The following is a 121,679-nucleotide window of genomic DNA, read 5'->3' on the forward strand; positions in this document are numbered from 1 at the left end:
TCTGGTATTTGCAATCCGATGAGACGATTGCACGTATGTGACTTGTCTGGACACAACATATTCTTAGTTCTTTCGGTAAAGTCACGTTGAAGGGAAACAATAAAATATATATAAAACAATAAAAATTCTCACGACGTTTCGACCATAACACAAACGGTCGTCTTCAGGTGTGTTGGTTCGCATGCAAACCGACACACCTGAAGACGACCGTTTGTGTTATGGTCGAAACGTCGTGAGAATTTTTATTGTTTAATATATATTTTTTTATTGTTTCCCTTCAACGTGACTTTACCGAAAGAACTAAGAATATGAATTACTGCAGTCACGAAAGCTTTAAATAAAAATTTGGACACATGTTTGTGGGTTTTTTTGGGGGGCATTTCATGTCGCTCTAGATGTTGTCTTCAACTGTACTCAATATAGCCTTACGGTTGATGCTGTAAGGAGCCGTCACGCGATTTTTGACGATTTTTGACCCTCCCCCCCCTCGTCACACGGCTTCCAAAAAGTCAGACCCCCCCCTCAAATATGACGTCATAAAGCTCTTTCCCCCCCCCCCCCAAAAAAAATAAAACACGCTTCAAATCGCTTTAAACTATTGCCATTGTAGTGCGTATTTAATGTGCCGCTGCACTCTGATGTTGTAGGAGAAAACATTTATTAAAAAGTATATTTAATTAAGTAGAACGTGTTGTCTATATTTATTTAAAGTTGCGCATTTTGATGTGACGTCACACATCGTCACAAATGTCTGACCCCCCACCCCCCTTAGGTGCGTGACGTAATTTTGGACGGCCCCTAAACCCTTAAAATAAAACTAAACTGTGGCAATACACTCAACAACAAAGGTCTCCCATGTAGCCATAGGGTCAATTGTTCAGAATCAGTATATGTATTTATACTGGACGAATCCGATGAGCTATAAAGCTCTTTGTCACAGATGTTGCAAGTACGCAGCACTTGCTGCTATGACTATCTACATTAGAGGGAGATGTGGCCAATAACAAACCAAGTCTCCTTTGTGTCACCAGTAGTGAGATACACAAACCACACCAGGTGCTCATGTCTGGCCAAAGTAGCTGAAATTTATAGAAAGCATAAAAAATGCACACCTGGATACTGAGAAAGAAATAATAGCATAATGGCCAGGAAACAAACACAAATCGTATTCGTGGTTCTTGCGGTAAAGTCACGTAGAAGGGAAACAATGAAATAATAAAAATGTAAAACAATAAAATTCTCACAGATTGGGAAGAGATAATTTTATTGTTTTATATTTTTATTATTTTATTGTTTCCCTTCTACGTGACTTTACCGAAAGAACCAAGAATATGAATCCCTGCAGTCACGAAAGCTTTAAATCAAAACACAAATCAGTTAAATTGTATTGACTATTAAGGAAAGCAGGTAGGCTTCGGCAGGCCACATCCTAGAAGCGGTGATGGCCAATGGACGTGACTGTACGTATGTTGAACTTATTTCGCACCGTACGTATCCAACCGACTGGTGACGGAATGGCCGCCAAAGGAGATACCTGAGAGGAGGGTCACCGCGGAACAATGAGATACGTTCACGTGCTTGAGAGAAACGGATTGTGGCCTCACAGGGTCATGAAAGATGGCCTCCATCCAGCAGTGGATAGAGAATGGCTGAAGATAATAATGAATGATAACCTACGAGGGGCCCAGAACACGTTTAGCTACCCCATCCCATTGATGTTGTCCTTGGCTGGGAATCAAACCCATGTTGCCTTCATCACAGTACAGTTGCAAACCACCATGTGATACACACAAACAGAATATGCGCACCTGGGCTTGAATGTGTAATGACAGTAGAGTCTACGAGCGGTGTGAGTGGACTAGTGGCCACAGGAGGTAATGACAGGGGAGTCAGCCGACAGTGCGAAGGGATTAGTGGCCATGGGAGGTAATGACAGGGGTGTTAGCTTGCAGTACGAAGGGATTAGTGGCCATGGGAGGTAATGACAGGGGTGTTAGCTTGCAGTACGAAGGAAGGGACTGGTGGTTACGGGAGGTAATGACAGGGGTGTTAGCTTGCAGTACGAAGGGACTGGTGGCTACGGGAGGTAATGACAGGGGTGTTAGCTTGCAGTACGAAGGGACTGGTGGTTACGGGAGGTAATGACAGGGGTGTTAGCTTGCAGTACGAAGGGACTGGTGGTTACGGGAGGTAATGACAGGGGTGTTAGCTTGCAGTACGAAGGGACTGGTGGCTGCCGGAATGATGGAGACGAGGAGCGTGGTCAAGTGACGAAGAGGATGGTAGAGTCTGCTGGTGGAGTGAGCGTCCAGAGTCAGCGAGAAAGTTCAGGAATGAGGGCGTGGCCTCGGTCCGTATATAAGGGAGATGTGCGGGAGACTCGGGGCTGTTGCAGTGGGGTCTCCGCCTTTGAGTTAATGTCTCGTCCAATAAAGAAACCGTCTCAAGAAAAGTGTGTCAAGTCGTCATTACAAATGTGTGAATGTGCATGAGCGACTTGTCTGAAGACATTCGACACCGGAACGTAGAATGACGTAATGCCCAAGTGTTAGCTTGGAAACATCAAGCAAGATGCAATTCATTTAAAACAAGGTGTGTTTGAAGAGGAGACGTGACTATCATGGTTGGAACATTATACGCCTGACATGTTCTCTGCATTAAAGGCATCATTAAGCATTGCTGTGCAGTTATGTTTAACACTCATCACCCCCCAGCATAGAGTCAACTATCCCACATATACAAAGCATCCTTTTATTTACTAGGAAAATGACGTGTGTGTGTGTGTTCTTCTCCAAGAGAAAAGTTTTAATAGAAACTGCATACATGTGTTGGCAGTACATGTAAAACAAACCTTTGATACATGAAACTGCTAATAGTGTTCAAAATACGGAGGTTTGGGGTAAATATGCAATAATACACTGTACAATAGACCATCGTTGTTTCGTATAGAAAATTACAATGCTAAGTTTCAAATGTCAATGATAAATGTAAGGCTAGCTATGTTTTGAGAGTTTTCCTTATTGTCAAATTATTAGCATTTCATTTACACCTGTCAGAAATAATATAATCACCTGTTTTTACTTACAGTTTCACTGCAGGCAAGTCAGCAACGGCCAGTACAGGCGAGAGTTCCATTAAAATATTATTAAAACTTACAAACAACAATAACATTGAGAGCAATACTGCAAAAAACAGCTGAGAAAACACATTTCCCAATTAAAGTGCAACCATTCCACTTAAGAATCCATAGCTTGTAAGCTCAACCCTGGAAGGACTCCATGCATTGTGCAGGGTCGACTTGCTTTATCAGAGCTCTAGAAAGCCAGCCAGGTGGGTTCCTGGCCAGTAGTGTCCACTTGAAAACAAAATCCCCACTAAAAGCTCAATAATACCAATCTCTAAGAATGTGGGGGCACTATCGGCAGATCCCATTATCCGTGCCTAGCCCATTATCCGTGCCTATCCAGGCCAACAACTCCTCATATACACCGGTCGAGAAGTAGTACAATGGTTAGCGCACTGTGCTATAAACCTAGCTGCCTGCGTTCCATTCCTAGCCACAGATAACATCAGTGGCGAGCGATATTTGAACCCGTTCCGGACCACATTTCCCCTTAACCAACCCTCCATAACTGAGATTGACAAAGGACTGTAAATTATTATTTCTTCGTGTGGTTATCCACAGATAAACAGAGCCAGTGGACAATATTTTCAACCTTTTCCAGCGTATTCCTCTTTACGTGTTGAAGACCGTATAGGTAATAAGATGAATTCGCCACTTCTGGGAGAGCGCTTCCAGGTAACGTGTATGCATGGATAATGCGATGAATTTCCCACTACAGTACTTCTGCGTGGATGATCCTCTCATTGCTGGATAAACATAAATGGGATTTTGTTTTGACACTTCTGTGTCATTCCTTTTACGGATAAATAAAACACGGGGTCATAGTAATAATACATTCTGGGATATTAACAATAATTTGAGTACCAGACTTGGTCAAAACGATCAGAAAGGAAACGACAGCGGTGCCATCGTAGTGTGCACGTGGAGCTGTTTATACCTGAAAAGTGGTCAAACCTCATTCCGATTGTATGAATCGTCACGGCAGCCAGATGTCAATAATCAACTAAGTTCAGTGTTTGCAAATCTGCTCAAATCACTGCCACCGCAATCGTAGGCTGTATCAATCAATTAGTCTTCTCTCTCTCTGTTGGTGAAACGGGTGTCTAAATCACCAAGCCGCAACACCTGTGTACATTATTTAATTGAATCTCTCTTACAATTGAATAATCTTTCCAAATGACTCACCTAAACGAACCCTAAATCATTCTCTGCCCCACCCAGTCATTTCCAGCCCAACCCTGTTAACCCGAGGCTAAACTGTCTCTTCTTTTTTTAATCAGAGCTGGCAACCCACAAGCAATACATTAGCCTGCGCCCGAGAGCAAAGCAATCTAATTGTCTCCGTGTACCGCACTTGAACTTGCACATTCGCTGCCCATCACATTGCCAATTTCATTAAAAAGTTAAATTTTTATGGACAAGGCAAACCAAAACAATTTCTGATAGGCCGCCCCAGCTATATCTCAATACTGCATGTTTATTATATGGGTATATATATTCTTGTATATACAAACATGGGGAGCGGTTGTGTAGCAGTTAGCGCACTGTCCTACGAAATCGGCGACCCGAGTTCGATTCCCGCCCATGGCCAACACCAGTGACAATTAAAATTCCTGGGCCTTCTCTAGGTCTACCCATCCTCAAATGAGTATCTGGTGCAGTGTGTAAATATCGCCAAGTTGGAGACAAATGCGACCGGGCATGGAGTAGCCACCCACTCCCTCATGCATCGTGCCAGCCTTCAGAGGTGCTCGCTAACAGCACTTGCCCCAAATCTTTTAAAAGTTATATGGGGGATCTTTATCGTTGTCATATTTACTTTTTGGTAGATTCATGTTGACATTCCCACACTCTAGAATTCGCCAATGTACATGGTGCAAATGCCATTTTACATTTTTAAAAAGACTGTATTCGTTTTAAAAGAATACCATGCTTTTGAATGAAAATCGTAATTTAATCCCCACAAAAGCTAGGATACACTGCATATAGCATTTTTTCCAAAACATAAAAGCAAGGTTAAACATTGAGAACCGCTATAATCCACGTGCAGTTTCAATTTCTTAAGTCACAGGATGCTTTAGATTGTTAGCATTCACTTGAAACTACCAAGAAAAAACTAAATCCGATTCTTCAAAAACCAGAAAGCCAACGATATTGCTGGAAAAGATCTTCTTTCTTTCACTGTTTGCAGGAACTGATCAAACAGGCACTCCGCTTCTGAAGGAAGCCGACGAGCAGCTTTAAATAATATTTTTGCAGCTGCTTTTTTCATGTTTTGTGATCCAGCAGGTGACGCTGGGACTGGTCACAGTTGCTCTGCAGGCGTTTCCAACGAAATTATTTGCTCCGTGGTTAACACCATCGACATTGGTCTCAGCCGTTCTTTGACTTTAACAAACTCCGGCACATTTCCGTTCTCCACGTCCTCCACTGCCTTCTCCCTTTCCTTTTCAATCTGCAAAAGACATTGACCATTGTCATAACCAACAATTAAATACAATTCAGAAAAAAAAACCACCGCATGCACATGACTTCTGGTTTGATTGTATGCAGTTTGCTATGCAGAAATGTGAAAAGTCCAAGTGTCTGCCTGTTGAAATTAGTAGTGAGGTGCAACCTTTTTCCTTTGGCAGCCCAGAACCAGTGGTGGAAATGCCATGTCTCAGCATGGCAGGAGTTGGGCTCTCCATAAGATGACCACATACGTACATATAAACCAAATTAACTTTCTCAGCTAGCTGTTTTCATGTAGACTATGAAATATAAACACTCCATTTGGTGGTATGGGAGAGTAACAGCATTCCCAAGGACTGGAAAAAAAGGCCTAGTCGTTAGACTTCCCCAAAAGGGACAGCTTGGCAACTGCGACAACTGGCAAGGAATGAGACTCGTTTCGCTCCCTAGCAAGGTCTTCTGCAAAATCCTGTTCAACGGGATTGACAGTCTTAGATTTGAAGCTTTCGTGACTGGCAGGAATCCATACTCTTTGGTTCTTTCGGTAAAGTCCCGTAGGTAAAAAAAAAAAATAGATCACGAAGTTTCGATCGCAAACACAAGCGACCTTCATCAGGTGGGATAACCACAGCAAGGGCGGCGCCTACTTCAGCAGTTTTTTTCTTGCTGCGAATCTATAACAGCAATGTAAAATCAGTGTTACTGTACAATAGTGAAGGTTGGAGAACCACCAAGATAGACGTGAAATCCCTATCAACCTTCCACAGCAACTGCCTGAGGAAAATCTGTCGCATCTTCTGGCCGAACAAGATTTCAAACCGGGACCTGTAACATCAAGACCAATTCAAGATGCACAACGCGGGTCGTAACAGAGAGAAGACTCAGGTGGCTGGGACACGTGCTGCGAATGGAACGCGAGTCCAGGGCGAGAACTGTTGGTTATGGACACCAAGAGGGAAAAGACCACGGGGCCGGCCTAAAACCACCTGGAGACGCACCATTAAAACCCAACTGAAGACCTTGGGCCCGTCTTGGGGTGAAGCAAAGAAAGCTGCTAAATAATCGTCTGGCAATGGCGTGGGCTTGTTGCAGCCACAGGTAGCGAACAGAAGTAAGCAGAAATGATTACTTAATTTATGTTTCTGAGTTAAGCATTCGCATTGTAAATATATATTGGAGTTCAATGCTTACATTAGTACGAGTTTCACACAGGCAAGCAGGAAGGAAATGGTTATGCAGGCACCATTTGGCAGCATATAGGTTATTTATATAGCACTTGTTTTAGTCGTAGGGAATGTAGTCTGTGCATTCTGTGTTGTTACTGTTACAGCAGCGGCTTTCATTTCCAAAGACAGCACTGCTCAGATCATTGAATGAAGGAAACTGGAATAAATGGGCCAATTTGACAAGGCTTGGATATTGAAGTGATGCTTGCCAAGACCGCTGCTTCCTAGAGGACATCCCATACAGAACTACAGTGTCATTTAAAAGTGTCGCCACAATTCTCTGGTTATTTTCAAAGAAAGCTGAGCTCTGAAGTCACGGAGGAGTTCAATTACCCTTCTCTCTATAAGCCCTCCATGAAGTGATAAATTGCAAAGGGAAAAGTACCAAACTTTGTAATTTTCTGGAAAATGTGCGATTGCATAAACACGTGAGCAGCTCTCATTAGACACTTGCAGTTTGTAATGTCACATGTGCAACACATTCGTACCAATCACATACACATTTTAGAGTATCCATCCCTATATTTACAGCTGTAGGGTTCAGAAAGGATGCTTCCTGTGTTGAATAATTAACTCGTCCTCTATCTAACATTCCACATCAGTGGAATTTGAAAATTAAAATTAAATAAAAAGTATGATTACACATCCCCCCCGAAGCCACCAATTAAATTTTTGTCTCATCAAACAGTTACTGTTTTCACACCTCATTTCCAAATAAACTACCCACTGGAAAACATCCAATACTTCTTGCTATAGTACAGCTATAATTTATCCAGCAATACCAATATAATTTGAATACAAACTTTATTCAGATTGTGGTTTTACTGAGATCATTATAAGTATATCATTAAAAGTACATTCGTTTTTTTTCAGTTTCATTTATTTGGTATAGCACTGATGAGCTATTCGGCTCTTGAATCGGGTGCAACCGCAACATGATGGTATTCCATATAAACACAAACCAAAACATGTTTTATATTACATGGTCACTAATGACAGCAAATCGCATAGTATGTTGTGGAATAACCCATACGTTACTTCACAGCTCTATTTTACACACCCACTAAATAAACCAGCGGTATTTTAGCATGAGTGGAATCGCAACCCTGACTTTGAGGAATGTTTCGAATCGCCAGAGTGGTGAATCGTTAAATCCCTCGTGTCAATCCACCGCTGGAGCAGGGCATCCCTTACTCCATGCATCCAGTGGCCCAGTAAACATGGGACGTTGGGCCAACGTCAACTTTGGCCCAACGTTGCATACCTACTGTGTTGAGGGCTGTTTAACCATTCTGTGTAGTTTCATTGTAAATCGATTTTTGATATAGTTTTGGCTGAACAGACACAAACCTGCTCAATCTTCTCGTATCTCTTGAGCAGCTCCGCGTCGAACATGGACTTGGGCCTCTGGGCGTCGAGGTTGCGTTGATGGAAGTGTTGGTCCCTCCGTCTCTGCTCCATCACCTTCTGCAGCTCGGGCTTGGTGCGCAGGAGCACCCCTCTGCACGCCAGGCAATAATATCCAGGTCAACTCCCCCCATTCCCAACCCTGTTACTCACAGCTCCTATTATCCATGGTCTGCGAAAATGCATGTGTGACCCTATTTATTATTTTAGCCACAATTACCCATAGTTTTTCCCATACTGCTTTGCTGGAAGGATTACTCTTATCAGAATGTGTTCATAAATAAGAGTCACGTGGCAAAGCCATGCTATTATCCACGGATTGTCTATTTTTCCTGGTGATAAGTGGAGTAACATCACAGAGAACCCAGAGGATAATAGGATCCGTGATGTTGGTCTCCCACATCACCATAAACAACAGGAGTTCTCCTCCATAATAGAGGTTTTTTGCTTCTCCTGTACAGTACTAGTATTACAACGCACGTGCTTATATTGATTCAAAGTTAATTATAAATTGTGCTTTTATGGCCTTAACGACTGTGAAAATTTGATGTTTTCAGTTCAGTTCTATGCATTCCTCCTGATAAAACTTTTTTTTAATGAAAAATTATTTTCCCTGCTCATTATTTCTGCCAGAAAGTTTAAGCTATAAATATGAACTTCATTAGATTGCATTTTTTTCCATTAAAAGTGTATTGAAGATTATTTCATGATTGTAATAAAATGGCCAATATGCATTGCAACTGGATGGTTGATGAACGTAATGGCAATGTGAAATAGATGAGTCATCAAATGAAACGTAAATTGTCCAATGCACTAATTTTCACCACTGGGGGGAAAAACAGCATTGTCCACATCACATTATGAGGAAGATAAACTTCTCCTTTGTTTAAAGCACACACGCACAACATTACTATAAACAGATCCATTACCATGTGCGGTGTTAGTTTCCTGTGTCAACCCTGACTGCACTATTTCCCACTTTGAAGTCTGTACAACACCTGTGCCACTACTCTTACCAGGTTAACGGTTATATTACAGATATGATCCACGTGCCACCCCAACTTTGTCGTGGATAGGAGTGCTACTTCACTGTAATTGTACTGAATCCACACAACGAATGGATAATCACTCGATAGTGAGCTGATTGTCTATGAACTCCTGTTATTTAAAGCTTCCATCATCAGCATAATCGGCATTATGTATGTCACCGTTTATTTAAAGCTTCCATCATCAGCATAATCGGCATTATGTATGTCACCGTGTTACGTGGAGAACAATGCAGCAGACTCTTAAACAAACACCATGATCATTATTGTCTAAAATGGTGCAGGTATCTCATAGAAATTTCTAAACAACGATGGGATCGTTTTATCACCCACAACTCCCTCCCGCCGTGGCTATTTCCCTGATGCCTTCCCACAAACGTGAGCTGGTGAGAGATGTACAGGGTGGTCCTGATGTCTTGTGACCCTCATTTAATTCTCTAAAATGTTTTTTTTCTTCCCCCCGTAAGGTTTATTTAAAACATAAATGAATACGCAAAGGAAAAACATTTTCTGGGTCAATTAATTTGGGGTCACAAGACATCTGGACCTCCCTATATATTTGGTGGGCTGGGTTGTTCCCTAGCTTTCAAGGGAATGTAGCAACATTTTTAATCCAGAATTATATTTAATATTTTAAAAAGGGTTTCTTTTTATTGTCACATGTACTACACCATGTTATCCAATGCTGTTACCACAAAGGGGGGAACAGCTGTTTATGTATGTATGTTTAACTTTTCTAAATCGAACCAAACATTAAACTAATTTTCAATGGTACAGTATATTTTTTCAAGTAGTGGTACCCCAAACTTTCGCAGCTGCTTAAATTCCCTTTTCACACCATCAATATTTAAACTCCCCCTCCCCCCCTCGCCGGTCTGCACATGTTCACCCCCTCTACACCGTTCACCATGCTAAGTCCGTCAATTGAGTGCTAATTTTTATGCTAATTCCTTTGTCAAGGCACCTTAATTCCTCTCACACAAGCTTAAAGGTCGCGGTCTGAGCTTGGCTGTGTTCACTCCAGCGCTGTCCTCGAGACAGTCTGGTCCCTTCACCTGATGAAGGCCACTTGTGTTGTGGCCGAAACGTCGTGAATTTTTTATTTTTTGTTGTTTTATACTTTTACGTGACTTTACCGAATAGAACCAAAGAGTATGTTTAACTTATTTCGCACCGTGCGTAGGCAACCGTGCTAATTGGAGGTGCGGGGGAAGGGCAACAAACGAAACACAAAAAGCAATTCTATGACAGAGAACGTGTTCACATTCTAGGATACTAAATATTTTCATCATTAGGCCTCCTTTGCCAGTACCAAAATGTAATAATAGGGGTTTTAACCCTTTTTTCTGGCAACAAAACTGAAACCTTTTTTACAAGGATTCATGTCTGCATTAACCACAATACCTGCAGTCAAAATGCAAAAAAAATGCTATGATAATATATGCATTGTCCTTGAAACTGATTGGTCCACACCAAGCCGTCCACATCAAGCCGTCCCTTGGTGTGGACCAATCAGTTTCAAGGACAATGCATATATTATCATAGTATGTTTATTGTTTGCATTTTGACTGCAGGTATTGTGGTTAATGCAGACATGAATCCTTGTAAAAAGGTTTCAGTTTTGTTGCCAGAAAAAAGGGGAAAAACCCTATTATTAAGTATTTTCAGCTTTTACCCATTTTCTTCGCCATGCACCGAGAGAAAAATAAAGGAGTTCATGGTTCAGAAAATTAGAGACCGGTAATGAGCGTGGAAAAATTGAGTGGGCTTAAGGTAGGACACAACCGCTAGAAACTCTGATAGCCAATGGAATGGTAATTGAGGGAGAAAATGTCGAGTGGATGAACACTGTGGAGGTGGGATTAGTCCGTGTGCGGCAGTGAGATGGAACGTCACTGTTCAGACTAAAATATAAAGCCTACGTGCACCTGTACCTCGCCTTTCACATTACACTTCCACTGCTTTTGACTTGCATGTATTTCGCTTATGACCGCCAAATACCTCGTTTGTCAGTTGTTAAATATGCCTTCATGACCCTGTACTATTTCTCTGCAATTTGAACGTTTTTGTTTTGTTGTTGCTGCTGTGCTCCGGATCTACGGAATCTTTGGTGTAAAATAGGCAGGCGACTGCCTCAACGGGATCATCCGTGGTGAACATCAAAATGTAGTTGACAAAAAAAATGTATCTAGATAGTGCAACAAGGACTCACGTATATCCTAAGGCTATACAAAATGTATGCTCCATTATTTTTTTCAGACCGTTTCACTATTAGACAATTCTGACAATGTACTTCTACCCCCTCTTACCACCCGAACAGCACCCAACCATGGACTCTCTATCTCCGTTCTTATCTCACGCTTACACTCGCGACGCAGTTTGTCTGAACGTATGTTTTTGCGTTTGCTTGCGTATTATCTCCGGTTGTGCCCTTGGAGCGTGCGGTGCATTTGAATGTTTAATAACATATCGCTTTGGAAAGACAAAAAAAATGTTGTAGATGGCCGTCCTTGAGCATGTGCCCCCCTCATACCCTCATGGGTAGAGAATTGCTGCGTTGAGTTGCTACCCGCATAGGCAGACACTGTTGCTTCACTTAAAATCCATTGTTTGGTTGAATTTATTTGTTGACGAGGGTAAGAAACATTTAGCCTTACGCTGTTTTGTATGAATGACCCGCGTAGGACCTTGGTGAAAAGAAAAGGAAATTACGGCAAATAAATCAAACGTTGGAAACACTGAGTAGCAAACACATTCAAGGAAATAAACAATATTCAAGTCACGCACCACTCAAGTAACAGTGGCAGGTAACACAGAAATATCTAATCGACTCGCGTGGGGTTCACTAACCACATGTGCAAGAAAATGGGTCTCTTAAATTAAATTAAGGAGTTTAAAAACAAGGCCTCCTCTGTGCGTATCCAAGCATCAGAGGCGCAGCCACTTTGGGGGTGTTGTGTGGATTATAAATGTTTTTTTTCTTATCGAAGTTGTGCAAACACAGCCCGAAAAAGTCCCAAAATGTCAAACGTGGCGAGCAACAGACAGCACAAGTAAGAGTTGTCACATCTCTTGAATTGATCTCGGTTCTACGAACTTGAGATGTAGACGATTAAAAGAGACATCCACAGCTTTTTTTAAGGGAGAAAAAAATCGTGATATCCTTGGGTATGTGATTTGCCTGCTGCACAAATGTGACATAAATGCCGACTGCGATGGAAGCTTCAACTCTGTACGTACGTGTGCTGAACTTCTTTCGCACCGTACATAGCCAGCCGTGCTAATCGGAGGTGTTATATGAACAGTCATTGGCCAAGAGTTACCAGTAGTCGCATAAATTTAATATAACCAGTACAGTAGTTTATATAATCAAACATATGATAAATAGGGTGTGCAAGTATTAACATATAGCTTGCCAACAGCGATTGTTGGCAGCAAGTAATGGGCACCTGTGCGTTCGTGATGTAACCAATCACCACCAATCCCGAGTGAGACAACCCGTAGCTTCCAATGTGAGGCTGTGCCCTTACTTTGGCATGGCCAATGTGTGAGGCCACATTTTCACAATACACAAGAGGGACTTTTTTCTTACAGGTGTGGCAGTTTTGATGTCAGCTAAGCCTGTTGGAACACTATTCAATTGTCCTTACGATGAAAAAGGAGATTTAGGAGTTTTTTTAAATATCCCTACAGCAGGAAATGAATAAAGCTCCTTCAGTGTGTGTACAGGTGGGTCCATATGTCTTGTGACCCCCATTTAATTATCTAAAACGTATCTTTTTTTCGGGAAGGTTTATTTAAATCAGGTTTATGAGACAGGGAAATTAATATATAAAATGATAAGGGGTCACAAGACATCTGGACCAGCCTGCACAACTGCTAATGCTGAGTGCTGTATTCAATACGATGCAGACAATCAACGGTCTTACGCTGTCAGCCATTTGTCTATCTCTCTACACTCGCGACCATAGCAGCTCCATACTATAATTGCTTTTACCTTTAGATTGTGAATACATAATACTATTCACGTTTCTGCATTATTCTGATTGCAGGATGTGGCTGTAGAATCTCGATCGTCTAAATGCACGCGGAAACAACGTAATGGGGCACCTGTGTTCTGCTCATTAAAGCATGTGATTCTGAAATCGATAGGAACCTGTATTTTAAAAATAAATCCACGGTTAATTATTTGTTGCACAAAATGGTTAACGTAGCCAACCCCACCTTTGTCTACTCATGTTAAAAGCCTTCTTATAAAGTGTAACCTTTAAACTTTAAAACAACTTTCATTCGATTGAGCATGTTCAAACTGCCCAGCATTCTTCAAGACCAGTTTTTCAGGTCCTGGTATTTATCGAATACCTTGTTAACAAGGGTGCCTCTTCTCTCTCTGTTCATGTTTTGATTTTCAGTTTGGTTTGCTGTTTAATTATCAAGCCGTTATTATTTAGTTTGCTGCTTTATCCCCAAAAAGTTGTACTGCTTCGGTAAGTTCATATATTATGTAGTGACATATTACATACAATATACAATCGTAACGATGGAAAGCAAGAATTCAATCCGACTGCATCCTAATTAACCATGTTACTATGAAGGATGCAGATGTGCATTGAGAGAGCACCTACTAGCAAGAACGGCTGAGGAGTTTGATGACAAGGATGGTAGCATAAGCAGGCTTTCATCCCAACATAGAGTCTTGGCTTGGTTCAAATAAAGCGTGTCGGAAACCCGGCCGTTTTGACGACTTTCCGAACGATCATGACGCGAACATGACGCCAGGAACATAATCGGCACCCAAAAGGCATGCCGTTAAAGCAGCACAGTTGTGAATCGCCGTGCGGTTACCCGACCCGATGCAGGACTCGAACCGATGAGGGTACAGCAAGGGATATGACAAAGATGGTTCACATCAGTTGTATGCACAATGTGAGCAGCTGTACGAGAGATTATGACGTTCAAGAGAGGTGGCGAGCATCTGTCATGGGTATAAACCCTCGGTTATGAAGACGACGCGAGATAGAGCGATCAGGTTACACCACGCTGTGGATCAATACTCATAATTGCAGAGCGGCACATTCCTGCCTCTTTCAGGACACAACTTGCGGAGATCCCTTTGTGTGTGTGTGTTGACTGTAACTTACTGTTTTTGGTTCATGATAAGTTCCCTTGTGAGCTCCTTGTAGCTGGGTGAGGTGTGGAGGGGGCTCATCAGCTTTTTGGGTTTGATGAGGTCTGGGCATTCATCAGGGTAGTCGGGGTCACTCATGGTCCTCTGCAGAGCACGTTTTTGCAGTACTCCATAGTCCGGAGCTACGCACAGACAACAAAGGCAAATTATGCAAAGCAATCACTAACACAAAGAAAGCAATCACTTACAGAGATTAAATAATAGATATTCCCTGAGTCACTCCAATGCTGGATGAAGGCATCCCTATGCCTTCTCATTAATGGGGGGGGGAGGGGGGGGCTTGTATTACTAGTCAGTATTCCCTTGTTATTCACGAATTTGCTATCCGCAATTTTGACTATCCGCGAATCGCACCTGGAACTCTACATGACTGCATTGATAGAGAGAAAGAAAGTGATGAGATAAAGTGATCAGATCATTTTCATGTATTTAAAAATAGCTTGTTTATGTATTCATTTAGGGAAATTCATAAAAAATATATGTTTTTCGTAGGTCAATATAATTACCCGCGAAATGTGCTATTCACGAGCATCTCCAGAACGTATCCCCCACGAATAACGTGGGAACGCTGTACTTCAGCAGGTTGGCCAGTGCTGATTAGTGAAGCTGGGGGAGCAGGGGCAAAGAGGCTCGGACTGGTTAAGATATCGCTCGCCGCTGACATTATCCCTGTCCAAAACTAGAAATGATGCACAATGATTAAGCGACAAGCTTCTGCTAGTTCACTGCTGCATTCAAAGCATCCCCATGTCCACGTCACTCACGGGGGTTCCTTTGGCCGACTGTACTTCACCACGCTAGTCAGAGTGGGTTGGTGTGTGAGGTGCCCACGACCGACTCGGATATATTCGCTCACCACTGACGTTAGCCACGGCTGGGAATGGAACCCAGACGAACAAGGTTCATAGTATAGTGGGATAACCAATGTGCCACAGCCTGGAAAAGCCATTGCTTTATCTACATTTCAGAAGAGGCAATATGGGGAGTACAATTAGGGGCTCTTCTTGTGGTGCTCTTCATTCATGAACCTTTCGGGTCTTTGTATTTGTGAGAGTGTAAGCAGTTCTCAACTTTGCTTTACAGATGCTTTTAAGTGGGGTTTGTTTTAAATATTTTACAGACCTCGTAAAGCAGTAAAAAAAAAGTGTCAAGAATCAAAGTACTTTGACGAAAACCAAATTGAAACAGTCAACTTATAGTTTAAGTGCTGCAATGCAATCGATTGCCTACATCCGGAAGCATCGCTGTTTATTTGCAGCAGTTTTTTTTTCTTATTGTTGTTTGGAATCTTGGAAACTTTCCACTTTTGCATGCACATGTGCCACCACTTGGACAGCCTAAGAGATTGCTTATTTGCCTGTGTCAGGCATGAACGCCACACAATTTTAAGCAAGCAATGCGTTCAATTCACGCCCATGAATTTCGCAACACATGGAAAGTCACGCATTGGAAGCCACACGGCATGCACTGCCAACATACAAAATTAAACTATGAGTAGAATATAGTACTTCTACATTTTATAACGTGTGTTGCGGGGGAGGGTATATATTTATATATAATACCATGTTTCCTAATAGAATACATTATATATTTATATTCTTCAACAACTCGTACTGACCAACGTGTAAAAGTATGGCCAAACAAACTCATGACTGAAAGGTGAGCCCTTTATCCAGCAGTGGATTCACTAAGGGCTGTACATTTATGACGTAAGTTTTTTACAACGATAAATATTGTTGCAGTAAACTTCCACGTGGCTAAACTCCTCTTATCCGCACCTCCGATTGGCACGTACGGTGCAAAAGAAGGTCAACATACAAGGCTAGTATCCACTTTTCTTGTTATGCATGGGCCAGTGCTTATCTGTGCACATTCCTATTATCGACGTAGAGTATTCACAGAAAGAATAAGTTGCGTAATAAATTGCCTCTACAATCCGTGAGTAATAATAATCATTCGTGTTTGATATCGCGCCCTTCACGCCGTGGTGTCTCCGAGCGATTTAGACACGATAAGCGACTTGCATGAACATCCCATCTCGATCATTATTCAAGGACAGGTGGAATTATTTTTGTGGGTCGTCACAGACTATAGGACCAACTAATAACACCCCTCCCCACAGACATAATTGCATATAAGAGCTCTCCTATTCACGTAGATAGAATAATAAAATAATGAAATAATAAAAATCTTGATATTAAATCAGTTTTTGAGGAAGTACTCAGCATGTGGAGCGAAATGTCACACAATGTGGAATAACGCGGGCTAAAACCGAAAGGTACGTTTGTGGGGCAGTGCAGCACAACTGTAACGACCTGTTCAGTGGAAGGTCATTCATTTTGAAATAAAAACTCGTTTGGAAAGCTCATTATTGTAGTCGAATCAAATATATTATTTAAAAAAAGAATTTCATCTCAGGTCATTGGAATATTTTCCCACAAATGAAACTAACCGTTTGTATTATATTTGATGTAAAGATGTAAGTAATGTACCTGCATTTAGGGTTTCAAAATATATTTGGTATATAATATTGTACAGGCTCACAAGTCATACTCCGTTGAATATAATCTGTCACTCTGAAAAAAATATGGTATACGTGTGTTTACTTAAAATACACACACAAACTGAAATATTAATTGGTTGGAAAGCATTATTTTATTTTATACAGATGCACCTAACCCTGAATGACCATGTTATGATATGCACCCCTAGGGAAATTAACATGCAGAAGTTATCTACTAATTCATTTTCCAAATTTACCCCAAAGGGAGTTTAGTATGGGTTCGTAGTTTAACATGCGTGTATAGAAGGATGTCATATTAATGAATGCGACACAGCACTTTACAAATATAGTGTTTAATTCCACTCAAATCATGTAAAATGTGTTATTGAGTGGGGAAAATGTACAGTGTGTGAAATAACATTTCGTGTCTGACGTAATTTTGTTATTTTTCAATCGCGTGCGATTTAACACATTCCTCCACACCAGTGGAAGGGTGGCTATTCATAGGGCTAAATAAATTTGACATCAGTTTTTATTATCATCCAACTAAGAAAAGGGGGCCATTCTCGCGAAAATATAATAGTACGTACTTTCTCAGTGCAGCCTGCATTCTGTGCGTCTACACGCGAATATGAAGCCCCATGATTATACAACACATGTTGTGTCTACACACCTGGAAACCCAGACGGTTTACCCCGTATTCTTGTACAGGGAAATTGAGTTTTCAGGTCCATATGGCGTACAGCCGTTTCAATACGGGAAAACACGTTTTTGTCCATTTGTTTGCGTCTCTCCCTTGTGATGGGACTTTGTAGGATGAACGTTGAGATGTATAAGGGGCACGGGGTGACCAATAAGGTCCGAATTAGTCTGTAATAAGGTAGGGCACTGATAAGGGCTTGGAAGGTGCGTATCTAGGTCCTCGTAAGTGATTACAGTCCGCATCAGGTTGTTATATTTTGTTGTGGCACCAAATGACCTGGAATAGCTTTGGTACGTGTTTTACATTTACCGTAAATAGATTACGTGTTGACGGTGCTGCTGCGTTGGAAGTTGTTGTGCACAATCACAACTAATATAAACAAATCGACACTTTCGTCAATAACACTGTGGCCTTCAAAATAGAAAGAGTACAAAAATACGCAACGTTTCGAGGAATGGTCCTACGTCACAGAACCGAGAGAGGCCATGTGACATAAAGAAAGCCCATTGCCCAAAACGTTGCCTGTTGTATGATTTGATTTATACTTAAAGGCGAATGTATTGGGAGTGTTCACCCCTCATGGCAACGAGGTAAATCAAGACCTCTTGTCTTACCGGAAGGCAACGTAATGTTGGAACAATTTTAGTTAATGCGACAGCCAAAAAAAACACATTCTGCAGCATTTTCACGTGTTGTAAAACAAACGACATCGGCATGGAAATTGTGAGTGCATCTCTTGTGGCTGACAGTTCCTTTCTCGCTTAATGGGCCACAGCGTGTAACCATTGCAGACGTAGCATTTTTGTGTTGTGCCAAATCCCACGCTGTATTGTTCCAAAGATAAATTCGCGGACAGTGGCAGATTATCACGGGCAAACTTACAAATGCCTGTAGCAATGCGCTGTGTGAATTACCTCTCGCACTGAATATCACATCACGAGACCAGCTTTCCTGAACGCTGGCTCGAGAACTGGCACAACCAGTTCTAATGATTTACACTCCGTGCAGATGCGCCGCGTGCAATTATAAACCAGAGACTGTCATGCCTCTGTATAATGAAATATTAGTAGTCACTCTGTGCGCGCGTTACACGTAAATGGATAAAGTAGCATAGTGCAGTACTCTTTTACGATAACATTGCCCACGAGAACGGGTTGGAAATGTATATTAATTAATGTGTGCTCACACGTAATGTCTTTATCCGCAAATACTTTTAATATTTATATAATTAAGTGAGCGTTTAGGTCAGAGACTGAGTCTCTATTAAAAAAACGCACGCCACTGCACGGACGTTAATATCGTATGTTGGGTTTCTTTCGCACCGTACGTAAGCCAACCGTGCCAAATTGGAGGTCAGAGGCAGAATCCGAGCAGGTAGCTAAGGGAGGTATAGAGCCAACGGCTCGCTCATCGGAAGGTTGCGACTTATAATGCTGGTTGAGACGTTGACTCGGCCCATCATCCCACTGGGGTCAATACATTTTGTACCACTTTGTGGGAAAATCAACAGTTCGTTGTCCTATGGTTATACACGAGCTCGCCATATGAATGTCGAAATCCAGAACTGGCTCAGGGTTATAATAGGCGATGAGCACCGCGTCAATGATAATTCGAGCAGTAAAATCACTCTAACTTGGAGAGAATCACCAGTGGGAGGTATAAGTTGGTCTCAATTCCATTTTTTGAAGCTCTGGTTGCTGATGGTAGGATTGCCACTCAGGTAACGTACCTGGCAAATATATTAGTATTGCCAGAGCATTCAGAGTCCCCGTTTTTTTTGTTGGTTGCGTAATGATGGATCACTCAAGACAACGCGTTTACAGTTAATTATCCCCTCGTCGACTTCTTCTCATCTCCTGTTTTTTTTCTCTACCTCAGGAGGTAGCATACCCTGTTTGGTAGCGAAGCTATACAATATTAAAAACAACACAAATTCGAGTGTAGCATTTCTGTTTGCTACGAGACAGATAATGCAAACACTTTGCTCCTTTCATCATTCTTGACATCAATGCATCGTGCTGAAGAAGCTCAAAAGGAAGCGACTGTCTGCAATGTTTGATGAGAAACATAATATCCAGGCTTAGTCATTGTCTCCGGGTGTGACAGCCAAATGCAGGCAAAGGAAGGGCATGGCGTTCCTAAAAGCAATAACATGGGTGGCTGCAAAGGCTCACTCAAGGTTAAAGGCCACATGCCTGCTACACAGCTTCTGATGCAGCATTGATGTTCAAGTATTACGTTTAATTCCGGGGTTGCAGTGGCGTGATCATTTCAATAAGTTGGGTCTTGTTTATTTATTTAACAGGTGGCCATAATGTTTAATTTGCTATGAAATGGACTCAATTGCTTCTGGATATTTTCATGAGTGCATCCACAAAGGCATACCAAACTTGTGTCATTATGCGACAAAATCTAGGCACCATTATATCTTGCATCAGTTATGTGCATATGCATATTAATATTATTGGCTGCTTATTAATTGTTTCAATAAATAAATCAACTATGGATATACATTTTGTATTTAGTTTTTTATATCTATAATATCGTGATTTTAAAGCAATTTATTGTTCAAAAAGTACAAACCCTGTGAGAATATTTCAAACGTGGCTGTGTTTCACTCCAGCGCTGTCCTCGAGACAGCCTGGTCTCTTCACCTGATGAAGGCCGCTTGTGTTGTGGCCGAAACGTCGTGATTTTTGTTGTTTTATTTTTTTACCTACGTGAGTATGGATCCTTGCAGTCCAGAAAGCTTTAAATCTAGAAAAAAATATGTATATACTGTATGTTATCCTTGAGATTTAACGGGAAAATTACATTTACAAGAAGAAAATACCAACAATCACTGGACATTCCCAAGCCCGATTACACTCTTGTGACCTTAGCTACTAAAGTCAGATTTGTAAACATAATTTAAGTTGTTCCACTGGATGGCAACAATCAAGGCTATCAAAATAATACAAATGGTTGAGACGTATGTGAAAGTACATCATGAATCAGACGGAAAAAAAGATTTTCAGTGAAAAAAAAACATATGGCCATGATGGAAATGTATTACCACTGTCTCGTAACATTTCGCATTTCAAAAACACTGACAGCCACTAAAATTAGATGTGCATTGAAATGAGCCTCGCATAACGTGATCCATGCTTTGCATCGGTAACGCTCAGTATTTGCATTTGTCCCAAGCTTAACGATCTCTAAGACTTATCAAATTATTTAGTGATGCTGCTGCATTGGTAGTGGTACACATGCACAAATAACAAAAAATACACCACACGTTCATCAATAGCACCACCTTATAAGAAAGTATATATAATGGGCAACGCTTTGGGCAATGGCCCTTCTGCATTGAACATGTGCCATAGAGAAGGGTAATTTCCTAAATATTTAAATAAGTTTTTTGATGAAAATGTTGCGTTTTTTCAAACACGTATCTATTTTTTTGCATACCGTATACAATAGTAATTGACCAAGAGGCAATATTATCAAAGAATAATACTTTTTGGCCAAAGATTACATTTAAGGGACTACATTGGCAGCAGTTTACACCACTGGTGGACCATAGTAGACTAACACCACGTTAACGAATACCTGCATTGTCAAACATCAATGATGTACCACGTGGCTTCCAGATAATATAGAGTATTATACCAATACTTAATCATATTATAGGTTTCAGTTAATTTGTCATTATCAGTGACAGACAGCGGTCGTTTAGAGTGGTTAACCAGTAGATAACTTCCTCCGTTCTAGCAAAGCTGCACACCCCAAAGGCTCAATAATGAAAAGCACCTCAAGAATTGCCGATTGTATTTCCCATAATTCCTCTTTTGAAATGTCGATAAAGCAGAGACTATTAACAGGCTGTGGCACATTGGTTATCCCACTACACCATGAAACTGGTCACCCGAGTTCAATTTCCGGTGAAGGCGAACATCAGTGGTGAGTGATATCTGAACCAGTCTTGGGCCATCCACTTCACGAACCAACATGGGCCAGAGTGGTGAAATATCGTCAAATAATCCCAGTGACCAATTGCTTGGGACGGCCTTAATTCGGCAGCGGTGTGACAAAGGCCTGCAATTTTTGTATATATATATATAACATTACATATATAACATTACATATATAACATTACATGCTATATAATGGTTTGCTATTCTCTTTCGGATTTATATAGCATCCTTTACAGGGTGTTTCACATTGCATTTTCGTCGTGTATGTCCTTCATTGGAAAACATTATGCCAATAGTTGAAATGTATTTGCGTACAATACTTCATCAGTCTCCATAAGACACTTCATTTGACACTACATGATTCTCAAGTATAACTCAAACACTTCAGCCCGACCACATTGTTTTTTTCTGCATATAAAGAAGATGCATTACCTGAAGCATTCGCTTGAAATATACGTACGGGCTTTCATTGACCAAGTCGGTGACCCACAATATATTTCATCTCCCTGCACACCACATCCAGTATATCTCTCGCCATGGCTGTATGTACTAGTTACATACTGCCAACCCGCTCCAGTTTAGCAGTGACCCAGAACATAGTTCAGTGAGAACTGAATCCCGATATATACGTGCAAATATGTTCAATTATACGTACAATGCAGTTATATAATTACGATGGTGATAAAAGTATTTTCAAGCAAGGCAACTTTTGCCTGTGAGTTTGTGAAAATAGCACTGGATGTGCCATACAAGACAATTGTGACCTATACTTAAAAACCAATCTCACATAATTTGATGCAAGAAGAAACATACATTGGGTCCTGTTCATCCATTAAACCCTAATTGGAAAATTCTGCGCTATTCTTAGCCAATTCATTATTATCATTGTCTAACCCAAGAAAACTAAGGCGTCCATACAATTTGCCTTTTAAATATCCCGAGGACAAGAATTGAATCGGTGACAGAGCCTTTGCCGTTGTAGCATAAACGGTGTGGAACAACCTTGTTTCTTCCCTTCGTATATCTAACTTTAAAAAAAATCCTGAAGCAGAATATTAGCGCTGGATACAGCCACATTTGTAAATGTGACTTGTAACTTTGATGCTTAACTGTGTATCGATAGTTCAGTGTTAATGTGCCATTTTATTGAGGGATGGCTGCGTGTTATCTTGGTGTGGTCTGGGTCTTTTTTGTTGTTGTTTTTGCTGCCTTGCCCAAGCTTCATACATCGGATTTATAAAATGTATGATGCTGTATTTATTTATTTAGTGACCTGCCTACTTTTTTTTCTCTATTTTGCACTCCTATCATTTTTTTTATTGTTCGCTGTTGTAACTTGTTAACTGTTGTAACTTGTTGACCCGCCCATACTGGGCATCTGTGAACAAAGAGCTTCCATAGCTCATTGGATTCCTCCTCCAGTATAAATAAATATTCTGATTCTGATGCACTCAATGAATACATCAGCCAATAAAATGTGCAGGTCTGGTGTTAAAAAGAAAACAGGACGCGAGATTCTGCTGCAATTTCGATCTTATTTTTAGAACACTGCTGCCCGTGGGAGCGCAAGCGCAGAAATCTGGCAGTGCCAGGGATTTAAATGGGTATGATGGCCTAAACGGAGAATTATCTGCAGGGCGTTCATGTGCTTTGTGGTTATCCTCATCTACCCTAAATATAACTTGAGGCTCAGTAACTTCAGAGACAAGCTCAAACGCATATCCCGCTGTTCTGTATGCCACATTCAAGAGCGGGCTCATGCTTGCATGCCCCACAGCTGTCAAAACAACAGGTTCAGCAGGAATGAGACATCAACAACAACCCCGTACGTACATCGTCCCCCCCCACCCCGGCTCTGCTGCATATATTGACACGATGATTTGTGGACTGTACGTATGAACATAAACGTACATTGAACGGCTCTTTTGTAAATCCACTGCCGAAAGAGGGCCCTCCCCATGCCTCGATAGGGGTTATTTGACCATACTTCACCACACTTGTCAGCGAGGGCTTGGTGAAGGCAAGGAGCATCGACGTGGGAGCATAGGAGTACAGCATCGCATTGGAATGTTATGCTCTGCTCTCTGCTGCACACCACCATGTCGCCCCTAAGCCATAAATATATTTGTTTTATGAACGGCGGTCATCCATACAATGTCCAGGCTCAGTCGCCGCTTAGCTTTCAATTTATGTGCCATTGGCGCTAAATGCATATCTCGTTATCATAAGTACATGTAGCTCTCAAACTATGTGTTAAGTGTGCTCTATTTGAATATGCATACGCCCAAATGTTTAAATGATTACAATTCACAGCCCTTTGTCTATCCAACACTGGATACAGGCCTCCCCCACGACATATCTGTCACGTGTGGGTCTGTGTAGCCATACTTCGTCATACTGGTCAGTCTGGGTTTGTTGACCCTGGGTGAGGTGGATGAGGAGGTGGGGGTTCACCCAGGACTCGTGCAGATATCACTCGCAACCGATGTTAGCTGTGGCTGGACACTGGATTGTTTTGTCACGGCGCGCTAACCATACCGCCACCACTTCTCTACCCTAACCTGCACGCATCTCGTTATATGTTGCAACAAAAAAAACAACAACAACAACAACGTGCGGATGCACCATACATCCGTGTAGCACTCCCCTGTTGATGCTCACAGCGGGGAACTGCATCGAAGTTCACTTTAGTAAGGTAAAGACGGAGAAGATTCAATGTTGTGCTGTGAAAGATGCCAGTTTTCACGACCTATTTTCGATCGACACGGATGGTCCTACACTCTACAGTAATCCTTTCAAGTATGAAATTTAATGAGAACCAGCGCAGATTGTTCCGCGATTACGTGAACGTGGACATAGCCCATGGTCCATTCACATTACTGCCACCTCCCCATAAAAATATAAACTGCCAGCATCTGTTTTGTCCGGGCTAACATCAGAAAACCGCACATTCGCATTGATTAACATGAACCCAAGACCACATAAACTCGACAAGCCAAATGAGCATTGAGGTGGTGGTCATCTCCTGTTTACAGACTTGAGTCAGTGGTGGAAATTCCTCATTCGTATGCCGGCAGACTTGCGCACAAATTGGTACTCGTTTTACCGAGTCCCGTCCAGGATTTGAACTCTCAACCTTTTTCGATTGCGGGCCTTCGTTCTACCGATTAAGATTTTAATGATTCGATCGAACAACTAAAAATGCCTCCTATACTTACACAAAACGTTTCTGTCCGAATACGTAACTGAGCATTTACAAGGAAGAATAACTAAAGGGGAAATGCAAATATGACCATGACCCACCGTTGTTATATTTGCTTGTGTGCAAAAAAAAAATGGTCCAGGTCCACAAAGAGTGGCAATTTCTTGTTTACCTTCACCACCCCCCACACCACACTCCCCCGTAAAAAAAACAAAATTCCAGGCATGGAATGTGCGTCACGAAGCAGTCAGGTAACCTCGGCTCTGACGCACGCGATTTCACCTGGAATGTTAATCGTGTAGCGCTTGTATTTGTCGACGTCCGTTGCATCGGTTTGGTCCGGCGTCGCTTTTGCCTCGCTCGCGACGGCCGCCGAGTCTGGAGCGTCCCCGGTGTCCAGCAATCCGGCAGCTTTAAGAAGCTCGTGAGGCGTGTGGGCCCTCAGCGACGGCCTCTGTTCAAAGCACGGGCAGCAACGGGCGCACGGAAAGCTTACGGGTTTACGCTGACCCTAAGGGGGGGGGACCGTCCATAAATGACGTCACGCGAATTTGGACGATTTTTGACCCCCCCCCCAATCGTCACACGGCGTCACAAAATGTCAGACCCCCCCCCCTCAAATATGACGTCACAGAGCTCTGCCTCCCCCCCCAAAAATAAAATAAAACATGCTTCAAATGGCTTTAAACTATTGTCATTGTAGTGCGTATTTAATGTGGCGCTGCACTCTGATGTTGTAGGAGAAAACATTTATTAAAAAGTATATTTAATTAAGTATAACGCGTTGTCTGTATTTATTTAAAGTTGCGCATTTTGATGTGACGTCACATTTCTCAAACCCACCCCCCCTCGTCACACATCGTCACAAATGTCTGACCCCGCCCCGCCCCTAAGTGCGTGACGTCATTTATGGACGGCCCCCTAGGCTGACATTTCGCACGGAAATTAATTACGTCAAGGATTTCATTACTCGCGCTGAAAAAATGTAATAGCGAAATTCGCGATTGATGACTGCAAGTGCGTTCGCATTCCAATGTTTTTTAGCGTCAATAGTTCAATGTGAAAATATATAAAGACATTATTCCCATTAAATGTATCAATATATTTATTTCCATCGACTTTAGACCAGCATTCTTAAAACAGTAAACGTCGAAGTGTTATTCTTTAAATATCTTGTCTCAGAGTGCTGTGTCTTGCATGAACGATAGGTCCCATTTTTTCCCTCCATCGTCGAGGGGAACATCCACCAAAACACTGTCACTGTGTTTAATGATGGGGGGGTTACCTAAAAGCTTGGGCGATAGTCTCATATTTCAGCAAAATGTTTGAGCAAGATGAGCAAGTCTGTTTGGAAAAAAAAAGCCTTCAATCTAGTTTGATTTTGTTTGCCAATGAGAAACCTTGCCACTCTTCATTTCCATTGCAACAAAGAGGCTGTGCAGCGCTTCGGTCATATTGGTGTTAGCTTCCAGAAGCACTTCCCCCGGAAACATTTGAACCGTGGAACAGGCTTGGTTTGGTGGCTTCCAAACACTCACGTTTCCACCCTCCCTCGGAGTGGAAGTTTCTCCACGAGTTCCCAAACGTGCCCGTCAATGTCCCTAAATGACCTCACGGATTGGCACTCTCCGACTCGGCTGCCCACGGAGGCTTTCATGCAACGGCTCCTCCGATGTGTGGTGGGAGCTTGTTTGGGAACGAAACGACCGTCACATGAACGTAACGGAGGAACTATAGAAGCTCCCAGAACACAGAGCATAATGCCACCGCGTCGCAACCCGAAAACACCTCGGAGGAATAATTAATTTGTTTGAATTTCACAACACGGCGTTCGAGTCGTTCTATTACCTAGATGCGTAGTCAGAAAGGTCGTGAAAAAAACCGCATGCAACATCACTTAATATAGTAGTTTAACAAAAATCACACCAGAGAGAAATTCAAAGTAACTGGAGTTGTGTGCAATCAAAATAAGTGTGCCAAAATCAACCCTTTTACACAAAAAAACACAGATTTACGTCAATAAGCACATACTTTCCCATGCTATGAGTCTCTTGTTCCGAAAATAACATTGATCAATGGGGAATTACGTGTCCATGTTTTGGTAATGTTAACGATCATTTTTAAAGTAAAAATGCACGTGTACATTTTACAAAAACAAACATTTGAACGTTACTTTTGGAATATTTCTCAATGTTATTATTGGATGTGAGAGTGCCCCACGAAACGCTTTCGTGTCTTTCTTCATCGAAATTCACCATCAGCCAGGATCAAATCACTGCTGGATGACATCGTCTCCAAAGCTGCCGCCACCTCTCGCTACTTTTTGTGCTTAGTTTGTTGTCCTTCCCCCGCACCTCCGATTAGCACGGTTGGCTACGTACGGTGCGAAAGAAGTTCAACGTACATTCCGTAACAAATCCACTCGGCGCCGACTGCACTAGAGCCGATTCCATCGCTCCATCTCCACGGTGTGGAGGTCGCGTCCCATCATCGAGCTATGATGGTGGATCGCGAACGTAACATATATATTGTTCATTAAATATGTCTGGCAACACACGCAAAAAAAAGCCTTGCAGCGCATTGCACTAAAAGCCAAACAACGCGCTCCGTCGAACTCCATCATTTATTTTACGCGTGAAAAGTGCTCGCGAGTAATGTGGCATGTCCAATAAGGGCACACGATTTGAGAGCAAGTGCACGCCACTAAACAGAGCCTCCCTACGCTATAACGATGAAAAAGAATACATAATGCATCGGTGGGAAGGAAAAAAAAAGCACACATTTGCATTGACAAACGTGCGCAAATAAGGTCGATGCAAACATAACCATAATTAATGCAGCGCTAATGGCAGTCCAGTGTGGAGTGCTCCCGTGCATTCACAAACTCCTATGACATGATCCGCGACATCCTTTCAACGCGAACAAGCACGGCCTCTGAAACTGCACAAAGCCACTTGTACATCAAACACCATGTTAATATGTCAATTACACGGCGTTCCACCGATTCAATGAAGCTCTTGAGTGATTCCATTTGTATGCGTTGCAGTTACTCAAAAAGGTACTACTGCACGCGATTCATCATGCACCGCAACAATACGTTGCGATAAGATCATCGGAAGGGCACAAACCCGCAGTTTACTTTTACATTGCGCTTAAGATGATCGGAAGGGCGTAAATCCGCAGTGTACTTTTACAAGTGTTCGGGATGACATTCGCCAACAGGCAGAGTTTGACAACAAGGTGTATACGGTGTACAGATTGTGCATACAGCAATAAGAAATATATATACACAGAGCTTCTTACTTTTTTCAGACTGGCGTTGTTATTCTTTTCTTGCGCTTCACGCTTCGATTTCCTCTTGCTATTCGCGGTCCCCATGCTGTTGCCTTTTTGTTTCAAAGTTAGCTTTTTTTGAGTCTCCTTAAAAAAAAAATGTTTTTTTACAAATGTAAACCTTCTTGCGAACCAACAACCACGGAGTAGCAGTCGCCGCCTTTGTAAGTGTTGTCGCGACACCGCCAGCCGGACAGAGGTGAAATGGGCACGAAATCCGAGGGCGTCGAACGCCAGCGTCCACCAAACTTCAGTCTTTCTTGAAAACTCGGCTCAGCTTGGGCACAACTGTGACGAGACGACGAACGGACGGCAAAGAATCGCGGCAGAAGTTGTTTTCAGAGCTGCGGAGGCACGGACTAAATAACCAATCGCTGGAATGCTCCTCCCTTATCCACCCACCCCCACCACCACCGCCACCTCCTGTTACCTGCACTACAGGCCGTGACTTGTCAACGGGACCCATCTGAGTTGGCCACGCAGTCAGCCCCGGTGGCCGGTTCACTCTCCGCCCGAACCAGTTTTGTGCAGTGTTGACAGATTGATGGTCATTTTTTTTTTTGCGCGTTCCATTGTTTGGCCCAAGCACGCCGTCTGTGATCGGCTTAGATCCTGTTTGTTGCTCGCATTCACAAGATTGTATCGTTGTGCGCTGAAATCACGTGCAAAACAAATCTCGCATTTGAACATGGTAAAAACACACACACACGAATCTCCAATAACAAAAAAGTAAATCCTACTTTGGAAAATAAACATAGGCGGAGAAAAATGTTAACCATCTATGATTTGCTGATGGTCTTTATAATAACCGATGGAAATTAACGGAAATAAATGATTGGAGAATTTACTGTAGCAAAAAATAAGGCTGCAAAGTTGGGCTCAAGATGAATATTGTATAAGCAAACTAGCTTTAGTACCCGGCTCCGCCCGGGACTTGGATTCACCACGCCAGGTCGCCTTTGTCTCCCCAGTGGCGATGTTCACACACCACAGCAGTTACTCGTTTGAGGCTAAGCCGACCTAGGCGAGGCCCAGTACCGGTTCAAATAATCATCACCGGTGGTGGCCGTGAGCAGGAACCGAACTCGGGTCGCTGGGTTCGTAGCGCAGCGCAGCGCGCTAACCACTACACTACCGCTCCCCACACACACGCGCGCGCGTCCATAGGTACACATACACGTGCTTGCTGCAGACACACAACTTTCAGGGTGCGTACGGCAGTAAACGACTCAAATAATGAAGCAATGCTGCGCGAAGAACGCCTTAGACCTGCAACACACTTGTATGGCACTTTACTCAAGAAGGGTTGGGGGGGGAAATGTGTGACATCAGCAGACACACTGCATAATGCTTCCGCATGCGGGTGACAGCACAGATGTGACGTCACAGCTCACTTGCCGTGCAAAATATATGCATTATTGCGCCCCACCCCCAAAAAAAATATACAAAAGTGTATTTTTATAATTTTTGCATGGTGTACAGTCTGGAAAGTACCCACATGACAAATTTCAAGTTTATTGCATGTCGGGAAGTATGCTAAACATTTCGAACAGACACACACATTCACAAATTTCACTTTTATATATTAGATTGAAAGGTGCGAACGAAAATGGGCAGAGGAAAATATGTCGCATCGACGCTACTGAGAAAACAGCAAAGTATGTTGTATACCCTCTGAGAATTATTTAAATCAGATCAGCATAACAGTGGTCAATTAAAGATTCGAGCAACAGCAAGTTGTCTTGCTTTGGGAAAAGTCGATCATGAAAAAGCAACGTGTACATGTGCCTGTAGGTAAATGTTTTCAGTCGGTGCACATTACCTCCTATGATGTATAAGAATTGGAAGCACGGCCACCCGAAATTTAATGAGAAAACAGCTGAGAATTTCACGAAAGAAGCAAGAAGATGTGTTTTTTTCTTCAAAATTACACTGAGATACAGAAAGAGATACGTGGCTCAGAGAACAAATTCATATCAGATATATGCAATGGCAGCCAATGGAGTCAACATGTTCCAGAGGAAGCCCACCGAGGAGCTGGAGCAATGAGATCACCTTACATGCAGGTGTAACGATGGACTATCAGTGGAACTGTGAGGAATGGTGAAGATGTGGGGAGGTCTTCATCCAGCAGTGGACGGCGCATGGTTTATAACAAGGAAGGTATAATGATGTGACCCGTACCTTTGCATTTGCCGTCACTGCGGGCCTCTCCTACACTGTAGTGCAAGAGGCCCTAAATGTGTTTGGAATTATGAATTTATTTAGATATATGCATTCCAAACAATAACATACTGCAGAAATAGCCGCTTAATATATATATTTTTTGCGCAAGTATGAACCCACCCATCATAACGCCGTTTGCTTCATGTGTTTTCAATGGTGAGACATTTTGTACAGCAACCTACATGCCCTTTCGTAATTAAGACCCAGCCCAGAGTGAATTGTCTTGTTAGACGTCAATTGCCCAGAAATAGGCTAAGCTTTGGTAGGTGCATAAACGGGGCTGCATGTTCTAGTTAATTAGGTGTATTTAATAACGCTGCCACGGTCATTATGCTGAACTTTTTCTGTCTCCATGGAGACGATGGAAAAACACAAATTTAATTAGTTTAATGTACACATCAGGGGAGGACGCTGCCGTCGTGTAAATTATGAGCGCACTCGACTTGCGATCAAGATATCGACTTGGACATCGGTTCGATCTCCCAGCGTGGCAGTAGAAACAATGGTGAAATTGTCTGAAATGCCCTCCTCCGCCTCTGTCCACATACAGTAGCAGTGTAAACGGGAAACACCATAGGTCAATCCGTGCTATTACGCGTCGGTGCTGCCACCTTTTCAGAAATCTATCCGGCCACTGTCACAAAGCGTAGGCTCCCTCTAGTGGAGGGCCTTCTGCTCGCGATGGCACGAACAAGCAATTGCAGGGCTGCTCCTTTGCTATTTGTTCCATTACCATTAAGGGAGGATTGATACTAAACACCCTTTGTAAGCAAAGGCACATTTACAATTACGTCACCAAGCCACTGCTGAACACAAAAAAACATCTGTTCAATTACCTTGAGCATTGAATGCAAATGTTTGTCCATAATGCGTCCAGTCACCCTTGCATGCAGCTAGCTCTCCAGTAGAGCCCGAACAGGCGAATTGTGCTACTGGCTTTCAATTACAGTGTTACAAGACAATTTAATACATTTAATTTAACAATCAATAGGCACTTTGTGGGTGTGACGTAAACCAAGCAACATCAATTAATAACAATTATTGTTTCATGAAAGGATATTTAATGGCCAAAAATATATATTCCACGCCTCGGAGTAAACGATAATTAGCTTAATTTTGGTTATTATGGTGCTTGTTGATGCTCAGCTGTTAAATGTGTTTATTATACAACCATACATTTGTCTTTCTTGAGATAGCGTGATTCAATGTGTAGATTAATGAGCTGGGGTACAAAGCTGCGTTGTATGCAATTTACTCGAACCGATGGGTTCAGCAATCTACAATTAACAGGTGAAAATGTGATGGCCCTAACTCACTTCACTGCTGGCAGAAAGGTCTCCACTAGATGGCGCTCTAGAGAAATCCATTTCGAGGGTACTTATGCCTACTCTTCCGCACTGGCCAGATGTCTTGCAAGAGGTGGGGGGGGGATATCCAAACTTCATCCCACCTTTTGTGTAGCAATGTATACTGTTGCGTGAATCGACAGAGGTGGGCAAGTTATAATAAAACATATGCCCATTGTTTAAATGGGAGATCCCATTGGCGACCTCTTGACTGCAACTATCGTGTGCTAAACCATTGCACCACGCGAGCATCACACACACACACATATAAGTAAATCACAAATGCAGGATGATAAAAAAACGTTTGTTTATCGAGTGGGACACCCAAAACAACGGAGAACACACAAAGCACCTCACGCATAGCAGCACACGCACAAGATACTGTATATCGGTGCTGGCAGGGCTTTTGGAGCAGCGTCCAATGACTTATGGACCATGTTGTATAGGTGGCTCTTAATTTAGAAGTTAATAATTGCCACTGCATTTTTACGTTGCGACTGAAATTATATGCACTTTGCATGTACACATTACACATGGCTGAACGGTGATGCAATAGTTATATTTGCAGTATGCACATAAGGGGTTTATAGCCTATCTCACAAGCTAAGCAAATTTGAGCCTGGATAGTGTTCTGATGGTTGGGTTGATTTCCATAACACCAAGACTGGTGCAGGAGGCGTCGTGGCCATCCGAGGGCAGTGCGGCAACATCCATTGCGGTTGTGTGTTCCTCTCGGCTCCACCAGACCGCCCTTGCCAGTGTCAAGCACAGTGTGGTCAAATAGCCCTCGACACAGGAGGTATGTTGAGCAACGTTGGGCTAAAGGAGCCATCCATTGAGTAGGTACGCAAAAATCTGTCAAAACTTGACCCCTCACCCCCTCCCTGTACGCACGCGGACTTTTTACACCCCCCCCCCCCCCCATCCTTCCCGAATCCTATAGAACGGCCGATATTTAATTCACGCAGAAACGATCGAGGATTAATAATATTAACGTGTTTAAGCAAACAGATAGTCCACCGCCGGTTGCATTAAGAATTAAAATGCGTACCTTGAAAAAGTTTGTCTGGTGCCTCTAGTGGCTGTCTGGATCAATTTAACTCATGACTTTAACCAAAAACAAGTTATTTAGGCCACTGGTAAGGCTATATAGGTATTTTGCAGAAGCGACCTGGACACCAATGATAGCTCAATCAAGTGGCTTATCGTGTGGAAATTCATAGCAGCTAAATAATGTAAAGGCATGTTGAGAAATGTGGAGGGGGAAACCGGAGGACCTGGAGAAAAATCCACGCGACCACGGGAAGAGAGACACACAAACTCCAAACATACAGGCATCAAGGTGATGATAGAACCCACGACCACCTGTATTCTCGGCGAGGTAATGAACATCTCGCCACCACGGCACCCAAGATTTATGAGCTTTAAGACTCGATGTTAGTCGATGAATCGATACATTCGTTGTACCGCTGTGTTTTTTACGTAAGCTTTTTAATGTATTACATGCAAGTCCCATGGGGCAGTGTATAAAACAATTTGAGAACAATACATCTATGCTTACACGCCTATGCTCCCAATCTTCACCAACCCATACTGACTTGTGTGGTGAAGTATGGTCAAAAACCCTCACGAAGCGCACATGCGTGGGGGGGGGGACTATAATCCAGCAATAGACTGACTTGCAATTCAGTGTATTCACAGATAAGAGTAGAACGTGGCTTTTGGTAATTTATGTCTGTCAACTTTTTTTTCCAGGAACATAAATGTTAATGTGCAATATTGAAACGTGACACATTGACGGAAAGACAAAAGACCCTTTAAAAAACATATAATCTTTATGGCTGACTCCCACTGCATGGATCAAAGGCAGACATGCATGGATAACTGTAGCTAATGAGCACAGAACGTTATCTAAAATTGATATCTAAATGGGCCAAATACCAAGCTTCTCTTCAATAACCTTGTCTCATTAATGTCGCGCGTGTATTGATTGCTAAGTCTGGCTTGGTCAGAGTTCAGAGCAGCAAGTGCATACCTCAAACTCCCTCATCATGATAAATACATACAGCAGCACTCAGACCACAAGCTTCAAATCTGAGGCCTCTCAATCGTATCGTAACAAAATGCTGACCTCCCCTCCACAGGGGTCCAGAGAGAGCCAGTGTTTTATTGGTTTTGGTGCCTCGAGCCACCTTTGAACCATTTCTCTCCGCTTCCCGTAAACAAGTTTAAACTCACAGCAGCTCTGCGGAATGATGCAGCAAAGCTATGCCATTACTTGACACAAATGCACTCTGTTGCCACCATCAGTCACGCTACACCGATGTTTTCTCAGAATTTTTTTATTTTGTAGCTCAAACGGTGCTGGGGGGGGGGGGGCTCACCTTGGTTCAAGATAAATAGGATGATTTATTTGTTCGTGTTTTTTCTTCTTAGAATTACACTTTTACCCGAGCCAAGTTGTTGTGGGTGAAAATGAGCACAGAGTGCTGTGTTTCATTGGGCCTAATGGTGCATGATGAGCTGCGCGGTATTGCTTGAATGAGTTACTCAGCGGTGCGGTGTTCGCATTGTGTGTAGTTTGGATTGTGCCTGCGAGGCCAAAGCCACGGTTCTTCCGGATAGTTTACAAAATGCACTGCCCGCTTATTTGTTGTCACATGTCAACATCGGCTGGCAAAAGAGTTGCCGTTACCACCGCTGCATTGGAGCAGTGTTGTCGCGTGTTGTATCCCAGCGTGTGAAGCTGCATTCTTCAGGATTAAGTTCCAAACGAAGTTCCCAGCACGTGAAACTCCACGAACTGAATTGAAGAATCAGGATCGCGTTCAATGCTGATGATTCAGGATTCAGTTTCTCTCAACGCATTTGGAGCTGAACGTCGGGCATCGGTGCGAAACAACACGCCTGGGAAAGCTTACCTGCAGGGGAACAGCAGGGGTTTGTTTACGTGACAAGCCTTACTCATTGGCTGTGCCGGGTGTTGGCGGGTTAACGACACATTTATATTTACGCGACCTAACCCCCCAAAAAAAACATCTTTTATGTAGATGATATTGATCGCGAAAGCCTACTTTTTTTCGTCTAAAAATGTCGAGTTTGTATAATTCCTCTTCCACGACCCACCTTAGCATGCCTGCAAAGCCTTCATTCATTCGCATACAGACCACCAGGTATTGACCAATATTATAAGAACAACTGGAACGGTGCTGGTACAAAACCCGGGGAAGATGTTTATTTTTAACACAACAAGCCTGGCTGCGAACATAATTAAAGAGGGCATCATACTTTATAATTGGATATAAGAGAAAGCATGCGCTGCGTAATTGACAGCCAAATAAAACATAGATGAAAACGTGTGCCCTAATTATCGGATAATTTTAATACAAATTTAGAATTCGCTCTGTAATTACAAGCCATTGAAAACGCGAGCATCACCTTGCATACATCAACGTATAAGCACGCCATTGACTGCCAGCAGCACACAGCCAAGTGAAAAGCTGTAAGGAATATAAACTCGCCTGATATACCTGCAAAACCACTGGCCAAAAGTATCTCTCCGCCGAGTTCAACATAACTCTCGTACCACTGCGTCGGAAGTCGATACATCAAAGACCAGATTGGGGACATAAATGTCTCCTGAAAGTGCCTCTCTTCACTTTAAGTATCTTGTGCTGTCGCAGTTCCTCCTTAGCGTGTTCGCGGAGCTTAATTTGATGAGACAAAAACAAATAGAGACTCGCGTGTAATCAATGTGCCAGACGGGAGTAGGTTACAGGATTTGTTTGGATGTTGAACAAAACTTGCGGTTTCTACTTCCTTGCTGGAGACCACATTTTTCAGAATGTTGTTTTAAGTTACAAAGCCTTTGGATGAACATCGCTGTTGTGCTCGAACATAGCTTCTTACAGCAAGGGTGTTCACTGTTATGTTCGCCGACTATCTGTGCTGTATTGCATTATATTTCTAAGTTTACGAAGTTTGTTTTCTCTTTCATTTGTACCTGATGATGATTGCTTGTGTTGCAATAGAAACGTCGTATGCTATTATTTAATTTAGTATTTTCTCTTTCTACGTGACTTTACCGAAAGAACCAAAGAGTTACTAACCCTGAATGTGGTGACGGCAATGTGCTGAGACGGCATGCAAGTGCTGCCCAGATTAGTGCGGCCAATTGTTCTGCTGCCCTGTGCTTTAGTCAGCTAAAACACACAACTTTGGATGTTTAAACAAAATATTTGGTCACACTGCGTTGGCAATGGTGCAGACGCACAATTCATCTGGAACGTTCTTCCTTCCGATATTAGGAAGCCATTATGGAGCTATGCACTTTGAAATCTAGATTGAAAATACATTTCTAGAGAACCTGATTTTTGTGTTTAGTTTGTCGTCTTTCGCCTGCACCTCCGACTAGCACGGTTGGCTACGCACAGTGAAAAATATGTTCAACATACATACAACCCCAAAACTCAATACATTGTTCAATGACACTGCCTTAAAAAGAAAAAAATGTAGGTACAATTTTGGGGAAATGGCCCTTCTTCGTGGTACATTTCATGTGTTCAAGTTGTGCTATGCAAGAATAACCATTTAACACAACGTTGCCTAATTTTACATATTTTTTCTTTTAAAGCAGTTCTATTGATGAATGTGTTGAGTATGTGTGTTACTTGCAATTCTGATGTGTTTGTTTCTAAGATTAAAAAAAGCTTTTTTTTATTCAAGTCCCCTTTTGGAGAGTTTCAGACAATAAAATATGATACAGCTTCAAAGTAAACAGCACGTAACTTATTTTTGTATGTTGCCATATCCCAATTGCTAGTGAACAAACCGTGGAATGTTCTTAACCAACAGTTAATTAAACAAAAACTCAACACATTCATCAATAACACTGCCCCAAAGGGGAAATAAAGTAAGGATATAATTAGTCAACCTTTAAATTTTGATTTAAAGCTTTCGTGACTGCAGTAATTCATATTCTTAGTTTTTTCGGTAAAGTCACGTTGAAGAGAAACAACAAAATAACAAAATATATAAAACAATAAAAAATTCTCACGACGTTTCGACCATAACTCAAACGGTCATCACCTGATGATATTGTTTTATATATTTTGTTATTTTGTTGTTTCTCTTCAATCATCATCACCTGATGATGACCGTTTGAGTTATGGTCGAAACGTCGTGAGAATTTTTTATTGTTTTATATATTTTGTTATTTTGTTGTTTCTCTTCAACGTGACTTTACCGAAAAAACTAAGAATATAGTCAACCTTTGTTTATTTCCTTTATATGGACACGGGTAAATACCCATTGGGCACTAAATTCACTTTTTTTTATGGCGACCTTGTTACACAATATAAAGCTGGTTACTGTAGCAATAAAAAAAAATCATAACATTTTAAAAAGCCATTGTACTTGGTCAAGTTTGACCATGTCGTTGGAACTGCTTTTAAGAAGGAGCATTTGACGAATTATCGCCGTGTATTTATTTATTCTATTAAGGCAGTTTCACTAATGAATGTATTGTGCTTTTTGTTATTTGTGCTTATGCACCACTGCTAATGCAATATCATAATTGTCTATTTTTTATATTCTTACTAATAGTATAAACAAAGTTTGCAAATGTCCTCAAAATCACTCATGCATTAAAATGCAATAAATGTAATGTTCAGGCAGTGGGTCAAAATAATTCAGATGTTTATTTACATACCATGGCTGCATGCTTGTGTGTGGAGCTTATAGATGGAATTAATTGTCATAGGAGTATAGCAATTATGATTTATCATGTGCATGGCAGCATACAAGAATACTTTATGATGCCTACGTTAAGTTACCGCACCCCACAGAGTCACATTGACCTATGTCATGAATACTCAATTATGTGACAGCAGTGTTGGAATTCATTTTTTTTCCTGGGATGCCGATCTGCCAATTAGCTGGATAGCGGAAATAACCACAGACAGCGATGGGGCATGAAATGTTTCCGGATTCTACAGTCGATAGTTCACAAAGCTCCGAACCTGGCGATTTGAGTTTCATTCCCAGCCATGGCTAGCCTCGATTTTGAGCCATCTTCTAAAAATATCTGTTGCTACATTCATCTGCATTTAAATCTAATACTAATAACCATTATCACACTCGATTTTTTTATTTTACAGAAATCGTATTTTCATGTTTAATATGCAAAAGTAGATTATTACTGAAATTCCTTTGACACAGGATATACATTTGTTTAAATATATTTATGTAAATGGTAATCGCTTAAAGTCCACGTGGAACTATCTCAAAGAATAACCAATGGAAAACAACCTGAATTGTTTTCATAGAACAAATAATAATCATGTAATTTAGTGATTCGTATATATGTGTAGTGACGAACTCAGAGACGAATAAGAGTTGGAGGCACTTCTTTATTAACAAGCATCATCGGGGTTAACACTCTTATAATGGTGCGTCTATGATCAGCGACGTTACTCAGTCAGGACAGTTGGTAGGCTGCCTGACTGGTGACGCCCCGAGATGGTGAAGACGACGAGAAGAATGACGAGAACGGTGAAGACTTCAACAGCACGACGAGAATCCCACTCCACACAACAGCCCCCGAGATCCCCTACAGGAGCCCCTCTTATACTATCAGCGTGGCCTGGCTCCGCCCCCGGCCACGCCCCCTTTCTAGAACCTACCAGCGGGTTCTTGGTGTGCCCCTTCTGTGACCTTTCCCCTAGATCCCCCTCTGGTGTATCACCTGGCCTGCTGACGTCAGGGCTGCTTGTAAGCCGTAGATCCCCTTCCCCGCCAGCAGCCACTACATACATTCTATGCCACTGCATGTGTACATTTTTTTTAAGTGTATGCTTATTCACGTACAACATAGTTTTGAAATAAAAAAAATATTCCTATCCTAGAACAATTACAATATATTTGGGGAAAGTACCATGAACTTAAACTATATTTGTGCTCTATATATTACAAAACAAATAGACTGCCAACACAAATATACTCCACACCAATACTCATAACAGTTATGACATTTTGATTTAAAGCTTTCGTGACTGCAGTGATTCATATTCTTGGTTCTTTCGGTAAAGTCACGTTGAAGGGAAACAATAAAGTAATAAAAATATATAAAACATATAGTTATGACATTGTCCTGATTTTTATGTTCATTGGTCGTAGATCCATGCTTGATTTCTGAATTTGCGACGTAACTTTCCTCATGTCTTTTGAGGACGACATGGAATTGGGCCAGCCTATGAGGCATCCACGCAGCAATATTCATTACCAGAGGTCACGCTCGAATTATGCCTAAAAATGTAACTACATTCATACAAATTCCATTACGTTTGGCACCATAACTTGTCTCCTGCCGCAAGCATCGGAGATAAGTTGAAGGCAATGATAATTTACGTGTTTATACCAATTCACAAAAACTTTACCACAAACTAGTCAAGACAATAGAGTAGTCTATTGCCGTCGCCTATTTTACGGAATTAAAACCAGTTATGCCTGTAAGCAGGTTGTTGTATGTTGCACTTCTTTCGCACCGTACGTAGCCAACCGTGTCATTTGGAGGTGTAACGGATATGATTCATATATAAACAAATACTTGTGCTGCACAGCATAACGCACAAACGCCGCACCTCCAACGGCTTTTCTGATTAAAAAAAAATCTAGTTGAGAGCTGGAGTTGTGAAATCCTGAAGGCATGTTTGGCAACAAAACTAAATCATTAAAAATTAACCATCATCAGCCATGCTCAATCCACTGAGCCACCGCTACCTCTCATGACCTTGCGATGCAACAATCCATGCAGTACCTGCACATGAACCGATTTAATCGCTCCATCTCCTCGCTGGTGGACGTTCCATTCCTTGGCGACCACTCCGTTACTATTCTTGACAATTTCCCGTCATCCTCCCTTGCAGTGACGAGTCCTGCCCAAGCCCACTTACTTTTATGAATACAAGAAAAAATACTGAAATATATTACACGTGAGAATACACATTGGCGACACGATATTATTAGCGTTTCAGTGTACCCTGCTATACCAAAATCTTTCCAGTTTCGTTCTATACGTACTCTGAAGGATGGAGTGTTTCTCGTCAGTCAGATAATATTCAACAACAAACAGTAGATGGCAGCATGGGACAAATCTCAACGAAAACGAAAGATGCGCTGCAGTGCAGTATTGTAGCGGTTGCATGTTTGAATACATTTCATGATGTACTGCAGTGTGTAACGCGTGTTTTGAGCATTTATAAAGAACAGAACATCTAATGGTGCCTCTTATATCAATACGATTCTTGATTGATGATATATTTTCATCTGGAATAGAGTTTTGACGATCAAGCCGATATTTATCAAACTCTGTCCTCGGAACCCACCACAAACCTCATCGTGCCTTAAACCTGAGACCAAATGGAAAAAAAAAATCATCACGGCTGACGGTAAGCAGCATTAAAGTGTGACAGATGATGTGATGTCCTCAAACAACTCAAAATGCGCGCTTGTGGATAGTACAAAACATTCATTTTAATACTTTATATAATAAAATACGTAAAAAACTATCAGTTACCCTGGCTGACAGTGATTATTGTATTTCGATTGGAGTACACTTTCCAGTCAAACAAAGTTACATTTGCTCAATAAAACAAGTTATTAAACAGGAGTCGACGCCTATAGAAATGTTATCAGAACTGACGCTGGCTGCTGTGGTCACAAACACAATTAAAGTACATCACAAACCTGTACTGACCAGCACGGTCAAATTTGGTGGAAAAATAATAATAATCAATATGGTGTGGGTAAACCTTCTTCCACTCGTTGACTGAAAATGACAGGAATATTTTATTATCATTCATTCATTTAAGTTTTACAGACGGTGATATCAAGGAACCAATAGCACACGTCCATAACCTGAAATCAATGTGATGGACGTGTTTTGTTTATTTTTATGGCTAGCATAAGGGATCAGTGAACATCTTATAGATCTCTCAAGATCAGAGAGATGGGAGGTTTTTTTTATCTGAGAAAAGTGAGGTAGGCATGATTGTGTCCATGGAGGACCTTGAAGACAGTGAGAATTTTATTATTGTTAATCTGGTACTGAATTGGGGACCACAGTAGAAGTGATGTAGTGAGCATTTCCGATTATTTAGAGTTTTGTGAGAGATTTTGGTAGGCTATTTATTAGAGCATTCCAGTATTTGAGCTAAGATAACATTTCATTATTTTATACACTACTGCTACAAGCATCTAACCTTTAAATGTGCTATTCAATTACATTTATATTTTGTTAATAAAGTAATAATGTATTGTTCTTGCACAACATATTTTTTCTCATGAATTAATGTTGTGACACGCATTGTATCCCGCTATTTTGGTGGCCTTGGCCAACAGGCAACTAGAGAATAACTGATTGTAGGTGACTATGGCGAGTCTCACTTCATAGTCGCCTTCAGCGGTATGTGTGGCATTGCAATTAACAAGTGGACAGAAAGACGTGAATACCACCGAAGCGATTATTTATCTTGCAATACGCATTTTTTTCAGTCTTGTAGGAACAATTTTCTGCTCCTATTAATGCGCACGCCTATGGCTCAAACTTATTGCTTGCGTTGGAAATTCAGTAATCATACGGTAGAGGCAAGTCTATCCATAGCACAACCACCAATGGTCTCCCTCATTTTAGTCACCTCAGAAGCAGGAAGGCACCTGAATTGGCCACCAAACAGGAATGTGAACTTGCAACCTCAATGCTTGGAGATGTGTGTGTGTGCCAGTCCCTGTTCTATCTGGCCAGGATTAATACCACTGGCGGAGCCATTGGGAGGTGGGGTGGCACGTGCCCCCCCCCCCCCCCCCCCCAATAATCCGATCGAAATGAGGGATTTCGATCGGATTATTGGGGTTTATTAGTTATAAAATCGGCATTTTGCAACCCCCACTGCCACTGTGTAGCATATTATTATGTGCCAGGGACTCTATGAGATGATAGGACAATAGTCTGAGTCTCATAATTGGCAATAATTAAGGGCAAAGCAGTTATAAGTGACTCACAGAATTGTGCGCAGTTGCGTATACAGTACACGACTTCCCTAAAGGCATTCACCTTCAGCGAGCGCGATGGCGATCACACAACGCGGTTCGAATTCGACCCTCGATCGATGGCTGTGCCATCACCGCACAAGCGTCGAATAAAAAGCAAGGGGCAAGTCCTTACTTAGTAACAACTCCTATCATTTTTCATTGCTGGAGGGATTGCCGCCCCCTACCTGAAAATACTGGCTCCGCCATCGATTAATACCATGAAATGTGTAGGAGATATAGATCGATAATACGTTGAGACTTCATTTAATACATACTCAGTCGTTGCATACATTTTCATTTTTCATCTAGGGCAGACATGGGCAAAGTACGGCCCCCGGGCCGTATACGGCCCGTTGGGCTTTTTAATCCGGCCCGCTGAACTTGTCCAAATATTATTATTATTAAATTTAATTTTTACCTTTCTCCTGTAATGCCCCCATTTCCCCATTAGATGGCGCACCTTGACCGGGAGTGTGGTGATTGGTTTGGGCGCAGGCCTCAGATGTTTTCATGATGTTTGATCAGTCACGTTACGACATGTTCTTGTATTGTTCATGTTCGTGCAGTTTGTTAAATTGCCTTGCAAATAAATGCTTTGCTACCTGTTAAAGGCCAAATTCTTTCATGCAATGATTTTTACACGTCATTTATATTAGTTCACACAAACACTCCATCCATCTGTTCCTGGCCCGGCCCCTCTGTCAAATTTTAGAACCCACTGTGGCCCGCGAGTCAAAAAATTTGCCCACCCCTGATCTAGGGCTTCTTCAACCGTTACATCATGGTAGCGTTAATTCGGTTGATCATCAAGAAACTTGTAGACGAAAATTCGATGCTGACTCAAATGTATAATAGAAAGGTTTTTTTCGGGTTAGATCGCGTAAATATATGAATGTGTCGTTAAAACCCGCCACCACCCGACACACTCGCATAATGCGCATGCATAATGTTCGCTGCCTCAGTAATCACCACCCCTCCCCCCCCACTTTGCACAAGAGCGCAGAAGCGTGGTCACCACATCTACGCTGTCGCCTGATGAAGCTGGTTGCAATTACTGGCGAAACGTCGTACCCAGATTGTAAATGTTGTGGCTTGGCTCTCCAACACACCGGTGTGCTGTTACTAGTGACGAATTGGCCACGTTCTGTTTACGTGACAACCCTTACTAGTTGGCTGTGTCGGGTGGTGGCGGGTTTTAACGACACATTTATATATTTACGCAATATAACCTAAAAAAAAAACTCTAGCATGGATGATATTGGTCGCGAAAGCCTGCTACGTGTTAAACTGACTCAAATGTATTCGTCTATGGGCTCGCTTTGCCGTTGTTAGTAATATCTCCACTACAGGGAAGTCCCGCACCTCTGGGTTAGCACGATTGGGCTACGTACAGTGCGAACGATGTTTCAACACACAGCACATACAAGTCATTCCTGCAGCTTGCAAAAACAAAACGAGAAACCTCGACAGCCCTCACACAGCCCTCACAAAACAGCTGTCGCAATGCATCCAGGTGTGGACACTCAATATAAATTAATCGTAATTTCTGCTGTTTGCCTCCAACGTCCCAACAATAACAATACAAAAATCCGTTAATAATCACTTAGAAAGGGCTGTCAAAATCCGGTGAGAGGCAATTTTCTGGGAGCGTCCTTTGGTAAATGACTGCTCGGGATCTAAGCCAGGAATGCTTGAATTTCTTGGAAATGTAATCATGTGGCCTTTGTGTCATTTAGTTGACCAGCAGCATCCATCAGGCCGTTACTCATAAACATCCACAATTTTATATATTTTAAAAAAATATTTAGTGCCTGCACTCTTTGATATTTTCTTATTTTGGTTGCTGATTACAAAGTTCGCATTATTTTCACACAAAAAAAGAATACATTTGTATTGTTATTTTATATGTAGAGTGTAATCATTCATTACTGCAAATATTTTCAACAAAGCAAACATGTCATTGCGTTGTTTGAATATATGCAGATTCACATATTAGGTTTAAAATATCCATACAATTATTTGTAATTTGACTTTCCTTTAATCACAGTTAATTACATCCGCTTTCACCGTAACTACGACTGGAATGTTGAACCCCACATACTGAGCAATCGCTTGCTCTGATGATCAGAAATGTGATGACTACAAAGCAAATTGCCACAAAGTGCTGCATCATAATCTTGCTTCGTGCAGGTGTGAGCAACGGTTATGCTTATTTCCAGATTTCTGCGGAAATTGCTGGAGAATCAGGTGGCCCCTTAAAGCCTGGTAATCAATACTCTTACCACTGTGCTGGTTTTCACCGGCCATTTGAACGCTACTATTACTTTGTAAAGCCGCGCAGCATGGACACAGCATGCTGCATATTAGTATGTCAGCACGTGTTAAAAACCCCTTTACACCATTCTCAGAGGTGGATCATTGAATGCCAATACCGTGGTCCAGAGCCCCATAATTTGGCAATTCTCTTCCTCTATGGAGGCCGTAAAATAAAGGTACCGTACTGCAATGGATCCACGCCGCCTTCCAAATGTAAATGTTTTCACATTATAATTCATGTACTGAACATCACAACATTACAATAACAAGCTGTGATATATATCGGAACAACAAACAAAAAAACAATTCGGCGTTCGTTGACAATGAGTCCTTACACATGTGGGAAGTGTTCCTGTGGCTCCTGAATATTTCAAATATCAAAGCCTTTCATTTTCTAAATGAGGTATAGTGCAGAAATTGACGGAACAAGGATAATATCCAGCACGATGGATACAGGTTGGTGACCTCCATTTTTACTTCTTTGTGAATGCTGTCAATACCTAACCTTCATAAGCAGACGTGTAAATAATGTGGGTAAACCATTGATAGATATCACACGGAAAGAAAAATAATGTTACGAAAGTTATATTTTGTTTTAAAATTAAATACGGCGTACGTCTCTCTCCTATTTCAATGCGCTGATTTACTTACTTTTAACGGTCGCCTTTTTGTAAGATATGGAACGATCACTGTCCCAACACAGCACTCAAAAACCTGTTTTTTTTTAAACACGTCCCACCAGCCACACGAAACATGGTCCACAAAATGTGTAAAAATTACTTTTAAAATTACATTTTTTACGTGGGGAGATAAATATGGGAAGAAGTATTACTCCTGATTATTTGAATGGGATCCAGAGTACCGTTTTCGCAAAGGGGTCCTAAAGAGGTGGTGAGAATTGACAATTGCTGTGTGTACTCAATTAGAACTGACAAATACTGGACAGCCTTAGTTAAATTCCTGCATATGAACGTAAACTTGCCACGTGGATATGAAAAAACATCGGCATTCACTTTAGTGCAGTTTTAGGTACTTCGAACCCAATAAGGCATATCACAGCGTACAGTTTTAAATTAAACCTTATTGCAGACAAAATAAAAAATATATCAATTGCACATGATTCAATGTTTACATATTTACATGAACTGCAGTTCTGAAAACATAAAGAAATTACCTAAACTATCATTATCATATAGCATTGATATATATAACGACTTATTGTTGGTAGCTTATTGGTTCACTATATAGTACTGTGAATAGCTCAGATGTGTAGGCCTTGACTTCAACATAGTCATTTCTGTGACCAGTCACTAGCTAATCACTCAGTTATTTCAATGCTAAATTCGCCTAGTTATTTCAATGCTAAATTCTCCTGTTTGATTTGTACTAAGTGCCTCGGTGAATGTGTATGCTCTGACTTTAACGTAGCTATTTCTGTGACCAGTTACAAGCTAATCACTCAGCTATTTCAATGCTAAATTCTATGCTAATTCCTTTGTCAAGGGGTGCCTCTGCGGATGTGTATGCCTTAACTTAGCTATTTCAATGCTAAATTCTATGCTAATTCCTTTGTCAAGGGGTGCCTCTGCGGATGTGTATGCTTTAACTTTTAACATAGCTATTTCTGTGACCAGTCACAAGCTAATCACTCAGCCATTTCAATGCTAAATTATATGCTAATTCCTTTGTCAAGGTGCTTTGTTTCCTCTCACACAGTTTAAAGGTCGTGATCTGAACGTGGCTCTTTCACTCCAGCGCTGTCCTACCAGACAGTCTCGTCCCTTCACCTGATGAAAGCCGCTTGTGTTGTGGCCGAAACGTCGTGAGAATATTATTGTGTTATTTTATTTTATCAATTTATTATTTTATTCTCATTCTACGTGACTTTACCGAAAGAACCAAAGAAGATCATACACATGAACAAAATATATGTTGTTTGGCTCTTAAATAAAACACTGTTACTTTGTATTGTGCATCACCAATGTTATGCTGGAAAAGAAACAGTTTAAAAACGAAGCTATGAAATTTAAAATTTACTAGCAAAATAACCAACAATTACATAATGTCACATATCTGTCCCGACAAATTAACCGCCCACACACAGTGCAGGATTTGTGCACGGTGGTATAACTCATTTCCAATAGATGTTCACAAATCCGACCAATGCACCCAATGGCGGAGCCAGGATTTTCAGGTAGGGGGGGCAATTCCTCCACCAATGAAAAATAATAGGAGTTAGTAAGGACTTGTCCCTTGCTTTTTATTTGACGCGTGTACGGCGATGACTTAGCCATCGATCGAAGGTCGAATTCGAACCGTGTGTGATAAGCATCGCGCTCGCTGAAGGTGAATGCCTTCAGGGAAGTCGCATACTGTATATGCAACTGTGCACAATTCTGAGTCGCTTATAACTGCTTTTCCTTACTTATTGCCAATTATGGACTCAGACTATTGTCCTATCATCTCATAGAGTCCTTGGCACGTAATAATATGCTACACAGTGGCAGTGGGGGTCGCAAAATGCCGATTTATTATTAATAAACCCCAATGATCCGATCAAAATTAGGGATTTCGATCGGATCATTGGGGGGGCACGTGCCACCCCCCCCCCCTCCCCCACTGGCTCCGCCAGTATCTGTACCCATCCATCTCGAACACCTTTACAGACACGGGTTAGGAATAGCAGCTAACGTCTCTTCTCTGCAAAGTAAAATTGTGCCACCCGCTCATGTGCATCCTCAACTGGAGCCATGTCCACAGCCACTACCTCAAAAGTCCTGGGTGATCTCACAAATGCTATGACAGCAGAATACAAATTATGCTTTGAAAAACTCACGCACGTCAATATAATTTCGGATTCTGACCAAGTTGGGACACTTCAACCTCAATCACGAATTTCCAATTGTTCTAAACGACGTCAAAATACAGACATTATGCATATCTGCTGTGTTTCGAGGCAAACCATTGTTTTGCAAATTTTGCTCAGAATGGCAATTCCTTAAAACTTTCTTGAGAGCTAAGCGGAACTGCCCGGAGAAAGAGAAGTATATGACTGGGTTGATGCAGCTGTTGGTGTAACAGAGGACAATTGAAACTTGATTGACGATGGCGTAATCCAAGTTGTTGGTGAACAACTTTGCCTGGCAGAGCATGTAAACCAGCATGGGAATGCACAGCAGGCTGAAAGCTATCAAGGCCACCAGCGTCATAGTCGTGGCCTGGCGGTTAAACAGAAGGCTCGCCTGGTTGTTGCGTATCATGTCCCCTCGCCTCCACAAGGTGCGCACGATCCTCGAGTAGCAGAAGACCATGACGGCGACGGCCGGGATAAACCCGACGGTGTTCAGTGCCACGTCGAAGAGCAGCCTCTCCCTCTCGTCCATGACCAGCGCGCAGACGCTGCGCGTGCCCACGCCGACGACGCGGCTGTAGACCCAGCGGGGGGTGCTCAAGCCCAAGGTGGCCAGCCAGATGATGGCGCAGAGCATCAGCGCGTGGTTGTAGCGCACGAGCCGCGCGAGGATGGGGTGCACCACGGCGACGTAGCGCACGACGGACAGGCAGACCATGCTGTAGAAGCTCACGCTCATGCTGATGTGCGACGCGACCTTGAAGGCGGTGCAAACGAGCGGCCCGAAGGTCCAGCTGCAGAGGACGAAGTGCAGCGAGAACAAGGGGATGACGTAGAGCAGGAGGACGAGGTCCGAGGCGGTGATGTTGAATATCAAGACGCTCGTGACGGAGGTGACGGTGTCGCCGTCTCTGCTCCGGATGCTCTCTCGCAGGGCGGCGAGCAGGACGATGTTTCCCGGAACGCCGACCAGAAAGATCAGAACGCAGCCAAAAGCCAACGCCGATCGCAAATGAACGTTCTCAATCTCTGGGACGAAGCCCACGATGTCTTCTGGCTTGGAGTGGTTTTGTTGAATCGTGGCGTTTGTACAATAATTCAGGGACATTTCTTTTCCTGCCAATGTCAATCAAAAATGTGTCCATATTAACACACAAAAAAGCATTTAAACGTAACATGAGCCATGGTGAAATGTGTTAATAGAACAGTGCACACTTGCTGTTACTCGCACGGCTGAGTTATGAACATAAACTAAACAATTAAACTATTTTTTTTGATCATGTAAGACTCACTGAACATATAGCTCTTTTCCAGAGGCGACCTGGCCACACATTTTAGCTCAACGAAGTGGCTTTTCGCGTGTACATTTATACTAGCCAAACTCTCTAAACGCATGTTCCTAAATGTGGAGGGGGAAAATCCGGAGGACCCGGAGAAAAATCTACGCGACCACGGGGAGAGAGACACGCAGACTCCAAAAATACAGGCGTCAGGGTCGGGATCGAACCCACGACTCCTGTGTACAAGACACGTTAATTGACAGCTTGCCACTTATCACCAATATTAATCTCTCTGCGTGACAACACAATAGTGTGTTTGTACATTGAATGAATTACAAATGTGAAAGTGCAATTTTCTCCACAAATCATGTGAAGATGTAAAACAGAACATACTAGAATACATTTATGATCTACATTGTTAATCTAGATTTGAAGTTTTCGTGACTGCAGGGATCCATACTCTTTGGTTCTTTCGGTAAAGTCACGTAGGTATAAAATAAAATAAATTAAATCACGACGTTTCGGGCGCTTGTGTTGCACCCGAAACGTCGTGATTTAATTTATTTTATTCTAAACCTACGTGACTTTACGGAAAGAACCAAAGAGTATACATTGTTAATGTAATTTTTTTATTTGCTCACTTGAAAAAGCATTGCTTTTATGTCATCCACGTAATAATTTAGTCGCTCATTCTATCAATTTACACTGTAACTGCGTTAATATCTGCTCGTGATATACGAGCATGCCATGTGTAACAACGTTTACTCTGTACGTACAAATTAACTCCCTTTGAACGAATGATATCACAACAGTCAATGGACATAGCACCGCGCAAATACAAATAGGTATGCAAGTATTTATCTCTTTTAACATTATTTATAATCCAAAACATTAAGCGTACACAGTTGTGACAAACAACTCAGATGATGTACGACATATGTAGTGTATGCAATCTTTTATTTATGTGAAAGAAGGTAGATAGTTTTTTTTTTTGGTTTCTTACCGTTTGAGTGCTCCCTCGTCGATGTACGGCCTTTGCGTTTCAGGGATCACCGGCTTTGAGAAGAATGCTCTCACGATACGAGAAAAAAAAACACAAGAGACCTACGGTATGTACCACGTGTGCTCCCAGTGCGTTGCCTTACGCGAGGAGCAAAATGCATTCAACCGCTGAAATGCAAATGCTGGCTTCGGGGGGTTCCATTTCTGATTTGACTTTTTTTTACGTCTCATTTCCTCGAGTGTTAAATTTTAAAAAAAGGGAAAAAAAAATTGCTAATGATATTACGCACTTTTTTTTTCCTTATTCATTTGTTCAAAGGAAACCTGTCGCTTTTTTAATTAATAAAACAAAACGTGTGTAATTATGATTCCACAGCAACTGCACAGATAATTGAATATCTGGCACGCTCTAATGTATTTAACTAGGATGATCATTATTGATGTCTTTGTTTATTAACATCATTCGTTTTTCTACCTGGTAGATTTATATCATGCAGAAAAATATATACAGTATATGTTTTGCAGTTAATTGCATTTACCTAATGACAGGATTGTGGCAGTATTTTAGGAAATGGTGAAGCCCGGAATTTTCTGGCTCATACCACTGCTGTTGGAAGGGCCTCAACCAGAGTAAACTTTGGAAACCTGCCTCTCGAGAAATATTTTGGCCTAATCTTCCAAACTAGCCAGACGTCTTGTAATGCATGTATATATGTTGCACTTCTTTCGCACCGTGCGTATCCAACCGTGCTCATCGGAGGGTAGGACAACAACAAGAGGCAGGAGTGGCCACACTTTACCCCACCATACACGAAACGCCGATCAATTGGTAGTTCAATACAAAAATATAACTGCATTATATTTTCTTCATATTTTAACCCTGTCGTTAACAGGTGTATTATTTTTTTTACAAAATATAACTGCAGATATTTTATTTTCCTTTTTTCAAATACAGTCCTCAGAAAAAATGTCAAAAACACTTACAACTGACACCTCTGTGAATGCAATACACAAGGCATTGGAGCTCATGGTACACCCGAACTCGCATCAGCACAAACCATGACAGATGGGGATACTACCTGATGCTCAAATGAAACATTACAAAAAAAATATCTCCAGTGTGCAACTGTGATCATCCAGAAACAGACCACACGACATATAACGATGCAATGCCCGATCCACAAATACGAATGAGAAATCACAGCGGACACATTCTGCTGCTGCTTACGTGGTCATCTGGCTTGACCACCTGGTATTGTATCGGTTTCCCTGCATCTACATCAGCCACACGGAAGAGGGAGAATGCAAGGCATACGTAACCATAGCAATGCCGAAGTCACCATTGGCTGCAATTGCATTACATTTATAGTAACAATGTGAAAAAAGATAAAGGTGCTGACTCTGGCCTTCACCTGTTTTCCCTTGGAGAAAAAAAAACACAAATGAGATCGAGTCTTCCATTGGCTGAACTTTCCCGCAGACGTAAAAAATGTCACATCAAGGGACGAGAGCAGCAAGGTCAAAAGGTCATTGTAAAGTGTAAACCGAGAGATGTATTCGCAACTCATTATCGACTCAAAACAGAATACATTTTCACGTGGATTTTAGTGATGCTGTCTGTTCTACCGTCGTGCAGCTGCAATTATAGATCTCTGAATTGTTTTGCAGCCAAAATGTATTTATTGTCCATGAAATGGAAAACATCACCTTTGCTTTGTGGCTGCTTCATGTTATAATTACAGCTTTTAATGGACGATTGCTTTTGTTTCTATATATTTTTTGAAGGTGTACTTAATTCATCTCACAATAAACCGAAATTAAATACAGTCTAATCATATGTTGTACATGTAAAAGTGCGTTGTACATTGATTAAGTTTACAGCGTGATGTATTACAGATCTCCTCTTATCCGCAACCATAATACACAACTCATTATCCACAGGAGGGTCCACAAATACTCCTATTAACCGTACCCCTTTTCTCTCCTATTATCCGCAATTCTCCACCTTTTTGCCATCCTGCATTGCTAAATTGTTTCACGGATAAAAACAAAATTCAATTGACAAATTAAACCTATTCTGTGCTATTTATCCAATATTGTTTTTGTCACTGATAAATTGAGCAAATTCGTGGATAACATCGCGCGGATGAAAATGTACAATGTTTGTTCCCCATATCACCACAGATAAGAAGAGTTCTTCAGTATAATAAGAGTAGGAGTAATAACGACGATACTCCATATGTGCTTAACAAGCGACTGTTAAAATGTATGCAACAATACATTAATTTAGCTTTTGAAATTACACTTTTGTGACAAATTCAGGACATCACATCGCTAAAATAAGTGCGCCGTAAGACACACTTATTTGTAAGGGCTCTTTCTATTTGTTGAACCCTTTCTGTTGGGGTTAGATTGTATTGGTGTAAGCCTGCATGTGTGTGTGTCTGTGTTGTAGAGTGCAATGTGATCTGTGGGTGAAAGGTGCTTTATAGTAAATTATTATTATTATCTAAATCTGCTTTCACTCACAGACAGCGAAAACCACCACAAATGTCTGCTCGAAGCATTTGCAAAAATGTAAAATTGGAAATATCTGCTCGCAATTTACGAATGTCTCCAAATGCATTCCATCCTCGCACAATGACACGCCAAAATACCGTTACGTTCAGGGACATTTCAGCAGAACTATGTATTTATTCTCTTTCAAAACTCGAGTTAAGCGGTGACATTTGGATTCATCAGGACATTTTGCACCGGATGTTTTCCAGTGAAAAGCAGCGACAAGGTTTGCAATGCAATGTGTTGACAATCACCTTATTTCAGGCATCTTGTTCAAAGTTAATTTTTGATCCTCGTTCAATGGACAAAGGCTGACCATAATCATGGACAATGAGGTTATTCACATCTCTCAGCAAGGAGATTGCTCTATAATGCGTTTAAGCTCTTGTCACTATTTTGTGAAATATTGGCGAACGATATGCATTTTCGTTACACGTTTGTGCAATCGTTTATCACCTGTTACATTCACAGCAGCTTTTTTTTTACACATTTAGATACGAAGAACATTACCATAATCACTTTCATTTTAACACGCGAACACGGGTCTGATATTTAACACAAATACGTGCGCACGTTGCCGAGCTAAAATGATACCTGCCAGGATGAGAGGGAACACTTTCTTACTTCTGTCAGCTTATATTGCGCTCTTCGCTGAGACTGGAGGCTCTTCGAGCGAACCTCTGTTATCAGATGTCTATAGCCAGACAAGTGAATTATTCGTGCGACTTTCGGACACACGTGTGACAACAAGGAGGTATATGCAGTGCACACATCGTCGTGTTAAGAATGCCATTTATAACTTGCGCAATACAGGGTGCTTCCAAAAAAAATGTTAACACTTCCGAGAATTTTCAACAACACCACAAGAAATGCGCCCACGGGCTCTGCAGACCGCCTGGAGACGATTCCAGGCCACGCGTTGGCAACGATGGCGAACAAGTGGAGACTCTTTGACTTTTTGAAGCTATTAACGTTACATTTGTTATCATGTGAGTGGTGTATTGTACGTTCTTTTTCCATTAAAAACGATAGTCCCATATGAGTGTTAAACATGTTTTGGGAGCACCTTGTATTTCACGGACATAAATGACTGTGACTGAGGTCCAGAGCCAAGCTGAGTGTCACTCATCATCATCATCACCCATGGTCAATCCATTGCTGGATGAACGCCCAATCAAACCACTACCACCTCCTCAAACCACCACCACCACCACGTAATCATACATAATGAAAACCACAGTTAAACCAATTACAGATATGATTCATATAAAGTAAACGAATACACGTGTTGTACACAATAGCGCGCGAAGGCAAGACTAAATCATTCAAAATAACCGTAATCATCATCAGCCATGATCAATCGACTGCTGAAGGGCCTCCCTGAGCCACCGCCACCTTTCATCATCCTGGGATACAACAATCGATCCAGCACGTGCACATGAGCTGTTCTCGTCGCTCCATCTCCTCGGTGGACGTGCTCACAAAAGTGCTCCCACAGCCTGCACCATAAATAGCGGTGCCACGATGGTGAAATGTTAAATACCTCGCCTGGTCCACAGGAGGTTGTGGTTTTAATGCCGACCCTGTATATTTTCAGTTTGCATGTTTTCTCCGTGGTCACGTGGATTTTTTTTTTAATCAGGGTCCTCCAGTTTTTCCCTGCACATTTAGAAACACGCGTTCAGATTATTTGGTTGCTATTTAAAAAAATTACACGTGATAAGCCACTTCGTTGAGCAATCATTTGTGACCAGGTCGCTTCTGAAAAAGAGGTATACAGTATAGCTCAGTGGGCCTTACCTGGTAAAAATGATGTTTTAAACATTTATAAGTTTAGTTTTTATGGGTGTGCCAAACGTAGCGCTAGCTTTGTAAAGACTCCACTACCAGACTCTTGAGAGTGTTCTTGGTTCGGACTCAAGGAATTGCCACCAGTCGACTGCTTTATAGTGTTTACCTGAATCACAAAAGACAACACTGCCCACCACGAGATGGATGATCGAGTAACATAGCTCCAACTCAGATTTATAGGTCGGTGATGTCTCTCCATAACTCGCTGTGATTGAATTATACCACATACGATACTGGTGCGATTTCATGTTCCTCTTAGCCATGCAGATGTTCTGAAGCTTTAATATGCGATGCAACACGAACTTTAGATTGGCTAAACAAAGCTCTTACAAGCCATTTGCTAGCCGGAACAGAGGAAGTTATTGCTTCACTTTTGGAAAATAATATGAATGGGAAATTTGGCGAGAGTAAGCTTTTGCTTAGACAGTCGCGTTTTTTGTGTGTGCAGAGTGTCAAAGAACCAGACATGCTGCCGAGGTGTAATGGTTAGCACACTGGAGTTGCAATCCAGAGGTCGCCCGCTCTATTTGCAGCTAAAATGATGGTGCAAGTTCATTCAAATCCCTCCCCCCCCCAGTCTGTGTCCACGCAGCAGTGTGAATGTGTGCACCACAGTCAATCAATCGGTAGGTCGCGTGTGGTGGGGCAAAGTGTTGGTACACCCACCACTTCCAAGGCGTCTGATCAGCGTCGAAGAGGAAGCCAAAACAACCCAGATTTGAAGTTTTCGTGACTGCAGTGATCCATACATACTCTTCGGTTCTTTCGGTAAAGTCACGTAGGTATAAAATAAATTGAATTAAATCACGACGTTTCGATGGCAACACAAGCAATCATCATCAGGTGGGAAAACCCACAGCAAAAAAAAAATCTTGCTGTCGTGATTTAATTTATTTTATTTTATACCTACGTGACTTTACCGAAAGAACCAGACAGTATAGAGTACCAGAACAATCCTTCAGGCTTGCGTGCAGTGACGCTTCAATGTGCTCCCTGCTTCTATCTACTGGCAGAAAATGAACACTGCAGTAACGCAGAGTTTTCGGCAGTAATAAGTGAGAGCCACTGAAAATTGATCGTTTATGGATTACTCTTTTAAAGGGGCGCGGGGGGGGGAGGTATCAATAGTCACATTTAATACACACTGTGTCACACACAAAACATACCGTACCGAAATTATTTCTAATCCATAATGGTACATTTTAAACTGAAGAAAATGCGTGCAGTTCTTTGTCACTGTTATTTATTGTTATTCCACGGCATGTAGTATTCTTGAAAGCACGTAAAGCGTTTGTTTAACACCTCCTCATTTCTACCACCCACCAGTCGTCACGCTTTAGAGCTCCTATTTTTAGGGCTGTATCTGGGCCGAATTACCGCATGCTGGCTTGTTAGTGGTCTGATTATAGAAACACCCACGCGTCCCAAATATAGCATTGCGCAATTCCTCGGGAAACACACACACACAGATCACAGCACGCCTGGCAGAGGAATAATAGCGCTGTGCATCGCTCGTCCCGTTTCAAACGCCCAGTTCACTGGACGCTTATGGATAGCGACGTGTGGCTGTGGCGCTGAGTTGTATGTCATCCTTCGTGATACACGCAGCGACCGAGACGATAGCTTCTCGCTCCCCGTGAGCCCCTGTGAGCAGAGGTCAACACGGACGGTCTGGCTTGGAAGGTATCGTGCCACACACAATCCAAACGATGCGCGTTCGTTTGTTCGCCTTCCCCCCGGCACCTCCGATTGACAACGGTTGGCTGCGTACTGGTACGAAAGGTGTTCAACGTGCATACATACATTCATTCATTCCGAAAACAGTTTGAATTTAAGGGAAACAATCCAGTTCTGTTGTATCCTCCTGTGAATCCTGCATGGTACAAATGCTATGCTACTTATTATCTTTTTTTATCGTGTGAAGTATTTATCTACGTCACCTCAACGTCTTGACATAACAAGACAGCTTATTTGACCATGCTTAACACACTGTGTTGTCTATATCTGAAAACATTAATTGTACATGCTATCGCGTATTAAATGTGTGACCCTACTAGTTAGCAGCCTTCCTTTATGTTCACCTCCCTTTATTCGAATGCTTTAAAGTTGTATTGCAGCATTCGATGTGTGTGTGTGTATATAGAACAGCTGGAACATCCAAATCGGTCAAATGCTAACGGAAATGTGCATTGCCTACCAAATACGAGGACATGGAGTAATTGACATGAAAAATCGAAATACTGTAAAGCCTTTGTACTGCATTTTGTTGCATTTGTTCCCCACGTCGTAAGTTTCCAAGATCCGAGGTTTTCGTATGCTGCTGGACAATCGCAATTATAAAACCCCCCACTTTCATGGGGGTTTTTCTTTCATTTATTTCTGGCCGTATTTGGAACACGAATGTCGGACAGCAGCAGATGCGCATCCACATTGCGTGGGTTGAAGCCTAAGCAATTGAGGCACGTGTCACCTGTACAATGGCTCTGCAATCAAGGCGCGTGTCAGCAGGCAAGTGAAGCGTGTGTCCCTGAGATTCGAGTGATGGCGTCAGGACACTGCCACGGCCTTCTGTAAGATTGCATTCAAGAATAAATGACCCCATTAGCGTTGAGCCAGATACCTCACGTAAAAAAATAGCCAGTTTTTTTATTTAGTCGCCACGGTGGCGAGATGGTAACTACCTCACGTGGCATACAGGAGGTCGTGGGTTCGACCCCGATCGCGTATATGTGTCCTCCCCGTGGTCGCCTGGATTTTGCTCCAGGTCCTCCGTTTTTTTCCCTCCACGTTTAGAAACATGCGTTTAGAATAACGAGCTGCGATGAATTTCCACATGATAAGCCACTCCTTTGAGCTATCATTTGTGGCCAGGACATTTTAAAAAAGAGCTATATAGCTCAGTGGGTTTTACCTGGTAAAATACTTTTTTATTTTCTTTTTTAAAAGTTGCCTAAAATACAGGTTACACAGTACACTGTGTTACGATATGTGTTCATATCTAGGTCGCACCGTGCAAAAAAAAAAAAACATGTTAAAACAGTAATCATTAGTTTGTAGATCAATTATGTGATGCCGTGTGAATGAATGAACTGCAGTAACGCAACAAGAGAATTTGGCCGTTTTTGCAACATCATCTCCCACATTTGCCAAAACAACTCCATTGCTTGCGTGGAATGAATGAGGGGCTTCAGCTTTCCCTTGAGGACTCCCGATTGGGTCATCTTCCAGGGCCAGGTTATCATCCAACGCTATCAACGTAACCCATCCAAACACGTCGATGGCCTGGCACGTGTCATGACGGGGCACTGCAAGATCCGACCATGTACGTCCGAGGCTCGCCCAGCTGCATTAGCTTTTGGTTGCCAAACAAAAATCATTATAATGTTGCACTCATTACACAAAAGTTTGTTTTTTGCCACAAATGAATAACAAATACCTTGCTGATATCGTTTGGGAGCATAAACCATCGCGCAATCTCCGGCTATCCTCGCAGCGGCTTTTGGTTAACCATCGAACAAAAGACTGTCGTCACTGCATCGCGCACTTACACATGTACTTCTGCGGCCGTCTGGAACGCTCCTCCTTCCGATTTTAGGAAGCTGCTGGAGCTACGGCACTTTTAAATCTCGATTGAAAACTCAATTCTTTAGAACTGCTTGTTTGTGTTTAGTTTGTTGTCCTTCCCCAGCATCTGCTATTAGCACGGTTGGCTACGTACGGTGCGAAACAAGCTCAACACACATACGCACATTAACTGCTGAACAGGTTTTTTTTTTAAAGCGACCCTTGTGGGAACCCGACCTCCTGCGCCACGTGCCTTTCAGGAGCAATCAGCTACATGGATGAAATGTCAGAGGAGGAGATGACCGAACTTGCCCTCCAGATGAGCCTGCAGGAGATGTTCGCGTCGTACGAGCGCAAATCTTCAGACGCGGGCGAGAGCACGTACGGCAGAGTCGAGAGACGTTGCACTGCAGTGTTGGTGTATGCCCCCGATGCTATTGCACCGCAGCTAAGAGCCAGCCGCGTTTCCGTACGAATTTGTTGTGCAGCTTACGCAAGGAGGCACAACTGCTCGCGTATGTAACCTTGGTGTGTGCATAGTTTGTTGAATGCATGCACGCATGTACATCCTACGCGTTTGCAAAAAAAAATGTCATCAAGGCTAAATGGCATTGGGATATGAGTACCGCTTTAATTGCGTGTTTTTTGTTGTTGTTGCGTAATTTTTGTGTTTCACAGCTGTACCAATTCAGATTTGTTTGTAAAGCTGACCGAAGCCATCACCAAAGGTAACATAAAAAACAAGACTTTTCTCGTGAGAAATCCCCTTTTCTGCTTTCCGGTTGCACATTGCCCCCGAGTAATGATTGAAAGCCAACTCTTTGTTCGTGCACAAAGTGCGAGCGCTTTAAACGAGTCTCAACCCCATCGCAGACTCTCATTGGAGACCGATCTGGAAGTCACTGCCCCCCCCCCCCACCACTCAACTTTAAAAGGGGGGGGGGGGGGGTGGTTGTGGCATCCAATTTAAATTCCTGAACGGCACTTGACCTGACAATTCAGAAGCGAGTCGGAGTTCGTTTGCGTGGACCGACTGGGGTACAGACTCAATGGAGAGGAGGCAGAATTCGAAAAGAGGGTGGGATCCATTCTTAGATAACCAACTGCGGTGGCATCCAGGACTCACTCCAGCCCAGTGTCAGGGACGCAACTGCCTCGTTCAACGGGGGGGAGAGGGGGGGTACATGCAAGAAACGACTCTGGACCCCCCCCCTCCCCCTTCTTTCTCCCGACTCACTTGTACGGAAATAGCCACGGATGTGTTTAGCCCGTTAACAATACTATGTTAGGCTATAACTACAAACACTTTTTTTAATTGCACCGTGTGTTGGGTTTAGAGGAAGACAGTCTCGCAGTGACAGTATCAATAAAAAATATATTTAAAGCTACGATGCTCACAATGAAGTTATGCGTCTTGCTTTCGTGCACACGTCAGTTAGCAAGGAAGCCTGGTGTTCATTAACAAACACCAGCAGCGCTATTATATTGAACACAATGTTTTTTTTCGGAATCATTTTTTTATATTTGTAACAATTTTTTGGGCATTTGTGGTTAATTGTTTTTGGGAAAAAAAATGTTCTCACGTTTTTTTGTACTTGTTTATCTGTTCATTCGGGCCCCCCCCCCCCTTGTGGCCGGACTGGGCCCCTATGTGTCACATAACGCTGCCATGTACCCCCCAATAGTTGCGCCCCCTCCCCAGAGCCTCCGAGATGCACACCGTGTTATTAGCTTGAGACCCCTACCCTCCACCAACATGGGCAGCTCTTTGTAGTCTCCCAAAGTAAGAATGGCCAACTCTGTGAAATTCCAATCGTAGGCTCTGTAAATTAAGGACGCATCATACGACCTGTAACTTCAGGCCAGTGTGTTTATCATTGGAAATCTACCATCCGTCGGAAAATATGAATTAAAAAAAGAGTATTTTTGGAAGTTTCCAATGCATATTAGCAATGCGTTAATAATATATAATAAGGCCTCATACAAACCCTGTATATGTTCGATCCATCGATTGTGATCATAATACTCCCTTGGAATTAAAATGGCTCCTTTGCAGAGACTGTAAAAGATAGGATCTCAAATATACAATGGCAGGAAAACAAAGTGTGAAAACATTCAATGTAATTTCACTCTTGAGAGGGCTGTGCCAGCGTCAAAGTTGGACAACTAAACACTAATAACTTGATACGAGAAGTTTGTTTGTACAGTCCATGGCGAGCCTGATTTAATTTTGGCCCGGAGTCAAGAATTCAAACCCAGCGTCTCAGCGGTGCAGGCTCAGGTATCTCGCATTGCCTTGACACGAGCCGCAACATAGCCATCAGCCAGCATCACCGTCGTCTCTCATCGATAAACAGCTTGTTTTGCTCCACCGTACCACTGACCACATCACCGGAATCTGGGAACAATCAAGTGACAAAACCGCTGAATAAAGCCGGCGAGGAATCATCCCCAGTGAGGAGCTCGCATCTGGCTCCAATCCCTAATGGCTCACATGGCAGAGCCTAAAAACAGACTGAGAGTGGGATTCGGCAGATGCAATGAAATCATGGGGGGGGGGGGGGGGTGGTTTTTGCACAACCAAACAATGTGCTTGTCAGGAGAAGCAAACCATGGATCATCTTGGGAGATGCCCTGCAGCGCCACAATGCACTCCTCAAGATGTGGCAATGCCAACACCAGACGCGGTGGCCTGTGCAGAATATTGGGAAAAGACGATGTAGGTTGTACAGGAGACACGACGAAGAAGAACAACACGAGCTACCATGGCAACCCACCTTCCATTAGGCAGGCAATGATTCACCACGGCCCAGCAATTGCACGACTTGGCGTGAGGAGTCATAATTTAATTCAGGAATCAACTCTTTTGACATCTTGTTTTTAATGCATCATTTGTATTGGGGGGGGGGGGGGTTCAGGCCAATTTGTTCTGTCACATTCACTCATATAAATGTTGGCATATATTTAGCAAATAATGTAAATAATTTATTATTCACAAAAATGTTTCCCAAACATTATCTTCATTGCGCCATTGGCGTAATGTCATGAGGCAAAGATTCCATTCGGATCTTTCGCACAACTGCAACCCTTTCTTGTTAGAGAACGGCACACAAAAGCCGATATGACAAAGCTAAATCTGAGACCCCTTAATTGATCTCTTATCCACATAATAGGGGGCAGCACTTTCCCACCCACTCTGCCACTAAGAGTAATGTTTGTCGCACGACAATAAAACCAAGCAATAAAATGTTCCAGTGATGATTATTTTGTCTTTGGTGACCGAGCTGAGACTATTAACACCCTGCACATGAGAGTCCCGTTTAATCGCAGGTAGCTTCCGGAATTCAAACCTCGGATCGCAACGGTGCCGGCTAAAATTCTACACACGTATCATGAGCCCAATGCTCAATGAATCGATGCAGCTGTGCATGCCCACCTACCAGATTTGCACAGCCTTGTGTCGTAATAAAGTGTTCCCTCGTTATCCACGAACTTGCTATTCGCGATTTAGGGTGTCCGCGAATAGCATTTGGGACTCTGCACGACTGCCTCAAGAGAGAGAGAGGAAATGACAAAACAAAGTAACGAGAGAGAATGTGATGCGAAAAAAGTGATGAGAGATAAAGTAATAAGTTCATTTATAAATTAAGTTTTCTGCTTTCGTATTTATATGTATTTATGTTTATTATAACCACATTTTATTTGTGTCATGATAACGTTCGTGTATTGAATAGCGCATTTATATTATTGATCTAAGGGAATTCATTATCCGCAACATTTGCTATTCGCGAGCATCTCCGGAACGCATCCCTCGAGAACGGCGTGGTAACCATCGCACGTTGCCTCGCCTGCAGGCGAGCTGGACGGCGTGAAGGGCCTCTTGAGGCACAGCAGGGCTCCGTGTGAATGGGACGAGGACGGTTGGAGCGTCCTGCACAGGGCAGCCGCTCAAGGAGACGCCGAGATCCTGAGAGCCGTGGTCGACGGTAAACTCGCCTCACCGCCTGCACACCTCCCGTCGAACAGCGCGGTCGGCTACGTACGGTGCGGACGAAGTTCAACGCACGCACGCAATCCGATAGCTGTAACAGAACAACAAGAGATGGAAACATCAAACCACGTACTGGTGCGAAAGATGTTCGACGTACATACTTACATACATTCCAAGAACACTTTGAATTCATGGGAAACAAGTCAGTTCTGTTGTATCCTCCTGTGAATCCCACCACCTGCACCCTCCACCGATGAGCGAGGTTGGCTACGTACGGTGCGAAATGAATTAAATGTAGATACACAAAATCCGATAGCTGTAACAATAACAAAGAGGTGGAACTATCAAGCCACCTGTCACAACACTCTCGTTTTAATATTCTTTGGGTCTTTCGGAAAAGTTACGTAGATAGGTTCAACGAAAAGAACAAAAAGATAACAAAAAAATTACGACGTTTCGATCACAACAAACCTTACTAAATTGGCTGTGTCGGGTGGTGGCGGGTTTAACGACACACATTTTTCTGCAATCTAACCCAAAAAACACTCTATCATGCATAATATTGGTCGCGAAAGCATACTGCGTGTTAAACTAATTCACCATTAGGTGCATGGTCTCGCGTGCCCGCTAAAGATGTCACACGTACCGCCAGGTGAACGGGTCGGTACGGACTTGGAAAGACTGCTAGACCAAAGCCAACATCACAAACTAAAACTGAAACAGTTTCCACACCGAGGAGGAAAGACGATCGCTTGTGTTGTGATCGAAACGTGGTAGTTTTTGGTTATTTTTTCTATTTTCTTTTAACCTATCTACGTGACTTTAACAAAAGCCGCAAAGAATATAAATTCCTGCAGTCACGAAAGCTTTAAGTCAAGACTCTACTTTTCATTTTAAACATCCGCTCTCGGTTACAGAGAGTGAAACGTGTTCAAGCTCATTTTTAAGGTATTAATTTAATATAGGGGAATTTACTGCTTACATTTAACAGCTATGACTAAAACGCAGTTCCCATATAATTATATCGGCACATTCTTATGTACCGTATATTTTATCCTACAGCAACGTGGAGGAAAAGGAATGCATGCACATTCTTACATGTCCAAAGAATGAAAGCAATCTCAATCCTGATAAATACCAGCGAAAATACGCTTCAATTACAAATTAATTAATCAACGCTCCCCTTGAAGTGTAGTAACAACCTGAAATGCTTGTCTTCGTTTTCTCGATTTTTTTTTAAAGTCCACACAAAATACGACGAGACAGACGCGTAGCGCAAGGTGTTTGCTTAAATGTTGATTTAAAGCTTTCGTGACTGCAGTGATTCATATTCTTGGTTCTTTCGGTAAAGTCACGTTGAAGGGAAGCGATACAATAATAATATATATATAAAACAATAAAATTCTCACGACGTTTCGACTGTAACGCAAACAGTCATCATCACCTGATGATCACCTGATAATGACTGTTTGTGTTATGGTCGAAACGTCGTGAGAATTTTATTGTTTTATATATATTATTATTTTATTGTTTCCCTTCAACGTGACTTTACCGAAAGAACCAAGAATTTGTTTGCTTAATATGACTCGAGCCTTTTTTGACGACAGTGTCATCGGGTGCTCATTAATAGTTTTTTTTATTTGCTAAGTAACAGATCACACATTATTCAGAAAGGATGCATGGTGAAACGAGTACATTAATTTTCTTTTCCCGAGCTAAATATAATGAAAGCTGAAATCGGTCAAAGGAAGGAGTGATAAAATATAATACATTCTAGATTTTAAGCTTTCGTGACTGCAAGGATTCATACTCTTTTGGTTTTTGGGTTAAGTCACGTGGGTAAAATAAAATAAATGAAAACAACTAAATTAAATCACGACGTTTCGGAGGCAACACAAGCTTCCGTCTTCAGGTGGAAACCGTCACAGCAAAATTGCTGTATCAATATAATACATCTAACAGCCATATCTGTTATAGCGATAAATACATATAAATACATATACAAATAAACTGCTGTAGTATTGTATTTTTTTTGTGATTCACCAAGGCAATATTGGACCAATGTGGAACAAATTGTCGATACTATTGACATTCCGTCACGGCTGTATCTCTTTATTGTTCTTGGGTTTTCTCTATGAAAAGTGACGGTGAGGTGGCCGGGCCGGCGCGTGTTTGCCACTTGTTGCGGAGGTTCGCGGTTCGAGACAGGCGGTCACCCTGGTTAATACTGTGGGTGTGCAGTATTCACAAAGGATATGCGCCATCTGCTTCAAGGTAGACAGTAAAGATCCAATGACTTTTCATATATATGTTTTAAAGAGAACAACGTTAGTGCTGGCATCATTGTGAATTTTTTTAATCAACTGTAATTTACTTAAATTAGTGAAAACCACGTTGCAACACTGCCCCCTACTGGCAAGCTACACTCGTCTATGAAGCATAGCGCTTTCGTGTCAACCTTGTTTCATAATGGCGTGAACACTAAATGTACTCATTGTCATGACTGTTATTATAATTGTATAAATAGGATATTTAGATAGAATCGATCGTCTCGACTCTAATTAAACAATGTTAACATAATCACGCCACCGTAAACATCCCCATGTCAATGCATTTCACGAGCGATGCTCTTGGGCGACAAGTCGTGTAGGTGGCGTGCTGTTGATTGGCCGTGCCATCTGAATCTCTGGCGCTGTTACGTATTGCAGCGTGTCCGTACAGCATCTGGGAGCAGACAACCTCCGACGGAGACACTGCCCTGTCCCTCGCCATAAAAGGTGGACACACGGAGATCGTGCGTCTGATGCTGGAGAGGGGCTTCGATGCCAATAAGCCGTGTGGAAACGAAGAAACTCCACTCTACGCTGGTATGGAGACAATGCCACTGTCATTGCACGGTTGGCTCCGACATTGCACGGTTGGCAAGTCCGATTAGCACGGGCGGCTGTGTACGGTGCAAAAGAAGTTCAACATACATATGGGAGGGTGCTTCAGACGTCGAGAGATTTACAATCGTGTGGCAGCAGCCACTGCCACAAATCAGAACCAGTTTGCCATTGTTTTTCTCACATCATCCGTTATCTATCCACTGCTGAAGGCCTACCAAATCTGGCATGGTGTCTCATGGTCCATATCTGCTATTTAATATTTTTAAAAATGACATCTTTTTCTCTAGTTTGCAGTGTGCATTTCAGCGGAATCCCACAAACATACTTAACCTCTCAGCATCTCAAAAGGGTTATATCACTACATTTTATGTGGCGTGCTTTTATTGTTGTATTTGACAAGACTAAGAAGAGAGAAAGCCATGCGTGCTGGAATGAAGGTCCACATTTGCCAGTACTCGATTAAAAAAAAAAACCCACAAATAACTTAATTTGGGTAACCCCAACGTAGAAAACATTACCCTCTACTGGCAGACTACAACCGTCTGTGAAACACAGCGTCCTTGTGCTATTAGAACGGTGCAAATAGCAAATGTACAACATTTTGTGTTTTATATGTAGCCGTCTGCATATAAAAGTTGTGTTAGCCATCACCAAAACAGGGTCCCTGAGAGCGCAGTGATCAGCTGCCCGCTGCTGTGTTTGCGTGCTATACCACCTCTTGGTTCGGTGTGGAAACTGTTTCAGTTTTAGTTTGTGATGTTGGCTTTGGTCTAGCAGTCTTTCCAAGTCCGTACCGACCCGTTCACCTGGGGGTACGTGTGACATCTTTAGCGGGCACGCGAGACCATGCACCGAATGGTGAATTAGTTTAACACGCAGTATGCTTTCGCGACCAATATTATGCATGATAGAGGTTTTTTGGGTAAGATTGCAGAAAAATGTGTGTCGTTAAACCCGCCACCACCCGACACAGCCAATTTAGTAAAGTTTGTCACGTAAATAAAACATGCCAATTAATTAAACAAAACATGTGGGCAATGTTTTGTTGATATAAAGAAATAACCGAATGTATTTTGTGTGACATCTGTGAAAAAGACCTTCATAGCTCATCGGATTTCTCCACGATAAAGATTCTGACTAAAGATTATTTGTGAATTACACATCGTGCATTTAATTAGCCTGTGATATTACATTTAACTATTTCCAGTCTACGACGATAGGGGTACGCTGAGAGTTGATGGGGTTAGCAGTTGGGTTTGTACACGACAAGCAAAAGGTGGGGCACCACTGGTCGAGACACTTCACGCCATCGTCACCGAACGTCCTCGTTCTCTCCACGAACTTCCAGGCTCACGTGGCGAGCCGATGCCGCACGTTGTGATGACAGCAGCCACGCGGTTTATGTATTGTCCGTGTGTCTCCACGTGGAGAGAGGGAGGGCGCAATAGCTCTGGCTCGCTGTACACATTCCATCCACCGTCCAAAATAAGGCATGCTGTTCTCATTGCGGTTTCATACCCCTGCCGACACAGCTGCCTCGTGTCAACATAGATCGGGCAAATATGCGCCGCCGATACAACGAAACATTGCAACGATGAGGTCAAGGCTAACTAAGTCTTCGCAACCGGGCGAGCAGAGTTTGCCTTTTTGTCTGTTGTGACAGCACATGCGATCGCGTGTTTTTACAGCGCCCATCGGGGGATCTTCGTCGTATAATTAGCTCAACGTGCAGAGAGACATTGCTGGTTTAATTCACGAGATCGCCAGCTCTGATTTCGGTGCCGGTTTTTTTTTTAATTTCATTTAAATTCGACAGGTGCGGAGCACGGGTTAACAGCCATTGGCATGCCCTCGAGCAAACGCTCCGGCACGTTGTCCCGCGAGACACTGGGTGACACACCACGGCGATGTGACGTTGATCGTTCTCAAGCAGTGGTTCTCAAACGTTTTTGGCCCGCGGACCACTGCGCTGAAGCAAACATTTCCGTGGGCCACTCAGGCCCTACCCCCCCCACTTCCTGGTGACAAAACGCATTCACTTCTCTCTCTCTCAACACCAGTACCACAAAGTATTCATATTATCGCAACATAATTATAATAGCAACATTTATAAGGCGCAATTCATCCAGGGATCTCAGTGTGCCATGCACGAAGTTAGGAAATAGAAATATTACAAAGTCCAGAGTCCACTGCTCGTACATGGGAAGTGCAGGCCAGGCAAAACAGGTCTTTAGAAAATACCTTAAGAAACTTTTTTTTTAACGCAGCTATAAGGCTTCTTTTTTTTTGGGGGGGGGGGGGGGTGGGGGTAGATCTTAGGCTTAGGGCGCTATAATCATGGTGGTTAACGTAACTCACATTTTTTAAAATTAAATATAATAAAAGTTTATAAATTCACGACAGAAACAAACGGTCTAAACATTGTCATTATTTCCGGACCAACCTGCATTTGCATCACAGCCACCGTGGACCGTCTAGACTAGAGCACCGTCGTGGACCCACTGGTGACACCGGGGTCCACATTCTGAGAACCACCGCTTTACAATTATCAAGAGTCGATTTGTTTCTTGTCAAGTACCCTTTCATTTTCAGATGGAAGAAAAGAGGTAGGCAGGGACGACGGGTCGATGGAGGTGGATCTTGAAGACGTTGAGAGTGATCTTGAAATTGATCCAGGATTGGAATGATTGGGGTGATTGGGGTCGAGACGTATGTGGAAAAAAAGCTTCATATCTCATCGGATTTTTTCAGGATAAATAAAGATTCTGACTCTGAGGGTCTCATGCACTCGTGAAACATTTGGCCGTGGCACTTTTTGATCATCTGGAGTTTGGAGATGGGTAGGCCGTAGAGGAAAGAGTTGCAAGAGTCGAGTTGGCATGTGTTGAAGGCACGGATGTGTTGTGCAGACTGAGGCATGAGCTCTCGCAGTATTGAGATGTGTGAGGAGAGAACGAGGGCTCGGGGATCAATGACAACCGCAAGTTTACGCACTCTTTGGCAGTATTACGTCAGAGTTTACTCTTTGCCAGAGTGAATTTTATTCCATGTTGGGGTGGCGGAGAGAGAGAGAGGGAGGAAGGTTACTCAATGAGCCTAAACGCAACATATAACCTGCGTTTAATTTGCTTAAATCTAGAATTGTCACCAGATTGTGCTCTTCCAGTGTCTCACAGTGTGTTGTTCGGAAAAATGAAATGAACCGGAAAGAGAGGAAGACCTAACGGAGAATGGCTTGATGACGACATTAGAGATTGGTGCCAGAAATATATGCACTACCAGAAATATATGCACTACCTGAAATATATGCACTACCTGAAATATATGCACTACCTGAAATATATGCACTACCTGAGCATATAACAATGGGTTTTACCGGTTCTGGCAATAAAACAGGTGTTAAGGTGTTAAAACACCAAACAGAATCCTTTGTCAAGGAATTCTGTCTGCATGAACCACACACAGTACCTGTGGTGAACATGCAAACAAAAAAACATGCTCCGATAAGATATAAGTCAAAATGTATGCTCCGATAAGAAATGCATTGTCTTTGAAACTGATTGATCCACACCAGAGACAGCTTTCTTTATCACCTTAACACCTGTTTTATAGCCAGAAAGGGTAAAACCTATTGTTATATTTTGATACTGGCAAAGCAAGGTCCCATATTGTACCTGAGCAAACAGTATTGGCACAAGACAGAGGCAATGTGCAGTGGACGCCTATGGGCTATCTGCCCACATGGATCGCGGCGGCGGCGGTGCTGATGGTGATGATGGAGCATCTTGACGCTTTGCCCCGTTCAAACGCCGCGGTGGATGCAGCCGTCAAGCGCGGCTCGCTGCCGGCGGCCGAGTTGCTGCTGCGCTACGGAGCCAACGTCAACCACGGGCACCACAACCGCTGGACGGCGCTGCACGAGGCCGCGCGCCTGGGCCGTCGCGACTTCGCCGCGCTGCTGCTGCGCAACCGCGCCTACGTGGACCAGAAGACGGCCTTTGGCTTCACGGCGCTGGCCATAGCGGCGCAGCACGGGCACGCGGACGTCCTGAGGCTGCTGCTGGATCGCGGTGAGCCCCCGGGGGCTTCGAGCCGCCGCCGCCGCTGGCGAGACGAGGGCGAGCGGCAGCGCCGGAGCGCCGGAGCGAGCTTTGAGGGCCGCTTTGTTGCAGAGGTTCGCGGTTGGGGTTACGGCGGACCGCCCTTGGTTAATACTGCGGTGTGTATTATTAACCATGAATACGCGTCATCTGCTTCGTTCGTGGACGTGAAAGATCGAGTGTAACGACTCCGACGATAAAGTAATAAGAAGAGACACTCATATTTAAGGACTTCTCGCAATAACTACCCGACTAAAAGACTTACACAATAAGGGATCCCTAGGATTCGTTCTTGTATACCTGCTTGTATCTTCCTCCAAACGCCAATCCCTGTCCATTCCCTCTAACGGCTCCTTTCTGTTATCCCGTTCAACCCTTATTCTTACAATCGGAGACCTCTGTTTATTTATAAATAGCCATTAGGCGTCGAAGTTCGCCAAGAATAATAAATTATTGAACCCACAAATGACTCACAATGTTTGGGAAGCAACATTGCTCCCTGCCGGCAGACTAGTGTCCGCTTGCAGGCCGGTGCTGCGTTTACCTTGAAGCACAAGTAACAGCTGATCACACAATTTCACGTTGAAAACTGTTAGAAAAGCCATGCATGTGCATACAGTACATGATTTGCTTTCCTTGATTGCAGGATTTAAGTGAACTTCTTGACTAAATTCGAAGAGAAAAATATACAAATCGAAATCAATCACTTCATATACACAAGTCAATGCATCTCTCATTAGCAAAAGCATCGGCAAGGTTTGAGGCTATGTTTGTAATCGATACATTGCAAGATGCCTAAGAGTACTTTCACCTGTGCATGATATCTTACAAAGGCCTTGTGTCAAGAAATTAAGTAAATTATAAAATCAATTATATTGGATCCCTGACAATTGTAAAAAAAAAACCTGCTGAGGCGTACTGCATGTATTCAGTCAGGCATGGGTCTTTAACACAGGTGGAGAACCTTTTGCTTCATGGGACCTAAATAAGACTTTCACAACGTTTCGGCCACAACACAAGCGCTTGTGTTGTGGCCGAAACGTCGTGATTTTTTGCTATTTTATTTTCACCTACGTGACTTTACCCAATAGAACCAAAGAGTATGGATCCTAGCAGTCACGAAAGCTTTAAATCTAGAAAGGACTTTCAAATTTCTTTGGCGGGGCCACTCATTAACGCACACGCCTCAGTCACTTCTGGTCATTCCACTTGTCGAGAATGAATTCATTTCTTGAGAACTGATGTTTGTATTTAGTTGTCCTTCCCCCGCGCACTTGGCTACGTACGGTGCGATATAAGTTGAACGTACAAGAGGCCCCCGTAGTGACAAATGACTGCGCGTACTAAAATCAGAAACGCAGTGTTGGCGGGTCGAAAGCATTCCCCTCTAGTACCCGCTCAGTGCTGCTGAGATGCTTGCGGTGACGGGATATAATTTGCGGGCCATTTCAAAGCGGCGAACAAAATCACGGGGCCAAAAAAGAGTCCCCCTCTAGTGCCAGATCGGTGGGCCCTTTTTGAGGTGGTAGGTTTCACGGGCTGCATGGATGAACCTATGACCCGTGCGCCATAGGTTGCCCACCCCCGGCTCTGCGAGCTCGCGTCTCCCTCCCTCCCTCCCTCCTCCCAGGCGCGAACGTCCTCGCTCAGGCGGAGGACGCCGCCACGGTGCTGTACGAGGCGAGCAGCCACGGCCACATCGACTGCATCACGTTGCTGCTTCAGCACGGAGCGAACCCCAACATCCCCAACGCCACGGGCCACCTGCCCATCCACCGCGCCGCTTTCAAGGGCCACGTCCGGTCTGTGCATGGTGGGGGGGGGGGGGGCGGGCACGCGTGACCGCGTTTGAAGGGGACAGGCGGTGCACAAACTCAGAAGCGGCCCCACAGTCAATGTTCGACAAACTTCGCGCACATGCTCAGTGGCTTGCTGATCTCGTTAAGGAGCGTAGACCGTCACGTGAACTCCGGTCATCCTTGCAGCAGCGCGCTTTCGGATGCGCTTCCGTGGCCGTCTGGAACGCTCTTCCTTCCGATATTAGGAAGCCACTGGAGCTATGTACTTTTAAACATAGATTGAAGCCTCATTTCTTTCGAACTTATTGTTGTATTTGGCTTGTTGTCCTTCACCTCTGATTAGCACGATTGGCTACGTACACAATGCGAAAGAGTTCAACATACATACATGCTAAACGAAATTAGTTACAATACGATCTGCTTTTCTTTCTATCATGCGTTCTGCTCTGGTTCGTACCCCCTATGTGTAAGAGCAATGCATAATCTATCTACTGCTGAATGAAGCCTACCCCACCTTAACTCAGCAGACCTCTTTTCACACACGTTCCCTCCTTTGACTGCCAGACTGTCGTTTGTCTTGACCACTTTCCATCCTCCCCTCTTGCGTTGTCCTCTCCAAGCCCACCTGTTTTCCTTGACAAGTCAATGTCACGTATACAACTTGAGTATGTTCTCAAATCCACGTATTCCTATTCCTGTCTCTCAAGTCTCGTTGCAAACATGCCCTAGCTTGGGCACTTTTTGTCCTCTTGTCTCTCTCAATGACCACGTTGCACGGCCACAAAATTTGAGCAAAATACGCCAATCCGCTTGCTCGGCCTCGTGGCGAATTCTCCAGAGTGGCCATTCGAAGAGTAGACCACAAATCTCTCCAATGTGCATTCGGGTCGCACCGCGTGTTATTTCGCTCCACGTGCTGGCAGCTTCAATCCAGTTCCCGGAGAAGCTCCCAGCACGGTTGAGCGAGCCGGGGCGACCTTCGGATTTGCAAGTCCGGTGCGCGCCAACTCTGACACTGCGGCGGCAGCAGGCAGCATCCAAAACTCCCCACCTTGAACTCTCCTCCGAGTTGCTGGAACGATCGCCCACTCGGTGACCCTGCCGGGGTCGTGTTTGGGTGTCGCTCAGGGCGGTGAAGCAGCTGCTGCTGGAGACGCGGGAGCGCGCGGTGGAGCGGAGCGGCGTGAGTCCGCTGCACTCGGCCGTCGCCGGCGGCCGAGTCGACTGCCTGAAGGTGCTGCTGGAGAGTGGCTACGACCCCGACTTCCTGCTGGCCGACCACGTCGCCGTGAACTACACCGACAACCGCCGCTCGGCGCTCTTCTTCGCCGTGTGCAACGGCGACATGGAGGCCACCAAGCTGCTGCTCAACGGTGCCTCGCCCCACAGCCCATTGCCTCCCGTTAGGCCACCACGGTGGCGAGATGTTAACTCCCTCGCCTGGTATGCGGGAGGTCGTGGGTTCGATCCCGTACCTGACGCGCGCTGCTGCTGTACATTTGGAGTGTGTGGTCTCCCTCTCCCCGTGGTCACGTGGATTTTTTTTCCGGTTTATCCCCTCCACATTTAGAAACGTGGGTTGAGAGTATTTGGCTGCGATACCATTGCCACTGATACGCCACTCTGTTGAGCTATCATTTGTGGCCAGGTCGCTTCTGAAAAAGGCCAATATAGTTCAGTGGGCCTTACCTGGTAAAAGTTTGGTTTAGTAAAGGCAATCCAGGACCGCACCTAAGCGATCAGTTGCACGCAGCTCGTTTTGCAACGCATCTGAATCGCTTATATGTGGAGGTCTCACGCAATCGGTTGCACGCAACCAGTTGCTTGCAGTCGTGTCAAGCTAGACAAGAGGACAACATGTCGTCTTCATATAATCTGTCTCCTTATGCAAAACCTAAAAGTATTTCTTACGCAACCCATTGATCGCACGGCCTTCTTGGGAGTGCGTAAAATTCAGCGGCATCGATACAACCACTGTGCAAGCAAACTTGTGGACCGGATTCCACACAGCATCTCATCAGCAGAGTCGATCTTGCTTGAATGAATGCTGGTGGGCTGCCCCACCGGTTCCCAATGCTCAGCATATCAGTACCGTACTGCTCACCCTTGAACGTAACTCCCACATATCGTCTCTTGAGAGTCATTACTCGCGGAGTGACACTCCAACCAAACCCGGCGTGCGATTGCCCTCTCCTCCCTTACCACCGCAAGCCGGCGCCAAGGTCAACCAGGACCCCATGAACGCGCTGCTGGTGGCCATGCACCGTGGCGACCGCGAAACGGTGGCCCTGCTGCTGCGCCACGGCGCCAACGTCGACTGCCAGATGGTGGTGAACACGACGCGCTTCCCCGCGGCACTGCAGTACGCCTTCAAGGACGAGTCGCTGCTGCGGGCGCTTCTCGACGCTGGCTGCGACGCGCGGCTCTGCTTCGAGTGCTCGCACGACGCCGAGGGCAGGCGGCCCTCCGGTCCCCGCGACCTGCCCGGGTGGTCGTCCTCTATCATCCAGGACACCGAGGTCAGTCGGACCGGCCCGCCGCGAGAGACGGTGCGGCCGGCGGAGCCCCCCCAGACGCGGGGCCGACGAGGGCCGCATCGGAGAGACATCCACGAACATCAACCCTCCCTTACGATAGGCGGGGCCCACTTATAACGCCCTTTCTGTACAAGTCACTTGGGGGCCATCCATTTAGTACGGTCGCATGGACGGGGGGAGGTGGGGGTTCACCCAAATGCGCACGTTTGCGTTTGGGTGGTCTACTGACTATGTGCGTACGCATGGGAAACGGCGGGGGGGGGGGGGAGGGTGAAGCCTCGATAATAATGTCTACATTGGCCTTCAAATTAGTTAGATAGTCCGGCGGTGGACTAATCTGTTTGCTTAAACACGTTAATATGATTCATCCTTGATCGTTTCTGCGTGGATTAAATATCGCCCGTTTTATAGGATTCGGGGGGGGGGGGGGGGGCGTCAGGCGTACGTACGCAGGTGGGGGGGGGGGTGGATGTAAAAAGTCCGCATGCGTACAGGGAGGGGGGGAGGGGTCAACTCATTTACACTCTGCACACGCCACGTCGTAGCTAGTGTCTCAGAGTACATGCGTTGCCAGTTACGATTGCTGACAACGATTGCCACTGAAGTCGTCCTGTTCTCTGTCCATGGCCCTTGTATCGCAAGGGCATTTATGCACACTCCAGGACACCAGGGCCGATGAAAAATGGGGAGCGTGGTTGGGTGGTGTCGTGGTTGTTTGGTTGGGTGACTCAGGGGATGGTGCTATTAATATGTGATGAACCTGATGTAGCATCACTGAGATGTAGGATTTGAGTCCCTGGCTCCCGTCTGAAATTAAACTATCTGCTCATGGGCTTTTGGTTCGATTGTCTCATTACAATCATTGATGACGCCACGTAAAATCCATCATTGTTTGGATTCCACTCAGTTCAGATCAATACAAGCTGACAATACTGAACACAGAATACAGCTCTAAATGCTCAGGGGTGTGGAATTGTGAAGTAAATATATTTATGGTTAAGTACGAGCCACGTTTGTTACACTGTTAAATATGAAGGTGCACGTAAAATTTATGACTACAATGCTGTCGAATAGGCATGTAATGGTGCGTAGATTCGTCGTTTAAATAAAATTCACGCAACAGATCTTCAGTGTAGAATTCGACTATGTATGATATAAGAAAATAATTTGCTCATGTAACAATTAGGCTAATAGACAAAAACGACCAATCTTTTCCAAAATGAGACCAAAACAACAGTCACTTGCGATGAGTTATACATTAGGTCATGAGGCAGAAACATTTTTAAAATAGAACAAAAATTACAACAATCCTCTATTCCCTATGTGTATGGTTAACCCACAAGTTCCTAATAACGAAAACATATCTATTGCCTAGCGTTAAAATGACCCTGCTTGCAAATTAAAAAAAAAACAACAATCCCTCACCCAGCTTCACCCTTGCTCTCAAGTTTTAGGGTTTAGGGAGGGATCAGCAATCACTGCTTTAGCGTAGGTGGCACGGGCAACCATCACCATTTCGCGTTCTAATAAAAACGTGGTGTGATTTTGAACATGCGTGCGTGCACGTAGCAGTGTTAGTGGGGAGCGGTAGTGCAGCGGTAGTGCAGCGGTCAGCGCGCTGCGCTACAAACCCGGTGACCCGAGTTCGATTCCCGCTCACGGTCAACACCAGTGACGATTATCTGAACCGATCCTTGGGCCTCCATTAGGTCGACTCAGCCTCAAATGAGTACCGGGTGCGGTGTGAAAATATCGCCACTGGGGAGACAAAGGCGCTCGGGCGTGGTGTTGACCACCCACCCCTTCGTGTGCTCTGCTGGCCTTCATAGGCACTCGCTAATAGCTCTTGCCCCAAGAGTCTGCCAAGGCTGCAAGAGGGATCTTTATCATTGTTTGCAGCAGTGTTAATTCAGTCCACATTCTTTATTTTAGTTGGAGTCTTAGTCTAGTCAATGACAACCTGCGGCATTCTCGTCGAGTCTTGAAAATATTTCCTTTCGTCGTTCTCTTCGTCTAAGTCGACCTGAGCAGCCAAACATTTAGACCACTCTTAGTTATTAAATGTTGGTGTAAGGGGTGTGAAATTTACCCCCCCCCCCCCCCCCCCACCATGTTATTAGGTCAGCCTATCAATGACCTCGGTGAGTATAATCATTTACCTTTTTTGGTCTTCCTCGATGCACTGCAGTCTCGAATACCCTTACTCTATTGTCTTGGTCTGTGCGCCTGTCGCAGGTGCGTGGGTAGTCATGTCCATCATCACCCTCAACGAATTTCATCCACCTGACTGCCATAAAACAAGAGGCAAACACCGCACCTCGCCAGTGTTCCCGTTCCTTGATTTGATCCCCGGCGCGCAGATGTGCGAGATGCTGACGCTGTCCTGGGTGGAACACCTGGCCGGCAGGGTGGTGCGAGTGCTGCTCGACTACGTGGACTTCGTGCCGATTTGCGTGAAGCTCAAGGCCGTTCTGCGCAAGCACCCGGAGTGGGAGCAGATCTCCCACATCCTCGGTGAGGTCATTCGGCACTAAGGCCGTAATTATAATATTCAAATATGCTCAAAATGTCCCCCCCCCCCAATATATTAGATTTCTGTTTTTTTATTGTGGTTATGGTTGTACTTTATTCATCCCTAATCTCTGCCATTACATACCATGAAACAAGAAAAGGTAAAAAATAAAAAAACAGAGTAATGTAATACAATAACACTATTAGACATTATTGTAAAAAATAAAAAGTCCATCCTATGTGTTAGTGAATTTTTTTATATTTTAGGCAGGATATTAATTTTCAAATTTAGATTTTTTTCTGGGAGGGGGGGACCCCCAGACCCCCTAGAAGATTTGGACCCCCCAATGTTGACTCCATTGCTACGGCTTTGCTCGGCATCCCCCACCGCCGGCCCCACCCCAGAAATGGCTCTTCAATAGATGACACCACATGCGTGTAACCGCCGTGCTCTGTTATTGATCGTGCAAGTCGGTGAAGATATCAATTCCAACCAACCTCAATCCAAAAATGGATGAAGGGCTCTCCACTCCATGTCGGTAATGGGGGGTTTTCACCATACTTAACAACGCTGAGTTGATGACAGTAAGGGGAGGCTTTGATATCACTCACCACTGACGTTAACCGTGGCCGGGAATCAAACTCGGGTGGCCACGTTCATAGTGCAGCGTGCTAACCACTGTACCGCAGCTCAACACCATGAGTGATTATTATGATTACATAATTATTATCATTCCTAATTTAGTAATTATTATGGGCGATTACATGGCCCAGCTGTAGTGCGTTTATGAATTGTTAGAGTTTCACGGTTCAAATCCAGCAGCCTCCGTGAACACTACTGTCGAGTGTATTAACCATAAATTACGCATAATCTGATTTGAAGTGGACGTTAAAGATCCCGTGATGTTATTTGCAAGAGTAGGCCTTCGTGTGCCAGCATCATGGTTCAGATTTGCCAAATTTTAAAATTACCCGCAAATTACTAAATGGAAAATAAATTCACAGCAATCATCGCCCCTCATGCAAAAAAGCTTGGCATGATACTCCTGAAAGGAGTTGTGAGACTCGGTGGGATTTTCCTGGGGTAACAAGCGCAAAAAATAAATGATTTTCCTATCTGAGGATCTGAGAGCAAGTGTTGCTTGGCTCGTTGTTATGGCCAGACAGGTGCCATTGAGTGGCTATGAGCCAATATTTGATAATTTGATGGGATGAATTGGGTTTAATGATAAAAGCTGTACAGTTAAATACTAACAGGTCACGTTAAAAGTAATGAAAATAAAAACATGGGCGACACTTGCATCGATTTAAAACTGCCATTAGTATGATGCATTTCCACAATTCATAGTTAGGGATATCGCTTGCAATTACGTTTGGGGTTGTGTACCTTTTCGATAATCTTTTAGCACATTTTGTCCGATTAGCACGGTTGGCCTACGTATGGTGCGAAAGAAGTTCAACATGCAGTCCATGCATAATTTACCCACCACACAGGATCGCCGATCCTTTTTTATTTTTTTATTTTCCCCAATGCAAATAACATCCGCTGGCGGATGCTTGTGCGAACGTTGCAGAGAACGCGCGGCCTCTCAAGCACCTGTGCCGGCTCGTGATCCGCGAGAGGATGGGCACCCTGCGGCTACGCTCGCCCGCCTTCCTGGAGCGAACGTTCCTGCCGCGAAGTCTCCGGGAATACCTCCTCTACATGGAGCGCGGCCAGAGCATCGAACAAGGCCTCAGCGTTTAGCCTCGCCCACGTGGGTGGCACGACACCGACTAGTACTCTTGCACTAGGTCTCGGAACCCGGGGAGACATGGGTTGTTGTGACCTAGGGTGTGCCACCTTATCAGGTGCAAAACAAACGAGACACACCATCGTAAAAAGAATGTCTCACAATACCGCAAGAGGGGAGAACTATGTATACCTGCATTCTCTTAAGTGGCGAAATCAGCTACTCTAGTGCCTTGTATCGTGGTCTTGCATTGCAACAACCTACGAATAATTTGCACGTTTTGCTACGTACGGTGCAAAAAGAAGTTCAACATACATACTTACAATAAATCTAGCTCGTGCACAAGAGCTGATTCCTCACTCGATCTCGGTGATGGATGTCTTCTCTAACATGTTGCTTCCTCTGGTTGCTACTCCATCGTGATTGTTAACCATTGGCCATCATCCCTTCCAGTGACATGGCCTGTCCAATCTCACTGTTCTTCATATGTAGTATGATGTCTCTAATTCACACGTGTCCCCTCATACAATTCCTCTTTTTGTCTGTCAGTATAGTTCCAAGCATGGTCCTCTCCATGCTTATGTTAAATGTTGTAATCGTCCGTGTCTCTGAACCATGTATCAATAGCAGGTAGAATGCAGTGATTCAAAACTTTCTGTTTTAGGTATGTGGGTGGGTTACTTTTCATTGTTACCCAGGACACCCTGGACATCCTTGCAAACGAGATGTTCCATATCTAGGGATTATCCAAGTTAAATATTTTAATTGAAAAATAAATTTTACTTTTCAAAAACTGCTCTATCCTATTCTCATTAGGTGACAGGATGGGTATTGTTGACTTCTGTCATCAATAAAAAAATGTTCCTTTCACAACACTCCTTTCATCACACAGGTCTGGAAATAAACGCTTTGCCTCAACAGCCTCCCACTTGGTTTTTAATGCAGTTTTACTTTTACTTTTAATACACACGCTTTAAGGCTGACACTAGGTGATGGCAAAGGTGAGCGTCTGTCATTATGATTAACAACCACCCACAAACCTCCCGACATGGCATTTTGCAGGAACAGTCAAATGTAACATATCCCCGACCCACTGGGGGCCGAGTAAAGGTCGCTACATGTCCAGATTTCACCTCATTAGGGAATTTCTGTTCGTGTGAGAGGCATAGATTTATAACCGAGATCTGGTACCAGTATTGAAATGTCTTGCAGAATACTGACCTGCACCGCTTTGATAGGCCTAGGCTGACTGAGAAATATGGTCTCTGCTGGAGAAGGTGATAACTCTAGGACAGAGGTGTTTGAGATTATGTGCAAAGATCAGATGTGTGAACATTTATAGAAAATGCCAATTAGACGATTCACAAATACTGCACTGAATATGGCCAGTTTATTGGGCATTGGGGGATACGTTGCAGTTCGATATGTGATGCACTGCAGCTGACATTTGCAAATCAATGTACCTATTTGGGCCCCGAGTCACAGAGCGTTGCCACAAATACACACGATCTCCTTTGGGCTGAAGCATCAAGCAGTAACCCTTTTTTCGTATTGAACTTAAATTTAGAGATATGGAAATGAAATGTAACTAGGCAGTTTCACCAATAAGGTAACCCAAATACTGGTGCTGACAAAATACCTCCTCTACCCCTGGAAAATCCTGTGGGAGCATATGCAGTAGTATTACAATGTTACGACTGTACTTTATTTCATATATCTCGATCTTTTTTCACGGCCGTACAAGTGTTTTGTCGCCACGGTTGGCTTATGCACGGTCTGAAAAAAGTTCAACATGCAGACAATGTAATGCTGACATTCTCACGCACATTCAAAATGTGTCCTGCACGGTATCCATGTCGCAGTCTGCAACTCCCAGGGCGGTCACACCCACCGGGCTGAAGACCGCTGAGCTATTTGTTCACAAATCGCGTGTTCAGAAGAACGCATCAATTGAACCTTATGGTGGCACCCCAGGGTACCATAGTAGCCCGGCTCTCGCATAATGTCCCGTGATGCAGTCACTCTAAGACAATGATGCGATGCGGCAATCGACTCATCTCGACGAGTTGTACACGATGCCCTATTCAAAGTTGCATTTTTCAATAGCGGATTTTATATATGCTGTTTGTCATTCGACATCGCGGAGTAGCACTGATTTCGGATTGATTGGCACCCCAGTCGCGGAGTGAAGTACACCCCCTGGAAAAAATAGTGTCCTAGAAATAAAATATTTAATTGCCTCGGCCAATTTGTATTATTGGTACCCCGGGGTATCGCCTAAAGGATCAATTGTTCTGCTGCGATGTGTCCGATCGCCCCCTGTTGGAAAAGTAGCAAACTTTTAACAAAAAAATTTTCAGTTAAAAACTCAACGCTCTGGTGCGTAATGCAATCGCATAAAATGACATACTTTAAGACATAGTATTATAACACATTCGACACCGTTTTAATACTACAGTACTATATAATAGCACACTGAATTCCGCAATGCAGAGATCGTTGTAATTAACGCTCCCCAATGCTGCAGTTAAAGCAATTGGGCACGTTCCTTAAATGCCCCACCTTCGTGCAAGCCCGCAGTATGAATAAGCAAGACTACTTCAGCAAATAATCTTAGCTCTTTCGGTAAAGTGTTTGTGTTATGGTCGAAACGTCGTGAGAATTTTTATTGTTTCATATATATTTTATTATTTTATTGTTTCCCTTCAACGTGACTTTACCGAAAAAGCTAAGAATATGAATTACTGCAGTCACGAAAGCTTTAAATAAAGATTGACTTCAGCAAAGTCGAGTGTTCTAAAATTTAAGCGCAAGTTTCCCCAATTTCTCTTTTGAGAAAAGCGGCATTCTGTTCTTCGTTGAAATATGAAGCTCCCGAAGGAGCTTGCAAAAATTGCCGACAGCGACTATATTTCAAGTCGCCGTGGCGGGGTATTGGGAAAAGTTTTCAATTAGCAATAATCGCGCCTCGGATAAACCTCATTGGCTACGATACTGCCACTGCGCAAAGCTGACGAGCAAGCCTCCGAGTACACCTCTTATGTACGGACCTAGTACATTAACGCTATGGGTTGCCTAAATGAAACAATGAACCATTTTGTTGTAAATACATAAATACATACCCTAATACTATACAACACGTTATCTATACACATTAAAAGGTTTACATTAAAAAGAGAGATATATTACTTGTAAACGTACGCAAGTATTTATGGAGTACAGACTTTTGCTTAAATTTGCATGACCGATGACGTCACTTCCGATACCATGTATCACGGGGAAATGGCAGACTCGTATAAACATACATATTTTTTATAGTCCGCGTTTATATTGCAGCGGTTTAAAAAAAAACATTCAATGTGGCTTGAGATTGCATTTGCATAGAAACAACAATTGCGAGTAATACAAGACAGTAATTCATCTGGGGATATCAGTGCTGGCCACGTGTTCCACGGGAACACGGAAGTAGCAGCGAGGTCATCCTCGCGTTTCATCAGCCACGTGTTTACAAACTCACCGGCTTGTAAGAATCTTCGTAAAGTAAAACGCACCCAAAAAACCTGTGCCCGGTGCCAATAAAGGCATGGAAACCCATACCTGTCAATCCCTTGTCAGTGCCCCCTACCTTATTACAGACCAATTCAGGCCGTATTGGGTCACCCCGTGCCCTTATAATTATCAACGTTCATCCCACAAAGTCCAATCACAAGGGAGAAACAGTCAATAACCACTTGTTCAACGCACCACTAGTAAACTCACCACCACATACCCACCACAAGGGAGAACACACAAAGATAAAACTATATCGGTAATGAAACGGATGTAGGCCGTATGGACCTAAAAACTCAATACCCTTGTACAAGAATAAGGGTAAGCCGTATGGGTTGACAGCTATGGGCACCTGATCTCTCACGCACACAAATAAGACGACTCCCGCATGTTCGTCGTGCGGAGAAATGATGGAACATTTTGCAATTTCAGAGTTCGCGTTATCAGGAAATATTTATGGTAAATGTGCAGTCAACGTTTTATAATTTGGCGGTTTTCTGATTTGATAAGATTTAAATATTCTCTATTACGGTACTCCTGGTATAGTGTGATGAAAGTATTTTTGGGAGGGGGTGAAAGGCAACATTTTGGTTTGTTATATTGTTTTTATTAACCTAGGCCGTAGCCATGGAGCCAACATTGGGGGGTAAATCTTTCAGGGGGTCTGGGGGTCTCCCCCAGAAAAAAAAATATATGAAAAGGAATTTCCTGCCTAAAATATTTTTAAAAAATCACTAACACATAGGATGGACTTTTTACTTATTTTTTACAATGTCTAATAGTGTATTGCATTACATTGCTCTGTTTTTCTTTTTTACCATGTTTCATTGTAATGGCAGAGATTAGGAATTAATAAAGTACAACCATAACCACAATCTTATAAACATAAATATATTTTATAGCAATATATTGGGGGGGGGGGGGATATTTTGCTGCACCAGTTTCAACTGGTGCAGCAAAATGTGTGTTGACTAACTCGGAGACACTTAAGAGTTGGAGGCACTTCCTTATTAACAAGCATCATCGGGGTTAACACTTTTAATAATTAGTCCGTCTATGATCAGCGACGTTACTCAGTCAGGACAGTTGGTAGGCTGCCTGACTGGTGACGCCCCGAGATGGTGAAGACGACGAGAAGAATGACGAGAATGGTGAAGACTTCAACAGCACGACGAGAATCCCACTCCACACAACAGCCCCCGAGATCCCCTACAGGAGCCCCTCTTATACTGTCAGCGTGGCCTGGCTCCGCCCCCGGCCACGCCCCCTTTCTAGAACCTACCAGCGTATTGGTGTGCCTCTTCTGTGACCTTTCCCCTAGACCCCCCTCTGGTGTATCACCTGGCCTGCTGACGTAAGCAGCAGATCCCCTTCCCTGCCAGCAGCAAGCGCTATGCTGCTCCATTACTGATTCTATGCCACTACAAATGTATGCACTTTTGCTTGTCCACCCAGTAGTGAGCTGGTACAGCAACAATGAGTCGGCATGTCCCGTGTAGTGGGATAAAGTGTGGGTATTCCCACATCTTCCAAGCAGTCTGGCCAGTGTCGGAGTGTCGAGCCTCTCCCACGAGAGCTTCATCTAGTGGAGGATCTTCCACCTGCGGTGGCGTGAACAATAATTGCAGAGCTGCACCTTGTCCACACGTGGACTCTCCCCTTGTTAACAATGATTGTACGAAGCCCACGAAACAGGAAATATTGTAACTGCCATGATAAATGATTGGATGACATTAACCATATTCGATTGAAAAATACCTTTGGGTGATTCACAAACTATAATTGGGCAGAAAATGTTCTAAGTTGATTAAAATATCAATCGTTATTTATACTGTATAATGGATTGGCATGACATTACAATCGGTACGTCGCTATTGACTTGTCCTATTTTAAATGCAAAATTAAAACTGCAGCCGTTCGCATATGCGAGTTTTTGTGACCACGCGATCAATTTAAAGTGATATTGGTCATCCACTAGAATTTAAACATGTGCAGTTTACATTTTTGAACAGTTTTCTCAGCTAGACAATTACACTTCCAACATCCACTAGAGTACATACAGTCTGGGTTGGTCTGTCCCAACAGTCCAGTGTACAATTTTGCAATCAACGTGAAGATGACGAACGCGCAGCGGTTATAACGCCCGTTACTTTATTACATTTGACGTACGTGTATTGTACATTTCTATACGGTTCATCGGTATAAACTCCAGCAATGATTTAACTCTTCAATCGTGGTAGTAACATTACATACATGGCTGCAGAGTATATTTTGTTTCCCTTATTCAGGAAAATTAAATGTCCCCTTACTTTTTTTGTTGACTTTGAACACGTGAGATAAATCTTGCCTTATAAATACGACTGCACATGACCAAACCTAAACAAACACATCAATCTTGTAAATCGTGTCAATGTAATACATTTTTCTGCAAGCTTTAGTTTTCGTCCAAACACAGTTTTAAACAAAAGTACACACGCAGTACTTATTACAGTATATGGTCCATGACAACCTTAAAGCACAAGCCCAAATTCCAAAGGTTACTCCTTAAAATAAACAAGAGTACCATTGTCCATCATAAATAAGGAACTTGGGTTTAGGTGAATTGGGGCTTCTACTTGATGGTTGTGGACTTTTCGTTTATTGCAAACCACTAGAATTTAGTAAGTGGCTTGCATATTGTAGCAGGTGCATGCTTTTTAGAAGTTTACTTGTATATATATTTTTATATAGCAATATTTACAATGTTGCATCAACTTAGGATACATTAAGGGCTCTACATTTCAGTTATAATTCCCAGTGGTTTACGCGACGAAAACCTGGTGGGTGACTCGAATTTTACTCCTGGCCAAGCACGGCTAGGATAACTAACAAGGTGGAAACAAAAGTCAGTCCTGGGCAATTCAACTTCATCAACCTTTAACGACGAGCGTGAAGTATGGTCAAAAAACCTCCCATGACCGCCACAGCATTCATCTAGCAGTGGATTGACAAAGGGCTGAACACGATTCTTAGGACGTGACGAGAATGGAACACAAATGTAGACGTTACCAAGCACAATATATCAGTGCCGTCACTTTTGCTTTGAGATTTTCAGCTAGCAGGTAATGCACCATTATTCAAATGGATTACTCTGTAATGTCGCTAAAGTCTAAAACCTAACAGTTTAGTAATAATCACAAACATGAAAAATATATTCTGACACTGAAAGGCTTACATAAAACCCTCAAATGTTTGCAAATACTAAACAATGCTGTTTTAAATTAAAACAATTAGTTTGAACTTGTATTTGTTACAACTGTAAATACTACCATCTTCAGACATTCCCACCAATAGTGAACTATGCTGTTTTGAAGTGCCAATGAAATAATTTCAACAAAGAGTGTAAAAGTTCAAAGGCAGTAATGTATTAAAAGGCCAAATTCATCTGTTGAAGTAATCTATGACTAATGAGTGCACAATTGCCACTTAAACCTAGGCTTATTTTGTTCTCAAAAGCTTACTCTTGGTCCACAATAAGAATAAGACTGACATACAAACCAGTTCACCTTGACAATTCAACCACTTATAAGGTCTACACTCAGCCCATCATACACTCCACACTTAGTAAAACAATAACCAGTCAAGCAATTTAACTCAATTTAAATTGTCAAAAATGCCACACGCGGCTTCTTCAGTGCCCATATTTGAAAACGAAAAATACTCTTCACAGTAAACTCTCCATAACCAACGTGATTGAAGCCATCTGAGTGTGGGCACATAGGGAAACATGTGAAGGTTCATTCTGCCAATTAACTTGCAGCTTGGTTTATAATTCATTTAAAACGAATGGCTCACAGGCAAGAGGCTGCCCCTGCTGGCTGGCCTGGCTTACTCGATGCTACTTTCTCATGACATCTTCATTGATATTGGCCATAAGCACCGAAGCCCGCGGCAGGGAGGTTTGCAGGTGGTGGTGGTAGCTGAGCAGGATCCTCAACCAACTGCGGAGGGCCTGCAAAGGGTAAACCATGACATTTTAATATCAGGACTAACAAAAATACTAGAAACATTCACATCCCTATATGTACAAGGTTAACTATCTGTCATCTGCTGGTGGATTATACGTGCTGCATATTAAGTGCTTGCAACAACAAAAATCAAGTATTTTACATGCGCGTTGTTTGTGTTAGCTGCTCCTCATTTATCGAGGGTAAGTGCCCATGCAACAACACACATCCACAAGTACACCGATTACTTAAGGAAAAAAGAGATGACTAATTCTACATCTTCACTCCCAGTCTACAGAGGCAAACAGATGTTTTTATAGGTTTTGTGTGCTACCGTACACTGCTAAAATGTTGATTTTAAGCTTTCGTGACTGCAGGAATTCATACTCTGGGTCTTTCGGTAAAGTCACGTAGATAGAAAAAAAATAGATCACGACGATCGAAACGTCGTGATCTATTATTTTTCTATCTACGTGACTTTACCGAAAGACCCAAAGAGTACGCTATAATGGTGTCAAACACTAATTTCATTGTTCCCTCACCATTCTGGAACTGTGTAGATGTGAACCTTGTGAGCATGATTCCAACTCCCTCAATGAGGGCCAGCAGCACGCCACCCATGACTGCCGAGCCAACCATGGCCACCGGTCCACCTGGGTTAAGAACATAGCAGCAACTCTTATAAATGGGGCAGTATGATGTGCACGACAGCCTTCATTGGAATATGGAATAACATACACTTACAGATTTACATTCCTCCGATTAGCATGGTTGGCTACGTACAGTGCGAAAGAAGTTCATGATACATTAAAAAAAAGTACTGTGTATCAATGGTTTTATATTACATAAACTATGATTTTTTAAATTTCATTTTCATCGGAGTGCAATACCCATTTCTTACTTTCAGAGATTTCAATTAAATGAATCATTGAAGATTATCGGACATATAACGACCGAAGTGAAACTAACTTCGTGCGGCCAGCACGGCGCCCGTGAGCGCCCCGCTCGAAATGGAGTTCCACGGGTCTTCTTTCCCACGAATCTTCACCAGGCCGCAGTCTATGGTGGAAAAGAGTCCTCCCCACACCGCGAAACTGCCTGACAAGGGAAAGATTGACTGCTATCATCACTTCAACATCAACTCAGCGGTGAGTGCTCTAACAGTAGCTTACAGCTCCAAGCACAGCTGCTGGTCAGAGAAAGTTATAAGACGAAGGAATCAAATACGATTCTGAGACAATTGCAACATCCAATTTCAATGTATAGCACAGATATATCAAGAGCCAGGCATATTACTCCAGGATCATATTTGATAAGCAACATCTTCATAGCCTTGACAAGAAAGTGAACAACCTTGAGCCAGCTACACTGTCCTTTAAAAGGCTTTAAATACATGAATTTTATTTACTGTAATACAGTACAGCAGAAACTGTGCTATGTAACATAATTGTTCTTCGTGACCTGCGCCTGCTTTGCAAAAAACCCAGTTCTTGACAATGTTGCATTCACAAATAGTGAGATACTTCATGAATATGCATTGCGTGCAATTTTGTTGTTACATTATTGTGAAATAATGAACTGCTCTTGAGATGACCTGGCATAAACCGTGCTCAGTATATAATATTTTGAATTGTCATAACCGACCACTTAATTGAGTTAAGTTTTTTCCCAAAATATTAACTTAAATACGTGTAGTCAAATAACTGTGCATTTAAGTTAATTTCAAACTAAGTGCACAATTTAATATTTCTTAGTATTTTGTAATACTCTGTTAAAGGGAATTTTTACTTTATGCAAAACGGGGAGAACATACAAACTCCAAACAGAAGGGCACCCCCCCCCCACTTGGGAATCGAACCCAGCGCCTTATTGCTGCAAGGCAAGTATTTCCACTCTACCACCCCGTTTTGATGGGAGGAATCCAACTCGGGGAATGATGACCTATAGTGAATACACACTCTGGACACTTTGTTGCAACGAAGGCATGGTGTGTTTGTATCAAGAGGGAAAGTCCTTCCTCACCTCCAATCTGTGGTCCCCGAAGTTTCACGGCACTGATGCTGCTGTGGAAGCGATGTCCCACCCCCTGCAAAAAAAAGACAACTACAACGCTCAGATATCTACACGTTCTCCAGTCTGACAGTCAAGTCTCCAGGCAATGCACATATTTGGCAGACCTAATGCTTTCATGAGATCAGTGTACCAGAATTAATAAAGCCATATTAAAACCAGAACAATAGACGTATATGACTGCAAATTGTAATTACAGAACGTATTCAGGATACAATGTACATGTTCTAAAAATCCTTCGCAAAAACGTTCATGCTCAAGAGTTAACGGCTGTCCATTCGCTTCATGTATCTTTCAGTCCCACGGCAAAGAGGCTGCGCCAGAAAAAATATAAATGTGGATGTCACACAAGTGACGTTTTATAAGCGCTCGCTTACCACTGGGGCATTCCTGAAGCCTTTAATCGACTGGAAAATTCCTCCTCCAATTGCGCCCATGGTGAAGGCTCCTCCGCAATCGTCAACTATCCTCCATGGACTATAATTAAGTCACAGAAGCACACGCAGGGTTATGGTTACTGCACTATGCAAACGAACTGGGGCGAGTAAAAAAAATAACACAATTTGACTGCTACGGCTCAAGAAAGTCTGGCAAAAAAAATGTTGGATATATGCCACGCTTTTATAAATCTTGTGTTCACGTATTCCTATGATATACGGTCACAGTTGGTTTCATGATGAGAAAGAACATCAATGCATTTCACCATCTTCAAAACTTAATCAACTTTAGCTACATCCCTTGTAAGTCGATGGGGCCCAGACCTGATTTTCTACATGCCAGTATAGTACCACCGGTGTAGCCAAAACTTTAGTGGTACATGTACCAACTTGTCAACATGGCCATACAAGTGAATATTGTAACAACTTTATATATGGACAATAAAGGTTCATTACATCATAGCTTACTCATGTGAAAAAAAGTTATCATTGTCCACTTTCATTGGACCTAAATAAATTGTGAGTTATGCCGTTTCCGTAAGACATGAATTACAAAACTAACTCAATGTCAAAAAGAAACGCAGAGCACTAAGATTTGGCCATCTAATAACACGACTACGGACACATGGTTGTCCAGAGGGCGAATGCAACCTTCTGATTTATATCATAACCCTCACATAAACTTCTCGTTCACTAATTGTAAACGACGACATACAGAAACTTGGAACCACCAACGTTTCGCTCAGGTTTCGCCATCTCATGCCCCCCCCCCCCCTAAGGATACCAAAGTGGCTCCGGGTACACTACAGCACTGAATGTCATAACCCATTTACTACACAGGGGAATTCACAATTGACCGCGACCAATACATCACGACACACGAAACCTCCCCACCACCAAAAAAATCCCCGAACCATGGACTATGGGAACATCGAGATGAGACCCATCCGACTCAACGCGACCGACCCAGGAGGGCCTCTCTCCTCCTCTCCTTCAACCTTGGCGGCCCGAGGGCCCGGGGTCACGACCGGGCGCGTCAGCGAGCCACAAAGGCCGCCTCACCGCCACGCACCAACAACATCGCGGCAATGGCACCGTGGGGCCGCTGCACTGTTCGCAGCGGCCCTTCGTGCTGTGTCGGCTGCAAACGGAGCGTGCCGAGCCGAGGCCTGGGCCCGGCTCGATGCCCTTGCCCACGAGGTTACACAACCGGCACACGAACACGCCAAGCGACAAAGCAGATAACGCGCCGCACGCGGCAACCAACAACACTGCCGCTACACGCCCGCCTGCTCGCTCAATTCGCCGGCTTAATCGCGTCGCTCATGGGCAAGTGGCCCAATTAAAGAGGCCGCTAACATTTACCACGGCTCGCGTGCGTATTCCTCCATGGCTGGCTGGCTGGCTGAGGCGAGTGAGATCGTCCGGGTCCGAACTGCGACCGCCAACAAAACGTTCCGGGCCTGAGTCACTCCCCCAACACCCCGACCCCTCCCCCAACCCCCAAACCCCTCCCCCAACTCCTCCCCCAACCCCCCGACTCCTCCCCCAATCCAACACCTCCCCCAACCCAACCCCTCCTCCAACCTCTCAATTCCTCCCCCCAATCCCTACCCCACCCCCAATCCCCCCTAAGCTCCCCCCCCCGTCCCCCTCCCCCAACTCGCTAACTGCTATTGGCTTAAATCTTGATTTAAAGCTTTCGTGACTGCAGTAATTTTTGTTTTATTATTGTATTGTTTCCCTTCAACGTGACTTCACCGAGAGAGCTAACGGTATGCTATTGGCTAGTTACTTGCACGGGCTTCGTTGAAATAAGCCTTCCGGGTTGCCAACAATCGTTTATATTATTTCCGGCGAGGTTCGACGAAACGTTCCGGGGGTGAAGGCGAAACACGTTGAATGAATATTCTTAGCTCTTTCGGTAAAGTCACGTTGAAGGGAAACAATAATATAATAAAATATATATTTATTGTTTTATATATATTATTTTTTTATTGTTTCCCTTCAACGTGACTTTACCGAAAGAGCTAAGAATACGTTGAATGAAGTTGCATTGCGTTGCGTGGATCGATCGACACGATTTAGTAAATCGTTTTTTTAACAATCGAGCGATCCAGGCATCGTAATCGCGCCGCGTGTAAGATTCGATTATTCGGCGTTCGTGCAAAATTGCTGCTCTGTGAGAGCAAGATCCACTTGCAAGTTATCCTTGAGCGGAATGGAATTAAATAGGCAGAACAGGCGACACATTACGAACGGCATAAAGTGTATCGATCCATGAAATCCATTGCAATACTGATTCGACTCTTGGTCGTTGCCGAACACGTATGCTGGATCCATACTCTTTGGTTCTATTCGGTAAAGTCACGTAGGTATGAAGCTCTTTTTCACTTATGTGAAAAAGAGCTTCATAGCTCATCGGATTTCTATTCAGTAAAGTCACGTAGGTATGAAGCTCTTTTTCACTTATGTGAAAAAGAGCTTCATAGCTCATCGGATTTCTATTCGGTAAAGTCACGTAGGTATGAAGCTCTTTTTCACTTATGTGAAAAAGAGCTTCATAGCTCATCGGATTTCTATTCAGTAAAGTCACGTAGGTATGAAGCTCTTTTTCACTTATGTGAAAAAGAGCTTCATAGCTCATCGGGTTTCTATTCAGTAAAGTCACGTAGGTATGAAGCTCTTTTTCACTTATGTGAAAAAGAGCTTCATAGCTCATCGGATTTCTAGGTATGAAGCTCTTTTTCACTTATGTGAAAAAGAGCTTCATAGCTCATCGGATTTCTATTCAGTAAAGTCACGTAGGTATGAAGCTCTTTTTCACTTATGTGAAAAAGAGCTTCATAGCTCATCGGATTTCTATTCGGTAAAGTCACGTAGGTATGAAGCTCTTTTTCACTTATGTGAAAAAGAGCTTCATACCTCATCGGATTTCTATTCAGTAAAGTCACGTAGGTATGAAGCTCTTTTTCACTTATGTGAAAAAGAGCTTCATAGCTCATCGGGTTTCTATTCAGTAAAGTCACGTAGGTATGAAGCTCTTTTTCACTTATGTGAAAAAGAGCTTATGTGAAAAAGAGCTTCATAGCTCATCGGATTTCTATTCAGTAAAGTCACGTAGGTATGAAGCTCTTTTCACTTATGTGAAAAAGAGCTTCATAGCTTATCGGATTTCTATTCAGTAAAGTCACGTAGGTATGCAGCTCTTTTTCACTTATGTGAAAAAGAGCTTCATAGCTCATCGGATTTCTATTCAGTAAAGTCACGTAGGTATGAAGCTCTTTTTCACTTATGTGAAAAAGAGCTTCATAGCTCATCGGGTTTATATTCAGTAAAGTCACGTAGGTATGATGAGCTATGAAGCTCTTTTTCACATAAGTGAAAAAGAGCTTCATAGCTCATCGGATTTCTCCAATATGAATAAATAATACATATTCAGATTATCCCTCGCCTTGTGCTCATGCAGTGATGGAAATTCCACATTCGTATGGCAAGGCACAAGCAAGGCCGGATTAAGACTTTGTAGGCCCCTGGGCTACAGGTACTGTGAGGCCCCCAGTAATATTTTCAAAAGGAAAACAAAGTTAAAGAAAAATAAAATGTATTTTTTACAAGGCTAACAACAAATAAAATTCAGCATTCACAAATGAAATAACTTTTAACTTAATCTCTGAACGTCCTCCAGCTGGCGAAGTCCCCTGGGCTGCAGTCTCTAAAGCCCCCGTGCCTTAAACCGGCCCTGAGTACAAGATTACGAAATGTCCTTTTGCTCAAGTGGAAATGTTACCCAAAGACCCAAAGAAAATTGAAATGTCAGTTTCAACACATGTGTAGGGGTGCTATGGGGAATAAACACATGGCACGGGAAGGTGTGGTTCACCCACACCTTGGTGGCTACAACAACGTCCGCTAAGGCTCCAGTGGGTATAAAGTGCGGGGAGCCAGGGAGCTCGGGGCAGAGTGTGGGGCCCGAGGCTGAAGCAACCAGTGAAGAAAGAAGGCCAGCTAGGTGAGACCCTGGAACTCCTGTGACCGCTGCCCTTTTCAGGGCCGGCACAGCAAGCCAGTGGTGCGGCCCCAGAGCCCCAGAGTCAGAGTCCTTCTAAGGGCCGGTCTGGTCGGCGGGGTGCCGAGATCTGTGCCTAACCAGGGCCGGATCTGATAGCCTCCCTTAGAGCCCTACCAGGAGGAACTGGAAGCCTAGAGCTTAGGCTAGAGAGCCTGGGGTGTGTTCCTGAGTTATACGGGTGGAGGGGCCGCTACCCCTTCTAGTGTAACCCTTGTTAAGGTTTAAATAAATAGTGCTGCTTCTATTCTGCCGTCTCCGTGTCCTGGAACCCACTACACATGGCCTCACGATGGGCGGGGTTTTGCAGAGGTTCGTGATTAAGCGGGCGGGTCGAGCGACGTATTGGGCGGGGCTATTGGTTGAGTGGGCGGGGCGAGCGATTTATTGGGCGGGGGTATGCAAAGTAGGTGGGGTGGAGGGAGGCGGGCCTGCCAGCCCATCGTGTGTCCCGGCTGAGCCTCCCAGAAATGTAATAGGGGGCCGTCCATAAATGACGTCACGCGATTTTGGCCGATTTTTAACCCCTCCTCCCCCCCTCGTCACACGGCGTCACAAAAAGTCAGACACCCCCCCTCAAATATGACGTCACAAAGCTCTGCTCCCCCCCCAAACCATATTTCCATTTTGAAAATAAAACATGCTTCAAATCACTTTAAACTATTGTCATTGTAGTGCGTATTTAATGTGGCGCTGCACTCTGATGTTGTAGGAGAAAACATTCATTAAAAAGGAGGCGTTGGAAAGTTGAAATTTAGCATAAAATTCACTTGAAAATATTCAACGTCTAACTAAAACTGCAGATGTTCAGAATATTATATTGAAATGATCTTATAATTATAACATATTAAAAGTAATTATAACTATAAAAAAATACTTGAAACTTTGTAGTAGAACGAAGCAAAATGGAGAGTACAATTATAACAATGACATTCATTTCACAGAATGAAAAGCCCTGGTAGAATCATTAGAATCAAAATGTTTAATAAAAGTCATTACAAAAAAATGTATGCTTCTACATTCTCCCATGGAGAAGCAAAATGCTGCGTCATGGAATAAATAAAAGGTGACCTTAGTCAATTTAAATAATCAAATAGTTCATAATGAAAATTAATCAAAAATAGTGTTGTTATAACGATTCTATTTAGTAAATATTTATTTAAAGTTGCGTATTTTGATATGACGTCACATTTCTCAAACCCCCCCTCCCCCCCTCGTCACACATCGTCACAAATGTCTGACCCCCCTCCCCCCCGAGGTGCGTGACGTCATTTATGGATTGCCCCTAGGGTTATGGTAACCCTAAGGGACAAGTCTCTTATAGGACAGCCACTGCTACAAGGTAATGGAAATGAGCGTGGTGAATTTTTGGGGGGGGCTGTGCTCTTGCTGTAATAGGAATGTAACCTGGTTCAATGAAAGGTCCACATCGTCATCAACCATTATCTATGCACTGCTGGATGAAGGGCTCTAACCACATCATCCTTCACGGTCCTACAAGGCCACAATCCATCTGCAAATAAGCCGACATAATTATTCAGACTCCACTGGTAATCCTCTCGGTCGCATTCGCTTCTTCACGGCCGGTGCTATGACCATTATAGTAGCGCGTTCGCAGCTTTAGTTCACGGTTCCCATTTCAGCGGCCGCCTTTATTAATACTGTGGAGGTATTGACCATAATATACAATGCGCCATCTGCTTCAGAGTGGACATGCAAGGTCCTGTGTCTTCCAAAAGAGTAGGACATTGTTTGCCTACGTCATCGTGCAAATCTGTCATTTGAAAATGACCTTGGGATTACACAGAGCAAGCACCTATTGGCAGGCCATAATTTGGGCAATTGTTTGATAGCGCCGCTTCTGGCTGCCTACGGGCCCCGCTGTGGTTTCCCATGCCTATATTTGAAATCTGCACGCATTACAAATTTGTACGGCGTTTTGGGATGCAATTTGCATGAACAACGCTATATTCAATGACACATTGGATTACCGTATATTGGGTGCCATTCCATCACTGGTCACGATCTCTTACAGCGATGTATCTTGCCCACAAACTTTGGTTCATGATTTTATATATACGGTAGTTTTCATTGCAAGACGGTGAGAAAAGGTAACGGATTGAATGCTTCATCCAGCAATGGATAAATTATTACTCGTGATAACTGGCAATATGCACTCATTGAAACCTTTTTTCAGGCACATTGATATACAGTACTGCTTTCCATAATCAAATTAAGTTTTCCAAATGCACTCGATCCTTCTCTACGTTTGCCTCTTTCATCATTTTAGCGAGCCACTGATGGCGCACACCTGTAATCCGGCAATAAGGCAAGGGTTGGTGGATCGCAAATATCTTGTCGTTGGCGTCGAGGTGCCATATACCCTGGTTTGCCAGGAGACGGCAGTACAGCGAAGTATATGGACTAATATCGTACGGCCAATCTTTTATGGGATAGTGTTGCCCTCTTGCACGTATATGTGCGTTTCCCTTGTTTCTCCTAACCCCCCCACACATGTATAAACGCTGATCAATTGCTTGAAAATATCTGAATACTTATGCACCTCCATGTGTGCGGATTATGCAGTGTTACAATATGCGGATTATAAAAAAGGGTCCCATAGACACGATATGCAATTTGCACGATTGACGCTGTGTCAAAATGATCATTATTATTGATCCTTCTCTCGTATGGCTGACGTAGATGCGGAGCAACAACAACGATATCAGCCTTACGAATGAAGAAATATTGATCCTGACCAGCTTTCAATAATTGCCCAAGTTAACAAAACAATTCTGCTGTTTTGCAGGCAAATCCCTCTGAAATAAATATTTAATTTTAACTTAAAATGTAGGGTTTTGCAGACATTAAAATGATCCATACATGTTTTTGAGTGGGGCCACACATTTGTTGTGACTTTTTTCAATTCTATGTTGTTTATCAATGGATTTTACAGTAAATGATTGAAGAATGTCTCGAAAAAAATAGCTTTTGGACTCGAGATAAATAATCAACGCAAAAAGTTGTACACACGTTTTCCCAGTTTAAAATAAAATGTACCCAAATGGACTTGAAGGAGAGCCGAGTGAGATTTAGGATTATTGCTGAAATTATGTTGCATGTGGTCATATTTGGAACACCCTTCTGCTAATGTACATTCAACTATATACTACTTTCCTGCAGGGAGCCACAACCATAACTCTCCTTAATACCTTAAAATATAATTGGCATCTCAGAGTATCATGAAACGACGTTTACAAGTCACAATAGTCGCATTATTGTGCTTCTGTAAACCATAGTTTGAAGTACAGTAAAGCATTGCATACCATAAACATATTTCACATGTACACAATAACTTTAATATCGATAGAATGTCAAAAATAGCGGGTCAGTTCATACATGACTCCATGCGCTGTGATTCCATATATAATTTTTAAAAAAGTGTGAATGAACCTGTGAAAATAAAACTACTGCACAGCTATGCGCCAATTCATTGTAGGCAAGCTTGCAAGGCCACTAATTCCATTCTTCATCATCGTCATCGTCGTCGTCATCTTCATCATCATCTTCATCTGCAAACCCACAGTCAACCAACAATGTAACCAGACATAGATATTTAATTAGGGTAACACAAAAGTGCCATTGATAACATTGGACATTGTTTTGAAGTCAATTGATTATTTTTCCCATTACAAATTCCATGATGTTTTCTCACCACTAAATTCTAAAATAAATTGGCCAAATGTTGTGAGCATATCAACATAATTACTGTGGATTCGAAAATGATGTTAGTGTTGCACATTTATTAAAACTCCCCTTGTAAATATGGGGCCAGTTTATATTCAAGTGTTACTCATAAATATCGATATAAACAAAGACCTTAATCTGTATGTATCAAAAACCTCAAGGGTACTTCTCAACAAAGTAGAAAGCTGACATATCATACAGAAGTAGCTTTTAGGACACAAACAACAGGAAAAATCAGAACATCCGAGATTTTTCATTTTAAGTCTCCCAAATCTCGATTTGAAGTGCCATGTCATTCAGAAACCGTAAAAAATGCAAGATTGCGGGTTCTTTCGTTTGATAGTGCGTTAAACAGCAAATAAAATTATAGCGATAAACATTTGCTATATCTGTTATTGTTTTTGAGATATTTCAGATTAAAGCGGTTTTAAATAAATAAATAAACACGCATTTTATGGTGTTCAAATCTGAATAATTCGAAAACGGTAAAAGATAGGAGCTTCCTCTCAAGCCTACGTGTTAAATTAATCTTAAGAGTATGACATTCGTAAATGTTTGTTCTTTCTAATAGAAAAAGAACAGAATCTTTAAATTGAGTTGTTTCGATGGGTACGTCTTTAAATATAACTAGGTGAATCAAATCGCCAACAATGTGTTTTTTTGCAGAAAAATACACATTTTTGGAGTAGTTAGTGTCTGATCATAGATTTAAAAAATGGTTTAAAAAACCGAGGTTAATTATTATATTTATTGAAAACTTTTGGCTGGCGAACACAGGCTTTTTGAACTCATAATATATAAATACATACTCTTGGAAAAATGTTGATGACAATTTGAAAACTTATGGTCCCAACAACTGAAAGCATGATAGCAAATATTACGTCTTGCTAAACTCTCACAACCGACACAGCTTGGGGTGGAGGGCTTCATCCAGCAGTGGATTGACAAAGCTCACGATTATTTTTTTTAAAATACGTTTTAAAGAGCGATGAAAGAGCGATGAGCCTGTCAGCTAACGGCCTTGCATGACTGTAGCTTATAGTACCACCCACCTATCGGCAGTGATGCAGCATTACTTTAGAGAAGAATAGCTCAGAGACCATTGGAATAGTGCTTGCCGTGTGGAACATTGTATCTTACCTGAAGTGTAAAGGGACTTGCCCCTCTTCTTCACCGCATCCATCAAGGCATCAACAAGACCCAACGGAGCAGAAGAGCCCACAGGGGGGCCTTGTGCGTCGGACACCTGAAACGTTTTAATTCGTGTGTTTATGTATAAACATATTGTATATGTAAGGTGCATAGTAGGACTTCCACTAGATGTGGCGATAATACAATGACATCAGATCCAAAATATTTTATCATCCGTTTTTCCAAAATATCTCGATGTAATGATTACCATTGCTAAAAAATATATATATTTTAAGAAATTAAATTTCGTGACAAACTATTTATAAAATACATACTTAATCATTAAAGCTACAAATAAATAGCTGCTATAAAATAAATTGGAACTTTGTATAATGTTTTATTGGAATCACTGATGGCATGGTGGTTATATGGCATCTTATGCAGCTGTCAGCAAATGCATGAGAAGTATTATACAATGTCAAGTTATAATGATAAAAAGACTTTGGCAGGCTTATGTCAAGTGAACTGCAGTTGAATAGCGTTTAAATTATCTTTATTCGTGCGATAGTACACAAAAAGGCAACAGCAAAAAAAATAAGTGGAACATACAACTACAAAACTAAGGGATACGTCATATCCTGAAATTTCATATTGTATGGCATCTTGAAAAATTACATTGCGGCAATCCTGGTAGACAACATTCGAAAAGCAATAAAATAGCCAAACTTGAATAAACTCACTGGCTTGAGTGCCGTGCCCTGGCGGATCTCCTCCAGAAGGGAATTCCGCCCAGATGCTGGGTGACTGCCAGGCGTTACCTCCCTCAGCTTGACTCCAGAATGGATCTGGGATAAAAGAGCACCACGGCCAGAGCCGTCTTGGTGGTCTGCAGGCGCCGGTGGTGGCCGAGAGCCCCCGACTTTCTGGGCAGATGGTGGTGGTGGTGGCGGTGGCGGTGGTGGTGGCGGCGGCGGTGGTGGAGGGCCTCCAGAATTCTGGGTAGATGGTGGTGGTGGAGGAGGTGCCAGCCTGCCATGGTTATGAGACCTTAGAGGTGGTGGGGGTGGAGGGCCTCTGCCATGTGAACGTTCTTTATGGTCTCTGGGTGCCATAGAGGGAGCGAGGTGCTTCTCAGGTGGCTTCCCTGGACCAGGTACTTTCTGGGCTGGTTGCTTTGGAACTGGAAATGTAAAATGACAATACATATTAGTCTAGGTGCATACAGGATTTTATATTTAAGCTAGATTGAAACGGAACTCAAATGTGTAATCATGAAGTTTTTCAGAAACTATTTTTTTTGCATAATGCACAACAGTTGAGTACACGTTTGTATGGTTTGTTTAAAATGTGTTTTTTTGGCCTGTACTGATTTTATTATTACAATAGGTTGTTCTCGTCATTAACAGATTTGACCCAGTGGAAATTTTTAATTTCACCTCTTATATTCAACAAATAATTTGGTGAGCACGATTAATATCAAAAATCGAATTCCTTAATTATGCCGTGGACTTAATATATATAAATATATAATAGGTGACGTTTCGGGCAATAACCCTTCATAGCACATGTATCCCTATTTGCATATTTTTTAAGGTAGTGTTATTGACAAATGTATTCTCCTTTATTCATGACTCGTCGTTATACCGTAGTGGCATTTCAATAACGGCGGCTGTTTGAAATAATTTAATGCTCTTGGTTTCACCGTCTGTGTCACCCCAAGCCAGTGTCACGTGCCTATCCGAAGCGTCCAAACTAGCGAACTTTTTAGAACTTCGAAATGGTAAACTCCCCTGACGTCACTCAATCTAGGCATAATGCCCACTAACTTTTCACTCGGCAATCTTGTGTAAACAAAATCTTGCACTATGACAATTTACTAAGCAGCTCATAATGATGATGAATCGTCTGTCAAAGAACATACTTCATTGATTTTAAACGCTAATGATGAACTATACAACACACTATCATTATTAGAGATTATTACACCTTTGCCAACTATAGTATCCCAAACTTTAAAAAAATGTACAACACTTTGCAAAGTGCATTTCCATTTTTACACACATTTAACAAAGTAAATAACTATAATCGTATGGACATGTTAATCTCCACCTTAATGTACAGAATAATTTCAAAGAAGTGCATTTATAGTACTATAGCTAGACATTATTATTAAAGCGTTGTAGATATTATTATAGGTCACCGTCACTGTGATACTTTTATTGAGTTAAGCAGATTACCTTGTTGTATTTCCTGTTTTATACCCTCCATTCCTCCATAGTCTTTAATAATTTGTGATATTTTTCTTGTGAGTCGCTTGTCCTGAAGATGTGAATCATTTATGCCAGCCATGTAAAACAGCTGTTTAAGGTGTGGGTCCACATTCTCAGCCTAATTGAGAAACAGGGAAGCACAAATAACATCGCAATTAAATTGCTACAATTGTACTGCCGATTATGAATGTAAGCATTGTTGTGAGTAATTCAGGACTTACTACTGTGAAGCCACAATTAGGATCCCAACCAACGTGTCCAATGTGCCTGTTAATCACAAAATATCCACACACCAAACAGACACACTATTACGAAGCGAGCAGAGGATTCTTTCACAAATAATATTGATGTATAAATTACCCAATATAAAATGTGAGCATATCAACATGTCACAGAATGCACGAATGAAGTGGTCAGTAGTTTACAAATTATTAAAAGAATATCAAATTCCTTTTGCACGCTTACTAACACCTTTATAAGGCATCATGTGAATGTTATGACTTACACAATTATCTACCATTGTTGGATGGACTCCCTATGCTCTGCTATGACATGTGACATATCAAATTAACTACGTTTTCATGTTCACCTGTCCAAATGCTACACTAGGTTAAAGCAAGTTACAGAGGTTTTAAACACAACCATATGGCTATGGAGACACTATTCTGTCCATGACACTGCAAAACCTGAAGCAGGCAACAATGAAGGTGATTCTTAAAGTTATTTAATGTATTGCTGTATTGCCAATGAAAGCACGCACTTGAAATGGGATGGTTCTCCAATCTGATCTTTGGTGAGGGGCGTCTTGCTCTTAGTCTTCTGCTTGTGATACTTGGCAAGGGCCGGTGCAGGCGCGGCATTGGGCACCTTCATGACTGGGAGGGGAACCGGATGCATCTCGGGCATCGATGGCTGCTCGGTCAACTTTGTCGCCGACTTGGCTGTGGCGAACAAGGAATGAATGACCACCAAGAAACGTGGCGATTTAATAACCACACTTCAAACTCGGGGAAACATGTTGGCGATGCGGCAGGGTCTGCAGTTGCCCCTTTGTTACATCTTGCAAGCGAAAATATCTGTGTCAATGAAGCGGATTTAAAAAAAAATAATCATTGTAGTGAATGAGTGGACGAATAATATAATCAAGCATGACGATGACTATATCTTACCCCCCAAATGATTATGATAACATTACTTATGGTAGTCTGAATGAATATACACAGATAATTTAGGAATGTAATTGGAGACTGCAGTCCACTGATGAAGACAATAATAGTAATTGACTAAGCGTGTATATAAAAATGATTTCGAGTTCACCAATTGGCTGACCTGATAATATTGGCGGTGAGAACGGTGTGCCCCTCACACTGACATTTAATGACTAAGATGGGGATTAAATATGTCGCTGCATTGTCGACTAGACTAAAAGGACTACATTAAATCCACACTCAATACTGGACTAAATTTGCAAAGGTTGTTGTGAATTAGACTGAAATGAGAAAAAAAAAACTAAATGCTGACTAAATAACTCTGTGAATTAACCACCACCTTGGCCAAGAATCCCCAACTTTGAAATACTGTATTGTGAAATCTATAATTTTAATATACAGTGAGCAAGTACTTATGGTCAGCAGTCCAGTTCCCATTGAAAACGGTGGTATTTGAAATAACACATTTTCATTGTATTATCATGTGTAAATGCTCATCAATAACTTAGCACTGTACAGGATTTATTGCACCACATTGAGTTACACAGTTCAAATAGAGCATTATCCTGTCGTGCTTGTTGCAAAACAGTCACGGATACTCTGTATGTTAGTTTTTCAGATCCTTAACAATAACAAAAACATAATTATCAGCAGTATCCTTTTTTATTCTTATCCCGATATACATCTGCAACAATTTCCCCAAGACAGCCGGCATTTCCTTAGAACATTTATTTCCTTGGTCACATGCTTCCCTATTTGAAATTCGGCTGGTGGGACAGCCACACTAAGAAATCTTACTTTGTCGTTGTTTCTGCTTGTCCAGTTTCGCCTGCACAGAGTTGTAAAAGAAATGTGCTTCCTCTACGTCAGTGAAGTTTAGTCCAACTTGGCATTTCTGACAAAGAAAAAAACACCAAAATGCATATTTTATTTCCAGTACAGAGTTTCACGAAATTAACTAACGATTTAATTGTTTGTAACAATGCATATGCACAGTGTGCAACAATGACCATTTACATCTCCAGTACACAGTGTGCAACAATAAACACTTACATCTCCAATGAATGTGTGAAAGTCTGCCTTTGGTGCGTAATATACAAAATCTGTGTATAGTTCTTGTTCCCACAGCTTGCAGTTCTCCTGCAAAACAAAATAACACTGAAAGCACATTCATCAACAACATTGCCCTGGAGAGCAAAAATATATAATAGCATCGGTGAAATTTAGGACACTGAACCTTTTATATTTGTGCTTGTGCACCACTACTTTTTTTTCTAACTTGTGCAAACTGTTCAGGGGTGTGCATTGTGACATGACCAGCCCCACACATGTCCACCTTACAGTGTCATCACAGTGGTTACCTGGCCATTCCTCTATCGCATACAACACTAAGTGTTGTGGGTGCCGCGATTGCAAGATGTTAACTACTTCGCCTGGTATACAGGAGGTCGTGGGTTCGATCCCGACCCTTACGCCTGTATATTTGGAGTTTGCGTGTTCTTCCGTGGTCAGGTGTCATTTTCTCCGTGTCCTCCAGTTTTTCCCTCCACATTTAGAATCAACATTCATTTAGAGTATTTGGCTGCTTTAAATTACCACGCTATAAGCCACTTCGTTGAGCATTCATTTGTCTCCATGTTTGCTTTTGAAAGAGAGCTATACAGCGAGGGAAAAAAGCATTTGATCCCCTGCTAATTTTGTACGTTTGCCCACTGACAAAGAAATGATCAGTCTGTAATTTTAATGGTAGGTTTATTTGAACAGTGAGAGACAGAATAACAACAAGAAAATCCAGAAAAACGCATGTCAAAAATGTTATAAATTGATTTGCATTTAAATGAGGGAAATAAGTATTTGACCCCTCTGCAAAACATGACTTAGTACTTGGTGGCAAAACCCTTGTTGGCAATCACAGAGGTCAGACGTTTCTTGTAGTTGGCCACCAGGTTTGCACACATCTCAGGAGGGATTTTGTCCCACTCCTCTTTGCAGATCTTCTCCAAGTCATTAAGGTTTCGAGGCTGACGTTTGGCAACTCGAACCTTTAGCTCCCTCCACAGATTTTCTATGGAATTAAGGTCTGGAGACTGGCTAGGCCACTCCAGGACCTTAATGTGCTTCTTCTTGAGCCACTCCTTTGTTGCCTTGGCCATGTGTTTTGGGTCATTGTCATACTGGTATACCCATCCACGACCCATTTTCAATGCCCTGGCTGAGGGAAGGAGGTTCTCACCCAAGATTTGACGGTACATGGCCCCGTCCATCGTCCCTTTGATGCGGTGAAGTTGTCCTGTCCCCTTAGCAGAAAAACACCCCCAAAGCATGTTTCCACCTCCATGTTTGACGGTGGGGATGGTTTTCTTGGGGTCATAAGCAGCATTCCTCCTCCTCCAAACACGGCAGTTGAGTTGATGCCAAAGAGCTCCATTTTGGTATCATCTGACCACAACACTTTCACCCAGTTGTCCTCTGAATCATTCAGATGTTCATTGGCAAACTTCAGACGGGCATGTATGTGCTTTCTTGAGCAGGGGGACCTTGCGGGCGCTGCAGGATTTCAGTCCTTCACGGCGTAGTGTGTTACCAATTGTTTTCTTGGTGACTATGGTCCCAGCTGCCTTGAGATCATTGACAAGATCCTCCTGTGTAGTTCTGGGCTGATTCCTCACCGTTCTCATGATCATTGCAACTCCATGAGTGAGATCTTGCATGGAGCCCCAGGCCGAGGGAGATTGACAGTTCTTTTGTGTTTCTTCCATTTGCGAATAATCGCACCAACTGTTGTCACCTTCTCACCAAGCTGCTTGCCAATGGTCTTGTAGCCCATGCCAGCGTTGTGTAGGTCTACAATCTTGTCCCTGACATCCTTGGAGAGCTCTTTGGTCTTGGCCATGGTGGAGAGTTTGGAATCTGATTGATTGATTGCTTCTGTGGACAGGTGTCTTTTATACAGGTAACAAGCTGAGTATAGGAGCACTCCCTTTAAGAGTGTGCTCCTAATCTCAGCTCGTTACCTGTGTAGAGGTGTTACGGGAGGGTGACACGCGGTTGTAGGGTGGTGGCCACAAACACGTCCGCTACGGCCACCACCCTGGGGGGCTGTGGGGGACGCTGTGATCCCTCCCAGCCCCGCCCCTCAGTGAGGGACAGTATAAAAGGTGGAACCCGGAGAGCTCAGGGGCAGTTCGACTCAAGCAAGATGAAGAGCCAGTGAAGAAAGAAGATCGACTAGCTAGACCCTGGAACTCCTTTGGCCCGCTGTCCTTTTGAGGGCTGGGCAAAGCAAGCCAGGGGGTGTGACACCAGAGCCGCGAGGGCCGATGTCCTTCTGAGGGCCGGGCTCGTGTGGCTGGTGGTCGGGACCTGCGCCGAAGCTGTGCCAGGTCAGATAGCCTCCTGAGAGAGGACCAGGATAGAGGGAACCAGGGAGCTAGCGTGGGCTAAGGCTCGGGGAACGTTCCCTCTATAGAGTCCGGGTCAAGAGGCCGTTACCTCTTCAAGTATCAGATTAGCCACTGTACAGTAAAGGGTCTGTAATAAATACGTGTTGCCTCCAAAGAATAAGTCTCCGTCGTCAATAAGGCCACTACACCTGTATAAAAGACACCTGGGAGCCAGAAATCTTTCTGATTGAGAGGGGGTCAAATACTTATTTCCCTCATTAAAATGCAAACCAATTTATAACATTTTCGACATGCGTTTTTCTGGATTTTTTTTGTTGTTATTCTGTCTCTCACTGTTCAAATAAACCTCCCATTAAAATTATAGACTGATCATTTCTTTGTCAGTGGGAAAACGTACAAAATCAGCAGGGGATCAAATACTTTTTTCCCTCACTGTATAGCTCAGTGGGGCTTACCTGGTAAACAAAAAAAATCGTCGTAGTAAATAGTATATATGTGGAGTACAGTATCACACCATTCATTTTCTACATTTTATGTGTGGCTCAAATGAAAAGAGAAAGCTGCATAAACAAAACCGGAACAAAGTTAACATCAGAGGGATGATGTTGAAAAACCTTGACTCCCTTTGTACACACATCTCCTTTCTTAGAACAACTTAACCTTTTGCTTGAACACACAAGACATGCGGAATTGTTTCTCAGCCTATATTCACCACCTGGGATAACATAATAAAGACTGCAACTTCTAGAATCCATGACTTGGTATTAAAATACAAAAACAACTACGGGATAGGCTAATTAACAACGACGCGGCTTGAAATATGCACTTGTCCCATTGGGATTGCTCGACTGAAAACAGCCACCCTAATTGTTATAATAGCATGGTTTACAACGCGGACATCATTGCAGTGCTCGCTGTCCAGCAGGCTGGTATTACTGTTGGATATCGTCGTCGACAAGGCTATGTTTTGACGTACCATACAGATGTCGTAAATGGTGATGAAAAAACTGCGCTTGCTGTTGTCCTTCACAAAACAGACCACTCCGCAGCATTGCTTGTCCCACTTTCCACTCACGCCATAGAGGAGCTGCACCACAGTACTGGCGAGGGTCTGCAAGCCAACATGAGCATGAATCCACAGGGTCATAGTCATGGGGTCAGGGTTTCTCACAACACATTACCGTATGGACAGTAACACAGAGTTAACCCATGTCAGAACAGACTGAATGAAATTATGTGCATTCGTGAAAAACAGTAATACCCCCAGTTTAACACGTAGGGGGCCGTCCATAAATGACGTCACGCACCTAGGGGGGGGTGAGAAATGTGACGTCACATCAAAATGCGCAACTTTAAGTAAATGTAGACAACACGTTACTAAATGTTTTTTCCTACATCAGAGTGCAGTGCCACATTAAATACGCACTACAATGACAATAGTTTAAAGCGATTTGAAGCATGTTTTATATATATTTTTGGGGGGGGGGGGGGGCAGAGCTTTGTGACGTCATATTTAAGGGGGGTCTGACTTTTTGTGACGTTGTGTGACAAAGGGGGGGGGTCAAAAATCGTCCAAAATCGCGTGACGTCATTTATGGACAGCCCCTAGGCGTTCGCGACCAGTATGATTTATAATAAAGGTTTATGGGTTAGATCGCGTTATTATAAATGTGTGGCAACCCTCCACCACCCGACACAGCCAATCAGTAAAACAAAATGTGTCACGTTAACAAAACGCCAATTACTTACTTCTTTAGCCCACGGTGTGTTTGAAAAGTGAATCCACAACATTTGGAATTTGAGTACGACGTTTTGCTGGTAATTACATCCAGCATCTTCGGGCGAATTGCCAGAATAGTTGGTGTTTTGTTAACGTGACACTTCTTTTTACTGATTGGCCATGTCTGGTGGTGGATGGTTGCGACACATTTACAATAACCCAAAAACCTTTATTATGAGTAATACCCCAGTTTACGTCGGGGGTGTGTTCCTGAAGGTGTAACAAATATCGAAACGACGTAAATAAAAGCATTGTGTTTCCCCACATCACCAGAATACTGCACGCACGTAACATATTGTACTCCAAGGTACATTCCTTTACGCGTGACACAAAGCAGTTCGTGTACAGGGTAAGTGGAGGCGAAGGCTGAGGTGACGGATACGAGAAAGGACGGATGATGCTGTCAGCGACGTGTGGGTTGAACTGATGCAAATCAAATTTTACAAGAATGATGCAAATCAGGTCGCGGTATAAATACAATAAAGTGACGACGTATTTGTGAAACGACGTATAAGGGGGAGACGTAAAATCGGGGTATCACTGTATCAACCGAAATTTTTTTTTCAACCCTTCAATCTACCGCTGCATTAAGGCCTTGCCATGCAATATCAGTCATGTGGGTTGTTTGACGATACTTTGGCATGTTGGTCAGTGCGTATTGGTGAAGGCAAGTGCCCAGGCCCATTATAGCTATCATTTGTCACGGATGTTCGCCCTGGCTGGAAAGATAAATCAGGCAATTGGGTGCATAGTCCAGGATGCTAACCACTGCTCCACTTCTTCATTCTCAAGTCCTAATATGGCTCACAAGGTTATGACATTTGAAAGGAACGAGCTCAAACTTATGTAAAAGGATCCAACATCGAAAACGCGTGTATGTTAAATAAGCATATTTTTGATGGCTTATAATAGACAAGGCCTCCGCACTCGCTTGACTATGTAGCACGTGCACCCTTTACAGCATTGATTAACTCCCCCCCCCAAAAAAAAAACACCGAAACATCAAAGGGGTTTGTGTTATTTAAAACAAACTACCGCACAGTACTCCAAAGTCATTCTGGGTTAATTCCAAATTGACGAGCTGTAAAATCAGGAATTGCACGCGTAAAAAAATAAACACATTGAGAATTAATTTTACAACAATGAAAAGAGTTTAACATTCTATGCGCTGTACCTATGTGAACCTCGCTGGGAATGAAAGCCTGGGTCTTATTGAGATGCACAGTATCCTGCCAAAACTTTGCTTTCTTAAAAAAAAACACACGACCCACTGTGAGGAGTATTGTGATGTGCTGAAATACATGTGCTGGCTGTAGTTCAGTTGCCATCCCACGTCTTTGATGCAAATTTTACAAAAAGAGCTGCACCTGGCAAGGTATTTTACAGACGTTTGTTTTTTTCTTTCCATTTGTGTCTCACAATCAAAGGTCACAATAATAAAGGAAACAATCCGCCAGTTCCCTCGCACATTCTCGACGAGAATGCGTCGTGAATGTCAATGATTCAGGGTCCTTTAGCAGGTCAGGAAATAGTTATATGGAGCTTTGTTAAACGTCCATAACATTAATGAATGGTTTTATTGAGTACTCGGAAAAATGTTAAAATTAAGTGCTGTATAAATAATGTTAAAGCGTGTATAACCTATCTTACAATGATTGCGGATGCCTATTTTTGATATCTGTATTTATCTTCATGTTATACGAAAAATGGTAATGTTAATCATTATGTAGTGGGTTCGATTGAGGCGTACACTCAACTTGGAGGCAACACTATTTATTAACGCATAACAACCAACTGGAACATTATACACAGGGTGGTGACCACCGTTCATAATCTCACCAACACTCGGGGAATACTACACAGCGTGATCAGGGCAGGCGACGGGCTGCCTGGTTACGGAAGAAGGTCGGAGCCTTCCAAGACCATTGATGGCGTCTTCCTCACCGGGGTTTAACAGCCCCGCTCTCTGTTCACACCCCGCTTATAACTGCCGTGGAGTGGCCGGCTCCGCCCCAGGCCACGCCCCCCTTCTCGATCCTTCAAGAAGGTACGGACTCCCAACCATGTGACCCCCAAGCTCCTCCCTGGGGCTCCAAGCCCCCCTTTGTTCGGTCACGTGTCCTGTTGGGTTCACGTAGTGTCACAGCCTGACATGACCTCCGTGACACCCGCCTACAGCACCCATACCGAGCCAACACAGTAGTGACATCATATGTCCCTACACTCGTACAGTCCCAACACAGTAGTGACGTCGTATGTCACTATAATTATATATTTGGTACACTCTCCTGACAGCATTTTTCAGGTACAGCACAGTATTATATATGGTTTATTTGAATGACAAGGTATTGAAATAATGCATTTTCATGGATTGACTAATGCACTCCAACATGCATTCATAATATTACGTTCCAATCCGCACGAGTTGACGTTACAAGGGTGTGAGACGATGTCACATGTAATGGTGTCATGAGGAGGCAAAGCGCCGTACGTTTTGGCAATTCTTTGAAAAAATATTATCCAGTTGTCCTAAAGGAATGCCCTAATAGGCACATGACTTTATACAACATTTTCACTTATATTTATCTTTCCAAAAGTTATAATTGCGCCATGTTACAAACAGGAGACAGATAAAGCGTGGATTGATATAATCTATCCCTTCTGTGTGGGATTGAGTGTTGTCCCCTTGCATGCGTGGGCTCTTTTTCCCGGTCCCCCGGTTTCCTCCCCACGTGTATAAAACACTCAATAATTGGGTGAAAACATCTTTATATAGGGAGAAATGCAGGGCAATTGTTGGCGCCGGCTCATCACCTGGCAGGCCTTCCAACTCGTCTGTGGTTCCGCAGCAATTGTGAGATGTAATTTGCATGAACGACGCTATACAAAATTAGTCAAAATATATAAAAGGGAAATTTGTGAATATGTGTCTGTTCAAAGTGTTTAGCGTACTGCCCGACATGCAACAAACTTTAAATTTGCCATGTGGGTACTTTCCAGACTGTACACCATGCAAAAATGATAAAAATAGACTTTTGTATATATATATATTTTGGGGGGGGGGCGCAATTATGCATATATTTTGCACGGCAAGTGAGCTGTGACGTCACATCTGTGATGTCACCCGCATGCGGAAGCGTAACGCAGTGTGCCTGCTGATGTCATGCCCCCCCCCCCCAACCCTCCGCGGGTAAAGTGCCATACAAATGTGTTGCAGGTCTAAGGCGTTCTTCGCCCAGCATTGCTTCATTATTTCAGTCGTTTACTGCTATACGCACCCTCAAAGTTGTGAGTGTCTGCTGCAAGTGCGTGTATGTGTACCTATGGACGCGTGTGTGTGTGGGGGGAGCGGTGGTGTAGTGCGCTACGAACCCGGCGACCCGAGTTCGATTCCCGTTCACGGCCACCACCGGTGACGATTATTTCAAACGGTCCTGGGCCTCCCCTAGGTCTACTCAGCCTCACACGAGTAACTGCTGTGGTGTGTGAACATCGCCACTGGGGAGACAAAGGCGGCCGGGCGTGGTGAATCCAAGTCCCGGGCGAAGCCGGGTAGTAAAGCTAGTATGTTATATATTTTTTAGACCGACAAGGCGAATGCTTTAACGGGTTCAACAGTACTATAGTTGAACATCGTAAACAAAAATGTGCTATAATAAAAAACCCCATGTCGCTTGAATGCAGCCACACTGACTCAAACGCTTAAAGAATGCTTTGATTTTTAAAAGAGACCTCTTGCACCAAAACCCAACAACATTGACATAACGAATGTGTCATGACATAAAAGAGCATAAAAACACACACCTTAGGGGCACATGTTAAAGTTTAAAGACACTCAAGAGGCCCATGAGTTTGTAACATATATGTAAGAGTTCCTGTATTGTATTGCGGGTACATTCAAAAGCATCCACAAAATTGAGGCTCAAGCCACCAGACTTTTTTGTGTGTGCAGAGTCTGTTACAGGGTGTGTGCACAATTTATCTTGAGGCTATTACTGTACCTAAAACGCTATGACGAATGTGCACAGTGTGTAGCATTCTTTATTTAATAATTATCCTCATTTTGATTTAAAGCTTTCATGACTGCAGGGATTCATATTCTTGGTTCTTTCGGTAAAAGTCACGTAGAAGGGAAACAATAAAATTCTCACGACGTTTCGACTGCAACACAAGCAATCATCATCAGGTGTGAAAACCACACCTTGTGCTGCAGTCGAAACGTCGTGAGAATTTTATTGTTTTATATATTTTTTTATTCTTTTATTGTTTCCCTTCTACGTGACTTTACCGAAAGAACCAAGAATATAATTATCCTCATGTTTCGTTTATATATATAGCTTCGTCTGTCATGCAAATTGCATCTCGTAATCGCCCAGAAACTGCAGACAAGCTGGGAGGCAACCAGGCGGCTATCCTGTACCAACAATTTCCCAAGCTCTGCAGTCCTCATAATACACTGGCAAAGCAATACGATCAGCCATGGTCAATCCACTGCTGGATGAAGGCCTCACCCCCCCTCCCCCACCCCCAAGCCAACTCACTGGTAAATACATATATACATTTAACCCACCATAGTTTCAGGGAACAATATTGTGCATTAATAGAGTAACTGTTTTATCGTGTTAAAAACAAATGTGTAGTGTTTACAAACATGTACGGTAATTTTAAGTACAGTACTGTGTACCAGTACTTGAGTGTACATGGTGCACGATTCACGGTGTCCCAAACAAGAACCTCACCGCAAGACCCCTGGTCTATTTCTGCCCCGATGATAGTGGACCCCTCCCCCCCCTCAACCATGGTCCACATAACACATGGAAGTGTGGATATTTATCCCATAAGTGGAAGATCAAGGAGTTACCGAACTTCAAATGCGTTGGAGGTGAAAACCATCAGACATATATCCCTGATGACTGCCCAATACAACACACGGACTCCACTCAGCTACCCTGGATGCCTCGGAATGGCTTACAAATATTAAGCATTCAATTGTAGCCTGTTGCTTTTCCCCAAATGCCATACGAAAGACGTCTACAGATAATGTTTGAACGTCCCCAACCACTATCTTTAACAAGTGAACGTTTATGTGAGCGCTTAACTTTTTGTTTAACCCAGAAAAGCAAAGAATCTGTGTAAACACAGCAAACTCAAAGGGCAACAGTCAACCTTCATCTCTGTTGGAGGCCTGCTAATCCTATAGCTTAGCCTTTTTATTTATTTGTCATACATTACACATCATTTTAGTTTACAGGTATTTTTAAATTTACAGTGAGATTACAGTTCAGACTTCAGTCACTTTCAACGTGCTTTGGAATGTATCATCAGTCAATGGTTGCACAACACCTTTGGTGAGTAACTGGAAACTTGTGTAGGAATCTGTCATGTATGAAGTATAAAAACACATGCCATTTTAAAAATATATATTTTACACCACAAGTCCTTTTATCCCATTGGATCTGGACTACATCTTCAATCTTCTAAGTCACCTGTGCTTTCCATCAACGTAAAGTGTTAATTCGATTTATACCACGGGTGGGAAAAAACTTCCTTACCCTAGGAGCCGCATGGCAACATCTTCACATGGCCAAGAGCCAGAAAACACTGCCCTGGTCACTCCGGCTAATAATGTGGAGTGGTCATGCAAGCCACCTGTCTAGCTCCCACTGCCAGGGGTGACTCTGCAACTTGACCACGGCGCAGCACAACATTACTCCTGTTTCGAGTAAAGTTACATTTAAAAGGTAATAACAGTCATACCTCGGTATACGACCGCTTTGGAACGCGTCGATTTTTGGTATACGTCGTGTTTTGACGAGAGAAAAAAATGTCATGGGGATACGGCGTCTTGCTTGGGATACGACACGCTTGCTAGAACTTGTATGGGTCGGGATGAGTCGCAGCGTCTCAGCGTTCACGACTGACACAAAGCGCCGCTCCTCAGTCTGCCTGTAGATCTCGTTCAGTGCACGACCCTTGTGCTGTAACTCTCCGTGAATTTTCACGTGTTTTTTTGTCATTTTAATGTATGTATGCATTGTAGTAATAAGTAGCGTCTATATTATGTTATACAACCCCCATTAATGTATAATGTGCCATATAAAATATAATTTCTTATACTCTGGAACGGATTATTTCCTGTCCCTTTATTTCTTATGGGAAAACATTCGTTTGGTATTCGTCATTTTCGGTATAAGTCCTACTACCTTCTGGAACGAATTAACGACGTATAGCGAGGTACCACTGTATATATTGTCTGTTTCTCGAAAGAGCCACACTAGATATCCCTGGGAGACGGTTTGGCAACCGTGGTCTGTTGAAAGTGGATTACTTAGGTGGCTTTTTGGTCCATAGCACCGGTATTGTTAAGGAGGTGTTCGTCTTTAATTTAACATTTATTTAGCTGTCATTCAACGTTTTATTGTGAGCGTGATTTATTGAAATACATCTTGATTAATTTAAATACTCTTGTGCAGTCGCCGTGCCCATTTTGATCGAAAGATTAAGGTATTTTTTTCTTGTTTTGGCAGTTGACAAATGAAAAGTCACGCCGCACCCACACACTTTACTGTGTGCTGACGTGGTCTCGGTTACTGGGTGGTTGGAGGGAAGCTTTACATTGACAATGATGTTGGATGATGACTACATGCTCTTGCGACGTGTTGTTTAAAAATAAAGTTCTACGTATATGTCGCACCCAAACGCTCCTGTGCTGACATGGTCTCGGTGGCTGGGTAGTTGGAGCGATCCTTTACAACGAGGATGGATTTTGATGACGATGTTGGCGAACTTACGGGTGGTACGTACCACACAAAGATCCCCCATATAGCCTTAACACACTTTTTGGGGCAAGTGCCGTTAGCGAACACCTATAGAAGGCTGGCATGGCACACGAGGGGATGGGTGGCCAGCACCACGCCCGGCCGCCTTTGTATCCCTAGCGGCAATGTTTACACACCACACCAGGTACTCATTTGAGGCCGAGTCGACCTAGTTGAGGCTCAGAACCGGTTCAGATAATTGTCACTGGGAATCGAACTTGGATTACCGAGTTCGTATATCGCAGCGTGCTAACCGCTACACCACCGTGTGTGTGTGTGGTAAATACCACGTGTGTGTGTGTGTGGTAAATACCACACACCCAAATACCACAGACCCACGCTCTAACAAACGCAAGCAGCAACAACAACAGTCGCCATTTACCACATCGCTTGTGCCAAACAAAATGCACTTTGAGGCCACGTGAAGTGTCCAAGTCTCGCTGACAGGAGACAGACCCATGTGTTTATGGGTTAACCGAAATGTTTCACGGATACGCCACCTATTCTCCTCACTGTGCCAACTTGTTGCTGTTTAGCCACCTGGCGGTCCGCTCATTGTGAGCATCGCTCCGCTGCACTCTGTTGTTGTTGTTTGAGGGCGATTGCCTCCAACTACCTAAAAGCATCCTTCACATGCCTCCTCCACAGAGGACCATCTTGACCCCGGCAGTACCAATCATCAGCAAGCCCAATCAGCTTCATATATTCCTGTACTGCATCAGCCCATATATTTTCTAGCCTGGCCAAACAGAAGCTACTGGGCCATGCAGTGGCTGGGGACGTGGGCTACATGACCCAGCAAATGCAGCCTCGCCTGCCAGAGGTCACTGGATGGGACTGTGTTCAGGTCATTCAAAAGATCTGTGATCTCACACAATCAAAGCCTAGTTAATCCCAGGATGGATCGTAGGTTGGCCAACCTGAATATTTCAAACAGGTGCAGATGTTCCCATAAAAGGATCTGCACGTTTCACAAGTATAAAGAAAGGGAGGGCATAACTGTAGCCAAGAAAACCCGAAGCTGCGTATGGAGCGATAGGCCAGATAGTTCCCACACAGCGTTACGTATTTGATGAAAAGACAATGCTATTTGACTGAATCACCATGAGACCTCTGCTGCCAAACCGGAACTGCCAAACCGGAACCCTTCGACTCTTTCCACGACTGTTCCATCAGTCGTGGAGTTTGGGTAGAATATTTGAAAACATAAAATACCCAGGCAGGTGCTTTGCTTTGGTTGTGCTGATAGTAAGGCCCCACCTATCAATGGCACGCTCCAGGCATCGGCAGCAGTGTCTCCAACTCCTTATCAGTGAGCAACACACAACCGGATCATCACAATACATTACATGTTTGATCAATAAGGAGGCATCCCTTGACAGCACCGGGAATGAATCAGCCATTGTATCCATAACAGATAGAAATTCCTCTGGTATAGCCAAAAATATGTTCAATAGTGCAGGAGCTAAAGGATATCCCCGGTTCGCACCCAAACGTTAACAGGAAATGGCTCCAACTCCTGGCCACGCAGCTTTACCTGGGCCTATCCACTATTATGAAGCTTCTTAATGATTGTAAACAGGGGGTCAGGGACCCCGAAAACATGAAGAACCCAAAGCCCTCGCATATTGATGGTATCATAGGCCTTGATCAGGTCAGTAAAGCAAAGATGCAGATGTAATTGCAACTCCCTAGTGCTGTTAATGGCACACTGAGGAGGGAATTGCCTCGGTTAGCCGATCAGCATGTTGTGTGGTGACGTAAAGTGTGGCCAGTGTCAATCTTTTTCCAAGACGTCTGGTCAACGTGGAAGAGTAGACCAAATGCCCTCTAGAGTTCGCTCTGGTAGTGGCCCTTTCCGCCCAGCAGTTTCGCGAGAAATCGCAGGGTTCGGCCGTTACCTATTTCACAACTATTTTTGCGTACGAAACGTTTGGACCAGCACAAGCTGAGCAATGTATTTTTTGTTCACGAACGACTGTAGTCGTTATCGCTGCGCATTGTGGATGAGAGAATCCGCAAACAGCATCCCCACACATCATGGCGGATAAGAGAAGTTTTACTGCACTGTATCTATGTTTTATTTTCCTCTGCTACATCCAAATGTCTTCAAAACAATAGTTGCACTGTGATTTACTGTAGATCTAAAAAAAATGTGCACGCATTATTGAGAGCCATTCCCGGCAACTTTGCTCAAGGGCTTTTTAATGTGGCTCAACGAATCCCTTGCTTACACAGTGCGCATATGACACTACCTATTGTACAAAGCATATACATACAGTAACACTATACTTGCTGTGATGTATAAATACTATCGTACCAGAAATGTGCTTTAACAATAAACACCGTCTCAAACATGTGTTACTCCTGCTACAACATGCTAACTAGTGCAGCATTGCAGCACTACAAGTAAATAGTTCCAATGAAAGCCATTTGGATCGATCAAGCCTGTGGTCTAAGAACCAACACCACCTGAAAAATCTGGCCCGACTTTAGTACCTAAAAAAAATAATATAAACATCTGTTGTATTATAAAGGCCTTGTTCCAGCAAGAGTATTGGCAAATGTTTCTCTGACCGCACCACAACAGCTGCTATAAAAGTATAACCATCATTGTATCCTTTTCACTTCTACAAACATAAGCGTCAGAGCACAATCGAAACATTATTTCCCCCCCCCCCCAAAAAAACAGAGCACATTCTGTAACATCACAGTAACCGTACATGTAACACATAACACAAGAGCAATGGTGCCAGGGCTATTCGGTTTACGTTTTCGAAGGAAGAAGCACTCAAGTGTAAAGAGCAGGTGTGCTAACAACATTCCACCACGCCACCCAAACACTCACACTCACCGTGCGCCTGTGCCCAATAAGACCGAACAGATGATCATTTTCTGACAGCTGAAGCAACTTGGTTGGGACGTTCTGCTCGGGCACCTTGCTCCGCCTGTCCACCATCCTCTCGGCACCGTGATCTTGGCGTCTCGTAAAGCAATCAGTTCTTCTCGAGCGGCGTCCCTTCACGCATGTTGCAGTGTCTCTCTCTCTTCTGTCTATTCGTCACAAGGTCCGACCGACAACCGAAATAAAGAGAGCAATAACTTGTTGCAACCTGTGGGCGCGCACAGCAGCATCATCAGACGCTATAATGTCTCGCCGGCATGTGGCTGCGAGCTCACGGATTGCCCCACCCTTGCCCTTTGCTTAGCAACTGGGTGCAAAATCCACGGCTCGTCTTTCTCACCACCATCATCACCACAAGCGTGGTTTAACTGTATTGGACAAACTTCCCAAAAGGTTAATTATTGATAGTCATTGTTGTTGTTCTTCTTCTTCTGTAAACATAAACAAGACTTCGCAACACCGTGGCATTGCAAGACTGCACTATCATCAGCGTGGCATTCTACAACAGCGAAGTAAGCCACGGGTGTAGCTCAATGTTGAACAACGTTAGGTATTGTTAGAAAAACTGCAAAGTTGAGTAGAGCATAAATACGAGCAGAAAACAAAGGGAATCTAACCGTATTACAAGTTCACTAATCAGATAACTCCGTACGTTGGACACGTAAAAAAACTGCAGAATGTGTACCCTTGACAGCTACTGAAGGTAGATTGACATCAAAAGTAATTAAATGTACGAGAACAGGTTGGAGTACTTTTGTATTTGCTGAACGTTATTATAAAAAAAAGTAACGTAGCAATGTGCCGATGCCACGTGGTTCAGAACCATGCAGATCATTAACGGAAAAGTCAACACAAAATTAAGTATGCGCAAAACAAGCGTGGGCAGATGGACGCTTGAATTATATTCAGGGATAAAGAATAACGCATCGATTATGGAGTCACTTGGAAGAGGTTTGAAGTTAACAATATTAAAGGACTGTATTCATATTCCTCCACAGAGAAGTCACCCAGACGCAGTCTCGCAGCATGAGTATATTTCGGACGAGGAACCAGAAAGTGACATAAAAATCAATGCTGTTATCTGCATTTTTCAATGGATAAAACACGAATATGAAGAGCGATTTCCTCCAATATGTACAAATAAAGTACAATCTGTAATATGATCTGCCAATAACAACTACCATATTAATACTCGCCTTTTGCCCGGTCCAAGGACGGGTGTACTGCAGTAAATCTGAAACTTGCTAGCGAAAATCAGAGCGCGACGTGATATTCATCGCATTAATGCGCGTGCACTTTGTAGGGGCGCGGTGACACAGACCTATTTCATTTTAAGGTTATAATCCCTTGTTCATCATGACGTCCTTGTTACTTTGATGTCTCAACAGCAGCGTTACAGAGATCGCGTGACGTGAGGGTTCTGCCTTTGTAGTGAGGGCTGTGAGTTGACGCCCAGGAGGGGAGAGGAGGCGCCTCGTCCCCCACCCCCATGTGGAGTGACGTCAGCCGCTGATTATTATGAATGGAGGGTGGGGGGTGTCCACTTGTAGGATGTCACCTGCTCATGAATATTAATGAGGGGGGCTGGTCGATGTGGAGTGACGTCACGAGCGTTAAGGACAGACATTCCTGTGTGATTATAGTAGGTATAGCAGGACTCCAATACTGTCTGGTGATATGGGGGGACCATTTGGTGGATGCCTGCATTCTGTGCCGCAGAAATTAGTTTGCGTACCGACACGGTGTGCCGCGGATTACGAAAACATTAATCCGCGAAAATATTGCGGATTATCGGGGGCAGTGTGGGCACGTGACTAGCGGCTAAATTGGTGCACGTCTGCCATGTGGGTCTATGTAAAAAAAATATTGAGTTGCATTTTTTCTAGACTTGATACCCAAGTCTAAAAAAAACCACAAAAGTAATTGTCTGCTAAAAAAGTGGCAAAATAAACAAAAAATAAATGTATATCCTCTGTGATACCTGCAGCGCCACGTTTTGGCCACCCACTTCCACGCATCGTGGTTTGCGGGCTGCGATTCGTTTTAATTCCACCTCAATTCACATTCATTTATCTCTCTCAGCAGCTCCGCGATCACAGATTTGACGTTTGTAAAGATGCTGACGACCTATTTCCAATGTGAACTGGGAAATATATATATTTGCATAATGTGAACACTGTGACGTGTTTGAATCGCGTAGCTGCAGAGAGAATTTCGGAGCTGCAGAGAGAAAGATAGGTGAAATGCAGTCGATTGAAAACCCATCCCTGTCCGCTAACCGAAAAGGAACGGGGATAACGCATGCAGGTAACGTGAAGCAAAGATTTGTTTTTGAGCAATTTTTGTTGTTGCATGAGCACAAACTAGTTGTGCTGATGTGATGTGTTTAGAAAGTAAGTATGTTGGACACGCCACCTCTAAACAACTGTTCTGCAAATACTACATGTGGATGCATAACCAAACTGGCGTTATCTACAAAACAAACGATGGATGAAGCAGTGTGATCAGATTTCTTACAGTATTTTTGCAGACCATTATATATTAAAAACAAAGCAAGGGCACATGTACAATACTTGACATTAAGCACGACTGTAACATAGGATGTATACATATATATCCTGGGATTTATTTGTTTACCTTATTGTCATACATTCTTTAAACATGGCGTGTTTTTTCTTATTGAATGGACAAAATGTCTGCAGTGCTGTCAGTACTGGATCTACCTTAGCATGAAGAATGTTGGAAACATTTAATCCAGTAAAATGCCTGGAGCGCAAGGATTAGTTTTATGCATTCTTGTGCTATACAGAAAATACACAACTGTAGTATAAAAGCAATGTACTCTCATATACTGTATAATGCATGAGGCTAAATATTAGATTAACATTTAATACATGGAAAATTAGCCATACAGACAAAGCTAATTATTTTAGCCTCAAGTTCAGAAAGGACATGATTGTACAAAGCAATTTCAATACACAGCACGTTTATAATAACAAGGGTGTAGTTACCAGTGTTTCCCGGGGCTTGGTCAGCCCATGTGGTTTGACGGTGCTGTGTAACCGTTCTTTTATGGGACACTTCTGTTGTGGAAGCAAATGTGGTCAGACCAGCTCTGAGCAAGCGCAATTTAAATAGTCCCCACCCTCTGACATGGTAATGTCACGCACATTTGATCACTTCTTTAAATGGGAAGGCCTGGCCAAGTATCAACAGTTTTGTTCATGGGGGTCATAACATTGTAACATTCGGCCAAATTCCATTACCGAGTATTAGGCTTCACTAAATAATGACTCGTAAGAACCCAGAGTACCTATTGAATCCCATGCATATGGCGGCGTTACAATGCCCTCTGGTCGTCACAACGCAAGTAACACGTATTCTGAAGCACTAAGTTTAACCCTGATTGCTTCGGAGGTAGTGCATTTTGTACGACATAGGCAACAAATAATGTAAACAAATTAAGGTAGCAACGGTCAACTTTCAAGCTATTATAATTGGCCTCAGAGTGGCAAGAGGCAATGAGGGGTTTCCCATGTTAAATGGCCCACTAATGCCACTGAGTGTAATATTCGGCCAGGGATGGAACAACTGCCACACAGGCTCTTTTCGAATTGGGCCCAAATGGGCAGAACTTTAATTAAGGTAACTCGCGTTAGAAAAACGATGACATGCGGCAATCCGTAAGAGTTCAAAACACGAGGTGAAACTGATCCTTGCGCCACAAGTAAGCCCTCTGCCCAAGCCATCGCTCAGGATCTTGCTTTTCATCCTCTAATTAGCGAGGCAGGCTGGCTCTGCCGCCCATTCATAGCCCCAAACAGATTAAACACAGAACAGTCGCTAGATGTCGCTAAATTGACAGTTTAAGTTTAAATCTTGACTTGAAGCTTTCGTGACTGCAGGAATTCATACTCTTTGGGTCTTGCGGTAAAGCCACGTAAATAGAAAAATAAAAAAAATCACGACGTTTCGATCGCAACATAAGCAATCGTCTGCAGGTGAAAAACACAGCAGGCGGACTGCTGAGGCAGGAATAAATATAGCGAGAGAGCTACTGCAGCCAAAGGTTATCAAGGTTTGAGATGGGTACAACCCAAGGGTAAGTGGCTAGAGATGGAATTTGCAAGTAAATGTAAGATCGCAGAGCTAGGTATACCTCGGCTATTGTGTTGCTAGAGATTAGCATCTCAATATGTTAATGTAACCCCACGGCTACGGTGCTGAAGAAGCCATTGTATTGCTCGAGATTAGAGATTAGCATGTCAATGTGAGATGGTTCCCGCAGCAGCGGCTGTGTTAATGAGAGAGACATTCAGCCTATTAAATAACGAGCGTCACCGCCGCATCGAGGAAAAGGGAGCAGCAGCTATGTTAGTGAGACATTTAGTCTGTTAATGTAAAGACATTTAACAAGGTAATGTAACTCAGAGAGTCGGAAATAACTGCGAACATAGGCAGGTAGGATGGAAGCATCACAGCCAGTTATGACTGGTTAATAACGTCCTTCCAATGATTGCTCAATTTGTACCCATCTTCTCGGTTCAAATTGTGTCCGTGTTTATATCTCTGGATGTATCTGGATGGCTGAAGCGAATGTTGGACAATCTTGATTTGAAGCTTTCGTGACTGCAGGAATCCATACTCTTTGGTTCTTTCGGTAAAGTCACGTAGTTAAAAATAAAATAAATCACAACGTTTCGATGGCAACACCAGCGGTCGTCATCAGGCAAAACAAAACATGTGGTACAGACCCCCGAAAAAATACTGTAAACCTACACGGCACACTCACGTAAACCTACACAGTAATACAAAACGTGTTTCCTAGCGTATGCTGTTCAATGTATAGGGAGCTAGCTTAACTACGTGGCTTTGCCCGGGACTTGGATTCACCACGCCCGGCCGCCTTTGTCTCCCCAATGGCGATGGTCTCCCCAATGGCGATGTTCACACACCACACCAATTACGCGTTTGAGGCTGAGTTGACCTAGGGCAGGCCCAGGACCAGTTCAAATAATCGTCACCGGTGGTGGCCGTGAGCGGGAATCGAACTCGGATCGCCGGGTTCGTAGCGCAGCGTGCTAACCACTACACTACAATACATTACGCTTCCACACACAGACAGACACACAGACATATACACAGCGCGCTAACCACTACAATACAATACATTACGCTTCCACACACACACAGACACATACACAGCGTGCTAACCACTACACTACAATGCGTTACGCTTCAACAAACAGACAGACACACACACAGACAGACACACAGACAGACAAACACACAGACACATACACAGCGCGCTAACCACTACACTACAATGCGTTACGCTTCCACACACATACACAGCGCGCTAACCACTACACTACAATGCGTTACGCTTCCACACACAGACACATACACAGACACATACACAGACACACACACAGACAAACACACAGACACACACACAGACAGACACACACACAGACACAGACAGACACACACAGACAGACAAACACACAGACACACACACAGCGCGCTAACCACTACACTACAATGCGTTACGCTTCCACACACACACAGACACACACACAGCGCGTTAACCACTACACTACAATGCGTTACGCTTCCACACACACAGACAGACACATACACAGACACATACACAGCGCGCTAACCACTACACTACAATGCGTTACGCTTCCACACACACACAGACAGATACACACAGAGACACACAGACAGACACATACACAGCGCGCTAACCACTACACTACAATGCGTTACGCTTCCACATGCGCGGGTCACGTGACAGATTTGACGTCACAGCTCACTTGCCGTGCAAAATAAATATGCATTATTGAGCTCCCCTCCCCAAAACGTGTATTTTTATAATTTTTGCATGGTGTACAGTCTGGAAAGTACCCACATGGCAAATTCCAAGTTTGTTGCATGTCGGGAAGTACGCTAAACATTTTGAACAGACACACATAATCACAGCTTTGCTTTTTATATACTGCATATGGAGATAACCAGATTACACCCAGCGGGAGACTGCCAAGAGCCAATGCATTTGCCAAAGCAAACTCTTCAGCCACCGTATTACACCACTGTAATGCGTATGCTGCCGCACTGTGGTCATTTCAAATATTTGTGATTCTCAACCTTAGATTTGAAGCTTTCGTGACTGCAAGGATTCATACTCTTTGTTTTTTTTCCCGGTAAAGTCACGTAGGTAAAATAAAATAAATGAAAACAACTAAATTAAATCACGACGTTTCGGAGGCAACACAAGCTTCCGTCTTCAGGTGGAACAGTCACAGCAAGCTATTTCTTGCTCTGACTGTTCCACCTGACTGTTCCACCTGAAGACGGACGCTTGTGTTGCCTCCGAAACGTCGTGATTTAATTTAGTTGTTTTCATTTATTTTATTTTACCTACGTGACTTTAGCGAACAAAAAAAACAAAGAGTATTCTCAAACCTTGGTTAACTATCGTAGGATATAAATTTCGCGATCGTAACATTTGATAAAAAAAAAACATATCACGGTAACCTTAATCACCAATGACTCTTAAAGCACCGATTCAAATTCATTCTGCGGGTTCAAATTCATTCTGTTATTTCCAGTTGGGAATTTCAATTATCGGTTAACTTTGATGCAGACAGACTTATTTTCAGCAGGGTGTTTGGAAAAGTGCTCCATATAGTGTAAATAATCGGTCACTTGAAGGTATATCAGTAGCAGTTCTATGCTTTCATTCTTATAAAGAGTGTGGTTTACTTCTCTGCGATTTCCGTATGGGTTCTTCTCAACGCCAATAGCACAATTTCAATAAAGTTGAAGAAGATAATTTAAAGATTTGCGAACAAGGCTTTTGGGGCCGTCCATAAATGACGTCACGCACCTAGGGGGGGGGGGGGTCAGACATTTGTGACGATGTGTGACGAGGGGGGCGGGTGAGAAATGTGACGTCACATCAAAATGCGCAAATTTAAATAAATATAAACACGTTCTACTTAATTAAATTTTTTTAATAAACATTTTCTCCTACATCAGAGTGCAGCGCCACATTAAATACGCACTACAATGACAATAGTTTAAAGCGATTTGAAGCATGTTTTAGTTTCAAAATGGAAATATGGTTTTGGGGGGCGGGGGCAGAGCTTTGTGACGTCATATTTGAGGGGGGGTCTGACTTTTTGTGACGCCGTGTGACGCGGGGGGGGGGGGTCAATCGTCCAAAATCTCGTGACGTCATTTATGGACGGCCCCTTTAGATAAACACGGGCTTTCCCCTTTGAGAGGACAGGATGTATTTTTTTGTTCCTGGCATTTTCCCACTCGTGTGTGGTCTGCCTTCCTGCTCCTCTCCCTCCACTCATTCCTGTCCGGGGCAATCTCCACAGTCCACAGATGAGAACATTCATCATCAGCCATGATCATCAACCTACTGCTGGATGAAGACCTCCACGAGCTATTCCCATTTCTCACGATACTTGTGATGCGACTCTACAAATCCACCACCTAGC

At 43.1% G+C, this 121,679-nt stretch overlaps 5 protein-coding genes and 1 non-coding gene across 10 annotated transcripts; 1 reads left to right on the forward strand and 5 right to left on the reverse strand.

Moving 5' to 3' along the window:
* Positions 1-2,735: 2,735 nt before the first annotated feature.
* FAM107B (family with sequence similarity 107 member B) lies at positions 2,736-28,539 on the reverse strand. Its single transcript, XM_032954172.2, has 5 exons — positions 28,113-28,539; positions 25,092-25,263; positions 14,399-14,567; positions 8,155-8,305; positions 2,736-5,579 (listed from the first exon to the last, which is right to left on the reverse strand). The coding sequence occupies exons 1-5, from the start codon at positions 28,185-28,187 to the stop codon at positions 5,430-5,432; spliced, it is 717 nt and encodes a 238-aa protein (XP_032810063.1). The 5' UTR covers positions 28,188-28,539; the 3' UTR covers positions 2,736-5,429.
* A 17,598-nt stretch (positions 28,540-46,137) lies between these two features.
* LOC116942365 (galanin receptor 2a-like) lies at positions 46,138-55,143 on the reverse strand. Its single transcript, XM_032954171.2, has 2 exons — positions 49,254-55,143; positions 46,138-48,086 (listed from the first exon to the last, which is right to left on the reverse strand). The coding sequence occupies exon 2, from the start codon at positions 48,076-48,078 to the stop codon at positions 47,008-47,010; it is 1,071 nt and encodes a 356-aa protein (XP_032810062.1). The 5' UTR covers positions 48,079-48,086; positions 49,254-55,143; the 3' UTR covers positions 46,138-47,007.
* A 66-nt stretch (positions 55,144-55,209) lies between these two features.
* On the forward strand, positions 55,210-77,703 carry LOC116942364 (ankyrin repeat and SOCS box protein 15-like). Of its 3 annotated transcripts, none has more exons than XM_032954168.2 (11): positions 55,210-55,345; positions 57,487-57,607; positions 57,905-57,954; positions 61,081-61,212; positions 63,926-64,084; positions 67,930-68,175; positions 69,836-70,007; positions 71,133-71,377; positions 72,216-72,523; positions 74,902-75,055; positions 76,627-77,703. In XM_032954168.2, exons 2-11 carry the CDS (start codon positions 57,501-57,503, stop codon positions 76,797-76,799), a joined length of 1,746 nt encoding a protein of 581 aa, XP_032810059.2. In that variant the 5' UTR covers positions 55,210-55,345; positions 57,487-57,500; the 3' UTR covers positions 76,800-77,703. The 3 variants fall into 3 exon arrangements, with proteins under 3 accessions (XP_032810059.2, XP_032810058.2, XP_032810061.2); XM_032954167.2 differs by having other exon boundaries at positions 55,230-55,435; XM_032954170.2 differs by lacking the exons at positions 55,210-55,345; positions 57,487-57,607; positions 57,905-57,954 and adding an exon at positions 63,360-63,491 and having other exon boundaries at positions 61,098-61,212.
* A 1,953-nt stretch (positions 77,704-79,656) lies between these two features.
* LOC116942499 (U4 spliceosomal RNA) lies at positions 79,657-79,797 on the reverse strand. The gene has a single exon (XR_004402796.1). It is a non-coding gene; the product is annotated as a U4 spliceosomal RNA (small nuclear RNA).
* Positions 79,798-82,468: 2,671 nt separating this feature from the next.
* On the reverse strand, positions 82,469-88,307 carry LOC116942363 (mitochondrial import inner membrane translocase subunit Tim17-B-like). The gene is made up of 6 exons (XM_032954166.2): positions 88,193-88,307; positions 86,768-86,867; positions 86,343-86,406; positions 85,290-85,418; positions 84,863-84,973; positions 82,469-84,325 (listed from the first exon to the last, which is right to left on the reverse strand). Exons 1-6 carry the CDS (start codon positions 88,216-88,218, stop codon positions 84,231-84,233), a joined length of 525 nt encoding a protein of 174 aa, XP_032810057.1. The 5' UTR covers positions 88,219-88,307; the 3' UTR covers positions 82,469-84,230.
* A 5,475-nt stretch (positions 88,308-93,782) lies between these two features.
* Positions 93,783-117,249, reverse strand: LOC116942362 (actin nucleation-promoting factor WAS-like). Of its 3 annotated transcripts, none has more exons than XM_032954163.2 (11): positions 117,171-117,249; positions 114,109-114,367; positions 103,633-103,767; positions 100,306-100,392; positions 100,051-100,147; positions 98,805-98,985; positions 98,266-98,311; positions 98,012-98,162; positions 96,515-96,954; positions 95,784-95,889; positions 93,783-94,468 (listed from the first exon to the last, which is right to left on the reverse strand). In XM_032954163.2, exons 2-11 carry the CDS (start codon positions 114,211-114,213, stop codon positions 94,413-94,415), a joined length of 1,404 nt encoding a protein of 467 aa, XP_032810054.1. In that variant the 5' UTR covers positions 114,214-114,367; positions 117,171-117,249; the 3' UTR covers positions 93,783-94,412. The 3 variants fall into 3 exon arrangements, with proteins under 3 accessions (XP_032810054.1, XP_075923174.1, XP_075923173.1); XM_076067059.1 differs by lacking the exon at positions 117,171-117,249 and adding an exon at positions 115,481-115,595 and having other exon boundaries at positions 114,109-114,308; XM_076067058.1 differs by lacking the exon at positions 117,171-117,249 and having other exon boundaries at positions 114,109-114,458.
* Between the last annotated feature and the right edge of the window lie 4,430 nt (positions 117,250-121,679).

Source organism: Petromyzon marinus, chromosome 14, assembly GCF_048934315.1.
Source record: "Petromyzon marinus isolate PM22_M1 ecotype Great Lakes invasive population chromosome 14, UKy_Petmar_22M1.pri1.0, whole genome shotgun sequence".
Lineage (NCBI taxonomy): Eukaryota > Metazoa > Chordata > Hyperoartia > Petromyzontiformes > Petromyzontidae > Petromyzon > Petromyzon marinus.

What these genes read in the sequence shown, in the direction of transcription:
- FAM107B (XM_032954172.2), bottom strand. Translation starts at nt 28,187, where the DNA reads ATGGGGACCGCGAATAGCAAGAGGAAATCGAAGCGTGAAGCGCAAGAA. An exon ending in ACAACGCCAGTCTGAAAAAA is followed by an intron (nt 25,264 to 28,112) that starts GTAAGAAGCTCT and finishes TGCTTTGAACAG; the next exon opens with AGGCCGTCGCTGAGGGCCCA. An exon ending in CTTATCATGAACCAAAAACA is followed by an intron (nt 8,306 to 14,398) that starts GTAAGTTACAGT and finishes CCTGGCGTGCAG; the next exon opens with AGGGGTGCTCCTGCGCACCA.
- LOC116942365 (XM_032954171.2), bottom strand. Translation starts at nt 48,078, where the DNA reads ATGTCCCTGAATTATTGTACAAACGCCACGATTCAACAAAACCACTCC.
- LOC116942364 (XM_032954167.2), top strand. Translation starts at nt 55,372, where the DNA reads ATGCGCGTTCGTTTGTTCGCCTTCCCCCCGGCACCTCCGATTGACAAC. An exon ending in CAACGGTTGGCTGCGTACTG is followed by an intron (nt 55,436 to 57,486) that starts GTACGAAAGGTG and finishes CGTGCCTTTCAG; the next exon opens with GAGCAATCAGCTACATGGAT. An exon ending in AGAAACTCCACTCTACGCTG is followed by an intron (nt 64,085 to 67,929) that starts GTATGGAGACAA and finishes CGGTGGATGCAG; the next exon opens with CCGTCAAGCGCGGCTCGCTG.
- LOC116942363 (XM_032954166.2), bottom strand. Translation starts at nt 88,218, where the DNA reads ATGGAGGAATACGCACGCGAGCCGTG. An exon ending in CGCCGTGCTGGCCGCACGAA is followed by an intron (nt 84,974 to 85,289) that starts GTTAGTTTCACT and finishes TTCTTAACCCAG; the next exon opens with GTGGACCGGTGGCCATGGTT. An exon ending in ATCTACACAGTTCCAGAATG is followed by an intron (nt 84,326 to 84,862) that starts GTGAGGGAACAA and finishes TACCCTTTGCAG; the next exon opens with GCCCTCCGCAGTTGGTTGAG.
- LOC116942362 (XM_032954163.2), bottom strand. Translation starts at nt 114,213, where the DNA reads ATGGTGGACAGGCGGAGCAAGGTGCCCGAGCAGAACGTCCCAACCAAG. An exon ending in CCATTTACGACATCTGTATG is followed by an intron (nt 100,393 to 103,632) that starts GTACGTCAAAAC and finishes TTTGTTTTGCAG; the next exon opens with GAGAACTGCAAGCTGTGGGA. An exon ending in AAAACAGGAAATACAACAAG is followed by an intron (nt 96,955 to 98,011) that starts GTAATCTGCTTA and finishes TTACATTTCCAG; the next exon opens with TTCCAAAGCAACCAGCCCAG.